Below are 122,095 nucleotides of genomic sequence, written 5' to 3'. Positions count from 1 at the left end.
TGACGACCATTTAAACACATTATTGCTAAATCATGACGAGGAAATGGAGTTAATTACCCTAAAGAAGGACACACAGGGCTGCCGACCAGGCTGGCCTTCGCGGGTATCGAATCGCAACACTTGGATTACAGGTCCAACGCTCTAACAACAACGCTACCGAGGCCGAGTGTACATTCAGTGCGTTTTCAACTGGTACCTATTTTATTTCTCATCTCTCTCATTTGTTGTTCTTGGAATCCGGTGACTTTACAAATGGGTTCTTTTTTAAGTTTAGTCGGACATGTACAGAACAAAACCAGTAATTTTGCATATGACTCGAAAAAATGCAACTTTTATTCACTCAAAACAATAAAAACTGCCTTTGAAAAGAAATCTGTGTTACTCGTAGCGTCTCCAGTCGAACCGCGTTTTGCATTGTGTTGCTGATATTTAGGCCAAAGTAAGCGGAATGTTCCACAGAATTTCCATTACTACATTTGACAGGTCCCCTGGCGTACTTATTGGACTCACGGTACTCATTCGATTTCCATTGGAAACCTCTGCAATCGCAATGATATTAAAAATTCAATAACTTTAAATTTCTAAATGCTCATGATCAAACCTATATTTATCATAATAGACATATTTTTGGAAACGGCTTCTGTGTATAGAACAATCATATGAGCCGAGGCATTGTCTGGGTCTGCAAGTGTTTCAGGACTCATGGTACTATTGACATGGAAATGTGGAAACCGGTATAGAAATGAGTGAAGGTAACATAAAGTATATGATTTTGTCACTCAGCTCAGTATTTTGTCGCGATATCAGACAGGTATTCTGAAGCGTTAAGCACACTATCGTTCTTAACCGAGCCGAACATAATAATACAATAATGCAAGTCGTTGGGATGATTGCTAGCTTGTTATTTCATACTTGTCACTGTGGATGTCACTTGTTATTCCTGCCATTAGAAAGCAACTTGAGTTTGAATCCTATCTTGCAGCTTTCTCATGAAAATTGTACTTTGAGCAAAATAAGATCTATAGGCAGGTTGCACATGGAGAATAACAAGTGCTTCCACTGAACAGTTGCCACGACGTGTCTTTGTCGTGTTTCAGAATAAGCACCTGAAAATAGCCAATTGTAGGACGATAAATCAGCCCTTCACCCGTTATGATATTAATCTTCGGGTGAAAGGCTGATATCACCTATTCATTAAAAGCTGCAATTATCTACTTCCAAATTTGATTGCACACATCAGTGTACATTTTATACACGATCCGTTATTTATCGTGGCTGTGCAGCTATTTGGCCGCTGAAGTGTTCTTTTGATCACATGTACATTATATTTCTGGAGTAATTCATATGTTTTGTATAATAAATCCACCTAAATAGCACAACCATCTCTCATGTTGCCATTTTCAATTTCGCGCTTGATATGGCTGCGACCGATTAACGGTGTGTATCAAAAATGTTAGCCGATTTGTTCCGGAACGATTTGCATGCATCAAAAGTGCACATTTTAATAAACAGGTGATATCATACCCACTTATTGTCCATCGGTATCAATAAAGATTTGATCGGACTAAGCCAATCGCAGAACATGATTTTTGATAACCTGTGTCTCACAAATATATTTGTCAGAATCAACTCAAGTCAATACCCAGACAGAGCATTAAAATGCGAGTTTGCACCAGAAACTAAAAATTTGCCTCGTGCTTATGTCGTGCATATGAAAGCAACGCAAAAGTACCAGGTCGTACATTCTGGTACTCAAATCAAACAATTTAATTTTGTGGAACAAAAGCAATAATAATTCCACTAAATAAGAGACAAACAAAACAAAAGACGACGAATGAGACAACGAAAAATCTTAAAGAAATGAAAGGCGGTTTCATCGGACCGCTGTTAGCAAGAATTGCAGGAAGCCTGCTGCCAAATTTTCTTGGAATAGGCAGGGGACTCCAACTTCCTGATAATGTGTGGGGCTGGCGCGCGCGAAAGAAGTAGCACCGTTAAATAATTTTGAGACTGCAGATACCTTAAGCAGCATTAACCATTTTATTGGAAGTTTATCAAAAGATCAGCTGCTTGAAAAGATACTTGATATGTTATTAGTTTTCAGATCTTTATTGATGGATCTAGTACACACTGGGTCGCTCTTTGGGACAACAATTATTTGGATTTGTTCAGGCTCCCGAAAAGTGATGCTTTAAAAATATATTTAAAAAATAAATTATTATTAAAATCTTCTTCAACCTGTTGGTACATCAGCTTGTGGCTATTATTGCATCATGTTTATTAAACAAATGTAGGGGACAACGTCCCCGAACAATGATTTTTAGTTTTGTTTACCCAATTTTATCCACACCCTAGTGCTAATAACGATGATAATTCAGTGAATTTTGCGTGAAATTAAAGTATAACAATGTCAAAATATTGTATGAAGTGCAAAGCCAGAACTGAAATTGTCGATGAAAAGATCGAAACAATAAATAATAACAGAACAACAATGAAAACTACTTATGCTCTTTGTTGAAGAAAGAAAAGTTTTTCTCAAGAAACTTGCCGACCCCACAGTTGAAAAAAGTTGCAGAATGACTTGAAAAGATCGTGCTTGTTGAACCACATTCCCCTTGTTGAAATAGTCTAACAAAAAGATATAAAAATTAAACATTTCGATTGTTATTCAGATCGAGATCGTTGTATCAAGTATAATAAAATCAGAACCTATTGCAGAAAATGTAACAGATATTCACAAATTAATCGGTAAAAATTCTCGAAGATAATGTGGCTGGACACTACAAGGACACAAATACACAGGGCCGTGGCACCGGCTTGATCAACAATTTGATGAAAACTATCAGCCATTGCAGGAACAAGAACTTTCTAATCAAGGTTGATGCAATATCACTGCAATATGACATCTGCTACCTCGATATAGAGCAGGACAAAAGGCTGCGGCTAAAAATGTTAGACAAACCAAGCGAGATGAAACTAAATGGAATGAAAATGATAGACGATTAGCGCAGGGTATTATCGGAACAAAATACAAATTAGGTGTCGGCATGCCTGCAAACCGGTTGCAAGCAACCCTATCTGCATTTGAACTCCACCACCACCACCCCACAAAAAAAATATGAAGTGTAGCTGCAAAAGGTACAGATGATATTCCGGCTGTTGATATTGTTGATATGTCAGCTGTTGCTGATGATAATGATGTCAGGCGGTATCTGTTAAACATTGTTAATGTTTTTAGTAAGTTTGCTTGTAGTGTTCCGATATAAGATAAAACGGGAACAGCAATAACATACACATTTCATGATATTATTTCAACAGCATAACGAGACCTAATATTATTTGGGCTGATCCTGGTGCTGAGTTTTTCAGCAAACGGTTTGCAAATTTTCAGAACCAACTAATATAAAAAAATATACAACAAGAAACGAAAGAAAAAGTGTTATTGTCGAACGATGTAATGAAAGAAAATTTATACAAGCATTTTACAACAAACATTACCAATAAATCCGTTAATATTCTGACATGGATTATTTCAGAGTACAATAAGGATGACACTTGTTGCGGCTATTGAAAATCCGATATTAGCAAATGAAACTATGTACCGCAAGCACAAGTTCAAGAAAAATTATACGGTTAAGATTTCTCTGACAAATAATATTTGAAAAAAGGTTTTACACCAAATCGGTCAGAGGAAGTGTTTGTTGTTTATAAAGTTTTAACAGCGATACCAGTGACGTACAATCTAAAAGATGTTTTTGGTGAAGATGTCATCGGAAATTTCTACGAACAAGACTTACAAAACAAAAGCAGAACAATATGTGGTTATTATTGAAAAAATAATACATTCAAAGGGCAAGAAAAGTGAAAGGGATGGAGTTTCTTGCAACAGCTTCGTTCCTACAAAATCATTACTAATTTTTTATTACATTTTCACAACCTTTCTCGTATTTAATTGGAACCGATTTGCATTTCACAGGCTAAAACAAGGAAATACTATATTGTTTCAAATCATTTGGCATCTCCATTAAACCAAATACCTTCGCGAAGATAAAATCAAATTTAATACTTTTGTAGCCCGGGGATAGTATTGTTCGTAAAATATTTTAATCTTCCATAAAACATATGATGTTCCTCATGGATTATTTTTCTTCTAAGTGATATTTAACATTGTATCTATCCTTTTTCGTAATTTTTTATCAGTTTCGTTTTCAAAATTAATTTAAACAACCTCACCTTCTATTTCGCTTTCTTTCGCTAAATAATTAACAGGATCATAAGCAACAGCGTCATCTTGTTTTGCTTCTTGTTGTTGCACTATTTGTTGTTGTTATAGCTATAGCTCTTGCGAGTATATCTTTACAATGATGCTCAACAGTGACATATTATTAATAGTTTAGTCTATCATTTTCTTCTAAATGACAACGATGGGTCATCACATAAAATGCGACTTTAGAAACATGACACAGCTTAAGGAAGCAGAAAAAAACATGCTTTTGTCCGTTTCGCTGGAAATTGTGATAGAGACAGACGAATGTTTTTTTTACTAACATGAGATAAAATAGAAGATAATGGAGGAAAACTGAAGGCATGTTACAGCTTATGATCTAGACCTGATATTAACTTGGCGTCATTCCTGATTAATTCACAAAGAAATGTTAGAGATTATTAATGACAATTAAGAACAATTGTTGCAGTTTGGTCGCAATAAAGAAAGTTAAATCTAACACGAAATCTTTTTGAAATTGCTGATTTTGTTGTCCATCTTCAACCAATTTAGTTGATTTTGGGTCGATATTAAAATGTGTTGCTGCGGCTGAATCGAGAAAAACAGCATCTCCTCCTCCGTTTCAAGATTAATTGAGAGAACAGGCAGAGCTTTTTATCTGGACCTGTGTTATTAGCACGCTGCAATTAACATGCTGTGCAACAACTTCCAAATTTTCTAAACAATTATTCATCTTAATGTTATCTTTGTGATCAGCAACAAAACCATTAGAAAACGGACAAAAAAATATCTCAAGCACAAAAAGGCGCACACTCGATAACTTACCTGGCCTGTGACGTTTCCACGAACAATTGCTTGCAAATAACCATATTTGTCAAGATGACCAGCGACCTTTTTTGTTCTGACATGTTCTATTATTCCTTTCTCGTGGCCTCGTAATTATCGCCAACAGGATGTCATTGAAACTCTTCCTGCAAGGCCAAATTAGTTATTGTTAATTTCTGTTCTGCTGCCTTTTAAATGATAAACTATTATACCTTGCTGAATAATTTTGTGGAAAACTTAGAAAATAAATTGATCCGCGAACATCTCAACAAATTCCGTATCCTCTTCACCATTTATTCAAGTATTTAAATAAACGGTGAGGACGATACCAAATTTGTTGAGATGTCTGCACATCAATTTATTTTCGAAGTTCTCCACAAAAATGTTCTGCAAGGTGCAAGACTTTAGTAGTAGTGATTAGTTGTAGTGGTTATAAGTTGTAGTGGTTATTAGTAGTAGTGATTAGTTGTAGTGGTTATTAGTTGTAGTGGTTATTAATAGTAGTGGTTAGTTCTAGTGGTTATTAGTAGTAGTGATTTTTAGTAGTAGTGGTTATTAGTAGTAGTGATTAGTTGTAGTGGTTATTAGTTGTAGTGGTTATTATTAGTAGTGGTTAGTTGTAGTGGTTATTAGTAGTAGTGATTAGTTGTAGTGATTATTAGTAGTAGTGGTTATTAGTAGTAGTGATTAGTTGTAGTGATTATTAGTAGTAGTGATTAGTTGTAGTGGTTATTAGTACTAGAGATTATTAGTAGTAGTGGTTATTAGTAGTAGTGATTAGTTGTAGTGATTATTAGTAGTAGTGATTATTAGTAGTAGTGGTTATTAGTAGTAGTGATTAGTTGTAGTGATTATTAGTAGTAGTGGTTATTAGTAGTAGTGATTAGTTGTAGTGATTATTAGTAGTAGTGATTAGTTGTAGTGGTTATTAGTAGTAGTGTTTATTAGTAGTAGTGATTAGTTGTAGTGGTTATTAGTAGTAGTGATTATTAGTAGTAGTGGTTATTAGTTGTAGTGGTTATTAGTAGTAGTGATTAGTTGTAGTGGTTATCAGTTGTAGTGGTTAGTAGTAGTAGTGGTTAGTTGTAGTGGTTATTAGTTGTAGTGGTTATTAGTAGTAGTGATTAGTTGTAGTGGTTATTAGTAGTAGTGATTAGTTGTAGTGGTTATTAGTAGTAGTGATTAGTTGTAGTGGTTATTAGTTGTAGTGGTTAAGCAGCAGAGAGGGTGAACAGACCACTTGTTTGAAACGTCATTTGCTTAAAATATAAGCCTCTTCCGAAATAAAAAAAAGCGTCGACGTTACTGAGAAAATCTCTACGGAATTTCCAATTAATTGTCGTTGGTGATTTTTTTCTGCACGCGCTTTACACAATTACGCCTTCGCTGAGGTCCCACCCTCTCTGCTGCTATTAATTAAAAAATTGTTATATTAAAAATAATGGTACATCCAGAATCTCATACTGCAAGAATAGCACGAGAGAGACTAGAAGCAATTAAAAAATTTCTTCCCGTGCGAGATTCATTCAGAAAAAAATCTACAAGTGCAGCAAGAAGCACAGGTTGAGTACGAAGAAGACACTAAAAAACTGTTTAAACCCGTCACTGCAGCTACTGAGAAACTTACGACTGTCATCAAAGAAGATCTTCTTCCGGTATCAAAACAAACAGCAGAACAAACTGAAAAAATAGCAAGAAGAACTAAACAGACAAAGAAGATTTTACGAGATCTTCCAGCTGATATAGCTGCGGCTCAGCCTCCACCCGTTGGTGAAAAAATACTTGAAGATATTGGAGAACTTCGTACTGAAGTCGCCGACGTGAGAAAAGAACTTGCATCTGAACCCGAACTAGTAGAAAAAAACTTAGAATTGATTGCAAAATTTAAAAAAGGGTTTGTTGAAGAAATTAGAAATACTAAAAAAGAACAATTACCCGAAGTAATATTAAATAGTATATTTAATAAATCTAGTATTTTAAAACCCCGTCATGAAAAAGTAAATGATGATAATCTTATTAAATATATATATCGCGTATATTACAACAAAAAACAAGCTAGAGGTCAAGAATATGAAATTATTGATGAAGAAGTAAAAAGACTTTATAGAGAGAGACTGAAACACCTAAAACAAGAACAACTCACCCAGTATCAACTTCCTCCACCTCTGCAACAAACAGAACAACAACAATCTTCTCCACCTCTGCTAAAAATAGAACAACAACAATCTTCTTCACCGCTGTCAAAAATTAAAAAGCTATTTAGAACAGCACCATCTAAGAAATCAGAAGAAGGAGCAACGGGCAGCGGTCTGGGAAATAATTTTGTTTGTCCTGATAATATCATTAATGATGTATCACGGTTAGAAGTTCTCATAGGGGGAAAACGTGCTGGAAATAACTCAACAGAAATTGTTAATGAAATATCTGATATTTGTCGAAGATTATTTCAAGGCGGTATTATGGATCGCAGCATTTATCGTTCCCTTATTGATGAAATTGCTGATAATTATCACAGCGACTAAACAATTAATTAATCAGTATATAAAAATGATTATACACACTGCTCAACGTGGACCGATCATGGTCAGAGCGGTAAACTCACGACTGCCAAATTACAAAGTAATTTACGGAGATGGACTTGGTGATGTTGTTCAGGGTTTATTTAGAAGGATGGCTCCAAAAGCAATACCGATTGCAAAACAATTAGGTATGAAGGCTATTGAGGCTATTCGTGAAAAAGCTCCTGGTGCAATTGTCAATGTTGCTGGTAAGGCGTTCTCGGCGATCAAAGATAGACTAGCACGATTAATAAGACGAAAACAACAACCACCACTGAAACTGGCAAGTACTGAGGTTATGCCAGCAAATGTCAGTAAAATAATAAATCAGGCTGCAAATCAAAAACTAGCGGAATTATCTGAAGAAGCAGAAAGAAATATAACAGCAAATTTAATAGCAGGAAGCGGTCTTCGTCGACGATGATCACCATTTGGAAAAATGATAATTACTATAAAATGTTTAAACGCATGTCCGACCCAGCATTTGACATGGATGCACCGGTCCTCAAAGATGAATCGGTACGTGATTATCAATTTTATTCCTATGACGCAAGACAACCAAATCAGCGGGGGAGAATCGAATTACAGGTTCATGATACAAGTAGATATTTTTTGCCCGCTGAGGCGTTTATTGAAGTAGAAGGTGAACTTGTAAAGGAGGATAATACGACATATGGTGCCAATTTGCGTGTTGGTTTTGTCAACAACGGGATTATGGCACTGTTTGATAGCGCCACATACATGATTGATGGAAAAAATATTGAATCAATTCAGAAGGATGTTGATGTTGCTACAACAATAATTGGTCTAGCGAGATATTCTGATGATTACACAAGATCAGCCGGTCCAACAATGATGTTTGCCAAGGATATTACTAACAACGCTGATCATATCAGGTATGCTAAAATACGAACACCACAAAATACTCCAGTTAATCCACAACCAGTTGATGAAGGTCCTGAATACGCAGCCAGACCAGCTGCTGATTTTGATATTGTACGAGGTGATAGCGCGACTTTCAACCTAGGATTTGCAACACACCAAGCAGCGTTGTCAGGAAATAATAGAAATTTTTCATGTGCAATTCCATTATCTCACATCTTTGGATTTTGCAGAAATGTTCGAAAGGTCATCTTTGGAGCTGAACACACAGTTGTGCTCGTACGAAAAGGTGATGATAATGATGCAATCTGGCGAGGTGTTGGTGTTGATGATGATGGTAGAGTAAATATATCAAAACTTTCATTGTGGATGCCAGTAATGATTCCATCTATTATTGAAGAACAAAAATTACTATCTTTTATGGATCAAGGCGGTAAATCATTGCTATCATGGTTAACAGTAACCACAGATGCTGTTCAAAGTTCTGTTAATGGTTTATTTACATGGAATATAGCATCACAGCAAGGTGTTTCTGCGCCGCGACATATTTTTTATTGCGCTGCAAAATAATAATCGGACGAATAATCAATTACATTCACATATGATATTTGACAACCTTGGAGTTAATGAAGTTTCCTTGCGGATAAATGGACATCAAGAACCGGCTGAGGATATATTGTTAAATTTTGATCAAAATCACGTAGCGCGTGCATATCATCGTTTAATGTCATTCATGGGACGTGATCAAAATATAGATACCGGTTTGCAAATATCACAGTTAGATTTTACAAAACTATATCAGATTTATTACTTTTCACTGGAACAGCTTGATTTATCCAAACAATCTGTCGTTGATATACACTTTCCAGCTCGTGTTACTGACCCTCCTCCTGATATAGCTGGTCCACCACTTGTTCGCGCCACCTACAGAGCAACCGCGGTTATGCTCAGCGATAAAGCCATGTTACTTGAAGGTGGTAGTGGTCGAATGAGAGTCGTTGATGCACCAGTGGAAAATCTTTAATCACCATTTGGAAAATGGCGAGTATAATCATAAAATGCCATATCATCACGTTAGTGTCAGTCTGACTCCTGGTCAGATTAAAAACCTTCAATCAAATTCAGCAAAAAACTGTGGAATGAAAATATCACTAAAGCGAGATCAGATCACGGGTGGTCAAAATAAACTATCATTATCAGAACGCCAGCTTAAACATTTCAACGACGCTAAACAATCAAAAACAGGCGTCAAACTTTATCACTCTGCGGGTGCGGTTAAAGACTCAATTAAAACAGGCGGTATTTTTCCACTTCTCGCGGCTATTCCAGCGTTAATAGCTGCTGCTGCGCCAGCCGTAGCAAAATCAGCCGCGTTAGGTGCTGTTGGAACAGCTGCTGGAATGGCTCTAAAGAAATCAACAGGAAAGGGATACAAAAAAGGGACGCGGCTTAAGATTGCCAGGATCTCGTTGGGGAAGAGATCTGAGGCTTACACGTTAGACGCTCCAGCATCAAATTTTGATTTACTTGATGCTGCTAAACGACTAAAAATAAAAAATTTCAGAGGTGTTTTCATGCGAGATCAATTACCAAAACAACCAAACAAACTCGAAACAGGTATTATTAATCTCGATGAACGTTCTGGACCTGGTACTCACTGGGTATCATACGCGGTTGATCCACGTGGAATCGTTTATTTTGATTCATACGGGTTAGCTCCACCCAGTGAGTTTATCAAGTATGTTGCACCACTTCACGCAAGAACCTCTGGTTCCAGAGTTTGGTATTCAACGCTACCCACACAAACAATGACAGATCCGCCAATATGTGGCCGTGAGGCAATTAATGTACTTAACGCTATATCAAAATCATCCAAACCGCCACATAAAATTGTGCATAATTATACAAGCAACCGATTCGTTTTAAACAGATCTTAGATCTTATATAATGGTCGATATTTACGGAAGATCTTCTTCACGCGTTAAGAAAAAGTCCGGCGACGTTGACCTGTCGAATTACGCGACTAAGGATGACATCTCTGATATTATGAACCTGGCTGGAGTTGACCCAGATGAGGTCGTTATTTTTGAAGATCGATATGGTAAACTAAAAACCAGCAATATCAAATGGAATGATATAGTTCGACGAGTACTCGGTGCAGTTACAGATAATATTCCTGTGTTTACTGACGGTGGTAGAATCAGAGATTCAAGTGTATCATTTACAACCATCAGAGATGAAATTGCAAGAAGCGTTGCTAATCGCGTGAAAAATACCGGTGACACAATGACAGGTGAACTTAGCATGAAGGGGAACAAAATAGTAGTTTTAAGAGATCCAACATCCGACGAAGATGCAGCAACAAAAAAATACGTCGACGTCAACTATGGCACCGTAGATGGTAAATTATCCACGTTGCGGGCCGAGTATGACGTTCACGTACACGCGTTCACAAATCTTCGCAGAACTTTTAGAAAAATTAATGAAACCGCAGAGGAATTCTTTGATATCAAGACGAACATCGACACGATCAAACAAACACAGCAAAACATCGTAGTGGGGATTCCTGAGATCGTTAATAAAACCAGTCTGATTAAAATCTCAGCCGGAATAACTCCCGGGCATATTACCAACATCGTATACACGTTATCATCGGGATTTGCAACATGATCGCAGCAAAATAAAACCATTAGATATACCGCAACAGTCACTGGCATGTACAGGCTGTCTGTGTTTAGTGCTGCAAAATTTGAAATATTTACAACGTATCCATGGCGTCATTCAACTGATAAGTTTTCCGGGGTTGTGTCTGTTATATTAAATAACGGAACCGAGGAAATATTTATTCTGGAAGCAGCTGATAAGAAATTAACCACAACATCTTTCTGGTGGTGTTTGGAATTTGTAGCTGAAACACCTCAATTGATTGAGTACCTCAATCGACGTTGCATACAGGTACAATCAAGCGCGTGAATGGCAGGCAGCGTTGAAAGATCGAGTCGAACAATATACAATAAAAATTAAAAAGTATCAACGACGATTAGTTATCATCGACGTTGTTGTTTATCAGTAACCGCTGTTGTTGCTGGAGCTGGAATAATATTATCCGCGGTAACAATGATGGCACCAGTAGCTGTGACTATTTGTGTTTGTGCAACTACGACAATTGCAGGTGTGCTTAATATCATTACAGAAAAAAAATATGTACTTCCACGAATGAAAAATTATCCGATTACAAGATAAAATTACACATAGCAACTGTCGCATACACGAGGTTATCCTCGTTGTTATCAGCGAGTCTCAATGATGGAATTATATCCGATTTTGAGTTTTCAGTGATGATTAGCGTATACAACTGCGCTGGTATTAAAGGTACGAGTATCAATAATGACGGAATTACTGCAGCAGATCGTGACGAACACAACCCCGCATAAGACCACGATGATCTCGCTAAGCTCGATTAATCCTGAATTTAACATCAATTTTCCAACTGCAATTCGCGCGAATGAAATTGCGCTAGCGCAATTACGAGTATACTATAGTTGGCCAAATATCAGATCGAAATCATTTAATGGTACACCAGCAAATAATTCGCTTGTATTTGCTAATAAAAACAAACCCGATGGAACACCTGACTGGGTTGTTGTTGGAATACCAACTGGTAGTTATGAGATCGAACAAATAAATGATGAATTTGCGGGTAGAATAAAATCAATAACAGGAAAAGAAGCAAAAATATCAATTAATGTTTATGAACCAACACTGTCCTCGACGATTGAAATAAACTCGCCTGATTACGTCGTTGATATTTATCAGTCCACGATAAGATCCGTACTAGGTTGGCCTGAAATTCTGCCAGAATATCATGGACCATCAGAACCGAAGTTAGGTGAATTTCTCACGGACGAAGCGAAACTTATAACAGTTCCAGGATATCGATTTTCTCGCCAGTATCCAGCATGGAGAGATTCTGTTGCTGCTGCTGGTGGAAAACTTATTACATCAATATTTCCTCATTTTGTTGTTGTTGATGTGACAGCTTCAACCACAACTGTTGGTGAAAAATATGTCAGGATTATATCCGATGAAATTAAGGGCGAGTTTACAAATACATTAACAACATTAACACAGTTGTTTAAAAATTATATCCTGGAGTATCCTAATAACAATCTGAAAGGAAAAATTATTGAAACAATACAACATCTGAATCAAATTATATTAGATCTTAAATATGTTAATCGATATTTTATTGATGCTATAAATGAAAGCATTCTTCCGCTTAAGACGGGTAAAAGTACCAAACAAACCTATCTTGATCATTATAGGATAAATGAAGCGGATTTATTAAATTTTATACTACCAGGATTTCCACCGACGACTTGACAAAATCACTCAAGGATCTTATCAACGAAAACTTTCCTAAAATACTTAATGCATGGACAAAAATAACTCCACCGGAGTTTATTCTTAGATATAATAATGATCCACACGGCCCCGGCAGACACGTATCTCCGGGAATCGTTAATATAACATCGACAATCGCAGTCAATCTTGTTTGTGACGTAATCAAGGCAGTTATCAAATAGATCTTGGAAAATCAAATCAGGCTCAACAAGGATACATCCTATACACGTTCACACCACAAGTTCCCCCTGGGGATTTGATCGTGCAAGTACCAACCAATCCTGTTTATCTACGCACACATAATCAGTATCTGTCACGAATAAATTTCAAACTCACAGACCACCTTAATCGCTTAATTGACATACGTGGAGAAGAGCTTGTAATACATCTGTATGTGAAATCATAGATCTTTGATTTTAAAGATCCAGTAAATATTATATAATGTACCAGCACGTGAGGGTTTTTATACATGACAAAGAAGTACTTGAAAACGCCATCAGAACAGCGTTTTCACAAAACACAGAGCAATTTAACGTTAATTTAGTTATTGATGAATACGGAAGCGAGGATTTCTTATTAACACAAGAACAGTTAGATGAATTCCGTCGAGAACATATTGTCGCGATCATTTGTGACAGAGATTAGATTCTAAATTATGCACACTCCTGTATTAAAGTCGATCAACTTAAAAAAATAATATTTCAGAATAAATAAATAAAAATATTGGTGCAAAATATATCTGATGAGGTAATTGTGTTGAAAAATTCATCTTTTTTGAAATATTTTATTTTTTTCTGAAAATTTGATCATTTCACATAAATCTGAGTATCAACTAACACATCAAATTCAGAATAAATAATAATAATTCAGAAATAAATAATAATTCAGAATAAATCTGAGCACCAACTAACCCATCAGTTATAAATTTGATTGATTTGCATAAATCTGAGTACCAACTAACCCATCAGAATTATAAATTTGATTATTTTACATAAATCTGAGTATCAACTAACCCATCAGAGTTATAAATTTGATTGATTTGCATAAATCTGAGTACCAATTCAGAAATAAATAATAATTCAGAAATAAATAATAATTCAGAAATAAATAATAATAATTCAGAAATAAATAATAATTCAGAAAAAATCTGAGTACCAACTAGCCCATCAAAATTATAAATTTGATCATTTTACATAAATCTGAGTACCAACTAGCCCATCAAAATTATAAATATAATCTCAGAAAAAATATAATCTCAGAAAAAAAATAATCTCAGAAAAAATATAATCTCATAATAAATATAATTTCAGAATAAATATAATCTCAGAAAAAATATAATTTCAGAATAAATATAATCTCAGAAAAAATATAATTTCAGAATAAATATAATCTCAGAAAAATTATAATCTCAGAAAAAATATAATTTCAGAATAAATATAATCTCAGAAAAAATATAATTTCAGAATAAATATAATCTCAGAAAAAATATAATTTCAGAATAAATATAATCTCAGAAAAAATATAATCTCAGAAAAAATATAATTTCAGAATAAATATAATCTCAGAAAAAATATAATTTCAGAATAAATATAATCTCAGAATAAATATAATCTCAGAAAAAATATAATCTCAGAATAAATATTTCTGATCAAAGATCTACAGGTGGTCAGGCCAGTCATTTTCACCAGAATTATTACTTTGGATCGTTTCACCAGTAACGGGGTTACTTTGGATCGTTTCACGATCTAACATAATTTTTCTTAATAGTCTTATGCGAGTACTAATTGTTTTCTTTTCCTCGTACTCGTGAGATAACAGCGATCTAATTCTTTCTACTACGGCAGAGAGAGGAACGAATTCCTTCACCTGATTATCTTCTACGGTAGGTAGCGACTGAAACATTGCCGCCTGAATCCGTTTCATGAGCTTGTATTCAGTTGATAGTGTGTGTATTCCTTGGTTTTTACGTTCTTGTAAAATCTCAAAATCAGAAACTATTTTTCCAGGATTTAGTTCATCGGATATATTAATTTCATCTTTTTCCAATTTTTTAATAGCAACAATTACATCATTGATATTTTCGTAGTTCATTATTTAGTATATATATATTTAGAATAAAAAAAAATATTTCCCCTATGAACATCTATTCCAGTCTTTTAGCAAGTTCAGGGAGGGGGAGGGATAGTACAACCAAGAACTCGTAGCTTGTCACCGCAATCTACCAAGTTCATCAGGCACACGAAATATTCCCTCTACGAGAGCCCCTAACCCGTCAAACAACGGTCTGGAGGCCCAAGAGGGAGGACTGCACAAACATATATTATGAAATGTAAACCTCTATTCGAGTCTTTTAGCAGGTTTAAGTATGCAATGAATGAATGACAATCTTAATTAAGGACAGTACAAACATATATTATGAAATGTAAACCTATATTCGAGTCTTTTAGCAGGTTTAAGTATGCAATGAATGAATGACAATCTTAATTAAGGACACTACAAACATATATTATGGATGAACCTCTATTCGAGTCTTTTAGCATGTTCATTAAGTATGTAATGTAATGTAATGAAATGTAATGAAATATATGTAATGAGATGAGATGAGATGAAATGAATGAAATGAAATGAGGCCATTTTCTCCGCTCTCAGAACACCCACCCCAATAATCAACCTGTGGGTGACACAAAACATGTATCAACCACCGGTGATATGTGGTTGGAAGGGTTCTGAGAGCGGAGGGGGGGGGGAGGCTGGCGGTGCCCCAATTAATTATAAAAATTGCTAATATGCGTAACCACTCGACCAGTTGTCAGTCATGGGATTCGATCCTGCGGCCGTGAGTATCACAGTCAGATGCATTACCAATTGAGCTATTGAATTTATCTAACACTTCATGTTTTAGAAGTTAATATATAGCTACAGATCGGTTTAAATATTTCTGCATTAAAACAGCGGTTCTGCCAAGATTGTAAATTTCTGTATTATAAACAGCGTGTTATGCCAAGATTGTAAATTTCTGTATTAAAACAGCGTGTTATGCCAAGATTGTAAATTTCTGTATTATAAACAGCGTGTTCTGAATATATCTGTATTATAACAGCGTTTTTCGTAACAGACTGCAAATACAAACCTGCAAATCAATAACAGCGGTCCTAAGCGGTATGAATACAGCATGTTTCACCTACAGATCGATTTGTACTATCACAATGCAGCATGTTATAACTACCTGCGGATCAATAACAACGGTCAAACAGATCCGCTATGTTGTATGATGGGAAATACGTTTATATATTTAAAAACCATAAATATACTTCTACGAGTAATAAATTACGACGCAAATGGTTAAACTAACCAATTACAACCATAAAAAATCGGAAATCTACCAAGAAAACTATATATTACAAAAGTAATCTCCCTTTACAAAATTAAAAATTTATTAGTATACGATTATACAGTACTGGGTCCCCTCAAATAATAAATGGTTTTAAGGTAATAATGATAGTTCATCTCATTAATAATATTGAAAGGTGATTTTCTGCTTATATTTTTTTGAGAAAGTGGATTTGTATATATTTTCCGCGACATAACGTACTGAAGGCATGCAGATATCAAAGTATTTCGAAGCCTCGTTCATTGGTTGAAATATAATTCTTTACCGGTTTCTGTATTTGTGGACTTTACCGCCCTCCTTATAATTGTTTTACATCTTCCAGTATTACCATGTGTTAAGTTCTCGCTCTGTGTAACAGCTCGAAGATTGGATAAATTATTATCAATTTTCACACCATTGATATGATCGATTACAAGACGGTCTTGGATCAACCCCTTGTGACATTCATACACGAATCGATGACAGAGATAAGTTTTCTTTCGAACAGAAAACAATAGATAACCATGAGTATTAATACAACCAACTGGTACTTTTTTCTGATAGTGTCTAATGACACCATTAATATTTGATTCATAGTTTGTTAATGTAGGATGTTGGACAAATTCATTTTGCTCCATATATGATAATATTATTTGTTTAAATCATTGTTTGTCTGAAAACTTAGTTAGATAATCATCCACGGATTTTATAGCATTTTCACTATTATTATTTTTTTTGTCATAATATCTTTTAAGCTCTCTGTATCGTTTACCACCGCACTTTCCACATAATTCTGTTTTTCCTCGCACTCCAGCACCACATCGCAGACATGATATTGGTCCTAAGCTTCCACGGTGAACGCACTGCATGTGTTGTCCGCAGAATTCCTTTCTACAGGATTTATTACAACAAGTCAATGAACCAACCATGAGCCATTTGCATTGAGACATTGTATACATAATATTCTTTATTTAAATATTTGTTTGAAATATAATATGAACGAATTCGATAGATTATCCCGAATAAAGCCCTCAAGCGGAGATAGATTTAATCTTGACAGGATATCTCCTAACTTACCAGTACGAGATTTGGTTGATCCAAAAAACAAGGGTTTGATCAATAAAATTCACGACGCCAACGTTCAAGATTATTCGCAATGACAAAGTCAAGGCCAAAGGTGTCGACGCTACGATGAATGACAAAAGAGCAGCAGCTATTACTGAGCAGCTCGATGATAGAAGTTATCTTTTCAGAATAAAATTTGTCATACTTGCAGAAACAGATAACTGGATTATTCGTGACAAATATGATCCTGTCCACGATAATAAAAAACTGTCATACTAAGTAGAAATTCCAAACCAGGTCTATTGATCGGTATTGACAAACCCTATTATGAGCGAGCGTATCCTGTAACAGCAGTTGTTTATGGAATCTATGTGATAAATGAAAAACCTAGCGTTGATAAACTGGCGCCAATGAAATTTTCAAAAATAAACTGTGTAGCCGAACGAATAATAGAACATTTTACAAACGCGGCCCGTGGAAACGGTTTAACAGATAAAAGACGTAAAATAATAAACGAGTGGGGCGAAACAGTTAAAGATACCGGGGCGTCTATCAAAGATGTCACTGAGTTGGGAAAAAGATTAAAATTCCCAATAACCGTAGCGACGATAACAGGAGAAATATTATATGAATCAAAACATAAATCAAAAGGAGCTTCGATCGAAATTATTGATCATAACGCGCATGCATGGACTAGCGCAGTAACAGTGTTTCCACGAAATCGAACTGTTAAATTTTACCCCTCAGATATGGGGGGAGGTATGTTTGATTTTATTAACAAAATAAATAAAAATGATCCTGTGTCAGTGTGGTTATTTAAGAGCTCAGATGATGAAAAATATGATCAATTTGTGCGACCTAAAGGTGAAATATATCGTAAAGAATCCCTTCATGAAGAAATGAAAAATCATGCTCAAAAATATTCAGAAAATACTGATGAGTTGCTCAGCAACTGTTTTACTGTTCCATCTGTTGCAGCTCATGTTGCTAGAGAAAAAAATTCGTGGAAACCAACCCGAAATGAATTTCTTTCGGATATACAATCAAGTTGTGTTGAGTATGGCCACAGCGGATTGTGGAATACCAAATATAATTACAACGATATGATATCTGTTGATATGGTTGCGTGTTATCCAGGAAGTTTTCTCGGATACGGAGATTGTTCTAATTATTTTGCAAGGTTCGGTCATCCAACACATGAAATGACGCGAGTATCGATAAATGGACCATTGCCGGATTTTGATCTAACTGGATTTGCTTGTGTTGAATCATTCGAGTTTGCCATGGATCTTCATACGATATGTCATGTTTGGTTTGGTAGACATTTCTCAGAAAAACGCTGGGCACCAGTAGTTTTATTACGATATATGCTCGATTGTGCGATATTGGTATCTTTGGTTGTTAGTGAGGCAATTATATCATATAAGAAACAAACCGAGGTTTGGTTACCACCGAGGGAAAATATCAGTCTCGATGAGGTCATCAAGGAATTTAGAGAAAAATATCCTGAAACTTCCCCCGATGATATCATCAAAGAAGCTCCTAGAATCCTCGAGATTAAACTCAATAATAGCGATAAAACAGCAAAGGATCTTGGAAGAAAAATAATAGGAAAGTTTACTCAGGGTGGAGCTTATGATCATAAACAACGTCATGCACGATTAATACTGGATGATACCGAATACGATTTTATAGTTGCTGATGCAGCAGCGAGAAATATATTTATAAATCGCGAAGATGTTTATTTATCAAATAAAACACGATTATGTACGATTGTAAGCTATATGGATGGAGAATCGCCTCAGTATACGCATTTAAGAACATCGATGTTGGCCTGCGTGAGCATAAACCTGCTATCTATGATAAATAAATTTCCTGATACCGCAGTTAGGGTTGTAACGGATTCGTTCTACATCAATAAGAAATATGCAACGTTGTTGGATGATTTTACGGACGATGATGTACCGTGGGGTTCATGGAGAATAAAGAAAGAAAATATACTTGATTATTCAGAATCAGCAGATGTTACAATCAAAGATGATTATTATAAAAACCAGCGATCAAATATATCATCGACAACTTCGTTGTTACCATCGGTATATGATCCAATAGCTAGATATAAAACGATATACATAAACGGACCGGGAGGCTCTGGTAAAACCGCTCGAGCGATCGAACTATTTCAGAAATCAGATATGATCGTGCTGACACCAACACATAGACTCGCGCGAGAGATGAAACAACGAGGAGTACAATCGTGTACTTATCACAGCTTCTTCCGATGGAAGGGTGATACATGGACATCTTTAAGGATGGGTGAGAAATACATTCCAAGGATCATCATTTGGGATGAAATATGCACTGTGTCGTTGGAAACATTAAAAACATTTCTAGATTGGTTGTTAACAAGAAATACTGCCGTGATAATGTACGGTGATCATGGTCAACCACCACCGTTTGTTGGACCATCTCCACATGGATGGCTAAAGAAATTTGTTGATTATTATGAAGAAGTGGATGATGATCATAGAGCACTTGATGCAACATTGAAAGAGTTTTAAAAATTAATCAGACTACAACCGAATAAAATTCAGTGTGAAGTAATGCGTGGAATAATTTCAGAAACACCCATGAACGACTTTCTACAAACATGACGACCAAATGATCTGATAGTTGCAAGTAGAAAGATAGTCAGAGACACACTTCAACGGGAATTGTTTCAGTTGCATAAAGAAAAATATCCAACATTGCCAGTTCCGTTATGTTATCGACAAGCTGATACACGACGACAGAATATCGACGTTGATATACCAGGACAGACCGAGTCAAGGAGGAAACAGAATCTTGTGCTGAATGATATTGACGCAGTTGATGTTGATGTTGTTGAAGATGCTCTACATCCTGATAAATCACCGTGGACGCTTGGATACGCAATGACGATTCATTCATTTCAGGGTTTAACTATTACTGATACAATCGTTTGGATTGTCGATGATCACATCGAATGGTCGAACTTGGTTTATCTTGCAGTGTCTCGAGTTAGAAAAATATCTCAATTGAGACGAATCGTCATGGACGAGTCAGTGATCAATGATGATATGGACGAATATCGAGGTGATATAATAAGAAAAAATTAGCTGGTTATAAGCAATCTGATAAAAAAAAATAAACGAGACTTTGATCTTGATGTTGAATTTATTATTGAGTTAAAACAGCAGCAGAATAATCATTGCGCAAGTTGCAATTGTATAATGCTGTGGAGGTATTCGAATAATGATCCAAGACAATTTACCGTAGACAGAAAAAATAACAATTTTGGTCATACACGAGAAAATACCATGTTGACCTGTCTTGAGTGTAATCGACGTAGCGGCGCTGGCACCAGTGTTAGTTAAGTGATCGCGGTGGTAATTGTGTATCATCGGGAATTACTTGTAATTGTTCACGTACAAATCCACGTTGAGGAGCAGCATAATCTAATCGGTAGATTGCGGGTCTACCTGAGGATCTTGTTACGGTGGATATCTTGTGTGTGGTAACACTCCAAATAGGATCAGTCGCTCTTTTTTTACCACGTTCGAGTTCACCGGGCTCGTATAAATATCTAACTGTAACATCACCCAGTATTTTTTGTTTTTCAATATCTTTGCGTTGTATTGGTATATTATTTTTTGTAATTGCATTAATGGGTTTCATGTTGGTTGTTCGTGTGATCTCCTTATTTAATGCAGGTATCACACTTGGTAATCTTGCCACCCATTCGCGAGATCTTGTATTCTGAATAAATTCCTTCGCGTATTGATATCCAAATAACCGCTCAGCTAGCGTTCGATTAAATCGTTCAACAATTGCCTGATCACGGTGAATTGCAGTATGTCCTCGTCGTATTTTGGTATTGTGTTGTTTCATCAGTGATGATACTGGACCAAGAAATTCCTTGCCAGGATCAACTTGTAATAATTGTGGCCATCGCAGACCACCTTGTGGTCCGAGTCCTCGTTGATAAATTCGTTCAAACGCATCGGCTACTTCTGATGATGTTTTCGTTGATAGCGGCTCTGCATCTTTATATCTACTTGCAACATCAACAACAGTTAACGCGTACTTGTATGTTTTTCTACGTACAGTATCATGTGGTAAAAATAAAATATCTGCTTGATGAACTTCATTAGGAACACTAACATCGAAATACGCGTACTGAATTCGTTTCGGTGGTGGTAGGTAAATTTGCCATATTGCCTGTTTGGATAACCACGCTTTAGCAGTAGAATGTTTAACCGCTGCTGCATCAGCGAGTTTACTAATAGCTGCTTTACCCTTCCAGTATCCAATTGGTGAATAATAAATCGATTCCATTTTATATATTACCAGCCCCTAGCGCTAATTTACCTTTCATCGCGGATCTTACTAACCAATTAGCTAATTTTTCTTTGATATTTTTATTTTTAATAGAATTTAGCGCATGAATTAATTTCACATCTGCAATATGCCTATGTTGTAGATCATTGCTTTTATACGCAACATCATGAACATGACATGCTCGATCAATAGCGTTTATTGGTTCCTCGCCTGGTTTTGGTTGATCCTGATTATTAAGCCTGATATCAAGTCAAGTACCAGGACCGCAATAATTATATCCTGGTAGATGTTTTTCTACTGAGTATTTAGCCCATGGAGTACCTGGAAACTCTGACATAATTTTAGCAATATCACCACCGCGCTTATTAGGTAAAAACGAAAATTTCTTTCTACCGCACACAGAACATTTTCCACCATACGCTATTTTTTTATTTTTTGTTGTAATCGTAGCTAAATCAGTAGTTGGAGTTTTAACTCTACAGCGTAAACAATATAAATTCATGTTATAAAATATATGGATATAATTAATTTCTCAGCAACTCGGCAGCGAGAGATAGTTAAACACCGCCTTGCGTTACCAAATTCCATCAGAATGATTATCATAGGACCATCTGGATCGGGTAAGACGCAATTATTACTTAATCTGATAATGAGATGGCTGAAATGGGACAGATTATATTTGGTAGCACCATCCGTTGATGATCAGAGGTGTTATGAAGTATTAAAAGACTTTAACGAAAATGCAAGATTAATAAATGACGGTGAAAATAATATTATTGATTTTATAAATGATATTGATGAAGCACCGTCCGTAGATGATCTTGATGGGTTTATTAATAATTTAGTTGTATACGACGATGTGATGCTAGATAAACAATCAAATCCAGCTAGGATTTTTTCTCGAGGTAGACATAAAAATACAGATGTGATCTATGTTACTCAACGATACACACAAATACCAAAAGTGATTAGAGATAACTAATATTTTAGTTGTGTTTAATGGCGTAGACACACATACGTTGCGAAATATTCATCAAACCTGGTGCAGCGGTGACATGGATATAATTAAATTCAGAAACCTCTTTTCACGAGCGCAAGCTACTCCGCATGGATTTATAACAATAAATTTGCACGATCCTAGAACTAGATATCGAATCGGACTCGATAAAATATTTGGATACATTAATAGCAGCAGAGAGGGTGGGACCTCAGCGAAGGCGTAATTGTGTAAAGCGCGTGCAGAAAAAATCAACAACGACAATGGAGTAACATTAATTGGAAATTCCGTAGAGATTTTCTCAGTAACGTCGACGCTTTTTTTTATTTCGGAAGAAGCTTATATTTTAAGCAAATGACGTTTCAAACAAGTGGTCTGTTCACCCTCTCTGCTGCTGGTTATTAGTAGTAGTGATTAGTTGTAGTGATTATTAGTTGTAGTGGTTATTAGTAGTAGTGATTAGTTGTAGTGGTTATTAGTAGTAGTGATTATTAGTAGTAGTGATTAGTTGTAGTGGTTATTAGTTGTAGTGATTAGTTGTAGTGGTTATTAGTTGTAGTGATTATTAGTAGTAGTGGTTGTTAGTAGCAGTGATTAGTTGTAGTGGTTATTAGTAGTAGTGATTAGTTGTAGTGGTTATTAGTTGTAGTGGTTATTAGTAATAGTGATTAGTTGTAGTGGTTATTAGTAGTAGTGATTATTAGTAATAGTGATTAGTTGTAGTGGTTATTAGTAGTAGTGATTAGTTGTAGTGGTTATTAGTAGCAGTGATTAGTTGTAGTGGTTATTAGTTATAGTGGTTATTAGTAGTAGTGATTAGTTGTAGTGGTTACTAGTAGTAGTGATTATTTGTAGTGGTTATTAGTAGTAGTGATTAGTTGTAGTGGTTATTAGTTGTAGTGGTTATTAGTAGTAGTTGTTAGTTGTAGTGGTTACTAGTAGTAGTGATTAGTTGTAGTGGTTATTAGTAGTAGTGATTATTAGTAGTAGTGATTAGTTGTAGTGTGTAACAAGATAACCGGGTGGGATATTTCGGATTAACAACAGAACACGTTTTGACGACACAGATATATGGTTTAATGTGGCGATTTATATGAGTAGTGGATGATGAAGATGTGTGCGTATTTATAATCCAAATATTGGATCTATTTAACAAAAAACGCACAGTTTCAAAGATGAAAAAAAATATACAAATAAATTTAGTTCAGTAACCCTAAAACACAGGATAAATGATTTCACAAATGATTCAATAATGGAAAGATGAATATAGTTCACTCAAATAGTAAACGATGTAAGTCTTTACACATAGTAAAAAATGTATTCGCTCAGGTAGCGAAATTATGTCACTAAACAAGAACGGATATACAATCTATCCTTCCAGTCCTGAATAATACACTGGGTCTTACTAACCCAAAATTAGCATACAGCTAAAAATACATGTGTGGAGATGCACTCCGTCACCCGCGCACCATATCCGCTCCACAGCTCCTCCGAATCAATTTCACAACCAATATAGACTCCGGACCCTCGGAATACTATGATCACTTTGAAATATTAGACCCTCCGGATACTTGAAATATTAGACCCTCCGGACCCCCTGGTCCTTTGACGGCTCTACAGCTGGGTCACCTTAGTCACTCTTGACATTCCGGACGCTAGACATTAGACGCTCCGGCACCTTAAACGCTCCGGACACACGGACGTTTCTACCCTCTTACAACACCGGACACCCCGGATATTCCTACCATCAAAAACTCACAGCCCTACAGCTGGAGTTGTGCGAATCCTTTAAGCAGGCCGCTTGCTGACAAAACCATTAGTATTGTAAAGGTCCTTTACATGTAGTAACGTATTTATACCTTTAGAATTTTCGTTATTCTTTATCAAAGGCACCTTGCACGTGTGGCACAGGACGAATCGTACTCACGATTTCGAAATACAATAGACCCTGATATAATCACCCTCGGGCATCATTGTACAGCGAAAAGAAACGAAACCCGAGTACATGTATTTAATTAACAACCTTTACACCATTCCGTGACATAGTGGTTATTAGTTGTAGTGATTATTAGTAGTAGTGATTAGTTGTAGTGGTTATTAGTAGTAGTGATTATTAGTAGTAGTGGTTATTAGTAGTAGTGATTATTAGTAGTAGTGATTAGTTGTAGTGGTTATTAGTTGTAGTGGTTATTAGTAGTAGTGATTATTAGTAGTAGTGATTAGTTGTAGCGGCTACTAGTAGTAGTGATTATTAGTAGTAGTGATTAGTTGTAGTGGTTATTAGTAGTAGTGATTATTAGTAGTAGTGGTTATTAGTAGTAGCTAGTCACATCAAAGTACTATTAGAACAGTAGCAATCTAAAATGAGAATTCTTAGCGCAAAATGAACTATGATCGATATGATACAGTTGAATCAGACCAGCGGGGGGGGGGGGGGGGGCGAACCGAATAGAACGAGTTGAGTTCACACGGTCCGTGAAACAGTTTGATATCGATCACATTTCATTTTGCGCTGAAATCCTAATTTTAGACTACTACTTGTGTCATCCTTGTGAATGGATTAAAGCAGAAGGCCAGAGTTCGGGACAGGTGTGTCATCATACATGACGCAGTAGTAAGAGAGCTTAATAATCGTGGGGATGGAGTGTATGAGTCCTATACAACGGTGCCTGGATTGAGAAACGTCAACAAGTCTAATGGAAAAACCAAAATGTTTAATAATTATGAAGTCCAAGTGAATCCTACATTAGAATTGTATGCTAACAGTGTTACACCATCAACTGATTCACCACCCATGAAAATGTATATGTACAAAAGAGCAAGAACACATATTTCCGTTTGTAGCGAAGTGATTTAATACACAATTCCCTAACAAATTTATATTTTTCTACATAATCCTGGTCCTTTTAACCCCCAAAATTTAACAATCTCCTCCTGATATTGTGAATGTTTTTGTTCTTCTTTTTAATGTTTACAGTCCCACTAGTGATACACATATGTCACTCTTCTTCTATTTTAATTTTTGCAGTCCCACTAGTGATACACATATGTCACTCTTCTTTTTTAATGTTTACAGTCCCACTAGTGATACACATATGTCACAACTCATCAGGTTTGCTTTGGTCATTCTGCAGTGATATATAAAGTACAGTACTTTCTTGCACATATCACAGGGGCTGCAGGGACTCAGCTGATATAACAATGGACTCGTGAGCATACGGTTACGGGTTCCATTAGCACCATGCCATTAACTGTGATTGGCTAGTGGTGTGTCCTTCGGCGGGCACTTTGCTATATTTACCCAAACACGCTATAACCTTCACATGATGATGTGCCATAGAAACACAAATCCGGACACAGACATGATGTAAGTAAGAATGAGCCATGAAAACAAAAACAAAACAAAAAACTGTGCTAGGTTGGCTGATGAGTGCACGTATCATTAGAATAGAATATTATAGGTACTAAACAGAAGCTGTTGTTGTTATTCTGGGGTTTAACGCCATTTTTCAGCACAAGATATGCTATGCATGGCGGCCAGTATTAATGGTGGAGGAAGAACCCGGGAAAACCCCAGGAAGAACCACCGACCCGCGAGAAGCTACTGGCAAGCTTTCTTACATACCCACGTTGGCCTAAACAGAAGTAGAAAGGTTGCAAAATATACTGTAATAAAACTACTTTTTAATAAAATGCCATTTAGTTCTTTAATGCATTGTCTAAAAACAATATTGTCAGTTTAGGTATTTATTTCTTATAATTACTTTTCCAGTTAAACAATCATAAACATTGACAATTTGAATGTTAAAGAAAGAATGAAAATAAATAAATATTGTTAGGAATTCTGGAAATTAATTATTATGGTCATTATTATTATAACTAACAGAAAAATAGTTAATCTTTACACACCGGTACTATAATTGTACAGTTTTTCAACAGTCATATTAAAAAGATCACTCACTGAATAAATTATACAGCAAAATTTAGAATTTATAGGTAACGCGACACATCTGAAATCATGAATATAATCACTTATAATTTTACCATATTCTTTTTTGCAATGACAATTGTGAAAAGTAAAAAATAAAATGTATTATTTACTATGTAATCTAATTCAATGGTCCCCAACCTGTGGGCCGTTGAGACACCAATCGCTGGGGGGGGGGGGTATTACTAGGGGTTTGCGAATTAACATACCTTCACAGACTTAAAAGTACAGCACCTTCGCAGACCTAAAAGTAAAACTATGAACATGCAAGGATCCGCGATATTGTTTTGAAGTTTAGAAGGGCTCATAATCGATAACGTTGGGAAGCACTAATCAATTTAATAATTAATGGCTCAAGACACACAAAATCAAATCAGTATTCTCTCTCCCCCATATATATATATATATATATATATATATATATATATATATATATATATATATATATATATATATATATATATATATGGTGTGTGTGTATGTGTGTGCGCGCTAGCGCGCGTGTATGCAGATAACGCACTTGGTCATTGATGCGGCCCACGTCGTTCTTTCATGGAGTCAATCATCTTTTCCATCAGATTACATGATGTTAGGGTTGCTGGGGACATATTTTTTTAAGAAATGTAAACACGGGGGTGGGGGATCATGCCTACTCTTAACCATTTACCATATTAAACTAACTCAAAAGAAAGCTCGATTTTCATATATCAATTGATGAGAACTTGGAAATATGCAATCAAGTGTGACTTACTCGGATTTTAGGAATTTGTATGCCAATTACGATGAAATGTTTTCGAGCGTTCTGCATTAATTACCGTGCTTTCATACACATTTGCTTGGCCAGAAAGTATAAATGTAAATCGATTAGCCACAATTTTGACCAAGTTGACTTGTTGGTACCGGGCCTGCGTAAGAGCCGGGAACAGGACATTATGCTCTTCGCCCTTATTCGTTCTGTCGCAAACGTCCACGCTTTGTTATTTTACTTTCGCAATATCACTTAAACGTGGGATGTCCAACAATTTCAACTGTTCTCGAACTTCATTCCAAACTTAACCACAAAAGTAGTGCGCGGAAAAAAGGTTCTACACTACATCATTTAAGCAAAACCCAACAAGTCTTATAGTAGCCTAAATGAAGGATTGTTCGGACTCTTTCAGCAGTCAAATAGTGGGCAACACGCCTGCCAGTCGCGCGAAATAGTGGCGGATCGAATCTAATTCTTACCAATATATTTTGTGATCGCATTGTGTTTTCGTTTCCTTGACGATGAGTTCTACACTCTCTACTTTAAGTTTATGAGTTTTAAAATTAATTTGGCTTACATAAAATTGCTACCTAAACTTGTTATGGCTTCTTATGAATTTTGTACATGTAAAATAATATAAAAAAGAATTATAAATATGCGTTGTAGTTGCTCTCTGTTCTGATTTTTTATTTTGTAACATTTTTATTAAAGAGTCAGGTAATAAAACACCATCGACATACAGACTTACATATACAATAAGGAATATTTTAAGTCATGTATTGTGATATTTCGTGACAAGACAGGCATCTTAAAAATTGAAACTGATAGCCTCGGCTGAATAGAAATATGTGTTATTGTCGCGGACTTTCCAATAAAGTCAATATCTCATATCAGGGACCCGTTTGACGGAGTGACCTAAGGGCCGCACCACCTTTGTCATCTTTAACGACATCTTTTGACGCCAATCACTTTGCGGGTGGGCCGCATGCAACCCGCGGGCCTTGTGTTTGATACCCCTGCCCTAGATATATTATATGCTGTGCAAAGCCTATCATGTGCTATACATAAAAGCAACAAAAAACAAGTATCTCATTAACAGCGTACAAGGTGCATCATGTGAATATTGTATATAGGTCAACATGTAAGTGCATGCTAACACTTTATGGCGAAGTGTGGATCTCGGGGAACCTAGCTACTGGTAAACAGGTAAGATCGCGATGTTACTGAATAGTTAGAACAGGAACTTCTGTTAAAAAAAAAATAAAATAAGGCAGGGGAGGAAATGCTACAGAAATTACCAACATTCCAAATAATAAATTGCGTGCCATCGCTGTTCGGAACAGATCTCTAACGTGACCGAATTCCATTTTGACAAACTGTTAGACTTAATATGAAATTCTTCTTGCCAAGTCAAGATGTGGGATGTAAATCACGGGGATGTCAGGGTCAACGGGACCTAGTGAAATTCGGTAGATCCTGTAGGCTGAGGGAACGTTTGTTAGCCCCCTATGAATTTGTTTCATAAATGGATATTTCAGAGCTTTAATCTAGTTCTGATGCATCGACTAGGTCATTTTCGAGCCTTGCCGTTTTCACTTTCTGTTGTTTTAAGGGTGGATTGGGCGGCTTTTAATGTATAAAAGTACTTTGATGGAGAGCTTTTATAGTTTTATAGGTAACCTCTCTCTCTCTCTCTCTCTCTCTGTGTGTGTCATTCGAGCAAGCGCGCCTTTATATGCATTCATCTATATTAAGTTTGTATTTGTCGGTCTGTTTGTGTGCCTATCTTTAATTTACATAACTATTATTAAACAATTTATCCTTGCTATTTGTGTATTTGCTTTATCAAATTATCACACTTACTCGTGTGGCAGCTAACTGAATTAGATCGTGTGTATATGTGTGTGTGTGTGTGTGTGTGTGTGTGTGTGTGTGTGATTAGGATTTTTAACGTAGCCCTTAACAATTTTTCAGTCATATCGCTACGATGTATGAAGTGTGGCAGTTTATGGTGATGTCTAGCACTGGGAAATCATGCCGCAGACAAGTAGCATTATGTCCCAAACATGCATATTATCCTGACACCAGGCCGACCAGTCCTAACACTAACCTCTTAATGCTGAGCGCCAAGCGAGGCAGCTGTTAGTACCATTTTTGTAAGCATTTGGTATGACACGGCCGGGGTTCGAACCCACGACCTCATGCTTCCGAGATCATGGGAGTAGTTAATAGGGTTAGTTTAGTGTCAATGGAAATTCCAGTCAAAAGGTCATGGGCACGTTTATTGTCAAGGGGAATTAAACATGGGGAATATAGGGCATGTATAGCGCCAAGGAAAATTGAGGGGGGGTTGTATAGGGACAATAGAAATGGAACAGGTGAGGCGACGTCACGGTACTGGACATTGGTAACAATGTAGCAAGGGTTTGACCTGAATAAACGCTACTCTAGGGAGAGATAAAACAGTAGAGATATAGACATAGACATATATAACGCATACAACACATAGACATAGATTGATGAACATTAAATACATATATGGCATAGAGAATAAATATATTTCGAGGCATATAAGTGGCCGTGAAAAGGGGCTTTGGTTCCATTTTTTGTAAAAGTCACGCCGTCAACATAGAGGGCATCGTATAGGTCTTCTTCTCTTCCTCAAACATCTTCTGACTTGTGGACCGTAGATGAGGACTCTCTTCCGACAGTCTTGTCTCTCCACATAGATTCTTCTTTTCCAAACGATCGTATCGGTGATCCGGATGATTGTCCATGACGATCTGACATACATGGATAAGTCCGTACGGAACAGCATCGACTATAAGATGGTAGATGATTCAACATTAGTCCACATCTTGTGACGAAAAAGGTGAAGGGACTGAAGTGAACCGTTGTTATTTATAGTGGATGAGCGGATCGAAACGGATTGAGGTTTTTCACCAATCCGAATGCGAGTTACAAAATTCAGTCACAGTACAGAGTCTGTCGTCCGATCCGAAGAGAGCTGCCTGTGACGTCTCATTCCCTATATAGATGCGCTAGAGACTATTCGCATTGAATCAATGCGACAAAGTTTTCAAACATGACGGAAACTAAGAAGAGGACGCATTGGAGTGCACCGGTTGTGGAGACGAGAATCGATGGCATAGCACCGGCTACCCAAGTCAACGCAGTCTTACTTCCACAAGAGACCGATTTTAATTGGAATTTGGTAGATTTTCTCTCTTCGCAAGAATTTGTTCCGGTACAGTACTTTCGCCACCTTCTTCTTTACCACACATCGAAGATTTTAAATAAAGTCAGAAAGAAGAATTGGAGAAATTTTTATAGCAGCTGAAAGAAGCAGAACCAGCTTTCTCCTTCAACAGCAACAGCAAGAACAAGATGCAAGACGAAGGAAACGACAGGAAGAAGACGCATCAGCAGAGAAGAAACAAGATCTAGGAGAATAGGAGAACAGTGAAAGTCAAACGATGACGGTACTGTTGGATGTTTTGGAAGAATTAAGGAGTCTGAGCCAAACAGCCCAACCTTGTTACTACATCTGAGATATCAGCCCTAATGATTTCTACCACATCATCATCGACACGAGCACGTCCAGGAGTAGGCCTTGGCGGTGGCAAAGGCTTAAGGCAGTTAAAGCTCATTGCTTCCTGTTCCTGAGTTTAAAAAACAACACCTAACGGTCCTTTTCAAGGCCACTCACCTCTCTCGAAAAGAAATAGCATTCATTTTGCCAAAATCAATTAAAACTCAAAATTCCTTTTTTGCCCCATGACGTACGTGTGTGAGTACGTGTGTGTAGGTCCATGTCCTAAAAAATCAAAACCAAGAGACACTTACGTTTTCTGTCTGGTCTATTCTGGTACAAATGTTACAGTCTCGCTCACAACACAACACTTTAAAAAGTACATTGACTACTGTGTGTTTGTTCACTCTCTCTCTCTGTTTTTGGTAACAAAAATTCTTCACTTTCACAAGTTTTCCATCTCTTCTTCCTCACTCTTTCCTCGTCTTCTTTTCTCCTCTTGTTTCTCTTTCTGTACATGTCTGGGTTCTTCCTTTCGTGAGGGTACCTCTTCTTCCTGTTCTGAAGCTCTATCTTCCTCTTGCGCTTGTTGTTTGTTTAGAGCATTATGAAGACCAATGTCCTTTCTCTTGACACTGATAACAGGTTTCTTGACTTTTCTCTCTTCTGACACCTGTCTTGGTTTTTTGACGATCTGGACACTCTGTTGCATAATGCCCTATCTTCTTACAGACATAGCAAGTATCTTGACCTTTATCTCGAAAGGAGGGGGAGTAGTCCGTCGGCTTGTCTGAAGAAAACTTTCGTACGACACCTCACTAAGCTCTGATCAGAAGTGTGGGCTCTTCCATCGTTCTGGTCGGTTTGAGAGTGAAATGAATATTGGAAGGGAAGACAATAGTCTGACATGGATATAGGGAAACATGGCGTTTAAAATTTAGTAATTTGACTTTTTGCAGTCAAGATGAAACCTTCGCATCATTTTCTGGAGAAAAGAGAAGAAAGTAAGAGGAAGAAACGTGAATTATCGCCTACCACAGTATCTGACGTCTTGGCTCAAATTCATGTCAGTGATTTTGAAGATGAATGAGTGAGCCAGAATACAGACCCAGAGAGTCTACACCCAGCCAAAGTCCACTATTAACTCATCAAAAGTACTACCACATTCGAGAGACGGAAAAGTGCTCCTCTAGAAACATTTAAAACTACGGCTTACACATACACGGTGACGTTTAACGATTTCAAGTCCGAAGTACCGTTGGAGAAAGCAGAGGGTTTCATCACCGAGGTGTGAGATTCTTTACTCATTGCCCTCACTGCCGCAAGGTTCTTGGAGGACGTGAAAAAATATTTCGAGGACCGAACACGCTAGCCGATTTCGCCCAATGGATCTTAGACTCCATCAACGAGACGTGGAGCCAAGAGGACAAGGAATGTTACGGAGATTAACATCGCCAAGCGACGGTAATGGCTCGCAATTTCTCGGGATACGATGGAGAGTTTCTTTTGAAATACTATACGGAACAAAGTACCGAACGTCCTAAAGTCACTTTAAACGAAGCGAAAATCATTTCCATGCAAGTGGGACGAATACAGTTTAAAGATTCGATGAGTTACTTAACCATGCCTTTGAATCAAATGCCTAAAGCGTTTGGAATGACAGAAATGATCAAAGGCTATTTTCCTCACTTTTTCAATACCGAAGCCAGTCAATACTCCGTTCTCCCCCATTTGCCTGAGGCTCACTACTACGACCCGACAACATGCGCACCGAACAACGAGAAGCTATCTACGCTTGGTACCAGACTCATGTCTCGGACACCTTCGACTTTCAGGAAGAAATGTTAAAGAATTCTCGTTCTCACGTGGATATTTTACGGCGTTGCTGTGGAAAATTTCGAGAATTATTCGGAAGGATCAATCCTTTGAAAGAAGCCTGCACCATTGCCAAAGCGTGTTCCTTAGTGTACCGCCAACGAATCATGCCTGAAAACACCATGGCGGTCATAAGTCCGCAAACGACGAACTTTGTCAAACGTCCATACTCGGTCAAAGCCCTACTCTGGTTACATTACTTGTGCGACAAGGAAGACCAATGGATCCAACATGCCCACAACGGGTGAGGCGAAAAGACCATCGGAAGGTATTGGGTGGATGGCTGGCACTTACAAAACCCTCAGATCTTGATCGAGTTTATCGGGTGCTTTTTTAACGGATGTCACCTCTACTACCCTCAATGTGACACCAACAATCAGTTTTTACAACGAACCATGGATGGCCTGTATCAGGCCACTTGTCAGAGTTAGAACAGCAAGGATAGCAAGAGGTTGAAATGTGAGAACACGAGTACGATCACCGTTTGAAAACCGATCCCGAGTTTAAACTCATCGTGGAAAGTTATAAGTTGGTGTACCCTCTGAACCCGCGGAAAAGTTTGTAAGGAGGACAGACGAATGCCACCTGTTTGCTGTACCACGCCGACGAGGAGAAAGGAAAAAAAATCAAATACTTGGATAGGTGTTCGCTGTATCCTTATGTGTGCAAATATCGTCGCTTTCCCATAGGGCACCTGCATTTGCTGACCCAACACATCTACCAGGACAACATTCAACAATACAAAGGATTGATTTAATGTAAAGTCTTGCCTCCCACCGACTTGTACCATCCCGCTTTACCGCACCACTGCCAAGGAAAACTGATGTTTCCCTTGTGCCGTTCTTGAGCCGAAACGTGCAGCCAAGAGAGATCTTGTCAGCACACCCAGGAAGAACTCGCCATGACGGGAACCTGCGTCAGCGAGGAATTCTTTAAAGCTCTAGACCTGGGATACCAACTGTTACAAGTGTACGAAATTTACCACTTTCCCAAGACAGAATACTACCATAGGTGGATGCCTTTATGAAAATGAAGCAAGAAGCCAGTAGCTATCCTTCCTGGTGCCACAATACCGAAGACCAATACTGGGAGCAGGAAGGCATCACTTTAGACCACATTGAGAAAAAGGAAGGAAGGCGATCATTTGCCAAAGTGATGTTAAATTGCTTGTGGGGAAAAATGGCACAACGACCGTGTTTAGCCACGACTTAGTATTTGACAGAACCTTTCCGCTACTTCCATATGATTCACGACAAAACCAAATACGTGAAACACGTAGACGTGCTTCTTTAAGACTTGATCTTAGTTAATTACGAAGAAGAACTGGATTTTGTAGAAGCCGACGAATTTGGAAATGTCATCATTACGGCTTATGTGACAGCCCATGCTCGCTTAAAAGTTTTAATACTGTTAGATCATATGCTGTATTTTGACATGGACATATCGATCGCCTGGATCACTGTTACCTTAAAATCGAAGAAGACCGTTTAGGAGCCTGGACAGACGAGCACCCCGAAAATAATATTCTAAGTTGTGCTAGTGGCGGTCCTAAATGTTACGGCTATGAACACCGGGACAAACAAAGAGAAGTGCACGCCGAGTATAAAGTGAAAGGATTGACTCTCAATTATCGCACCAGTCGAGTGGTGAACTTTGGTGTGCTGAAAGAAGCTTTGCAGTCTGGACAGAATTGAAACTTTAAAGTCACCACCTACGAACCTGAAAAGACTGTACGTTTACCTAGTCCCCAAATTCTCAGTCGACCTTTGGGAAAAGGGCATCAAAATCGGGTACTAGAAGAGAGTTAATCTTCCCAATCACTTCACTTTGCCGTACGGACACATCGATATTGGTCAGCATATAAATAGGGGCAACGTCCAAGACCGATAGTTAATAGTAACTACAAAGACCAATCGAGAAAGATGAATCCTTTTAAATAGACACCATTCAAGTCCGGTGATTATCAAGTGGAGTGAGATGCTGTGCCTTGCGATGAGAGCGATGCCTAAGTAAACTCCTGCTGATTTCACCATACCTTATTGAAATGAGCATGTGAAAGACGAATATTCGTTCCCTGTGCTTTTGCCTGAATAATGCAACTTTGAAAATCGATTCCAAACCGTCCAAGGAAAGTGTCCCAACTATCCGAGAAGACATACCCCCGAATAATTAGTCAGAGACGTATTTATCTACTTGGACGAAGGTCATAAGGTCAGGTGCTTCAGTTGCTGTGTGCCACTTCACGTATTGGAGCAGATAGATTCGCCTTACCTGGAACATGCTCGATGGTCTCCGAATCGTCACTACCTATCTTTAGTGGGACGACCTCAGTAATATCTGGATGGATACGTTACAAGATAACATTTGTGGTTTGCCTGTGGAGTTGAGAGAACTCATTTACCGAGAGTTAGTCAAAATACAAGTGAATCGCAACCTCAAAATCGTTTCTCCATTTCTAAACTGAGCTCTTTTCTTAAGTAACCGAAGACTGGTTATGGGATGAAACTACTTCATTCACAAATATAAACAAGGCTACTGGCCACGATCCATCGATTCCTGATTCTTAGAGGACAGTGAATGGATGCTTTACAAGATAATATTCGTTGTTTGCCTGTGGAGTTGAGATAAAGCATTTACCGAGTGTTGGTCAAAATAAAAGTTCAACGCAAAGAACTATTGAATAAGTTACATCACCGATGTTTAAACCACTGTTACCTTAACGCTTTAAGAGGACTGATTCAGATGAACGTTTTCCAGTGGTCAGGCACTTTTACACTGGACATGGGCGAGAAGGATTGGCTTGTTGTGACTGGTTGCCTCCGACAAAAAAGAGGTATAAAAACGGGCTACCATGCCACCGCCTTTATCAGTGGTGATACAACACATTCTGTGAAAAGAAATCAATGAGAGTATTCAGACGGTGGAGGATTAACAACACTTTTTTATGAGAACTGTGTCCATTGAACTGGGGTCGTCGTGTGGTGTGTGTCTTAGTGACTTCCTTTCTGGGATTTCGTTTACCAGCCGATTCCTTGTGGGCTCTTTACGAACAGTACTTACCACCAAATATAACACGAAAGTGGTCCCTTTAAATGTCCACGCGAGACTCATTATTTTATAAACCTTGCGTTTTCATCTGGATTCTTCACAACTGCTACGGGAAAAAAAGGTTTGTCAACTTTTAGGTACTGAAGATGTGTACGACGATGTGTGTGTAGCTTGTGACTTACACCCTCACTGGACCGATGTACATGACTGGAAAAGCTGGGGTCTCGAGGTTTGGACCAAAGAAGTGGCCAATTATGCCCATGAGTTGTGATCCTAATTCAAACATCCAGTAAAAAGTAACTTTTAAACCTGTGTTAGTGACACTGCTTGAAGAAGAACCCAACACCAATGAAAACCACCCCCTTGAGGACAGGACTGTCGTGGACATTCCCGAAAGGACATTCCGGGAGGACACCTGCGTGCCAAATGCTGAGACTGTAAGAGCATTACACTGTCCCTATTACACCTTTGTTACCAAAATCATGTTGTACATTCACTTGTTTATATTCCACTTTGATCGTTGCGATGTGTATTTTATAGCTGTATTTAACCATTTGGCTTTTATGTATTTTTGTCTTTCCTGTTGTTCAATTTAAAAAAAAGATCAATAAATGTGTGCTGAAGAAAAGTACAAAAACTCTTGTCTGTCTTCGTTTCAAAATAGATACTCCCTGCACTATGGCTAACTCTGCTGTCTCTGATCCCTCTTTATCCTCTTTTAAAGTCATCGACGAACACTTAGATCGTGCTAGTTGGGAGGTCTTGTATCTTCGCCATCCCATTAACATGTTAATTGTCAGAACCAGAAGTTCATGCAAAGCCGAATTTGTCAAAAGGTTTGATCGAATATAAACATCATTTGATCGATCGTCCACCTCATTTGATGAAACAATAGAAACATGTGTCTCCGAGAACGTATCCTCCTGCTGTGACACCCTCCTCCTTTTTATCTGCAGTGGCAGCTGCTCACAAAGTGCCTGCCACCGAAATCAAAATCCAAGAGAGATCGGGCATGTTTCAGAGTTTACTGGATTTGTCCAAGCAAGAACTGTCCCGATTTAGTCCGTTGAGAACCCGTCCACGACGCGTGATGTCTGTCACCAAATTGATCCGACGTAAAGTCAATAACTGGCGACGCTTTCCAGTATAACAAAGATCCGAGACAAAGAATGGGAATCAGTGTTTTGTGTTCCTGAACACCCAAAGATGCCCCCTCAACGAAATGCACACCGTCACCATCGCCATTCTTCTGTCCAGAAAGGGAAAGGAAAACGATATGGACAGTCTCATCATCTGAAAAAAAATGTTCAGCCAAGCATTGACGTCACTACCAGAAAAGTCACTATCGTCCGAAGAAAAGGAGAAGCCAGCAAAGGGGAGGATTTTTTAGCATAGAACATATGGCCAACCAGTTTAACAACAAGATAAAAGGACGCGTGTCAAGCCATGGACAGCAGTGCATTTGGTGTGTGCATTTTGTGTGTGCTCCTGAAAACCCAAAGATATCCCCTCAAAGAAATACACACCGTCACCATAGTCGTTCTCCTGACCAAAAAAGAAAAGGAAAAACAAAAGGACAGTCTCGTCATCCGAAAAAACGCTTAGCGAAGCATCGACGTCACACCCAGAAAAGACACAGTTATCCAAAGAAAAAGAGGAGCAACCAAAGGGGAGGAATCTTTCGCGATTTTGGAAAACACATGTCTCCTTTTGACGGAGAAATATCCCAAAAAAGATAAAAGGGTGTGTGCCAAGGAAAGGACGTCAATTTTCTTTGGGTGTGTGCCCTGGAACCAACAAAGATGTCACCCCCCCCAGGAAATAATCTTCACTCCCCAATGGAAAAAAGGAAAGGATTTCCTATTCTTTTAGCCAAACATGGGGACATGTTGTCCGTCCTGTCCAAAGGTTCTCCACCCATACGAAAAATCATCATTCAAACAGCCTCTAAATGTGTCATTGGTACCAGGAGCGAATGTCGTCTGACTGTCTTGAAAGGCACGATACCTTAAAGTGTCTCCACATCAGAAAAAAATGCTTAGCCAAACATACACACGTTCTTCACGAAATGGTTCAAAAGAAAATGCCCATCCGTCAAGAGAAAATGATATCGGTCCAACACGGAGGATTTTTACCCATGTTAGCACCACTTGCCGAAGCAATAGTAGGGCCTGCGCTGGGACTCCTGGGAGGTATTTTACCCACACTTCCAGGAAGATAAAGGGGATATCTGGGATTAAAAGATAATAGACTTGACCATTGAAAACTGATGGATGGACGAAAACTGGCTTTAGTGCCTTACGAACAAATGGATGGCTTTCCATCGTTTATAAGACGAACGGACCATGCATTTACCTCCCAATCCTCATTTGACCGAGATGGGCCAGTTACAACACGAATCACAATCGTTGATGGATCGCAGCGATTTCGCAGAAACGGAAAAATCGCAAAGGTACGGTCAACTGTTGCAACGACTGCAACTCTTTTACCTGAAAGCTTTAGACAAAACAGCTCAACCAGCTCTGAAAGACTTTAAAACCTACTGCCACCACTTTCAGCGGCGGCCAAGACGGACACAGTGCCACGAATGCCTTAGAAAGAAGAGGTACGAGAAGTCTTTCAAACACCGTCAGCAGTTCACATTTCTAGTAAGATCACAGCGTCCTTGTTACTCCTTCCCCCGTACTCTCCAACCAGAAGAACTTACAGTTTTGGTCAAAAAATTATATCCAATCCTCGTTCGACAGAAGTGAAAAAGAAAAATGGGAATCCAGAATTGAATAAAGAAACGAAGACCAAAGTCATCCCATTACCACCACCCCACCGCCACCACTACCCTCAACTTCTACTCCCATGGCACGTCGGACAAGTAAAGGTGTTTCCAAACCACCATTTTGTACCATCAAATGCAGCATCAGCGAAGAGTGATGAGCATTTACGATCCAGCCCATCCTGCGGGTTACGGAGATCAGATATTGTATCGTGCTGCCAAAGCCGGTCTGAAAAGTCTCCGTTTACCTCAAGTGCAGCGATGGTTACAATAACAAGCCACTTACATTCTTACACAAATCTATTTGACGAAAATTGTATAGACGTCGCACCCGAGTGGATGGTATCGATCATCAATGGCAAGACGATTTAGCCGGTGTCTCTCCATTGAGCACCTACAATCGTTGGTACAAATATTTGTTTTGTGCCATCGACGTCTTTTCCAAATTTGTCTTGATCATGCAATAAACTTCCAAATCAAGCAGTGAGTTAGTGCGAGCCCGCAAACTGGTGCTGAAACAAAGCGGTTGCCACCATCTTCGATGGTAAACCGACAAAGGCACCGAATGTCTGAAACCAGCTTTCCAAAAGGAATTGAAGAAAATACACATTCGTTTGTTCACCACCAATAATCCCGAAACCAAAGCCAGTACCGTGGAACGTTTTCCACACACTTTGAAAGAACGCATGTGGTAATATTTTACGCATCAACACACTCTCAAGCACATCAACATCGCACCGCCCCATGTCCAAGCGTACAACCAATCTTACCATCGGAGCAACGGATATTTTCCTCTAAGAAGTGACTCCGGACAAAGAAGTGACTGCTTTTGAGCGTTTGTTTTGTATGTCCCCGACGGTGACAGAAAATTGGAGTGTTATCAACATGAGATTGTTTGCGCATTGGCAAAATCAAACGCAATTTCGACAAAGATTACTTATCCAACTGGACCACCAAATTGTTTTGTGTCATTGAACGAGTGCGTGGCCGTCATCCTGCCGAAAATAAATTGGATGACATGAACGGGGAAGTGTTTATAGCAAAATTTTGCTTGCCCGAGTTGCAACGTGTGACTAAAAATGAAGACGAAGTTTTCCACATCGAAAGCATTCTCGAAAGAAGTACCCGTAAATTTGGACAACTCCGCGTCAAAGAAGTCAAAGCACCTTGGAAACGATATCTTCCCAGTTTTGATTCTTGGATCGACGCTTCGCAAGTCATCGACTATAAAAAGAAGTGACCATCATCCCTTCAACACAGCCTTAACCGCTACTACAACCGTAGTGACCATCCCTTCACCCAGTTCTTTTCTGCAAGATCTACAAAAGCAACCCTTGTGGGTATGGTGAGGAGAACGTGTGCTTAATCGCAAATCGTCTTTTTCTGCCCAGTCTTTGTGGTGTAATCGTTGCACCATTGCCAATTTGAGTTTGCAACAAGGAGACAAACAATTGTGGACCATTTTACTGAGCAATTGCATCGGTTACCTTTTCCCCAATCCTTCTCTGAAATACTCCTCAAACGGGAACAATGGGAGTCTTGTGTCCAACGTCAGTCACAACTCCAACAGTCACCACAAGAACAATCCTCTTTTAGACACTCCTCTCACTTCGAGTGTCCCATCGGAAAACAGCAGAACCTCTGTAAATATTAATAACAACAACCAATTGTTCTTAACCGTACCCAGTGACAGTGCCATGGAGGTGTTTTCAAACAACTTTTCGTATTGTTACACGGCCAAATTACCTCTGGCCATCCAGTTAGATCACGAAGCCCATTGGGAAGTGGCTTTCGTGGAAATGATTTACTATACACAAATCAAAAACATCACTAAAACTCAAAACACTTTCCAGGTCGAAATTCTGAACGTCCAATTGCAAGAAGAGATGAATAAAATCGGGTTTTCGGGTGACATAAAGTTAGCAAGCAATTCATCATTTAGGATCTACACCTTGCAAATTTCGTCAGATTATTATTTTAGCGGTGAAAATTTGGTGGACACATTTGCTGACAGGTTTGAGGCCGCATTTGGCAAAGCCTTGAACAGAGTCAAAAAAGTGTTACGCTTGAGTACCAAAAAGTGGCTTGTCCACTACTGATGCAATTGCATGATACTGAAACTTTGTCCATCAGATTTAATGGTACTTTGTTTGAAATTTGGGGTGGACATCCACAGATGGTAGTACAGAATCTGAGCCCGAATATCAACAGCATTATGGAGTTTTACTGGTCTTTTGGATCCCATGAAAAACTGAACGAAGGATGTGGTGCAGTACAACGTAGTGGGACACACCTCCGCATCATCACTACCTGTCATTCCTTTCAAAGTCGATTCCGCCACGACTAATGACCAGGAAGGTGGAAACATCTATCACATTCACCGCGGGTTTGTGCATCCTCACTATTTACCCGTCAGTAAGTCGTATCTTGACACTGTCAACATTGCTATAAAAAGAGATCTGGGACATTCTCAGACGGGAAAGGCATGGTGAAACTCCATTTTCGAAAACGATTCTCTAACGAGTTGTAAGTCATGTATCCAATGCACCGAGGTATCACTTGACAGCGAGGACATGGTTTAGCAGATTTGCTGAAATCAGCCTTTGTTCAGCGGCCCTGGTTTTGAAACCGATGCTGACACAAGGATTGCATGCTTTGAAAGATGCGGCACTGACGCACGGCAAAGAATTTCTCCAAAATGGCATCATCGACAAACAAAATCCCAAAGAAACTTTCTTGAGAGCAGGCAAAAATGTCTTGCTTCAAACAGGCAAAGACATTTTGGTCGAAGAGAAACTCCTGTTAATGCCCTCGACGCTAACGACTCAGGCATTAATGCTTCCCTGACACCACAGCAAGGACATGGCAGAAAGAAACGACGAAGATACCCTTCCAGAGGCCTGCACACCCCCAGAGCTTGAAAGACCAAGAAAAGAAGAACCGTCCGAGACTTAGACGTTTTTGATTATTCAAAAACAGGGATAAAAAAGAAAGAAAATGATGCACCGAGTCTTGTGCCTGTTCCAAGTCGCCAATGTATAGGTTTGCCATGCCACCCACCTTGATGACGATGCAAGAATACCAATGGGTCGAATTTCATCCTGACTCCTCTGTCAAGGACTCAGGATCAGCTCCCATCGAGTGTGGAATCAAATGACAGCCCGAAGATTACATTGATCTGAATAGCAGTTACTTGTACTTGAAAGTGATACTGATCGACGCATCGACGGACGGTCCCGATATAAAGGATGAAGATAAAGTAGCCCTCGTCAAAAATTTCATGCATTCATTGTTCGGTGGAGTGGATGTGTACTTGAATATCAAACTGGTCAGTAGCAGCATGGACACTTACCCGTACCGAGCGTACGGAAAAGAAGCTAAGAACACTCATCTGAATGCATATGTGGTATGGAAACCTGACACAAAAGGCTAGTTAAAATACACCGATTTGATTACAGATAAAGAACCAAACGACAATGTGGGATATAAACGGTCGACGAATTTAACTCAAAGGACCCAACACAAATTTAGAACTGATGCATCGTTTGCATTTAGACATGTGGTTGAAAGAAAAGTATTAGCTGAACGGAATGAATGTACGCCTGAGACTGAATCGTAGCAGTACCGCTTTCCATTTCATAGCTGAGTCTGCCTATTACAAAACCGTCATTCAAGAAGCCAGACTCTACGTACGATGTGTGTAAGTGTTATCTAAAGTGGGAGTGGTTGATTAAACCATATAAACGAAGCAGTCTCCAGTCTGACCATCCATTGTTGACTTATCCTCCTATGAAGATGTGTTCAAGACTAGCCAAGCTGATCGAAGTTAGCATGAAGTTACACCGAGTCAGACAAGTCTGATACCCAAGCCTGAAGAGATAGAGAATGTCCGAATGTTGAAAATGACGAAGACCTGATAGATGAGCTCTTCAGAGAGTAAATCAAGAAAGAGAAAGAAGAATGGACGTAGAAGTACAGACTTTAGAAACAGAGAGAATAGAGAGAACAGCAGGAACCCAGAGGTTTTGTCGTGTAGACTCGAAAGAATTCTCCTTCTCTTTCCGAAGAAGCAGACCCTATCCTGTGGGAAAGCCTGCCGCCAGACGGGGACGCGGTCCTAAACCATAAAAGATTGCCATAATCTCCGTCCACAAAAGACCCCTTTTCAGGGCTACCCCAATACTCTAGAAAAGACATACTAGTTCAAGTGCCAAAAATGTCTGTATTTGTGTTTGTCTGTACGTTAAAAAATCGAAGTGTGTTTATAAGCACTTCGTTTCTTTCTTTAATGTCAAAAGATAGAAGTGTGTCTATAAGTACTTCGTTTCTTTCTTTTATGTCAAGAAGAAAATAGAAGTGTGTATTTGAGCACTTCGTTTCTTTCTGTTACGTCACAAAAATAGAAGTGATTCTATAAGCACTTCGTGTCTCTCTTTCATGTCAAAAAAGTGTGTCTATAAGCACTTCGTTTTCCTAGCTTGTCAAATAGTCTGTATGTGCTTGTATTTGTAGTTAGTGATTATAAGTAAAAAAGTGAGTGGGTGTTTCTTTTAGGTCCGTGCGTTCCATATTATTTTATGATAATATGGGTCTTTTTAATTTTTGTTTCGGGGGATGTTTTCCTTCACGTCAGTGATTATATAAAGGGAAGCGTTCGTCAGTCTGGCTACCCATCGACAATGAGACGACATGAATAACGGAATTGCTAAATTGCTTGAACTACAAGTGCAACTGGAGTATGTCAGGCGCATTTTAGACGATAAAGGCCATAACCGAACGAGCTAGGATAGAAGAGGAGGAAGAGGGAAAAAAGAAGAGGAAAAGAAGAGAAGGAACCTGACACACCTCATGCTAAGCCCTATGTGTGAGGTCAAACCTGAAGTGAGTACGCCTCCACAACCAGCACCAGTACCACAGCCACAGCCTCTGATACCTTGTACAAAGACCAGTGGTTCTCCAGACTGAAAAATGGGAAGGGGGAATAAGGAGGCCACAGCATTCACGCGTGTTACATAGAAGAAGACAGAGGGAAGTCTTCACTATCCCTGAAAGTGAAGACTGGGAGAGTGAACCCAGGTAATCCCCTCCCCTCTTCGTTACCAGCCATAACATTAAATTAGGAACAGAACTGGTGCTGTAGAAGTGTCTGGGATGCCAGACCCGGAAGATATAACCACTAGCTGGGTGTGTTTGGAGTTTTAAAAAAATCAGCCATTCTCAGGGCTAACAAAATCTCTAGATAAGAGACTATTCAATTTGCAAATTTGCGTGAGTCTGTAGTAGTGTGATTATAAGTACTCAATCCTATACTGATGTGATGGTGTGTGTGTGTATGTGTGTGTGTGTGTGTGTGTGCGTTCGCGTACGCTGTGAGGATAGTATATTTGGGGCTTGTATGTTTGCGCGTACGTTTGTGTGCATAGTAGAGTGTGTGTTTGTATGCGTGCGCGTACGTTTGTGTGGATATTATATTTTAGGTTTGTTTTTCCCTTTCTATTCTGTGTGGATAGTACAGTGTGTTTATATGCGTTCGCGTACGTTTGTGTGAATAGTAGATATTGAGGTTTTCGAAAGTAAATATTGTTTTTTTTATAGTAGATATTGGGTTTTTTAACCTTCTCTTCTGTGTGATAGTAGAGTGTGTGTCTGTATGCGTGCGCGTACGTTTGTGTGGTTAGTAGATAGGTTTCTGATAGTAAATATTGGTTTTTATAGTAGATATAGGGTGTTTTTATAGTAGATATTGGGTTTTTACCCTTCCCTTCTGTATAGATAATGGATAATATATGACGTTATTGCATTGGATGTTTTCATTCATGTCCGTGCTTGACATATAAAAAGTCAAGCGCTCGTCATTCGCGCCATTCATCATTGAATAATTTAGAAGAAGGCTTCTAACACAGTGGATAAAATGAAAACGTTGCAGGAAGTCGTGGACAATTTGGGGATGATAGAAGAGATGCTGGTGAAACTGGATGAGGATTACTATTTTTATAGCCCACATCGGGTCAAAAGGGAAATAAACAATTTGAGAAAGTCTAAGGAAAGACTAATGGAGCTGATGAAACAAGAAAAGGAGGAGAATGAGTACGAAGAAGATAGAATAAGAATGAAAGCCTGGAACGAAAAAATAGAAAAAGAAGAGAATGAGAAGAGAGAGAGAGAGAGAGAAAGAAAGAGGAGGAAGAGGACAAAGAGGAGGAGGAAAAGAAGGCGAAGAAGAGAACAAAATGAGATGGAAAAATTGAGATGCTGGTGGAGATTAGAAAGTAATCAGAAAATAGAAGGAACCCAAAGACCCTTTCCATAGCCAGTCATATGCCTCAAAAAGATATATATTCTCGTTGCCACTTATGTGTGTTTGTATGTCTTTGTTTATGCTATACAACAAGCCAACTTTCCCTTATCGCTATACAGGCTCAATTTTCCCCATGTTCACTTCCACTTGACGCTAAACGTGTCCAGGGTGATCTGAAACGTATTGACGCTAAACATGCAAACAACCTTTTTGCCTGAGATTTCCACTGACGCTAAACAGCCCCATTAACTACTCATGGGTGCTGCGTACTTTTAACGGCACATCCAAACAAGTAGGTTATTTATTGCCGAGGCAATAACAATAAAAGTGGATTGCCCATCGACACACGCTGACATCTAAACCACCGCTGTAGCTTGTTAACGTGCCGTAACTGTATGTGGACCTAAGATAGACGGCTTCAAAACCTTCAGTGTATTAATTTGCTTAGAACGGCAGTAAAATTAATTCAGCAAATCACTTAAGTAATATAGGCAGTCTGCTTGGCTTGATTTTTTTCTCCCGCCAATAGGATACGGTTTCTTTATACACAAAGATGACTATATCCAGCGTAAGCAATGTCGTAGAGGTGTCGGTGGATTTATTATTAATTACTTATTTATTTAATTTTATTTTGCTTTACTATTGTTATGAACGTTGGATGTTTATTAATATGAACACTTAGGTTACCTTCCAGTGGCGTGCAAGAAATTATAATCTTCTTACACAAAGCGTAATTTTGAGGGCCCCTTACAATAAAATAAATGTTGTTTGATGGGAACTTTCGGACCCCATTGGGTTGCTTGGACGGAAGCTACGCCACCATTTCATTCAATCATTATTTAAGAAGTTTACATTGTTAGGTGGTTGTTTGTGGAGTATCGACTGCACTTCTTACGTTGCTCGGACGTTAATGTCGCATCAAGAACACTGTCGACGTAGGATTTTCCCCTCGTCAAATGTCAACTAGGAAGTAATTCAGCCTCTCCTCCGTTTTCGTCGGGTTCTACGGTCACAACTGTAGCAACCACCAACCATTTGGGTATCTCTCTTTCGCGATAACGCTTCATGAGGTTGACGTGGTAGTTTCTCTTTTTCTCCCACCCCGACACTGTAGTTATATCCATCCTTCTCCGTTACAATAGTAACACTTTGTCACCCACCTGGAACTGCCGTTACTTCGTCTTTCTATTGTAAATCTTGACTTGACGTCCCCATCCTCCAGATTAGTACGGAGATAAACATATTGGAAGGTTGTACGTTCTTTTGCTAACGTCTGTTTATCCGTCCATAACTGTTTCATTACAGCCATGGGTCCCCTTACTAAATTAATTTGAAAGGTGAAACTTCTAAACTATCCTGTGGTACTTCGCGGTACGCGAAAAGTGTCACGTGGAGGCATCGATCTTAATCCCTCGGCTGACTTTCGCAAAGCTTTTCTACTTAAATCCAAATTCACCTTGCCTCTACATATCTGTCGGACCGTTATCTAAATTAAACATCAATCACAGCCCTAGCCAAGGATGGTATAACCAATCCAGTTTAGTGACTAAATACGGTACCGAGCCCATGAGTTATTTCATGTCACAGTGATCGAGGCAAAATTTATTCAGTTATGTGTTGACATAACATCGTACAAAATCCCCACTGTTAGACACTTAATATGATGATAGCGTAACAGATGTCTAGAATACACAAATATACATTTTAAACCTTATAGAGGAACTATTTTGCTCCTGAACAGATTACAAAAACTTAGTTGCCAAAAAAAAGAAAATAAAGCCTTTGCCACATCTATTTATTTCTTCAGAACACAAGGATGATAAAAGGTTGCTTGCTTAAGGAGGTCGTAATCAGACAAAAGTGGACTCACCATAGATGAAGCGATTAACGCTAAATCCCGTCAGAGAAAACAAGGATGATAAAAGGTTGCTTGCTTAAGGAGGTCGTAATCAGACAAAAGTGGACTCATCATGGATGAATAGATTAACTCTAAATCCCGTCAGGGAAAACAAGGATGTAAAAAGGTTGCTTGCTGAAGGAGGTCGTAATCAGACAAAAGTGGACTCACCATGGATGAAGCGATTAACGCTAAATCCCGTCAGAGAAAACAAGGATGATAAAAGGTTGCTTGCTTAAGGAGATCGTAATCAGACAAGAGTGGACTCACCATGGATGAAGCGATTAACGCTAAATCCCATGAATCACCTGTTTTATTTCCATTCATGCCTGGTGAGAACGCTGTTATTATAGGTTACACAAACACGGTCCGGTCCGTTTTGTGATTTTGTGCTCTTTTACCAGTGAAATCTTTTGAATTTTTCTCAATCCATGTGTTGTGTTACTAAATATTGCGATATATTCATAGTAAAGGGGCGTTTTCCATGTCTTGTATACTAAATATTCCGATATCTTCATGGTAAAGGGCCTTTTGTCCAACTTCGTCCTAGGATATGTTGATTGGTGTCATCTTGATTTGCTCCCCCAGGTATTAGTACGCACCCTTTTTGTAGTCATATGAAACGAATCATAATTTATTCCATGTAATAATTAGACGTTACTACTTTTTTATGAGAAAATATGAACGATTTTAATGACAATACTGTACGACGTTAGGAGTACAGTATTACTCAGAAAGACAATGAGTTCATATTTTCCGATATTTTCATTAAATACTTATTTTGCTTTTCTACCTAAGGCAGAATAATGAAACACAAAACACTACAAGAAAAATGTAATTGAATGTATGCTGGATTCCAATGTAAATACACAACTGTCGGTTCAAAAGTGCAAAGTAATAGTATACATACGCACATAGCACAGCCCATTGACCTTGAACTTTGTATCGTCATTTGTTTAAAAAATAAATTCTTGTTTTGGTCTGCTTAAAATAGAAATTTAGAGTCAAATTCTTAACGAATGCGCAAACAACTTTTCCAAATGATCTGAAATGGAGGGATTTTCTTTTCTATCGATTGAACTAAATTCTACTTTTCTAGTTGTGATGGACTAGATTTTTTCGCTGGGTCAATTCCATACTATTTATGTGTGACTGGAGGGACAGACCTTGATGCAGCTGTATATGGATTTTTGTTTTACCATCGAATCATAATTTGGGGGAAAATATGATTTCTTTTTATTGAAATTCTAAAAAAGACGCGTGGTTAAATATTGTTTGCTAGAGAATATCATATTCATTTCGTTTTTCAGTGCAGTAATGAGAATGCGATTTCTGTTGGAAGTGTAGTCGAAATTACAATTTTGCAGTTTGGATCAATTTTTGGAACCCATGTTATTCTCATTAGCATAATTAACTAAGCAAGTAAATTTTGAGAAAATTGAAGATACAAAATGTAAATATATTTATTGCCCTTGTTTTTGTCAGCTAAAGACGAACACTACTTAGAATCGCATTGATCTTCTCCTATATATATGGACACATGCAACAAAGTAAATTCCCACTGACAGTATTGTTAATATTTGACTAGACTGCTATATCTTTATGGTAAAACTGGTATATCTCGCATACATCCTATGAGGAGCGATCCAAGAGGAATCTTTAAAACGATGAAAATGACATGTTTCTCCGCACCTTTCTGAGAAAAATTACTTTGAACGTCTCAGTCAAAGATCTTCATTCTGATAAATACGGTATTTATTATACCGCCACACATAGACTGGTTCCGCACTTAGACAATAATTCTTTGCCTGGGATCATATGCTAACTCAAGACAGTATTTCTCACGATATTGGAAGCAAAACGTTCGGGAACAGGAGATTGAACCGTCTCAGGGGTAAGGGAATGTAACTCCCTCCACCTCTTACCTATTTTGTTAATGTATTATGACGGGGAACGTATTTAAAAATGAAACCATTTGTTGGAGTATAGTACCTTCTTTGGTAATACTTGCCCAATCCGAATAACAGCACACCCTCCAAACATCTCTTGGTTACATTAGCACCTAATAAAGAATGGGCATCCGCTCCAGTAGTTACTTATATAAAATTGCACTGATATTTTGCTATACCTTTGTTGTTAAACTCAAGATCTTGTATAGCTGGAATTGCAAGGTTATGATATTATCGAAAAATATGTTTTATTGCACAAATTAGTTTAACAACCGCAACATAGCCAATACGGTTTTGTCAAGAACCTTGACGAATAACTTATCTAAAAGTCAGTCTCACATATGGCTCGTGTACTGAATAGGCACTTCAACACCCACTCAGTGCTTGTGTGGAGGGGGGAGTCTCCATCATTTCACCACGGAATGGGGTATTCCTAATCCAAATGACCCGTCTCTTTCAGGAGAAAACAAAACACAATATGGAAAGAGAGGTAGAGTCCCTTAACTTCACAACCCCGATGGATCTTAACCAATACCCATCCAAACTCTAAGCACTCTCAAGTAACATCTTCGAGCTCCCTCTTTCAGCACGGATACCCCTGGATCGGCCATCGACATCGTTGTGAAAGGAGACCTTACATGACAAAAGCAAAGGGTAAAGAATTTTCTCCTGCATGACAAGAACTACTTTGTTTCGCTCTTAATTCGTCCCGCATGCTTTGCACCTAAGGACAAAACCGTCATTCGGAATATTCATTCAATTTGGTAGAGGCTTTAACCCCCATTTCTTTTGAATTTGTTAAGATAAGAATGTCCCTTGGGAATGCCCTCGCTGGTGCCCTTCTTTCAAGTGACCAGTCCATTTCGGTCCATTGAAAAATGCACCACGCTCATCAACCTCTGGTGATGAAGATATAGCCAATGAATTTATATTACGTCTGGAGATGTTGTCTGAAAGGGCGCTCTCCTTCTCGACAAATAGACTGTCGTCAGTTAGTTCAAAATGCAGAAGAGTACCAAGTCTTCCCACCTCTACCTTCCCGTTTGGAATATTTCATTTTGTGTCCTCGCCGATGAACCACATTTAAGTCTGGTACATAGTCTCAACTTCCTTGTATTGTAATCGTCTCGATGGAATAAGCCGATCCACATCACGTGGTACGTTACACCTTGGTCTTCAGTCGAATCTGTACATACTAGGGCAGACCTCTTCAAGACCTTGCGACGAAGTAGACTGCAAACTTCAGACATCTTTTCATCAGTACCAGACCGGACAGCTCTACTGTACTTCCATTGGATATGCGGGAGCGAATATTTGTGGGTTTTGGGGTTGTTTTTGCTGTTGTTTTTGTTTTTTAGACAGTGTCCATGTATAGAGCAAGAGCTAACCCCAGCCCGCATTTCACATTAGGTTCAAAGCTGGTTCCCACACATTAGGATACCATAGCCACTGCCAAGTTAGGGTTCAGGAGACGTGTGTCTCATCGCATGTTACGTATTCTCTTAACGCGTTAATGTAGATAACATATCTGAAAAATAAACCGAAGTTTTAGAATTAGATGTTTCTTTAATAATACGTATCCGAGTATAATACAGGCACTCATTTCTAGACATCCCTGCAGTTACATTCCTGTAAGAGTGTGCACAGCTGCTCAAGCAATAATTGACTATTGACAGGCTTTGGCAGCAGGCCTTCTATCTAAGGGAAAATCAATCTTGTCAGACCTGTGCCTCGGCAAGCAGATGATTTTTTAATAGTTTTGCTGCAAATATATGGGAGGGCTGTCTTTGAACCGTATTGGTTGTATTTCTAAGCAATAGTTGTCGGTTAAGTATTATTGACTAAACATTGTACAAGAACAAACATATTTGTTTCTTTTGATTATCCTGAGTAACATTTGTGTGAGTACGAGGGCACATAGAACTAGCGTTGCAGGGGTGGATACTTTGGAATTGTGTTAAGTGCACTAAGCAGTGAAAGAGATATACCAGGTGCAATTATCAATGGAGCCGATTCTGCTTACCTGTTTCAGCTGAATCATTCTCTCTCTCCTTCTTTCTCTCTGTACGATATACCATTATTTTTGTGTAAGTCGTGCAAATTAGCCAGACACATTTTTCTATGTATTGTACACCGCAGTTATTCTCCACGCGCTTTTCTGATAATTGTGACCTTTGTATGTAAATTAGCCTGTCAAAGTGGGTGCGCGATAGTGTATAGTTTATAGTATAAAGAAAAGTTATTACAAGTTAAAATATTTAAGAGAGGCATTACTTTTTGGGATGGGGGCGTGTTCATAACAGTTCAATATATTTTGGCGTTTCTAGCCATAGACTTGAAGAGCTTACGAGATGATGTTTCGTCCGTCGTCCCTCTGTCTTTTAGCATAATTTTGTTGTCACGATTCCTCCTTAAAAATAAAAGGATTGCATGAAATTTTTGTACACGCGTCCAGTATGTGTCAATCTTAACATCTTGTTTTTGCTACTCCTTTAAATGGAAAGTCATTTAGACGAGGAGTTGTCATCAGTAGAGCTCATATGGTGTCTAGTTGGTCCTAAATGAAGATGGTGCTAATCTGGTTTCTACTATGGCCGATAGAATGTCCAGATTTAATATCGTTTTATTCCTATTCTCCTTGATGGATGTTCATATCAACATGATGTTTTCACGAAAAGACTTATTATGGTGTCCAGTTGAACCTACATTAACATGGTTCCGATCTTATGTCTAGCATGGCCGCCACAACAGCCACCTTCAAAATCTCATCCTTACTCTTCCTGATTGGATGGTCATCAACGTTGGATTTCCAGCAAAAGACTTTTCATGATATCCAGTTTGTCCTAAATGCAAATCGTGCCGTACCAATATGATTGCCACGGCAGCCAGCTTCAAACTCGTATCACTATTTCTCCAGAATTGGTTCATGTCCCATGGAAATTTCACCAAAAGACTGCTTATGAAGTATGGTTGGTGCTAAATGAAAATGATGCCAACCTGACATCCAATAGGGCAGCCATGGCGGCCATCTTGAAAATTTTGTTATCGCTACTCCTCCCGAATTGTTGGATGTATCTGCGAAGGGTTTTCTCTAAAATGCTTCTTATGATGTCTAGCTGGTCCTAACAAAAACGCTGCCACTCTGAAATCAAGTATCGCCTCCATGGTAGTCATCTTAGAAGAAAAACTTGTTATGACAACTCCATTTCAACAGAAAGCCGTATTGACGTGTTGTTTTCACCAAAACACTACATATGATCTTCAGTTGGTTTTAAATGAAAATGGCACAGAACTAATGGCAATTGTGGCCGCCACAGCAAACATCATAAAAAGCTTGTTATTTCTTCCCTTGAATAAAAAGTCATACTATAAAACTATTGTTATCTTTACTCCTCTCCGGGATGCTTATGTTATCATGAGGCTTTCGCCAATATACTGCTTATGTTACCTAGTTTATCCTAAATGAAAATTACGCCAGTCGTACAGCAATGTGGCTGCCATGGCGACCGATTCATCACTACACTACTCAATGCATGATTGTTTTCCATCGGGTTTTGACCAAAAAATATTATTATGGTTTCTGCTTTGACCTAAATGAAAATGGTGCCAAGTTGACAACAAATAAATGTACCACAACAGCTGTTTTTAATTTTTATTGCATAAGAATTGCTGAGATGATTTCAAAGTTCATTAGTCAGAAGGTAGAAATGGTCTTGTCTTGAATTACTGAAACTTCTTTTCTCCCTATAGTGCTTCAGTCCCATTGTTTTTAGCCTAGGAGTCAAAAATTCTGAAATGAAATATGTTTGGGTATAATTTCAGGAAATATGCAGTGTATCGGATTTTCAGTAAAATGGAATATTTCCATACAATATATGAAAATCAATAAAATTATTGGCAAACTGATATGATATGTGCTTATGAGAATTCACAATGCATAGTGACCATAAGCCGTCATCTTTCGAGTAAGCACTGAATCAAGAATTTCTATGAAGATGGAAAATACCAATAGGGAAGAATTACGTTTGGAGGACTGAAAGTTAATGATTTCAGATAATGTTCAACTGAATTTGTTTTATATATGAACCCACTAAATAAGGATACTGTTCTAACCACTAATACGGCTTGCGATAGGCGCATGAGGACATAGGTAACTGAAATAACGGGGGTTGGGGCGGATAAAGTCAGATATGTTACACATTTCTAATTAAGGATGATGGATGCACAGCAGAGATCTGGAACATGTAGCACTTTATGTTTCCTAAGTATTAAATCACACCTATAACATCTGTTGATGGGACACAATTTCCATTTGTTTGACATGTTCATCGGAGTACAGATGAAAATACATATTGTTTGTCTGAATGCAGCCATACATTAAAACTATTTTGCTTGTTTTTGTAGAATGAAAAAGCTTTTTTGATTTGGATCTTTTTCACCAAAGTTGTGAAAATTAAGAGTATTTCTCCATTATTTATTGTGCCATGTTTACGGATCTGAATCAGGCAAACATTAATGAATTGATCCAATGTTTATTACACAAATAAAAAAAATAAAAACCTATTCATTACAGTACATATTTCATTCTGTTTGCAGACTATATCTCAACATTATAGAAAAATGCCAAAGAACAGGGAAAAGCTTCTGTATGGGGCAGCGGGGGTTGTTGGGTCTTCCATTCTGGCATGGCGAACATTTTTTCCATGGATTGGTTACGATATTCAATTCCTGAAGGCAGCAGGCAAAGTCGGTGGACACATGGCGACGAATATGAAGAAAGGCAGGTATCTTATCGATGTGTTCGAAGATGATGTCCAGAAATCTCCCACCAAACCTTTCATTGTGTTTGAAGACAGGGTTTACACGTACGAATTCATGGATCAGCAAGCAAATCGCGTGGCCAGCATCGCCTTTCAATGGAAACTTAAAGTCGGAGAAACTGTGGCTATAATGATCACGAACGAGCCAGCATTCATCTGGACGTTTCTAGGTAACTTTTTCACAGTAACTTCTTGATGAAATTTTTTTCTGAATATATTTTGGTTTCCGCTGTATAAAAGTATATTATCACTTAATTTTGCAACGAATATTCGTATCAAATTATTTTGTTAATAGAATGTGCGCTTGGTGCTTGAGCACAATAGTGATTTCCGCATCAGACATAATATCGGCCTGGCATGTATACAAGATATAAAACATGAATTATAGCAACGTATACCACAAATGAAAGGCTTTGAGTCCTTATTCAGAACATAGTAACTGATCTTAAAATGAATATGCTCCCTCTAGTGGACATCAAGCATAGGGATGATACGGACAGACGATTTTCCAACGTTGGAATTTATGCATTTCATAAGGACTGAACATCAGATACAGAATCAACTTTATTTGTGCTAAAGTTATGGATTAGGTCAGGTAATTTCGTAAGGGCTTTGACGCTTTATTTTATGACAAAAACGCAAACGGGTAATTTGCTTTGATGAAGAAGAATGGCATATGAATACAATATAACAGATATGAATACAATATTAAAGATACGAATACAACATCAAATATACGAATACAACATCAACGATACGAATACAACATCAGAGATGCGAATTCATAGCAAAGTATCGTTTTTAATAATGAAAAGCCACGTTGTTTACTTTTTACATTGCAATTCACGCGAGAGGTCCCTTTCAATATAAAATATTTTAACATTCAGAAACAGACAAGAAGCAGTATTTCCGTCTAGTCATTTCGTTACGCTAACGTCATCAACGTAAGACGGGCCTCAGATTTTGTGTTACGTTACTCAAGTTGACACGATTGCTTTACAGACCTGTTAAGTGCAAATCAGTGAGCAAGGAAAGAAATTATACAAAACTTAAATAATCATAAACGTTATGCATAGTTCATTAGATTCTTCAAAGAAATGTTTCTTGATGTAATGCAACTTCATTATCTTTATAAGATTATACTTACATTCTCATTAAGTGTAATGTAGCAAATCAATTCAAAAAAGGTTTACAATTTTCCTTTTTCTAAATGGAAGCAAATGAAGTGATGAAAATATGATAATTTACAAAGACAATATAGATAGTGTTATATGTTGTAAACCTGAATTATTTCACATAAACTGAAAACCAAAATGTAACATCTTTGCATACAAATATGTACATAAATTTACTGGCAAAATCAGTGTTTCCTTTTATCATAATGTGTACACATATTTGAAGATGATATATTATTTGTAATTTAAGTCATGTACATTCATACAATTAAATTATTTGTAATTTAAGTACAAATAAATCACTTATAAGGAAAGGATTTGCTAAGTTTTTAATTGTACATAAAAGGCTACATAGCAGAAGCTGAGATAGTTACACATACATTAATAATGTTAATTGATTTTTATTTCAGTTTCCTTTACTGGTCACGACAGCTAAAAGATAAACGTTTTGTTTATGACACTTAATCTAGTTCCATCTTTTTCAGCCAGGACATTGTGTAACAGAATTATGATTAAAAAAGCAACAAGTTTATTTATTTATTTATTTATTTATTTATTTTATTTATTCAAGAGGTGTAGAAATAGACTTAAGTATTAACTCCAATTCAAGCAGCCACTGAATTGAAATTGATGATTGAATTATAGCCAGATTTCATATTTCATTGATCTATTTCTGGGTATTATTTCAAAACAATACATGTATCAAACACATATGTTTTTTTATTACATATTTTTGCAGGTCTGCAAAAACTGGGAATAGCCGTGGCTTTCATCAACTTCAACATTCGAAGAAAGCCTTTAGTTCACTCTATCAGAGCGTGTGAAGCAAAGGTGTTAATTGTCGGCCAAGGTATGATCTTCTTTGATATTCATTGATAACTGAAGTTACTCAGTCATTAATGTTTAAAACGTTTAGTGTGTTATTGACCCGTTCTAATTGCTATTTATCACTTTCTTCGTTGAGATAAAGACAATAGATTTACAATAGTCTTAAGGCTGCAACTATGAATTTTCTTTAGAAAACATTTTAGACAATAATAAAAATAAAAATAATAATGACATTATTTGAAGAGGGTTACACAGTTAGCTAAAAACTAATTTACCTTGAGGCTCTCATACAAAGGAATTTATTTATTTTAGCTGCATCTCTGAAGCCACTGGATATATTAGTTTTGGAAGATGGAAATAGAGTGGACATTTCTAATCTCAGCTGGAATGCTATTCCAGAGCAAAGTTCCAGAGTATTGGAAACGTTTTCGATTCCTTATTTGGTTTGGGAATTTTATACTGTTTGGTAGACATGGATCGCAGGTATGGAGTATTACCAGTTAGCATATACTGGAATAGTGATTGTAAATATTCAGGAGTACTATTATTGGATATCCTGTAAATTAGTTTGGCTTTTCTCAAACGGATTTGATCTTTAATAGGTAATAATTTTTCACTTACCAGCTAAAGTTTCCTTGCTTTCTTTCTGCATTTATATAAGCCCAAATGCTACTTTTTGAAGATGAGCCAGCTTTGCTATGTTTTTGTCATTTGAATTACCCAATACTGTATTACAGTAGTCTAAATAGGAGTGTATGTGTCTGTGATAAAACAGTTTTCTGTGCCTTTTAGGGAGAAAATGTCTTATCCTACTGAGACACCATAAACTTTAATTGACTTTTTACTGATATGTTTGATATGTTCAGTCCATGATAGGTTATTGTCTACCAAAACACCAAGTAGTCTATCATAACAGACCATTTGAAAATTTTTTATCCTTCCATGTCAGACATTGTTCATCACTATCAAGATTTGTCCTTTTCTGCCATTTTGAGATAAGTAATATTTTAGTTTTACCAGTATTTACCACCATACCATTGCATGTGCACCATTTGTTTAGGGCAAGCTGTAAAGAAATTTGGAGTTCATGCTTTGTGTTTTGGATGTCTGACAATGTTGTGTCATCTGCACAGAGATCTGTAGATGATATCGAGTCCCTTAGTAAAAGTGATAGGTCATTAATAAATATTATAAACAGTAATGGACCTAGAATTGAGCCATGTGGTATTCCATACCTAATTGTTCCAGGTTAAAACTGAACATTATTTATATAAAAATGTTGTGTTCTCTCACTTAAATATGAAGTAAACATGTAACCTTGCTTTCATCACATTGGCAGAATATTAGTTTCTTCAGAAAGATTTCATGATCCACCATGCCAAAAGCTTTCCTGAAATCTACATAAAGAGATCGTATTATTCTACCTCGGTCAAGTGCTTGAAGCCATTTATCAATTAGGGAGATCAAGGCAGTCTCACATGAATCTTTCTGTTCAAAGCCTGATTGATTAGGGTGTAGCAGCATGTGCTTAGTTAAATATGACATGAGTGAGTCATGGACATGTTTTTCAATCAATTTTGACAAGTTTGGTAGTATTGAGATTGGTCGGTAGTTATCAGCATCATCCTTAGAACCAGATTTGTGAATAGGAGTTACTTTTGCAGTTTTCCATATTTTGGGGACATGTGAGGTTGCAATACTTAAACTGATTATGAATGTTATGCTGTCTAAAATAGCAGAAGATTTAATGAGTCATGGACCAATCTGATCAAGTCCTGCAGCTTTCTTGGTATCAAGCTCACTGAGACATTTTTAACAAGGTTTTTTTTATACTGGTGGAACAGAGAAACATACCTGCTTAGCGATTTTGCTGCTGCAGAACTTTTCCAGCTCATTAAAGTTGTTTTCTGTCACTGGTTCTTTTAAGTTTATGGTAATGTTGGTGAAAAATCATTGAAAACATTTGCAATGTCAGTGTCATCAGTGACTATCGTGTAATTTAAGTGAGTGAATTTTATTTGTCTGATCTTTGTCTGTTCCTCCAGTGAGTTAATTGAAGACCATCCAAGTGGACTTTGTGATGCTCTTTTTTTCCTCAAGCAATGATAGATAATAAAAATCTTTTAGCTTTTTTAATCATACGTGTTATTTTATTTCTCCATATTTTATATTGTGCATGGTTTCCCATAGCTTTCAATTGGTCTCGTATTTTCATGGCATCTAGGATTTCAGTTGTAAGCCAATTAGGTTGGATCTCATTCTTTACTCAATGTACTTTCAGTGGTGCATGCTAAGAGACTGCATCCAAAAATAAGTCAGAGCACATCCTCAGAGCTTCATCTATGTCATCCAAATGTTGGATCATATTCCATGGGACTTTATATAGGTCATTGAGAAATTGTCCTTCATTAAAAATGTTGAATGATCTGTAAGTGACCATTATGCGTGTATTTTTCTTATTTCTCTTGCATTTAACTTTTCTTGTCAAAAAGGTAAGATAGTGGTCACTAGGACAAATATTCGGTACATTAACACAAACCACATTGTCTGGTAGGTTGGTATAAATGTGATCGATAAGAGTGCTTGATTTTTCTGTTACCCTTGTGGGCTCATTTACCAGCTGGACTAGGCCTAATGATTCAATAAATTCCAACCAGTTGTTCCTTATTTGAGTATTGTGAAGGTCCTTATTTACATCACTGAGTATATATGTTTCTTTCTCCTGTGCAAGAACATTTTACATTTGTTTAAAAAAGTTATCATTCCAAATTGCTTTGGAGGAAAGTGGCCAATAAATGGAACCAACTAGGAATGATTATGCATTATTTTGAGAAATTTCCACCAAGATAATCTCAATTTCATGGGACTCGAAGTCAAGTTGCATTTCTGCATTTACATCTTCCCTAATATATACAACAAGACCTCCCCTTGCTTTCTCTCTGTCCCTGCGTGATTGACAGTGAAATAGATTATCATTGTAGTTATCATTTAATTTGGTTCCACTGAGTCCTAAAACATCTATATTATTTTCCTTGAAAGACAACATTAACTTAATCTGTTATATTGTTCCCACTATACCTTGTATATTTAAGTGACCTATGTTAAAACCTTTTGTATTTAGTTTCATATCAATTATATGTATGTCATCATGCAATGGAATACTCACTGAGATAGTCTCCATACTACTTTTACCATTCTGACATTCTATTCCCATATTTAAATATTCATATATATTAGTATTTTCAAAGTCACATACAGACCCTGAAAATTTGTTAACTTTTGCATTTACAATAGTATCCATTGAATAGTTAGAGACAAGAGTCTCACTAGGTACATTTAGATTTGTTTATAAATGAAGCACAGACATTCTCCTCTTTGCCAGCTTTCTAGTATGTATAATACATTGATTGACAGAATCTTTGCTTGTGTCCAAATTTATGGAATCTGAAGCACTCAATATGTTTGCCATTATGGCATACCTGTGTCACATGCCCAGTTTCTCCACAGTAGAGACAGTACTCTTCAGACTATAGTGCCTGAACATGGGGGCATACATGTTTATATTTCTCAGCAGTTGAGAGGTTTCTTTTCTACTTAAATGAATTTGGTCTCTGTGGTTGAGGCTTAGGTTGACATCATGGTTCTGAAGAAAGAAAGATGTGTATTGTGGAATGTACTGTATTTTGAAGTCTTCGCATAGGTTAATTATCAGATCAATGATTTCTTTCACCCTAGTGTCCACACCAGGAGGTAGTCCTGATATAATTTTTTTACATGCATTTGGGCTGCAATACCTAGTGGCATACATTAACCTTTGAAAATCTGTTCTGATTTGATTTAGTGACCTTCCATCACTGGCATCATTTCCACCTACTAAAATAATAATTTGGGTGTATTTGGTTAGGTCAGTTAAAATTAATTATTCTGTCCGTGATGTTGTCAGTTTTTGCACCTCTTAGAGTCTGTACATCTGTTTTAAGAAGTCTCCTTGGTATTATGCTTTTCAATATTGAATAGCCAATTATTACAGTCCAATCTTTTCTGGCTTGTGATTTCATGTGTTGGACTGTTGGTTTGTATTTCAGACACATCTCTTGGAGGAAGGGTGCTGAAATTGGTGTCTCAGTTGTGTGAGCTAATCGACCTGATGTTAACACATTTGTCTGAGCACTGAGAAATGTAGTTGTTGGTGCAGGCAACAGACTTGTCTGAGATGAGAGCCATGGTGTATACTTATTCCTGTTGCAGGTGTGATACATTACTGAGAGGGTGGTACTGTTGTTTGCAATGCAGGATTACTCTGAGTATCAGTTGTTACTTGCATGGTCATTTTACTTTTTCTTTTGGCTGGTATTGGGATTGTCTGTGTCTGAGCATCTTACATTGTTTCTGTTTGGGAGTCTGTCTGAATTGCTGTTCACATGAGGTTACTTGCTCAATAATCCTTCCCTGTGCTGACTTAATAGTACAACTGTAGTTTTAATTCTTCGATTTCGGCATCCAAGTTCCTACTTGTTTTTTTTTATGTACACACATGGAGAAATCAGTATGGTTTATGCCATCACTGTAATGATCATGATTTATGGAGCATGTAATTGTCTGACACTCTGGAGGGGTGTTAATTTTATTGCCTGAGTCTTCTAGGTCAAAGGCTTTAGGAGCTGTTTCATGTTTGGTACTTTTTCTAGTTACTGATGTAGGTGTCAGCATTTAGCTGCCTTTAGCATGGGTATTCTCATCCTGTCTACATTTACAGATAATATGATCTAACCATGTGAAACAGTTCGGCCCCTGTATGTGTAGGACACGTTGTTTTATACAATGTTGCTGTCACAGTGTTTTTCTCTTGTGTTCTGTAGATAGTACCATATTGAACACTTGAACTGCATGAAGTCATACAAGGTTCTGAATCCAATATCTGTTTTACAAATCCAAACGTTTGTGGATCTATATGCACAGTGACACTGTATTTATTATGTTTGACTCTCTAGAATTCTGGATAAATGTCAGCCATATTGGATAACTCCAAATCATCATCTGTACCATTGTTTTCATTTTCACTCTGAACATTACTTTCTTGCATGGGATTATCTGTGTGGCTCTGATCTTCAGGTATATCAGACATACTAAAGCCAGAGAATGATGCAGAAAAGGTTGAGCTAAGTGTGCTGAGTAAGGAACCTACAACGCTGGTATTTAAATTTTTCCATGACAGATATTTTCAGCTTGTTCATAACAGTGATAGAAAGTATATGAAATCCTTATATATGACTAGCATATATCCATAACCTTTTGAAAAGAAACTTGCATAATGTGTTTGAGTTGGTATCATCTGAAGTTCAGATATGGTAGATGTAGTTCAATATCAAATTAATCCACTTCAGTAGCCATCATGTGTAATCTAAAATCCTTTGTTTTGAACATAGTTTCCAAATTCACTTGAATAAATGAAAATGTGCACATTAAATTTCACTTACACTAACTTAATATTGTCATAAATCCACAGTATAAATTATGGCAATAGGTATTAGCATAATTAACACCGGTTTTTACACCAAGTTCATTGAATATTGAGTGGGGCTGTGTTAGAACCATCCATACATGGCATCCATCTTGTTCTAAACGCAGCAAATATGAAAAGGTCTATTATTTAGATTTAATAACTGTGACTGTTATATGAAGTATCGTTTTCATTTATCACAATTGTGCATAATTATTTCAGAGCTTCGATCAATGATCAACCCATGTGGTCATATATACTCAGGTCACAATTACTTTTTTATATGGCAGCCTCTACATGTTTTCGTTAAAAAAGTACAGAACTTTCCACAGTGTCTAAATCCTGAAAGATCAAATACCATCAAAGATGAACTCATGATGAAGTTTTTGTCATGGATTATCCAACACTTGTTAGAGGCAGCTGCATTGTAAATAAGGCGACCTGCAACTGACCATGGATTTCAGTTCTGGATCAGCATCAATACCTCATTACTTCCGATGCACTGTCGCCGAAATACACATATACAAATACACTATAATGCTCATATATTAAAGAATAAGCAAACTACCTTTAAATCTAAACCAATAATGCTTAAATCGATCTTATGTATCAACACCAAACTGAGACAGGAAAATTGCTATAAAAATATACTTTAGTTACATTCATGGGTACTGAGTCGGAAGTAATAATTGTGACCCAAGTCATATCATGCCAAATTATGTATAGTCAATTATAGTCTAACTTTACAATTTGAATGTGACACCTATTTCAACTTTAACCTTGAATTCCTTTTGAATTTAATAGCATATAGGGTATGTGACATCTGTCAGAAGGTGGGCTGGTATTGCATAGTCTACCGGGTATACGTTTTGGACTGAACGCTCTTGAGACGTAAAAACTAAATTTGCCACATCTTCCTTAATTATCGGAAGTTTTCAATGCAGTAAACACTTTATTGTAATACAAGATAATTGCTATCTGACAATTTATATGAAATATAAAACAATGATCATTTCAATTTTAATGTAATTGTAAATAAACATTTTAATTTAGAAAAGTAAATTTTAATGTAAAATTCAATTTTCATACAAATGTTAAAATTCAAACTGATAAATTTTAGACATCAAAGTTGACTAATGAGTGGTATTTAAAACTAGTGCTAGCTTGGGACAGTACAACTTAGAACATTTTGTCCCGGGGTAGTGAAGCATTGATAGTTCACAGTTATTTTTGTAGCGGATTTCAAGAAGCCTGTTCAAATGCTAATAGGTGTACACACTAAAGAAACAATGACAAGTGCTATGTTCCACATTTATTGTGTCAGGTACATCCAATTGTCAATAGCACATTCACATTTCCCCTTTTGATGTGACTTGTACTATGATTTATAACAAAAATGCATTGCGTTTCAGTTTCAATAACCACAAAAGGTGACAGTTTAATTGGAAATACAGCTCCAGGAAGGTTCTACCATATTGAACAATAGTGCTGCTCTCTCTCATGAAAACCTAAGCCATGCCTTTGACATGTTATATATCTGTATGGTAGTATAAACTAATCCTGATAACTTATAATGGGTATATTGGATATGTCTTAATTTAACCCTTGATATAACCATCCAACTAATGAGAGATTCCAAACTAACTTGTCCAACTCGTCCACCTTCCAGATACCAGGCTAGACCTGAAAAGATATACCATGTTTTCCTGAATATTATAGATCAGTAATAAATAGGTAGATACAGTTAGAATGTGCTAGATTTGGGGATTTCAGAATGACGTTAAGGGAAATAAAATTAAACTTGACATAGTGACACTCAGAAATGTGCAGCAGTGGGCGCGTACTAACATTACTCTTCATACCACAAATATATGAGATTGGTAGAAATATGTTCATTAGATATGTTTAGCCATTTACATGCTCAATAACAAATAAGGTACACTAGTTATCACAAATTTTATGGCAGTGTGGAATGGCAAAGTTTGATGATTGGGGCAACATACAAGTACGGTATATATGGAAGTTAAGTAACAATGTATTACATCCAAAGATATTACTATAAGTAAGCAAATTTATGATGGTAAGAACATTCTGAATATTTCACAATGAATACAGTCAGACGTGTGTTTCGTAAATAAACTATAGGTACAAATACACCCTATATCATCCAATTAAATGTTAAATTATGCATTTTAACATTTCTAGCATATGTATAAGAGGGTCGGTTAGCAATTGTTAAGTACACTGGTTCTTTGGAATGTGATATCTGCTGATGCTAAAATACCACACTATTTCATGATACTAAATTTAAAAACATTTTCCATACATAGGCAACTTCAGGATGGAAAAAAAAAGCATTTTGGAATATTTTAAGTGCATACGGCCAACTATGTGTATAACAACAGATCACTATAGTTCCAGTGATATCCTATGTACTGAGTGTGACCAAAAGGATTCTTAGTATATATGACCAAAGGTATTTTAGTGTGGGAAAAAAAGTAAAATATATAGCAATACCAATATCAGGTTTCTAACTAGTAATATCTTGGGGGTGTGAATATGGGAATTTCAGAGATAGATGTGAGGGAAGCAAAGATAAATCTGGGTAACTAGGTCAGCATCAGAGGAACTAATGTAAGTTGGGTATGAGAACATATAAAGTTTTTGGGTTTCAGGAAGACTTTGACAAATAAGGGTAAACAGGTCAGCATCGTGAATATCTGGAAAACTGGGTCATATTCCTACTGTTTCAGCACCATTTAGTTATGGTATGATCTGGGGGAAGGGAGCTGTCATTCATCTAGCAATGGTTAGCCAATCATATTCTGTATGTGGGGAAAGGGTGTGGAATTACAATATGTGTATATAGATAGATACAAGATATAGCGGCCAATACAGAAGAATAGAGAAAGCAGAAGGCAGAAGGACACAAAGCAGAAAGAAAAGCAGAAACAGGGCAGAGGAAGGAAAAGGGACAGAAGAGATAAGATGTAGTTGAAAATAAGAATCAGACAGAGACATAATAGGAGTTAAAAGATTTTTTTTATTTTTTTGTATTTTAAGTTTTGTAATTTTTAATTGCGTATTTCTGTTTCTAAAGTAATTATAACACATATCAACATTTCATGTGTCTATCTTTAATAATAAACTTGAGATAGCAATTTAAACTTTGATAGATATGACACTGACAGGACTGGCAGATCGCAATTATTTCTCCTGTGTAGTCTTAACCATTGTTTGTTAGCTCTGAACTTTCCACAGTGTCAAGATCCTAATAATCAAATACCTTGAAAATGAACTCGCGACGAAGTTCTTGTCATAGCTGATCCTGCATTTTTTGAGAGGCTGCACTGTAAAAAAAAATGCTGCGTGCAATGGGTCTCATTAAAATACACAGTGACAACCATATCATATTGCTCATATTCTAAAGAATAAACAACTATTTTTAAATCAATACCAAGAACGCCTAACTCAAACTATTGTATTATCACTAAAATGAGAGACGAAAAATGACTCTAAAAAAAGACTGGGACTACATTCGTGGATACTGAGCTGGAAGTAATAATTGTGACCTGAGTCCATATGTATCATTCTAGCTCATTGTCAGATTGAGTATTTTTTAACAGGTAATGATTTACTGCAAGCAGCTGAAGAAATCAGATCAGAACTGGAAGATGTTCCCATTTTTATCCAGGGGGCATCACTCCTGCAGGACCAACGCTACACCACATTTGATGAACTTGTGCAACAGGCAGTTCCTGCTGGTGTGTGTAAAGCTGTTAGGGCTGGTGTTCATCCTTCAATGCCATCGTGTTACATTTTCACTTCAGGAACTACAGGTAGAAGTCAATACAATTATTAAAATGGTACTCTGCACTTTACAGTCACCTTTGCTCAAACTCAGATCTTAGTAATTAGAGAAATATAACAGATAAACTTTAGATTTAAAACAAAAGAATGACAAGTTTTCACCAAAATGGGTAATTGTTACAGAACATACCTGGTTCATAGGTAAAATATAACAAGCCCTCTATTTTCAGTGAACCATTACGGCACATATATGAGCAATTTGTTAGGAGTAATCAGTAGAACAAACAAATTAGACCCTAGTCTGCAGGTGCATTATGCTATGACAGATGAGGATCTTTGTTGTTTGCAGTTGGATCAGTCTAATAAGCGAGTAGATATGGTAGATCATAACATTCATATCTTCAAATCTACATGACATAAATACTGGTGAATTTAACAATGGTGTGAATTTAAATGTATGTGGATTGGATTTATTCCCACGATATATTGACAGTGTTTAAATCGATTTGCTTATTCCCTTTCTTTTTTTTTTTTCCTCAGGACTTCCAAAGCCTTGCATCATCACCCAAGCCAGGGCAATTGGGTTTTGTGCTTGCTTGCTCTTTATTAAGGGTACAGACAAAGACATTGTGTACACTCCATTGCCTCTATATCACAGTGCTGGTGGGGGAATTGGGTTGATGGGAACCATTGGAACAGGTTTTATTTAATTTGCGATCCTGATTCTTTCCTCTCTGCACTAATTTATTTATTATACATGCATGCACTGTAAATGTATAGGATATGAAAGAATGCAAAAATAATGTGCGTATCTTTCATATATTTCCAAGCAACACAATCAATTGTGAAATAATGAGAAAATAATCCAGATATGAAAGAAGCCATAATTAGATTAAATGTATTGATGGTGGCACTAGATGTTGAGTAACAGATTACTGATTTGCATTTTTTTTTTACCCTGTATTAGAGATATAACATTAGAATTGAATGTGCATTTCAAATACTGCGACTTTATTGATGACGTATGTCTGAGAAATCCATTGCTATTTTTTATTTATTGCTGCAGGAAACTACTTTTTGAACACATTTTCTGGAACAAAAGGAAACTTTAAACTTACCAATCTATGTAAAAGGTAGAACATTACAAGAGAAAATGAAAATCTAATGTGTTATGTTTGCTGAAACTATTTTTGTTTTATTTCTGTTTCACAAGTATGTAATGTCGATACTTTTCCTGTTACGTATAGGTGCTACCTTGGTACTACGCAGAAAATTTTCAGCCAGACATTTCTGGGAAGACTGCAGGAAGTACAATGCCACGATTGCTCAGTACATTGGAGAGCTTTGTCGGTATCTGCTTGCAGTTCCCAAGGTAAAGTTATCCAAATAAATGTACACATACACATACACACCCACACCCACACAGATATAATATATATATATATATATATATATATATATATATATATATATATATATATATATATATATATATATATATATCAACCCAACACAACAAGTAAGAAACATTATAGATGATTTATGAATGGAACCCATACTTTCGAAAAGCAAATTGTGCATAATGTTTCATTTATTGTCACCATTGCAATAACTTTTTTTCAATCTGTTGAAAACTAGGAGACCTGACAATGTCAGCGAAGATTCAAATCATTATTGGCATTGTCAGTTATGATATTACAATAACATCTAACGTATGTTTCTTTCAAATACTTTTATGATGAATTATCATTGATGTCAGTTACAGTATATAGGTTTTATTAAACACTATCATACTTTCAGGAAAAAAGGTCCATGTAGGAGAATTTAAAAATCATTTGACAGGCATAATTGAATATTTTCGGTGCGCCGAAAAGCAAATACTCCAGAACTGGCATCCGTTCATGAAAATCAAAATTATTACAAGAATTTGTAAAGAAAAATTCATTAAACCAGTGTTTCTGTAACTCAGATTGGTATCTTTGCAAACTGATCCCATGTTTTGGCCCAATTGATCTGTTAATATCTTTGCAAACTGATCCCATGTTTTGGCCCAATTGATCTGTTAATATCTTTGCAAACTGATCCCATGTTTTGGCCCAATTGATCTGTTAATATCTTTGCAAACTGATCCCATGTTTTGGCCCAATTGATCTGTTAATATCTTTGCAAACTGATCCCATGTTTTGGCCCAATTGATCTGTTATAATTTTAATGAAACCTCTTATACTTGCCATCTCTATCAAACCGGGTTCAGATATTGTCCAGGGTAAAGAAGGCCTACCCTAATGAACTTATTTCTTGTTCAGATATTTTGTCTGAAATGATGCCATCCATTGTATTGATGTGTTGATGCATATAAGTAGTATTTTGGATATGTAAATACAGGCGTTTCAGTATGTTTCAAAAGTATGTGATTCATGAAATTCAGAAATGCCACAAATATCTTTTTTTGAAAAATATTATGTTTATGATTAGAATTGAATAATCGACAAATTTATTACTCATATGGATGCAGATATGAATCTGGCTAAAATGACCTCAGCAACAATCTGTCATCCTCCTCTCACTTCCAGTAATTATTATTGAATCTTGACTTTTCCATTTGTATTATGTGTGACGTCATCCAATAGAGTCCAGAAGATGGAGCGCATTGTGTCCGTGTGATGATCGGGAATGGCTTGAGACAGGACATTTGGGAAAGATTTCAGTCAAGGTTCAATGTTCCAAACATCTGTGAATTTTTTGGTGCTACCGAGGGTACAGGTGCAATCATGAATGTTGCCAACAGGGTTGGGTCCTGTGGAAGATTGTCTCCTTTCATCGTAAGATCTTCATATTAACATATACATCTACCTTTAGGATATCAAAAACATTTGCGTTTGTTTTAACTCCAATCTAATTTGTATTTAAAACTGTATATAAGAAGAGGATCAAGTAAGCTGTTTCATTTTTTTCACACTGGTTAAAGTAGTGAAAGGACCTTTGATTGTTTTAAAAGAATTAGCCAGGCTATATATACTCAAGGGAAATATTAAAAGTAATCAGTGACAAGCTTAACTGGTAACATGTGGACTTTTTCAGCTTATTTTAACAGAACTTTCTGTAAGATTTTGACAATGATAGTTCAGTGGCACATTGTTCCAGACTCAGAGAGTATACTACATGGAGAACTACGAATCATATACTACATACAGAACTATGAATCCAATTCAGAAAACTGAAACAAAATTGGAAAATGAATATCTTTTCGAAAGTGAAGTTTATAATAGAGACATTATTTTAACTCCAATTGAAATTCAGCTTCAGCTTTCTGTGCAGTAAAAGAGCATATTATATCTTTTTCGGCACTTTTAAGTTTTACCTGAGAAGCATTACGAATGGGTATCATGCTTTTCTTTTTCAGAATCTGTTTGATCCAGTGAAAAAATACATTGTAAAGTTTGATGCAGTCAGGGATGAACCAGTTCGAGATAAAGAGGGACACTGTATACTTGTCAAGCCAGGTAGAGTTAGAATAGTTACAAATGTGTTTCAAGCGATACAGTCTTGAAACTTTGCATCTACACCATAATATCATGGGCTCCTTTAAGGAATAAAAATGAGCAGTGCTTCCGATGTGGAGGATTTGTAGACCTAGATTTTTATAATTAATATTATCAAGTCAATACCATCTCAAATTGAAAACCTGTTATACTAATTCACTTTCCATGTTATGGTTCATACAAAAAGAGATGAATAAATTATTTATTTTATAGCTAGTAATTTTTATTGAAGAAACTTGACTATATAAGGCTGCAACTGACACAACAGGGAAATATGCTTTACTACATTTGGAAACCCTCTTTAACTTTGCATCAGACTTCCTTTCATTGAATAGCATTAGCTGTATAATTTATGATAGTTGGCAGTCTGCTTGTACTGATTTTTGTGCCTCTGTTTGACATGCTATACACATAATTCATGAAAGATGCATATTAATTTCCATCCTGCTATTGCATGCATGCTCTTTTTTCTTCTTTTCTCACCAGGAGAAACAGGTCTTTTGGTGACAACAATTGCCCCACAAATTCTAGAGGCAGGATTCTATAAAGGGAGCAAGGAGATGAATGAGAAAAAGATCATAAGGAATGTGTTTGAGGATGGTGATGTCTTCTTTTGTTATGGAGATCTTATACGAATAGATCATGATTATTTTGCATATTTCAAAGATAGGCTGGGAGACACATTCAGGTTTGTTCCTTCCATGCAATCTCATCAGTTTAATGTCATAAAAATAACTGTTTGACACAATATTTATTTGAATCTATCCTTTGACACAAGCATTTGTTTAAGCATAGATTTTTCCATGTGGTTGATGCTATTCATTATTGCATGCCCTCAATGCAAGCACAGTGGGAATTGACCACAGTCTGTTTGTCCCTGTCTGGCTCATTTGCACACTTACTGCTTATTTTCAAATGTTTGCAGTTTTATCAGTCTTCTGCACTTTCTGTGGACTATGATCTTTTCTCTGTCATTCTTTTTGCTCCTTGTTTGCCCTTGAAACCTTTTTAGCGTGCTTGCGTAGAAGTTGCATGATGTTGGCAAATTGAATTTTGCTAGGTATATTCCTATGCATACACAAATGTTTGGGTTGGAAATTTTGCATTTACATTGCTTTTTGGTTCATTTAGTCTCATTTTTACACACTTAGAACTTGCACTGAGTCAGAAGAAACCTTGTTCGCGTGATTACATTGAAGCCATTTGCCTTAAAGAAGTGTATTTTGTAAGCATGTTCATGTAACGTAGATAGCCGAAAAAGATTTTGAAGGACTGAAATGACTTTTGCTGTTTCATTAGTGTGGATTTTATTGACCTTTAAAAATCCTGGGTGATGTCTTGTCAAGTTTTAGATGCAGCAAGGTCAAACTTGTCTTGAACTTTTTCATTCTTTGCTCTCCAATAGACCAATTTGCGCTGACTTGCTTTTGTGGATGTCATTAGATGCAGTGGTGATAGGAGACTGCAACTTCAATCATTCATACATATATATATATATATATATATATATATATATATATATATATATATATATATATATATATATATATATATATATATATAATCAATGCATAATAACAAGCATGAATACAATTTTCAAACTTGTTGTATCCTGGGACAGCAGAATAGTGTAAAATAGTACTGTAAAATAACATGATGACTTTATTATCTTTTTTCTTTAAATTATATCCGACACTCAAGAATGAAATGGTATTAGTCTTTCTTTTAAAATATTACAAACGAGACAAATTCTTTGGTAGGTATGTGCTCTCTATCACTTCTTGCTGATTCTTAAGTGTCCAACATTGTGCACAAGTTTTCACTCTCTTCCCCTTCTCAATGATTCCGCGGTCTGACATTGTGCATAAATTCTCATTCGTGCAAGTGCAAATATACATTTATCTGCATTTACTTAACATGCACGTATCTGTCATAATTTTTAAGATAAAGAATGTTTGGAAACTTCTTAGGATATTTAGAATATTCTGAACAATTGCGTACACCAGTTACTGCATTCGCATCATCATTTTTGATGTTTGTTTTTAATGGTACATGTTTCCTTTCTCTTGAGGCTCTATGGTTGTAACAACACAATATGATAGACAAATGTCATTGTTATATTGTTTACAAGCTTTGTCTTTATTACAGGTTTTCATTGATAGTTATCTAACAAGTTTTCTTTGATTGTTATCTGGCATGTTTTCTTTGATATTTATCTTACAAGTTTTCTTGATGGTTGTCTAGCAAAATTTATAGTTATCTATGAAGTTTAATTTGCTTTTTTAAATTGTTTGGTGAATCTGAAAAATGTATCAGTGAAAGCTGCAACCATATGAAGAAATGTTTGAGAAATTTTACAACACTTGATATATTTTCTTTAGTAGATGGAAAGGAGAAAATGTCTCCACGTATGAAGTAGCTGATGTCATGACTGGTTTGGATTTTATACATGATGCTAACGTGTATGGAGTCGAAATACCGGGTATTTACATGTTCAGTTTTGAGAGAGAGAGAAAGAGAGAGAGAGGAGTATTCATTCTTTATCTGCAGCTGAGTCCACTGGTCCATAATTAGCTAAATAAAGCTTTCACATTTTGATATCAGGATTTACATCAAGACATCAATTTTTATTTGAAATTGAAGATATAGTCTCACACAAAATGAAAAGGTGGGTAAGGAGAAGTTAAATTTGAAGATAGTAAACTCGGTGTTAACCATGTATCAGGCATGTTTAAAAAAAATGTCAGTAGAAACTATACACCAATCAAAGTATGTCAACATCTGGTACATTGAATTTTTGATGATACAGGAACTGATGGCCGAGCTGGAATGGCGGCAGTGCATCTTGTTGATGGAACACCCACATCAGATGATGTTCTGAAAATGATATTCAACCACTGTGTGAAAAATTTGCCGATCTATGCACAGCCTGTGTTTTTACGTTTTCCAAAAGACTACACATTAACGCAAACATTCAAACAACGTAAAGTGAAGCTTGTAAACGAGGGATACGATCCAGATGTTGTTACGGATCCGTTATTCTTCAGGGATGATGTAAACCAGACGTACTCACCTCTTACGAAGGAGAGCTTCAGTCATTTCAGAAGTAAATCAAAACTGTGATGATTTTTTTGTGCTCCTAATCAACATCAGTTTGAATTACAAAGAACTTATTGTGTATGCTTGGCCACATTTAGAGGAAAGCAGCTAATTTTTAAAAATACACAAATGTTCAAGGACTCAGAGTAGATCTGTATGCACATGTCAGTGCACAATAAAAGGCATTTCTTGAAAGTCTCAAACCTTAAAATATTTTTATTTAAATTCCCTGTTTCGTATTTTAATCAAACATTATACAGGCCGTTTACTTGTATTCAAGGGTTGGTTGTGTTATCATGCCGATTTGAAATTAAACATCATTTTTACCAAGTGTTTCTTTTAAAGTACATTCGTTTGGCCATATACACTGGATACTACTAACTAAAAATTCACTATATTTGATTTATGGATAATTCCTAATCAATCGGCTTTATGGTCCTAATCATTTAATATAAAATTAAGAAAATGATTATAAATTGGGGAAATAGATGTATAAATACAAAAAGAATTTCTTCAAAGTCAAAATATGGCAGCATTTGATGATAATATTTATCACAGAATATATATGAGTTTTAGGACCCTCTATTATAAGGTGATGATGACCTCTGATCAATTAAGTCACAGTAATGACGTTGAGAAAATAAAGGAAGAATGAGTGGGAGTGAAAACTGGAATTAATACATTTGTATTATTTAGTCTGTTGTTTTATTTTTAGTTTGCTTCAATTTGCTTTGGAGAACTATTTGATATAAAATAACAACTGTTGCCTGTCCACTTGTCAATAAATATATCCAATCTGACATTGTCTTTTTGTGCTGTTACCACAAGCAACAATTTTGAACTATATGATAACATAACAATTTTTATAAAAATTGTCCAAAATTATTGTTCTGCTGGTTAACTTATATATCGTGTACAATGTATCTACTTGTTATTTTGACGAAGACAGCTTTTTGGTTAAAACTATAGTTGTACTTGTATCGTTATGTTGGGCTAAAATGTCTTTCAAGTTGGGCCGCATGGTCTTATTTTTGGTCTAAGTTGGGCTGAATTGTCTTGGACCTGATTGTATCGATAATGGGTCTTTACAGATAGCGGCAGTATTAAAAGCTGTCACTGTCTTGTAACAGATTGTAGTCAAATTTCGCAATAGCTGAACCCTTACTTTGAGTATTTTGATTTCGACCCCTATTTGGATATTCCTACCTAAGGATCTGATTGAGCAGTGGCCAAAGTTAATAAAAGATTCATCAAGTCGATTTTGAGTAATTGGAGGCTAGATAAAGGTGGGCAGATGTAAGAAGAATACTATCTTATGTATGCACTAGGGTCATTACTTCTCCTCTTTAAAGAGTTTTGATATGGACCCTTCTTTGACATTTAATCTCTAGGGACAGTGACCATGAATCAAGTCCTGACAAATTTCGTCGAGAGGAATCAGCGAAATAAACTACAATCTGAGTCACGCCAACCAAGCCTTCAGTTTATGTGAATCAACATAAGCTGCAATCTGAGTCACGCCAACCAAGCCTTCAGTTTTATGTAAAAGCTTTAGATAACTGCTAACATCTGTCACTGTTCGTGTCAGAGACATGCCATCATCTTTTTGTGAACAAAACAGTAGACAGATTTAAGTAGTCTTAGTGGGTCAATAGAGAACACTGATTACGTTTCCACAGTGGTCTCGCTGACAAACATTCGGTTTCTTCTTAATGTGGGCTAATGGCGGCATCGTCATTGTCTTGAAGAAAGAGGGCATTATCTGCGAACTCAGATTATTCGGAAAAGCAACGCAAGACCATGTGGAAATCTACCCGTATGAATTGGAGTATGCTGAGCAGGAACTACCAATCTGAAGTAGACTGTTTTAAATCCAGTCTCGAATGTACCAAGAAAGCAAGATTTGTTGAATCCATTACGTTGGAAACGCCATGACACTTGTCATAGTTATATTCAGCTATGGCAACGATAGAATTTCCATTTAAAGGATTTGGATTTTTTAACGTAGCTTTAACAATATCAGTCAAATAAAGGAAGAAACCAAATAAAGATAGATTACACACACACACACACACACTACTGTGTGGGACTATCTTGTCTGATCTCAGAGGTAAAGTTACCAAGAATAGTAGATGGAAACTAATAAAACAAACGAACCAAACAAACATACATACAATCCACACACAAACACACACACAGGGCGCGAGCACACGCATACCCACGCGCGCGCGATCATACACATACCCACGCGAGCGCGAGTAAACACTAGTATGTGGGATTATCTTGTCGGATTCGGAGGTAAAGTTACCAAGAATGTTAAATGGAAACTAATAAAACACAGTCATCATTTAAGTTTAAAATTGTTTTCGGACAAGATGCGAGTTTTTCAAGTTAACTTCAGCTAAAGGAAAAGAATCTATCAAAGAAGTTAGTATTTCTATAAGAGTTGTTTGCCTCTGACGTTACTGAAATTGGCCAAACTTCACTGAGTCCCCAACCCTCAGTTTGTTTCACCTGAGTGGCTGAAGACAATGGTTTCTTTCTAATAGTTTTATGCATGTAAATGTAAATCGAAAACATTCATATTGATCATCTTTTTTCAATAATCTAGCCTATAATTACCCTGCTAAAAGTATATCCTCAAGTCACAAATTCTAATTAATATTCAGTAACTCTTTTCTAATTCTTACATTCAGCCTCTTAGTGACTAAGATTAATTGAGAGAACAGGCAGTTCGTTTTTATTAGGGCCTGTGTTATTACAACGACGCAATTAGCTTGCTGTGCAACAACTTCCAAATGTTCTAAACAATTATTCATTTTAATGTTATCCTTGTGATCAGCAACAAAACCATTAGATTAGAAACTGGACAAAGAAATATCTCAAGCACAAAAAGGAACACGCTCGATAATTTACCTGGCCTGTGACGTTTCCACGAATCATCGCTTGCAAACAACCATGTTTGTCAAGATGAACAGCGATCTTTTTTTTCTGACATGTCTCATTACTCCTTTGTCATTGGCTCATTATTTTTAGAAACAGGATATCATTGAAACTCTTCCTGCAAAGCCAAATTAGTAATTTAAGTGTCTGTTATGCTGCCATTTAAATGAAAAACTCCTGTACATTGCGGAATATTTTTGTCGAAAACTTCAAAAATTAAATTGATGCGCAAACATCGCAACAAATCCGGTATCGTCCTCACCTTTTACTCGAGTAAAGTAACCAGCAGGGGTTGGTTTGCCAATTATTTTTCATGTTTTAATATGCTTAATCACGACCAACATGTTAGCGCAATATCATTTGTATTGGTGATGTTTATAAAAAAAATGCAAAGTCCTGAGGGTGTGAAATAATAAGGCAATTTGCATTTTTTGCTTTGATTATTCAATGTGGTAAACAAAACTCTTCGATAGAATTGTCACACTAGTGGTACTCGTTATATTGTAATATTGTTCTTTTAACTGCTTGTTCATTAGGTCATGTGATAATCGTTATTACAAATTATCTACTAATTAAAGAAATTAGCTTAGTAATATAAGATGAAATCACTTAAGACACTTGCAAGATCAGCCTTGCTGAAGGCAAAGAAAACTGTGACAACGGTTGGTGGCTACGACAGCAGTGGGGTATTTGATCAATGGGACGTTCTGCTTGGTGGTATCCAGTCAAAAGATCTCTTTTACATCTTTAGCCCTATTATCCAAAACGAACCTAAAAAGTATAACGGAATAAAACTCATTGTTTAGTATCAGGTAATTTTTACTTTTATCCAAAATTAGTGTTGTTGGCGATTGAGTTGATGAAGAACTTGCTGACCCAGAAATAACAGCCAAACAATATGTTGTCGCTGGTAATAACAAAAAAAATAATCAAAGAGTTTTGTCAAGCAATCTGGCAAAAGACTGATTTTTACTGAATCTGATTCAGTTTTACTATACCAGGGAATGATACAAGTTGTGTTTCACACCTGAAAAACTAATCCGCGGCGTAGATCTTATTTTGTAGAATTACCCAATAAAATAAAAAAGATACGGCTTTAATGTCAAGAACAATCGCAGTTTCCAACGGGCAGTACTATGAACAATGTGTTCTGCTAAGAAAGCTCTGCTTAGAGTTACACATTAAACAAAGCAATGCTAATAACCTTAGTTTCAGTGGCATTTATTTTCCTCTCGCAGAAAAAGAAAACCCAAAGTTTGAGAAACAAAATAAGTTGAGTATTAATATGTTTGGTGTGAAAGAAAATGGTGAACAAGCTTCTATTTACCCCACATTAATATTTAAAACAGTAATACAAAGCACAATTAGCCTGCCGCTCGACAAAGAACATTACGTTTTCATAAATAAAAACTTCAGTGGTTTTATTTGGCGCACAATACAGTCGATATAAAAGTAAGAAATATTTGTGTTACTGCTACTTGCATGGATGTTCATCTGAAATAATATTTAATAAGCACCACGATGTGATGTCCAAGCAATCACAATACTCACCAAAAATGAAGCTGTACTGCATTTACCTTATTTAAATCAGCAGATGCAAGTTCATTTTAACATTTATTCTGATTTAGAGTTAATTTTAGGAAATGTAGCAGGACCAGTTGGAAACCCAAAAATATCATCAACAACTAAAGTAGCAAATTACATATCATGCCGAGTCGCATACAAAGCTGTTTGTTCTGCTGGTGATGAATTATCAAAAATATATAATATTATCGTGATGAAAACTCTGCTAAATGGTTAATAAAAATAATCTGATAGAAGCTGGAAAAGAAATAACCGTAATAATTAAAACTCTGTTCCAATGAAACTTTGACACAAGGACAACAAATACTTTAGTAATGACAAAACATGAACAATTTGTGAAGAAAAACCTTCCATATGAAAGAGTTTAAGATTATTGTCACACAACCGGCATCATTGTAACCTTCCCTTTAAACCGCCAGATTTTGTTCCTGTTGTGTTTCATAATCTCCGTGGGTATGAGGCTCATATCATTGTTTAGACCTTGGGCGATTCTAAAATAGTTCAGGTAAGAAAATTAAGCTCAGATAATAAAATCAAGTGCATTCTTAACAACACCGAAAAGTAGATATCATTTTCATAAGGTAAGTTGAGGTTTATTGACTCCTTTCAATTTATGCTTGCGTCACTTGAGGAACGTATTAATGGCTGCGGTTGTTTTAATAAAGTGGGAATACATTTTGGCGAAAATTCTGATCTTCTGAAACAAAGAATGTATCCGTATGTGTATGTTAACAGTTGAAACTAATTTGATGCACAGAAGTGTTACTCATAGTTATATTTGGTGTGTGAGTGTGTGTGATTTAGATATTTCACGTAGCTTTAACAATTTTCCAGTCATATCACTACGATGTCTGCAGTGTGTCAGTTTAAAGTGATGACTAGCACTGGGGCATCATGTCGCAGACATGTAGCATGATGTCCCACCCAGTCACATTATACTGACACCAGGCCGACCAGTCCTAAAATTGATCTCTTAATGCTGAGCGCCTAGCAAGGCAGCTGTTAGTACCACTTTTATCAGTCTTTGGTATAACTCGGCCGGGGTTCGAACCCACGATCTCCCGCATCCGGAGCGGACGCTCTAACCACTAGGCCACCGGAGCGGTTTTTAATAATTATATTTGGAAAAAGTTCGCGATGAGGAGTATTCTTATGCACAAAAAAAAAATTGGAATAAATTTAGTTGCAATACACTTGTTGCTTTTAATGATTTATGTTTAATTGCTGATTTTCTGTTGCTGGCTGTTTGTTTTACAAAATTATGGTCTGCATCATGCTTGGTATTATTCGTCAGCTGCTTTGTTCTGGGACGCAGCTCTGAAATTGTTGCCTTGTGGTTAGAGCGTCCGCCTCGGATGCGGGAGGTCGTGGGTTCGAACTCCGACCGAGTCATGCCAAAGACTGATAAAAATGGTATTTCATCGAAAAAGGAATCAGAGGAGGTATTAGTGTATTAACAAATAAACATGCTAAAGCTAATAATAAATATCTTTCAGATTATGATCCTATAAATGAATCAAATTATATCATTTAATAACCCTTTATAGTGGGATAATGTCACAACCGCTACCCTATGGTGGCTTCAAGTGGAAGCAAACTGATAAAATAAAGTACCAGATGATGTATGTTATTTTATCAAAGTTAATTTAGATTAACCAAGTGAATTTTACGAAATAACACAATGCTCCCCCTTTTTGTCCAGAATTAATGTAACAGATACTTTATTACGTAACGAGCAGCTTGATCTTACGTTATATCATGGATATTAAATCACTAAAACCAGCATTACATCACGGCCTCGTGATAAGAAAGATGCGTAGGATTTTGAAATTCAAACAAAGTGGCCGGTTAAAAAGTTCCATTGACATTAGCACAAACAAACGAGCGGCTGCAGCAACAGAATTTGAGAAAAACAATGTCTAGCTGATGAATAACAGTATTCAGAAAGACGATGGAAAACATCAAAAAGATAGTCAACATTAGCAGATGGTAGTTTTGTTAGCATGAAGAATTTTAATTAAAATTTAGCATCAGTGCACAAAAGAAAAACGAATTTAAAATTAAATAAAGTTCTCAAATACTATGATGTACGATTTTCATTACGATTTTATCCACAAAAAAACTGCTGAACTTCTGTTTACTGACACATATTCTTTGTGCTATATCATTGTCAGTGGTGACATTTATGTTGATTTGTTCGCTGATATAATTTTATTTCACCTATCAGATTATCCAAGATGTAATGTGTTTCAGTGTGGTGATAATATAAAGGTCACTGGAAAGTTTAAGGATGAGACAAACTTTATTCCAACAGCAGAACTTTTTTGTTTAAGAAGTAAGATGTACTGAATCAGACTATGGAGAGAACAAAGTTAAGAAACGAGTTAAAGGCATCAAGGAAAATACTGAGAACAGAGTTAGACTAATGTTTTAATTAAAACTCGGACTTTGGAATGTCGATGCTTAATATATTATTTGGATGGAGTAAATACAATGGTGCATGGTAATTCTTAAATAATTTTTGCTTAACAAATTTAATTTATAAATGATTCAAAATGTAACAACAGGAAAGTTAGATGAGGCAAATTTCACTTGCCAAATAAAAAAATAAAGAATATTTGGCTCTTTAGCCAGTGGTTAGTAGTAGGGTTAGTAGTAGTGGTTAGTAGTAGGTTTAGTAATAGTGGATATTAGTAGGGTTAGAAGTAGTGGATCCTAGTAAGGTCAGTAGTAGTGGTTAGTAGTAGGGTTAGTAGCAGTTGTTAGTAGTAGGGTTAGTAATAGTGGTTAGTAGTTGTGGTTAGTAGTAGTTAGTAGTAGTGGTTAAAAGTAGTGTTAGTAGTAGTGGTTATTAGTAGGGTTAGTAGTAGTGGTTCGTAGTAGGGTAAGTAGTAGTGGTATTAGTAGGGTTAGTAGTAGTGGTTAGTAGTAGCAGCTTATAATATCATAGTATTAGTAGTACAGTAGTAGTCGAAAATGAGAATTATCAACACAAAATTAACTATGATCGATATCACACAGTTGAGTCACAGTGAAGTGGAAGGAGGTTGGGCGGACGAGCTGAGCAGAGCGAAGCGAGTCCACGCGGTGTCTGTGAAACAGTTTGTTATCGATCATAGTTCATTTGCGCTGAAATCCTAATTTTTTTTATACTACTTGGCTATCTTTGTGAATGGATTAAATGCAGTTATTGAGCAGCAGAAGGTCAGACTTCGGGACAGGTGTGTCATCATAAATGACGCATGGAATGGAAGAGTCCTTTACAACGGTGCGTGGATTGAGAAACGACAAGTCTAATGGAATAACCAAAAAGTTTAATCTTAATATGACGCCCATATGAATCCTATATTACAATCATATGCTAACATTGTCACCTCATCAATTGATTCACCACGAATGAAAATGTACGAAAGAGCAAGACTACATATTCTCATGTGTGGCGAAGTTATTCATTACACAATTTTCCTATAGTTTCATATTTCTCTGCACAATACCAAGAATATTTCCTTGTTTATTTAAAAAGAAATAAATTCCTATTCCCTGCTACAAATGTTCACCAAATCCCACAACTGTATTTAAATCTTCAGCTTCAAAAATTTACCAGTCTCCTCCGGATTTTGTGAATGTTTATTTTTTACTTTTCTTTATTTAATGTTTATAATCCCAGTTGTAATATACGTGTTACAACTCATCAAGTGTGCCTTGGTCACTCGGCAGTGATACATAAAGTAAAGTACTTTCTTACAGTTATGACAGGGAATCATAATTATAAGGTTACGGGTTCCATTAACACCATACCATTAGCTGTGATTGGCTAGTGGTGTGTCCTTGGGCGGGCACTTTGCTACCTCATCACGCTATAACCTTCAACTTGATGATATGCCATAAAAATCCAAATAGGGACAAACATATATGATCTGTATGTGAATGCAAACAAACTGTGCTAGGTTGGCTGCACAGTTCACGGATGAGTGCACATATCATTATAATATTATAGGTTCTAGACTAAGGTAGAAAGATTGCAAAATATATTGTAATAAAATTACTCTTTACAAAAATCCTGTATAGTTCTTTGATGCATTGTCTAAAGAAAATATTGTCAATTTATGTACTTATTTCTTACAATTACTTTTCCAATTAAACAATCATAAATATTGACAGTTTGAATGTTAAGGAAAGAATGTAAACAAATAAATATTGTAAGGAATTTTGGAAAAATTCCTTGTTATTATGGTCATTATCATTACATCTTACAGAAAAAATAGTTGATTTTTGCATAATGGTACTTTCATTGTACAGTATCCCAACAGTTATATTGAAACTGGCACACAACGAAGAAATTATACAGCAAAATTTTGAATTTAGAGGTACGTGCGACATATCTAAAATCATGAATGGAATCGCTTATTATTTTACCATTTTCTTCTTGCACTGACAATCCTAAACGGAGGCATTGACACTTGCGAAAAGTAAAGAATAAAATGTGTTCTTTACTATATAGTATAATTCAGTAGTTCCCAGCCTATGGGCCGCAGAGACCCTAATCCTCTTGAGGGGGGTGGGGGGATTATTAATTATTCCTTGGGGTCCGCGAAGTCATAGCTTCGGAGGCCTTAAAGTACCAATATGAGCAGATAGATAGATAGATGTAGTGTGTACTTGTGTGTTTTGTGTTTGTGTGTGTGTGCAGATAACGCATTTGGTCGTTGATGAGGCCAAGGTCATTCTTTCATGGTTCAATCAGCCTTTCGGCCAGCTTACATGAAGTTGGGATTGCCGATGGACAGTTTATGCCGGGCAAATATTTTGTTAATAAACGTAAACACGGGGTCTGGGAATTATGCCTCTCTCGGCCGTTTGCTATATTAAACTAACTCAAAGAAAGCTCGATTTTCATATATCAATAGATGAGAAAATGGAAATATGTGATCAAGTGTGACTTACTAGGCATTGTATACCAATCATGATGAAATATTTTCCTGCGTTCTGCCTTTCGTACTGTGCTTTTTAGTGCATGTTCGCTAGGCCCAAAATAACTGTAAACCAATCTGACACAATTTTGGCAGGTAGACGCGCTTGTCTATGACCTATATAAGTGACGGGAGCTAGACTGTTGTGCTCTTCGCCCTTCTTTCGTCTGGCGCAAACGACACGTTATATTGTTAACTTCAACAATATCACTAATATGTGGGATTTCCAACAATTTCAACTGTTTGCGAACTTCGTTCCAAACTTAACCACAAAAGTAGTGCGGAATAAAGGATCTACACTTCATCGGCTAAGGGGGCAGGGTCCAGTTTTTATGTACAAATTTAATGCCGCGATCAGCGACCTAGTATAAAAAATCATAAAAAATCAAATATACAAGTGAGGTCATAAAGGTCCATATTTTTATATACCTATATTAAAACAAAGCATAATAATAGTATAATAATAGGTCGCTGATCGCGGCATTAAATTTGTACATAAAAACTGGACCCTGCCCCTAAGCAAAGCCCCACTCAGTTTATGGTAGGCCTAAATGACGTATTGTTCGGACTCTTCCAATGACAATACAGTGGGCAACACGCCTGCCTGTCGCGCGAAATAGTAGTAGTTTGAATCTAATTCTTTCCATTATATTTTTTTTATCCCAATGTGATTTCATTTCCTTGACTGAGTTCTACACTTTCTACTTTAAGTTTGGAAGTTTTTTAATAATTAATTTGTCCTTCATAAAGTACTATCTACGGGGTGGGGTGGGGTGGCTATTAAGGCTTCTTATAAATTTTGTTTATGTAAAATAAAAATAAAAAATAAAAAAATTATAATATTAATTTTAGTGTCTTTCTGTTCTGATTTTTTATTTTATAATTTTGAGATGGAAATTAATACAAAAATAGTTTTGATGTCAAAGAATCACGTAATAAAATAATATCGATATACGGACTTACAGATACAGTAAGGTATGTTTTTAGTCATTTATTGTGATTTTTCTTGACAAGACAGCCATCTTAAAAAATGAAACCGATAGCCTCGGCTGAACATTAATATCTGTGATTGTCGCACACTTTTTAAGAAAGTTAATATCTCATATCAGGGGCTCCGAGTGGCCGAGTAGTCTGAAGCGCTCACCGTTCCCGATCACTGCCATCTCACCTGTCTGCGTGGGTTCTCAGATTCGGCTAACCTGGCTACGTGAGAAAACTTGCCAGTAGCTTCTCGTGGGTCGGTGGTTCTTCCCAAGGTTTTCCCGGGTTCTCCCTCTACCATTAATAGTGGCCGTCACGTATAGCCTATCGTGTGCTGAAAAATAGCGTTAAACCCCACTACAACAACAACATCTCATATCGAGGACGCGGTTGACGGATTGGTGGCGCTCGATTTTATGTATCACTTACGTCTCACCTCTGTATGGGTTCGAGTTTCTGGCTCGACTAGAGTGGGCATTGGAGAAAGCTTGTCAGTAGCATTCCATGGGTCAGCTGTTCTTCACACGCTGCAAAGTGTCTTCCTCTGCTAGATATACTGGCCATTAAATATAGCCTATCGTGTGCTATGCATAAAACCCACAAATACAAGTATCTCATATCAACAGCGTACAAGTTGCATCGTGTGAATATTGTATATAGGTCAACCTTGTTAGTACATGCTAACTCTTTATGGCGAAGTGTGGACCACGGGGAACCTAGCTACTGGTTAACAGGTAAGTAAGATCGTGATGTTACTGAATAGTTGGAACAGGAGTTTATGTTAAGAAACAAAAGGAAAGAAAAGTAAAATACTTATTGAATGAAACAACATTCTGAATGATAATGTGCATGCCATCGCTGCTAAGAACAGATCTCAAACGTGACCGAATTCCTTTTCGACAACTGTTAGACTTATATCAAGTTTTTGCAGAGTCAAAATATGGAACGTAAATCACGGGGATGTCAGGGTCAAAGGGACCTAGTGACAGTCGGTATCTCCTGTAGGCTGAGGGAACTTTTGTTATTCCCCAATGAATTTGCTTCATAAATGGCTATTTCACCGCTTTCACCTAGTTCTGATGCATCGAGTTGCTATGTCATTTGGGACCGTTGCCGTTTTCACTTACTGTTGTTTTAAACGGGGGGGGGGGGGGATGTTGCGCTTTTCAGGTACGAAAGTACTTTATAGGTAATAGGATTCGAGATTAGGGACCTTAAACTGTCATATAAAGTAACCTGTGCGCGTGCAGTGTGTGTGTGATTCGAGCAAGCGCGCCTATATAGGTATGCATCTATGTTGTATTTTTATTTCAATATTTGCCGGTCTGTTTGTGTCTATCCTTAATTTACATAACTATTTTTAAACTAATTATCTTTGCTATTTGTGGATTTGCTTTATCTAATTATCGCACTTAATCACGCGACAGCCAACTGAATTAGATTATGGGTGTTTCGTATTTTTACGGTACATCAACACAAGTAGGTTATTTAGTTCCGAGGTAATTGCAGTAAAGTGCCTTGCCCATGGACACGTTCTGACCACTGAGTTACCGCTTTAGCTTGTTAACATGAGAAAACATGTGACCTAACTATATGTGGACTAAAAATATACGGCTTAAGCACGTTCAGTGTATTATTTTACTATGAACAGTAGTAAAATTAATTTAGTGACCGCTCCGGTGGTCTAGTGGTTAAAGCGTCCGCCTCAGATGCGGGAGGTGGTGGGTTCGATTCCCGGCCGAGTCATACCAAAGACTTATAAAAATGGTACTAACAGCTGCTTCGCTTGGCGATTGGCATTAAGAGGTGAGTGTTAGGACTGGTCGGCATGGTGTCAGGATAATGTGACTGGGTGGGACATCATGCTACATGTCTGCGGCATGATGCACCAATACTAGACATCACTATAAACTGCCACACTGCAGACATCATAGCGATATGACTGAAAAATTGTTAAAGCTACGTTACAAATCCAAATCACACACACACACACACACACAATTAATTTAGTAAATCACTAAAGTAATATGGGCAGTCAGTAGTATAGTGGGGTTGTTTAGGGACAATGAGACTTACCATTAAAAACAGGGTCCCGAGACTTTGGGGACAGTGGGAATTTAACATGGAAAATGTAGGTCCGACACTTTGGGGACAATGGGAATTTAACATTGTGGGCCTGTCTAGGGACAATGGGAATTTAACATGGGGAATATTGGGGTTTGATTACGGACAAGGAAAAGTGGGGTCTGTATAGCGTCTGACGTCACGGTATGGGAGATTGGTAACAATGTTGCAACAGTGGTAGGAACAAGCGTGCACCGGACTGACCTCAATCGGGAAAAAAGAGTGGGACAGACTTACATAGCACATTCAACATACAACAGACAAACACTTATACAACTGACTAAAAAGATTTTTAAGGCAAGAACAACTCTTTTCGAAGTATGTGAGTGGCCCTGAAGAGGGCCTTTGGGTTCTTCTGCTTCTTCTTTTCGTCAAGTAGTTTCAAAATGAACTCTTCCAAATCCATCTTACCAGGTCGCTCTTTCAAGACACGTTAGTAATCTTCGAATATTGATTGCACCTCTTACGTTCCTCTGACGTTGATGTCTAGTCAAGGACACGGTCGACGTAGGTTTCTTCCCCAGTCAAAAACAACTAGGAAGTACTTCAGCCTCTCCTCCGTTGTCGTCGGGTTCTACAGTCACAACTGTAACAATCACGAACTATGTGGGTATTTCTCTTTTGCGATAACGCTTCAGGAGGTTGTCGTGGTAGTTTCTTTCTGTTTTCTACCCTGATACGATAGTTCCGTACGACCTTTCCCATTACAAAGAACTGTCCGCCTCCAAGAAATTTGGAATTTGTTGTGCTCTAACGGTAACAACAGTAACACTTTGTCACCCACCTCGAACTGCCGTTCCTTCGTCTTTCTATTGTAATACTTGACGTCCTCGTGCGTCTCTGAGATTCTTCTGGGCCAAGTTACAGACATTCTCTAGAACGTTGCGGAGATCAACATATTGATGTGTTGTACGTAATTCCTCTGATGCCTGTTCATCCGTCCATAACTGTTTCACTACAGCCATGAGGACCCTTACTAAACTAATGCGAAAGGTGAAAATCCTAAACTAGACTGGTATTTCGCGTTACGCGAAAAGTATCCCAGGGAGGTATCTATCTTTATCCCTGGGCCGACCTTCGCAAAGCTTTTCTCAGAACTTGCTACAGGGTCCCATTAAAACGCTCCACCAGACTATTCAGCACGTCCATATACACACCTGGTCAATATAATTTCCTCACTAGGCTATCTCTTCTCTTCGCCACTCTCACGTGACTTCCAATTAAACCCATATGTACCAGGCTAAGCACTTCTGCTGGCTTAGCTTTGGGCACAATAATCTGTTTAAACGTATATGGCCCTTTCCTGGCGTACCGATACAGAACACCTCGTTTACACGCGAACTTCTCATCGCCGTCTGGCAATTTCCGTACGGGCCCGTCCGTTGCGTACCTGTTGAGAGACAAACTCCCCTTCTGAAGTTTTTCCAACTCGCCAGATTGCCTTTGGACGAAGTGGGTTTCAGCGGCTTCGACCCTGACTTTCGTTTCATAGCCCTCATCTCAACAGATTTCACGTACAAAAGTGTAGATGTCACATGGTCAGGCTGTGGCAACAAATACCTACACCCTAGGAGTACGTCGTGAGTCTACTCCGAACATCACGCTGCTTTAATTCGCCGTTGCATATATGGCAAGTGTAGCTCGATGTTCACAACCGGGAGCGAATTCTTAGTCCTTATAGCAAACCGGACTTCAACCGTCTCGTCTGTGCCATTTCCAGGCTTGAGATATTTATTATCTACCAAGGCCCGATAACTACAACCGATAATATACAATATGGTTGCCATCTCACTGTTACCCGTAGCTACCGTGGTGTTCGTCAACTCCACTGATTTCCGTTCTTAACAGTATCTTAAACTACCGTATTAACCGTTGTTGGACGATACTTTCTACAATCCTTAGCGATATTGACCTGTTTGTTGCAGCCTTAACACGTGAGATCTTTATTCTCTACCTCACCCTAATCTGTACTCCGGGCTTTCCTCATCCAACGTAAATGATCACGGCTGAAATCACCGGCCGCTGGCCTCCCACCGTTCTAACCACTGAGTCTTTGTGTGCCCCCCAGGTGATGTTCTTCTGTTTGCTGTTCTGCTGTTTGCCACCCCACGTTGTTGGACGCGAGTGCACAAATTCGTAACGCTAGGCCATTAAGTTGATAAATTCCAAGGCTGAAAACTCACGCTCTGCTAAGAACACAAATAAATCTTTCCGATACATATTTAAAACATGCACTTTCAGCATCTTTTCGCGTATAACCTCATACGTGAGCGCAGTACCCGTAATTTTTATCCACTTGTCAAAAGTATTCGTACGCGTGCATGAAATTACGCGTGCGTTGCGGTGGTTCATTTCGACGACTGTCTGAAGCGTTTTTGGAAACTTTCAACCGACAGCTCATAGTGCCGTAGTAGCGCTTTCTTCAGGGCGTCATAGTAGTTTACGTCGTTCGGTGTCTTATTATGGTAGACTTCTTTACTTATCTGATGAACCAGTGCCAGCTTTTCGAACTGTGACAAAAGTCAATGATTTCGCTCTTGTCGTTGAACATTGGCATATTGTTCTGTGTTGGTCATCTGTCTTCAGATTACTACTTGTGGTTCTTGAACGTTCTTTTGGGTCTTTACTTCTTCTGGGCTCAGCTTTGATCCTCAGCCTCTTCATTCCTAATGTGTTTTCGCGTTCCCTAGCTCTTTCCTCGCCTTGCATTCTGGCTAACTCGAGATCTTTCTCCTTTTCTCGCTCGCTGATTGTCGTTCTTTCTCTCGGTATGCTGCTTGTCTTTTTATTTCCCTTGCTTCGCCGCTTAGTTGTTCCTTGTTATCTTTAACACTTCACTCCGCAAATTCAGCTAACTGGACCCTTTCATGACCTAACTCGTCCTTATCAATCGACATAAATTCCTAGAATTAACTGCCTCTCCGTTGCCATCCTGGTCTACTTATACGGTCTCTCAAGAACCAAGTTCTGTACCCACGCTCTAGTCTCACTGTCCTACTTGAAAATAGCTTCACACGTATTTACCTACTTCGGGTATGGCCCAACCTATGGATTTACTTAAACCAGACCATCCCTTGCACAAACCATCAATAAAAGGGCAGTACTCAGCCTGATTTGTTCCCCAAATGCTTACACAACAAAAAAAAAGTAATTACTACTGCGGGTTTACACGGTTCTTCTCTCAAGAGAATACGAAGGTAAATTTCATCCTGAATTCCGCATATTCAGAATACGACCTTTCTTCCCAAACGTACTTGATAAGAGTAGGGACTCGTGCCTCAATCTCTAACAATGGAATCACCAAAACATGAAATGAAAATTACTTGCACTAAACATATAGAATGAGCAGAGAATGGTTCGATTCAGTCCAGTCGATATCTCTTAACAAGCAATACAGACTTATCAATGTTTGGATAAACGACGTCCTATTCTGTATTTACTAAGAACCTTCACTCGAATAAAATAGTCCAGTCTCCTAGATGAGCTCCCACTTGTTACGTGGTGGTTTGCGGTTATAATTATCTAGAGGTTGATCGACCCGGATTTAGTAACTAATAAAATAAAATATGAAATGAATGAATAAAAAATCAGAGACCTGAGCAGAGATAAAGAATAGAACAATACGAAGTCCCGTATGTAAAATATAGCAGCTTAATTAATTATATAAAGAAAATGAGATTGAACGTAATATTTGAATGATACACTTTCTCTTAGAAATAACATTACCAAATTTGTAAAAATGCAATTAGCCGTTCTTTGTATGCCTATCAGGTAAATGTCATAATGAAATCAAGTGAATGGTCTAACTCATATTGTCCAGCATGCCTGCATAACCTGGTTCATTGGCGGTCCTTCCAAATTCAACGTTGGTGACAAGTTAGGGTCGACATATTCCTTTCGTCTCTCTGTCTGTCTGTCTCTCTGTATCTCTCTTCTCTCTCTCTCTCTCTCTCTCTCTCTCTCTCTCTCTCTCTCTCTCTCTCTCTCTCTCCAGCCTCTTTTCAAGTCATCAACCGTAATTTTTCTCCTCTCTTAGCCTCTGCATGGGTATGTATATTGAGCTATTTCCCCATGTTAAATTAAATAATGTACATCTAAATATTTGTCAGTTTATTTCGGTCTTCTCGGGTTGAATATTAGCCCTGCGTTACGTCAGATACCGTGTTATTTTAATTTAACAGAAATCAAGGCTAATATGGGTCAGTTCGCAGACTGACAGATGATGCAGAAACCCTAGTACAAGAAGATTAACGTCTCTCAAGCGGCTTTTCAGCATTCCTAACTGAGCTACGATGTAATCTACAACTCTTAATAATTGCTACGCCCTGATGTGGACTATAAATCACAAACTTGACTAAATTTCGTCAGGCACGCATTCTCGATCAGCAGAATTCACGTCTTAATTATACAAACTGAATAAACGAATTTCACTTCGTGTCTTAACTACAATATTTACTAAAAACAATTCATTGGCATAACATTTCCAGAAATAATAATATAAATTCCTAGCATACGTGATTCATATCATTGAAGACAGATAAATTTAGACAAATCTCAGAAACTCGTATAAAAAACAATGCATGAAATTCTTAGAATTCACGAAGCATATAACATTCAAGACGAATAAAAACAAAAAGTTATTTTCTGAACTCGTCAGCGGAAAATTTTTGTATGAATTTAATACAAATAGTTTCAAAGGAATAATTGCAAAATCATGTCATTGCTTGAGATTGAAACGAACCATGTACTTTTTGAAAGTAGCAGAATCTCTCTTGCTTTAAGTTTTGTGTCCCTCAGTTTCCAAACAACCGTGCCTTGGACAGTTTTAACGAGAAAGTACTTTCTAATCTTCGAGCTAAGAGATTCTGGCCTTCCAGCAGAAACGTAGACTGACTAATTTTGCGAGGAAGAATTAAACATAGAACTTCGTCTGGGAAAAACACACACAAATACACACACCTTATCACATCTGGATTAACTTTATATAAGGACCGAAAATTAATACACGCCCATTGAGTTTTAAATAATTCTCAACATTCCGCCCTTTTTATATAAACCAATTCCTGGAAAATTTCAGATGGCACAAAATCGTCTCTCGATTGTTGCCACTTTGTCGGGGATTTTGTTGCTTTTTAAACCCGAATTCACCTTGCTTCTCCATCTCCCGAATTCACCTTGCTTCTCCATCTGTCTGACAGTTGTTTCGATTAGAAACCAATAACAGCCCAAAACAAGGATGTTAAAACCAATGCAATTTAGCGATTAAATATGGTACCTATCCCATATTTAATTTGTTTCGTGTCACACTAACCGCGGCAAGATAAACTCATTGATATGTTGCAATAACATCTTACAAAATTTCCACTGTTAGACGCTTAATATGATGATAGTGCAACCCATTCCTAGAATACACACAAGTAGACTTTTTAAACATATAGAGCAACTGTTATGTATATTTGATTTACTTTAATTGTAAGTTTTAAAATCTTTTTATTTTTCGTTTCATTACATGTCAAAGTAATGTAATTTTGTTTACTAAGAATTTGATATTTTCCAGAAATTAGTTTGACCTGACATTTTGGTCGTAAACACCGAATTTTGTATCTTTTGCTGACCTATTCCTGGCCTTGATTGAGAATCAAGTAAATAACTTCTTTAATTCATTTTGAATGTGTGAATGATAATTGTGAAATCTAGGCTGTACTGGAATATGTGACCTTAGACGTGTAGATACCTTCTAAACCATTATGGAATCTGATCACGTGACCCTCATCCGGGAATCTGTTTTGCTTCTGAAGTAACTGTATAACCTTTGTTTATAGAGAAATTAGTCAGTCGGGCTTCGAAACACTGGGACGTAAGGTGTTCGTTTTATTTGTGACCAGTTTGGAATATATTTTAATTTTTATTTAAATTATTTGGATTCTAAAAGATTAATTCTTTTTTCTGGAAATATTTTGGGTGTTAATACGGAATTCTTGGACAAAGATATTTCTTTAAATTTTATTCTGAAATTCAAACACCGGACTATTATTGTCTATGGAATAAGAAAAAGAACTATAGACACTACATCACCATACTGACTACAGTATATGTCATCGCCTTTCATTTTGGATTTTTCGTTGGAACTCAAATTTGAGTTCATCAGAATATTTCATTACTAGGATTTCTACAATTTAATTAGTGGACTTTTCTTGGATTATTTTTGGATATGATTCTTAAAACCTTAAGTTCTTATTTTTTCATTTTTACATTGTTTTTCCAGACAAATAAATTATTTGTTAAATTTTTCAAGGCTTGTTGTTTTCACTCTTTCTTTTGTTACTTTTATTAGAGCCCAAACACGTAACATAAAACAACTACTTTGCTCCAGAAGGGATTCCCAAAACTTAGTTGCATAAACAAAACCTTCGCCACGTCTATTTATTTCTTGTTTCAACAACAATGCTAAAAGGTTGCTTGCTTAAGGAGGCCGTAATCAGACGAAAGTGGACACCCCATGGATGAAGTGATTGACGATAAATCCCGTCCACCACCAGGTTTTATTTCCATTCGTGCCTGGTGAGCACTCTATTATTATAGGTTTCACAAAAACGGTTCATTTTGTTCTCTTTTATACCAGTGTGAGGGATCATTGAGATTTTGCTCACTCCATGTGTTCTCTTACTACATATCGCGATATCTTGATGGTAAAGGAGTATTTTGTCTTTCGGTTGTCTAACTTCGTCGCAGGATAAGCTAACTGGCGTCATCTTGATTTCCACGCCTAGGCATTTAGTATGCGACCTTTTTGTAGTCATATCAAATGAATGATAATTTATTCCATGTAATAATTAGAAGTTACTACATTTTTATGGGAAAATATGAACGAGATTTTATGGGCAATACTGCAAGACCTTAGGAGTACAGTATTACTCAGAAAGAAAACAACGTTCGTATTTTGCCATACAAATGTAGTAGCCTGTTCATTATATACTCTTTTGCTTCTCTATCTAAGGCTGAATAATAATTTTTTTTAAAAAAACCCACTACAATAAAAATGTAATTGTATTTATACTGGACTCCAAAGTAAATACACAACTTAGGTTCATCAAGTTGTGATGGACTGGATTTATAGCTGGGTCAGTTACGGCACATGTACATGCGACTGGAGGGACTGGGCATGATGCAGCTGCACATGTGTTTTTGTTCTACTATTGATTATTTATGAATCATAATTGGGGGGAAAATGTGAATTCGTTTTACTGAAATTCTCAGAACTACGCAGAGTTAAGTATTATTTGCTAGAGCATATCATATCCGTTTCGTTATTAAGTGCAGTAAGGAGAATGCGGTTTCTGTTGGAAATGTAGTCGAAGTTTTAGTAAATTTTCGTGATGTTGATCAATTTTTGGAACCCGTGTAATTCTGATTAGCAAACATAACTAATAAACTACAGTTTGAGAAAATTCCAGATCCAGAAAGGTAAATATATTTGTCATTGTTATTGCCAACTGAAGACGAACACTACGTAGACTCGCTTTGATCTTTTCCTTCGTCCAAGAGACAACGGGAAGTTTCGTTCGGTACTGGATATTAACTCTCTCACCCGTTTCATTCATACACCAAATTAATAATGGGAACACTAACACTGGTTCTAAACAGGGGCCCCGAGTGGTCTAAAGCGGTCTCCGTCACGGATCACTGCCATCTCACCTCTGTCTGCGTGGGTTCGAGTCTCGGGCTCGGCCAATGTGGATATGTGAGAAAGCTTGCCGGTAACTTCTCGTGGGTCGGTGGTTATTTCCTGGGTTTTCTCGGGTTCTTCCACCACCATTAATACTGGCCGCCATGTATAGCCTATTTTGTCGGACGATTTAAACGAAAAAGAGTCATTTAACGAAGGTCAACGATATCTTACTCGTTTTTCACGAATGATATGCAGCTGCTACTATATAAGAAGAATATTTAATTTCTTTTTCTGTTTGAGGAACTTGAAAGTTTATAGGAGGCAGAAGAGGCCTACGTTGATTTGCATAGGCTCATGTTAGTACACCGTCCACGTAGTAGTGGTTCTAATATTAGTACTAGGTATTCGCTGACAAAAAAAGTCTCATCTGATCCTTGGATTTCATTCATTTTGGCATGGAGTTCCGCAATCTCTTAAACCGAATATGTTGTTTTCGGTAATGTGCTTCGGAACTAGTGTGCCTACCATTAGGCTAAAGAATAAAATGTCTGCGCCCCTTGAGTCTCTCAGTATGGCAAAGTACCCCTCATTTCGAGCCACTTGTTCATTATACCCTACCCTTGCTTCATCTGTCCCAGTGATGGACGATTTTGACCTTCTAGGCAACTTTCCGGTTCATGGGAGAGACTAGCTTAGCTTCCGTTGGGTATGCCTCAAGAAGTGTAACCGCTGTAAATGAAAAACTGCTCTCACGAAAGCACGACATGCGCAACTGTCCCCTAATAAACAACCATGAAGTGAGACTTGCCGCGCTTTTACCTCAGACCTTTCGCCCCAGATTGCTCAGCGTAACCAAGGGTGGTCTATCTCAGCAGGACAACAGGCTACCTTCCACGGTCGCTCTATCTTCTTTCGATGGATTTGCGAGATGGACATTTTTTCTACACACACACACACACACACACACACACACACACACACACACACATATATATATATATATATATATATATATATATATATATATATATATATATATATATATATATATATATATATATATATATATATATGTGTGTGTGTGTGTGTGTGTGTGGTAAAACCGATAAATCACGTATACGTCCATGCAGGAGCAATCCAAGAGGAATCTTTAAAACGATAACAATGACATGCTTCTCAGCACCTTTCCAAGAAAAAATTCCTTTGTACGTGTTAATCAGCGATCTTCATTCTGATAAATATGGTATGTATTATACCACCAAACATAGACTTGTTCCGCCCTTGAACAATAATTAGTTGCTCGTGATCACACACACACACTCTAGACCGTATCTCTCTCGAGATTAGAGGCCTTTTTTGCTTATGTTTGGGTACCGGAGATTGAGCCGTCTCAGGGGTAAGGGAATGTAACTTTCTCCACCTCTTACTTATGTTGCTACTGTATCATGATGGGGAATGTAATTAAAAAAGAAACCAGTTTTTGGAGCATAATATGCTGTTTGATAATATTTACCCTATCATAATACCAGCACACCCTCCAAACATCCCTCGGCTACATTAACAACTAACAGAGTATGGACATTCGCTCCAGTAGCTACTTATGTAAAAATGCACTGACATCTTTTTACGTCTTTGTTGTTAAATTCAGGATCTGGTTTGGCTGGAATGAAGAGGGTATAATTGTCTCCTGTGGCAGATATTATAAAAAAATATGTTGTATTGCAAAAATTGGTTCAGTAGCTTGAACATAGCCAAGACCGCTTAATCAAAAACCTTACCGAAAAGCTCCTATGGGAGTCAGTCTCACGTATTGCTGTTGTGTATTCAACAGGGCACATCAGCACCTCGGTGCTTGTGTGGAGGACGGGGGAATCTCGAACACTTAACCACGTAATGGAATATACCCTGTCCCAATGATCCGTTGCTTTAAGGAGAAAACAAATCACAATATGGAAAGGGCAGTTGTGTTCCATATCCCCACCGGATCTTAACCATGAACTACCCAAAATCTAAGCTCTCTCAAGTACTTCGAGCTCCCTCTTTCAGCATGGATACCCCGAGATCTGCCATCAACGTCGTTTTGGAAGGAGATCTTACAGGACAAACGCAAAGGGTGAAATTTTCGTGCTGGACAGGAAATGCTTTGCTTCGCTCTTGTTTCATCCCGCATCCGTTGTAGAGAAGGACAAAAGCGTCCCTCCAGAATATTCATTAAATTTTATATAGGGTTCAAATCCCATTTCATTTGAATTTGTCAAGCGAAGAACATTCTTAGAAATCCCCACGATGTTGTCTACTCACCTCCTGTCCTTCTTTTAAGTGACCGGAGTTCGGTCCATTGAGAAATGCACCACGTAGATCAACCTCCTGGTGGTGATGATATATCCAATGAATTTATATTACGTCTGGAGATATTATCTGAAAGGGCTATCTCCTTCGCGACGACCCGACTGTCGTAAGTTACTTCAAGAGGCAGTGGAGAACCAAGTCAAGTTACCTATACTGCAAACTCCGGACCTCTTCCCATCAGTGCCAGCCGAGAAAGCTCTACTGTACATCCGCTGGGTATGCGGAAGCTAAGATTTGTTGGGTGGTTGTTTTTCCAGACAGTGTCCATGTTTAGAGCATGTGTTAACCCAAAACAGCATCTCACATGAGGTTCAAAGCTGGATTACGTACATTAGGAAACAGTAGCCAAGGCGAAGTTAGGGTTAAGGAGCTGTACGTCCCTTCACAAGTTACTTATTATTTTAACGTATTAAGATACATTCCTGTAAGAGTGTGCACAGCTTGCTCCAGTAATAACTGACCATTGACGGGCTTTTAGCAGCAGGCCCTCTATCCTAAGGAAACCACTCTTGCTAGACTTGTATCTGGAAAAGCAGATGATCTTTTCATACTTTTGTTGCAAAATCATAGGAGGGCTGTCTTTGAACCGTAATGGTTGTACTTCTAGCAAATTGTCGTCGGATGCTTTAGTACTGTGTTAAGTGCACTGAACTATGAAAGACGGGTACCAGGTTTGATGATCAATGGGGCCAATACTTCGTCTTCTTACCTATTTCAGCTGAATCATCTCTCTCTCTCTCTCAGTTTTACGATATGTATCATTTTTGTACCATTATTTGTCTTACAAGCACCTACAAACGTTCACCAAGAGGTATATGTCGTGCAATCTAACCAGACGCATTTTTCTTATACACTGCAGTTTTTCTCCACGCGCTTTTTTAAATGATTGTGACTTTGATATGCAAATTAGAATGTCCATGTGTGTGCCCGACAGTTTATAGTTTATAAAATGCAAAAAGCAAAATATATTTTGCATGTTGGGATTGAGTGTGTGTGCGCATAATAGTTCAATATCATTTTCTCTGCTAGTCATAGACGTGAAGAGCTTATGAGATTATTTTTCGTCCGTCTGTCCGTTAGCATAAGTTTGTTGTCGCTTCTCCTAATAAACTACTATGAGGATTGTCGTGAAATTTTACACACGCACACATCTCATAGTGTAGTTGATCCTAAATGAAAATACTCGAGCAACTATCTTGAATATTTTGCTTTATCCACACCTCTTGAAGAGGAGAAGACTTTTTATGATAATGTTGTGCTTTTCAGAGAGGTCGGTTTGAAAATCTTGTTATCACTACTTCTCTTGAATGAATCGTCATATCAGCAAGTGGTTTTCACTAAAAGACTGTTTATAACGGTTTGCTGAGCTTAAATTAATATGCTGCTGATCTGACGTCCAGTAATGACCATCTAACAATCTTGTTTTTGATATTCTTCATGAATGGAAAGTCATTTGGACTATGTGTTTTAAAATCGTTTTATTCCTACTCTCCAGAAAGGATGGTCATATAAACATTGTGTTTTCACGAAAAGACTTCGTATTGATTGTGTCCAGTTGAACCTACATTAACATGGTTCGGATCTGTTGTCTTGTATGGCTGCCACAACAGCCACCTTCAAAATCTTGTTATCGTTCTTCTTCCTGATTGGATGGTCATCAACGTTGGATTTCCACCAGAAGACTTCTCATGATATCTAGTTTGTTCTAAATGCAAATGGTGCTATTCCAATATGATTGCCACAGCAGTCAGCTTGAAACTCGTATCACTATTTCTCCAGAATTGATTCATGTCCCATGGGAATTTCACCAAAAGACTGCTTATGAAGTCTGGTTGGTGCTAAATGAAAATGGTGCCAATCGGACGTCCAATAGGGCAGCCATGGTGGCCATCTTGAAAAGTTTGTTATCGCTACTCCTTCTGAATAGTTGGTTGTATCTGCAAGGGGTTTTCACTAAAATGCTTCTTATGATGTCTATCTGGTCCTATTTGAAAACGATGCCATTCGGAAGTCATGTATGGCCTCCATGGAAGCCATCTTAGAAAGAAAAAATACTTGCTATGAAAACTCCATTTGAACAGACAGTCATAATGACGCAGGGTTTTCGCCAAAAGACTTCTTATGATGTTCCGTTTGGTTTAAATCAAAATGACACAGCACTTATGTTCAATATGGCCACCATATTAGACATTTTAAAGATCGTCTTATTGCTACTCCTGTATTAAAAGTCATACTATAAAAATATTGTTATCTCTACTTCTCTCCGGGATCGTTATTTCAACATGAGGGTTTCACCTAGTTGATCCTAATGAAAATGATGCCAGTCGTACAACAATATGGCTGCCATCAAGAATGTTTCATAAATACACCCCTGAATGCATGATCTTTATACCATCAGGTTTTGACCAAAAACGTTATAATGATTTCCGCTTTATCCTAAATGAAATTTATGCCAAGCTGACATTCAATACATGTACCACAACAGCGTTTTTGAATTTTTGTTCTAAAATGATAGCTGAGATGGTTTCTATGTTTAGTATTCAAAAGGAAGAAATGGTCTTGTCTTGAATTCCTGAAAATTCATTTTGCCCTGTATTGCATCAGTCCCTTCGAGGGACTATTGGTTTTAGCCTAGGAGTCCAAAAATCGGAAATTAAATAAGTGTGAGGTGCAATTTCAGGAGATATGCAGTGTATCCGATTTTAAAAAATAAAGTTGGAAGCAAAAGGACATGATATTATACTTTAAAAATTGTGGAAATATTGGCAAACTGATATGATGTGTGCTTATGAGAGTACACAATGCATAGTGACCATGAGCGGTCATATTAAAAGCAAGCATTGAATCAAGAATTCATATGATGATGGAAATTATAAATAAGGAATAATTACGTTTGGAGGAATGAAAGTTGAATATTTCATGTAAAGTTTAGCTGAAAAGGTTTTATATGAAGACCCAGTAATGATAGGTTACTGTATTTGTATGGGAAAATATGAACGAGATTTTCAGATGGAATACTGTATTACCTTGGGAATGGAGTATATCCATCCGACAAAACGAGTTCATATGTTCCCATACAAATTCAATAACTTTTTCATATGCTCATTTTTCTTATTCTACCTAAAAGCCTTAGGTAGATAATATAAACAAATATATAAAAACAAAATACACTACAAGAAACAAAGTAACTGAATATATGCTGTATTTCAAACTAAATGCACAAGCGTAGATTCATCATTACACAATAGCAACATTATTAATGCGCACATAACTCCACACAGATAAATTTGAACTTAGTCGCGCGCTAGACAACTTTTGAAAGAAAACGGTGTTTTGGTCTACTTAAAATTAAAATTTTGATTCATGTTGTGAATGAATGCGCATCGCAACAACTTTCCCATTTGATCTGGAATGAATAGATTTTGGTATTTCTGTCGATTCTACGAAATTTCGTGATTATGACTGGATTCATCTGTGCAAATTCTACATGAAAATACATTGGATTGAAGTAGCGAGGGAGAAGCGTGTTGACATCTGCAAATATGTTTCTGTTCTGTCACTGAATATTTGAAATCATAATGTGGGGAAAATATGAAGTCTTTCAATTGCAATTATCAAAAGGACGCTATGGAATTTAATGTTTATTTCATTTTGAGTGCAGTAAGGAGGATGTAATTGAACATGGAATATAGTCGAAATTACAGTAAAATTTCGAAATATGTAATCAAGCTTGAGAACTCATGTAATTCGGATTTGCAGAACTAAGAAAGGAAAGTCAGGATGCAAAACTGTAAGTACATTTTTTGCCATTCTTATTACCAGCCAAAGAAGACAGTTTATGCCTTGTCACTTGCATGTTATATGTAGGTACCCAGCAATTTTATGAAATCTGGCATCTTCTCCTTAAATCAGAAACATTGTATCAAAATGGTTAACGCAGAATATAGCAAAGCAGTTGATATGTGGCAGTCCACGAAACAGCTGCTTTAGTTCATTCAAAAACAAATGTAATCATCCAAAGCGTAAACCGCCTACTATATGAGTGTACATGATTTGTTTACAAAAAAGTGCTGGCCATCTGCGTCCATTGTTTGTTTACAATATAAAGTAGTTCCTTTATGAGTGCAATATGAAGTTGCACACGAGTTCAGTATCGTAAAATACTGAACGATTCTGACAATGAAAGTTAACAGAGAAAACAAATGAGCATATAATAAAAAAGGATAATGTTCTAACCGCTAATACGTCTTGCGATGTGCGCATGTGGACGTTGGTAACTGAAATAAAGGGGTGGGTCGGATAAAGTCAGATATATTTCACATTTCTAATTAAGAATGATGGATGCATCAGCAGAGATCTCAAACATGTAGCACTTTATGTTTCCTAAATATTAAATCACACCTATGACACAATTGTTGCTGGGAAACAATTTCCATTAATTTGACATGTTCATCTGAGAATATATGAAAATACATACTGTCTGTATGCGGCCATACATTTAAAATATTTTGCTTGTTTTTGTAGAAGGAAAATGCTGTTTTTATTTTGATATTTTTCTCCGTAGTTGTGAAAATTAAGAGTATTTGTCCATTATTAATTTTGCCATGTTTACGGATCTGAATCAGGCAATATTTAATGAATTGATAAGATGTTTATTAACGAATAAAAAATCTACGATTCATCACTACACATATTTTATACTGTTTGCAGTCTATATCTCAACAATAGCAAATGCCAAAGAACAGGGACAAGCTACTGTATGGGGCAGCGGGGGTTGTTGGGTCTTCCCTTCTGGCATGGCGAACATTTTTCCCATGGATTGGTTACGATATTCAGTACCTGAAGACAGCGGTCAAATTCGGTAAACACATGGTGACGAATATAATGAGCGGCAGGTATCTTATCGATATGTTCGAAGATGATGTCCAGAAATCTCCCACCAAACCTTTCATTGTGTTTGAAGACAGGGTTTACACGTACGAGGTTATGGACCAGCAAGCAAATCGTGTGGCCAGCATCGCCTTTCAATGGAAACTTAAAGTCGGGGAAACCGTGGCTATAATGATCACGAACGAGCCAGCATTCATCTGGACGTTTCTAGGTAACTTTTTCACAGTAACTTGTTGATGAAATTTTTTCTGAATATATTTTGGTTTCCACTGTATAAAAGTATATTATCACTTAATTTTGCAAATAATATTCGTATCAAATCATTTATTTAGACTTTGCGCATGGTGCTTGAGCGCAACAGTGATTTCCGCATCAGAACATGATATCAATCTGCCATGTATACCAAATATATAACATGAATTATAGAAACTTATACCACAAATGAAAGGCTTTGAGCCCTTATTCAGAACATAGTAACGGATCTTAAAATAAATATGCTTCTACAAATAGACATTAAACGTAGAGATGATGCAGACAGACGATTTTCGAACGTTGGAATTTATGCATTTTGAAAGGACTGAACACAGACGAAGAACGCACTTTATTTATGCTACGGATTAGGTCAGGTAATTTCGTGAAGGTTTTGACGAAATTTTTATTTCATGACAAAAACCCAAGAAGAAGATAAATTTTTGATGAAGAAGAATGGCGTATTTTTTCCCAAATCAAATATACGAATACAATATCAAAACTACGAATACCACATCAAAGATACGAATACAATATCAAAACTATTAATACAATATCAAAACTACGAGTACCGCATCAAAGATGCGAATGCAAAATAAGAGATGCAACGACAGTATCAAAGTATTGTTTTTAATAGTGGAAAGCCACGTCGCTGACCTTTTACCTTATAATTCACTCGAAAGGTCCCTTTCAGTATAAAATATTTTAACATTCATTATCTGAAACGTGTTTTCACGTGATTCTTTTTTAATTACTTCTTCGTCGAGGATAAAATTTCAACTATTATGGGGTGGGTGAAAAATTATCTCGTTCATGTAAAATGCATGTACTTAAAAGGCCGTTTTCATATATGAAACAAGAAGCAACAATCACTTCATTCTCAAACGTTCCGGTCACTGGCAAGAAACAGTATCACCGTCTCGTTATTTCAGATTTTGCGTCATGTTACTCAAGTTCAAACGATTTTGCTTTACAGACCTGTTAGGCACAAATCAAGGAGCAAGCAAAGAAACAATAGAAAACTTAAATAATCATAAACTTGATGAATAGTCCATTGGATTCTTAAAACTAAAGGTTTTGATCTAACTGAACGTTTGAGCACACTTACAATAATTATAGCCTTTATGCAACTTCATTATCTTAATAATATTGTACTTACATTCACCTAAGTGTAAAATGTAACAAATCAGATAAAAAACGTTCACAATTTTCTTAATTCCAAATGGGAGAAAATGAAGTGATCAAGTTAGGACGAAGATATTATAATTTCCAAAGACAATATATGTAGTATTATATGTTTTAAACCTGAATTAATTCACATAAACTGAAAACCAAAATGTAACATCTTTGCATACAAATATGTACATAAATTAAACCTTGTGAAACTGGCAAAATCAGTGCTTCCTTTTGTCATAATGTTTGCACATATTTGAAGATGATATATTATTTGTAATTAATGTCATGTACATTCATACAATTAAATTATTTGTAATCTAAGTCATGTACATTCATACAGTTATATTATTTGTAATATATGTAATGTACATTCATACAAATAAATTACTTGTCTAAGGATTTACTTAGATTTTAATTGTACATGAAAGGGTACATAGCAAAAGCTGACATAGCTATGCATACATTAATAATTTTAAGTTATTTTTATTTCAGTTTCCTTTACTGGTCATGCCAACTTAAAGAAAAAAGGTTTTGTTTATGACACTTAATCTAATTCCATCTCTACAAGACAGGAAATTGTGTACCACGATTATGATTAAAAAAGCATGATGTTTCTTTTATTTACATATTTATTGCAACAAGAGTTGTAGAAATAGAATGAAGTATTAAGTCCAATTCCAGCTGCCACTGAATTGAAATTTATGATTGGATTAGAACCAGATTTCATACTTCATGGATCTATTTCTATGCAACTACTTCAGATAATACAATATTAAACACATTAGATAAATATGTTTTTATTATGTTTTTGCAGGTCTGCAAAAACTGGGAATAGCTGTGGCTTTCATCAATTTCAACATTCGAATGAAGCCTTTAGTCCACTCTATCAGGGCATGTGGCGCAAAGGTGCTAATTGTCGGCCAAGGTATGATCTTAGACTTGTGTTGCTACCTGATGCCATTCAATTGCAGTTGATGAACATGCATTTGTAACCTTGACCAGTTGTAGTTACTATTTATCGGTTTCTGCATTAAGGTAGTTTTACAACAGCATTAAGGCAGAAACTATATATTTTTGTTGCTGTTGTTGTGGGGATTAGCATCATTTTTCAGCACATGATAGGTATGCATGGCAGCCATTATTATTGGTGGAGGAAGAACCAGAGAAAACCCCTGGAAGAACCACCGACACACAAGAAGCTATTGGCAAGCTTTCTCACATACCCACATTGGCCGAATCCTAGGCTCAAACCCACACAGACAGAGGTGAGATGGCAGTGATCCGTAAAGGAGAGTGCTTTAGGCCACTTGGCCACTCGGGGCCCTATATTTTTGTAGAATATGGTTTAATGCAGTAAACGTAAAAAGGCCTATTATGCAGATTTAATAATCGTGACTGTTATATAAAGTCTCATTTTCATTTATTATGATCGTGCTTAATTATTTCAGAGCTTTGATGAATCATCAACCTTTATAGTCATGTGGACTCTGGTCATAATTAATTTTCATGTATAGTCTCTACATTTGTTTCTTAGTACTCAACTTTCCACAGTGTCCAAATCTGAATAAATTAAATACCTTCAAACATGAACTCATAAAGAAGTTCTTGTCATGGGCTTTCCAACATATAGAGGCAGTACTGTAAACAAAGCAGCCTGCAATGGGTCAAGGATTGCAGTTCCAGATTGGCTTCAATACCTCATTACTTCCTATGCACTGTCACTGAAATACACAACTACATCATAATGCTCTTATTAAAAGAATAAACAACAACTTTTAAATCAAAACCAATAATGATTAAAATCTAATTTTTGTATCACTACCAAACTGAGAGAGGAAAACTGCTATAGACTGGGACTAAATTCATGGGTACTGAGTCATAAGTAATACTTATGATCCAAGTCATTTCATACCAAATGATATATGACCAATTATAGTCTTTTATATATGTATGCAACACCTATTTCAACTTTACACACAAAGTTCTTTTGAATTTGATAGCAAACAGGGTGTGTGACAGCTGTCAGAAGGTGTGCTGGTATTGCACGGGGTGCAAATTTTGGGCCAAGCACTCTTGAGACGTCACTACAAAATTTAACATATCTTCCTTAATTATCTGCTATCTGACAATATATTTGAAATATAATACACTTCAATTTAAACCAAAATATCAGTTTTTATACAAATTTTAAAATTCAAACTGATAAATTTTAGACATCCAAGTTGACAATTGAATGGTATTTAAAACAAGTGGTAGCTTGGGTCAGAGCAGCTTATAACATTTTTTGCAGGGATAGTGAAGCATGATAGCTCACAGTCATTTTTGTAGCAGATTTTCATAAGCTTGTTCAAATGCATATAGGTGTACACACTAAAGAAAAAATTACAAATGCTATGATCCATTTATTGTGTCAGTACCATCCAAGTGTACATCCAAGTGTTAGTATAAACAATAGTCAAAGTGCACTCACATATCCCATGTTTTATAGCATAAATGCATTGTGTTTCAATTTCAATAAACACAAAAGGTGACAATTTAATTGGAAATACAGCTCCAGGAAGGTTCTACCATACTGAGCAGTAGTGTTGATCTCTTTCATGAAGACTGAAGTCAGGTCTTTGAGGTACTATAATATCAGTGTGGTAGGATGAACTAATCTTAATAACTTATTGCATGAATATTGGACATGTCTGAATGAGATCTTGGTATGACCATCTGACTACTGAGAGCTTTCAAACTAACTTGTCCACCTTGTTCCACTTGTCTAACTTTTCTAATGTCCACCATGTTCCAGATACCAGGCTCAACCTGAAACAATATAGCATGTTTTGCTGAACTAAGAGATAAGTCAAATGTAGATAAATGAAGTTAGAATGTGCTAGACACATGTATGGAGATTTCAGAATGACCTTACAGGTACATGCACAGAAGAAGAAAAAAATGTGACAATACTGTAATTTTTGACACTCAGAAATGTGAAGCAATGGACATATACAAAAACAACTGTTCATGCCACAAATATGTGAAATAATTTTGAGAAATATCTTTTCCAGATTGTGTTTAGCAATTTAGAGGCTAAATAACTAATACAGTACACTAGCTATCATAAATTTTACAGCATTATGGGGATGGTGAAGTTTGATGATTGGTGAAACATTTAGTACAGGGGTGGGCAAACTGTGGCCACCAAGGGTTTTCATACGGCCTAGGAACAAGTCATCATTCGCACTGACTCTGTTTATGTTACTCTGTTTATCAAATCAATGTACTTCGTTTAAGTTTAAGTTTTCAAATATTAACACCATATTAACAACTGAAAATTAATTAGATGTTATTTAGAAAACCCTTTTGTTTTTGCTTTTCAAATATAAATTATTTTACTTAATGAACTATGCAGCCTGCGACAAGGTGTAAATTTGTGTATGCGGCACTTGCACTGGAAAGTTTGCCCACCTCTGATTTAGTACATTCAAGTTTACATGGAATTTAAGTAACAATGTACTAAATCAAAAGATGTTACTACAAGTAATCTAATTTATGATTGAAATAACATTCTGACTGTTTTAGGTGAATACAGGCAGTCGTGTGCCTTGCAGATCAACTATAGGTAACAATAGACCCTATATCTGGAAACTAAACATTCAGCGATGCATTTGAACATTTCTAGTATATTTTTAAGAGTGTCATTTAGCGGTTATTAAGTAGAATGGTTCATTGGAAAGTAATATCAGCTGATGCTACAATACCACACTATTCAAGGCAAATTCATGAAGGAAATTACCATTTTGGTATATTTTAAGTGCATAAAGCCAAATATGTGCCTAACAGATCACTATACATCGAATGAGATCCTACGTATTGAGTGTGAACTTCCGATCCCAAACATTCTACAATATATCGATATTTGCTCATGTAACTATATTAAGATCAGTTCCACAAAGTTATTTCAAGTAATCTGTTTTTAAATATTTCTGGTGTAATGTTATAGTTTCAGTTAATATTATTATTAGTAATTATTAATGCATAAAGTAAAATGGTTCATTTGAATGGGATACCAGCTTGTGCAACAATGCTGCACTTAGTCAATCAATGTCAGATTTAATAAGAACAATGTAAAGGAATGCATTTTGCATTAGGCTTAATTTCATTTTGCAGTTTTCTTACGTCCAAAGTACATAGACTTGGGGAAAGTATATTTTATCACTTTGACCTGTATTTTTTATGACATTTTTCATTCTCTGGCAGTTTGAAATGGCTTAGTAGACAACCTGAGTAGAGCCTTCTCTAGAGTTTGAAATGGCTTAGTAGACAACCTGGGTAGGGCCTTCTCTAGAGTTTGAAATGGCTTAGTAGACAACCTGAGTAGGGCCTTCTCTAGAGTTTGAAATGGCTTAGTAGACAACCTGAGTAGGACCTACTCCAGAGTTTGAAATGGTTTAATAAACAACCTGAGTAGGACCTACTCCAGAATTTGAAATAGCTTAATAAACAACCTGAGTAGGACCTACTCCAAAATTTGAAATAGCTTAATAAACAACCTGAGTAGGACCTACTCCAGAATTTGAAATGGCTTAATAGACAACCTGAGTAGAGCCTTCTTTAGAGTTTGAAATCGCTTAGTAGACAACCTGAGTAGGGCCTTCTCTAGAGTTTGAAATGGCTTAGTAGACAACCTGAGTAGGGTCTTCTCTAGAGTTGAAATGGCTTAGTAGACATCCTGAGTAGGGCCTTCTCTAGAGTTTGAAATGGCTTAGTAGACAACCTGAGTAGGACCTACTCCAGAGTTTGAAATGGCTTAATAAACAACCTGAGTAGGACCTACTCCAGAATTTGAAATGGCTTAGTAGACAACCTGGGTAGTGCCTACTCCAGAATTTGAAATGGCTTAATAAACATCCTGAGTAGGACCTACTCCAGAATTTGAAATGGCTTAGTAGACAACCTGAGTAGGGCCTTCTCTAGAGTTTGAAATGGCTTAGTATACAACCTGAGTAGGGCCTTCTCTAGAGTTTGAAATGGCTTAGTAGACAACCTGAGTAGGGCCTTCTCTAGAGTTTGAAATGGCTTAGTAGACAACCTGGGTAGGACCTACTCCAGAATTTGAAATGGCTTAGTAGACAACCTGGGTAGGACCTACTCCAGAATTTGAAATGGCTTAGTAGACAACCTGAGTAGGGCCTTCTCTAGAGTTTGAAATGGCTTAGTAGACAACCTGGGTAGGGCCTACTCCAGAATTTGAAATGGCTTAGTAAACAACCTGAGTAGGACCTACTCCAGAATTTGAAATGTCTTAGTAAACAACCTGGGTAGGGCCTACTCCAGAGTTTGAAATGGTTTAGTAGACATCCTGGGTAGGACCTACTCCTGAGTTTGAAATGGTTTAGTAGACAACCTGGGTAGGACCTACTCCAGAATTTGAAATGGCTTAGTAAACAACCTGAGTAGGACCTACTCCAGAATTTGAAATGGCTTAGTAGACAACCTGAGTAGGGCCTTCTCTAGAGCTTGAAATGGTTTAGTAGACAGCCTGAGTAGGACCTACTCCAGAATTTGAAATGGCTTAGTAAACAACCTGAGTAGGGCCTTCTCTAGAGTTTGAAATAGCTTAGTAGACAACCTGAATAGGGCCTTCTCAAGAGTTTGAAATGGCTTAGTAGACAACCTGGGTAGGACCTACTCCAGAATTTGAAATGGCTTAGTAGACAACCTGAGTAGGGCCTTCTCTAGAGTTTGAAATGGCATAGTAGACAATCTGGGTAGTGCCTACTCCAGAATTTGAAATGGCTTAGTAAACAATCTGAGTAGGACCTACTCCAGAATTTGAAATGTCTTAGTAAACAACCTGGGTAGGGCCTACTCCAGTGTTTGAAATGGTTTAGTAGACAACCTGGGTAGGACCTACTCCTGAGTTTGAAATGGTTTAGTAGACAACCTGAGTAGGACCTACTCCAGAATTTGAAATGGCTTAGTAAACAACCTGAGTAGGACCGCCTCCAGAATTTGAAATGGCTTAGTAGACAACCTGAGTAGGGCCTTCTCTAGAGCTTGAAATGGCTTAGTAGACAACCTGAGTAGGACCTACTCCAGAATTTGAAATGGCTTAGTAGACAACCTGAGTAGGGCCTTCTCTAGAGTTTGAAATGGCTTAGTAGACAACCTGAGTAGGGCCTTCTCTAGAGTTTGAAATGGCTTAGTAGACAACCTGAGTAGGGCCTTCTCTAGAGTTTGAAATGGCTTAGTAGACAACCTGAGTAGGGCCTGCTCCAGAGTTTGAAATGGCTTAGTAGACAACCTGAATAGTGCCTGCTTCAGAGTTTTCATCTCCATCCTTTCATTAAGTACCACATAATTATATATATATATATATATATATATATATATATATATATATATATATATATACAGTTACCAGTACTGAAAGCCATGCAAGCAGGTATGAGTTACTCATTATAATTACCTCATCATAAAGACATAAATTAACTGCTTGGACCCATAATAAATAGTATAGATGACCTAAAGACACAATATCAACTAGAAAGATGTCTTTTGAATAAAGGACTTATCCTGACTTTGAAAAAATATTTTTTCTGACAGAAGTTCAAAAATATCCAACATTGCAACTTTTATAAGGTGTGAGAATACGTACATGCTGATTATAGTAACAATTGACTACACAGACTCTATATGTGCATCTGTTTGTATAAATTTTAAAATAGTATTTAAATCACCTGAATTTGTTATATTTTAAATTTTGTCATTTTTAATTGCATGTTTCTATTTCTAAATTCTATATAACACAATATATCAAAATTCACATGTATAGCTTTAATAATAAACTCGGGATACCAGTTTAAATTTATATAGATATGACAAGGACAGCACTCGGATCACAATAATTTTAGTCGCTATGTTTATTTCTTAGTACATGTACTTAACTTTTCACTTTGACCAAATCCTAACTTTAGTCTCTACATTTGTTTCTTAGTAATGAACTTTCCACAGTGTCCAAATCCTAATAAATCAGTGAACTCATGATGAAGTTCTTGTCATAGGTTATCTGGCATTTTTGAGAGGCTGGATCATAAACAAAGCAACATGCAGTGGGTCATGGATTGAAGTTCTGGATCAGCATCAATGCCTTGTTACTCCCTGTCACTAAAATACACAGGGACAACCATATCATAATGCTCATATTCTAAAGAATAAACAATTACCTTTAAATCATTACCAGGAATGCCTAACTTTTGTATTATCACTAAAATGAGAGACAAAAAAAATACTCTATAAATAGACTAGGACTACATTCGTGGATACTGAGCCAGAAGTAATAATTGTGACCTGAGTCCATATGTATCATTCTAGCTCATTGTCAGATTGAGTATTTTTTAACAGGTGATGATTTACTGCAAGCAGCTGAAGAAATCAGATCAGAACTGGAAGATGTTCCAGTCTTTGTCCAAGGAACATCACACTTGCTGGGCCAACGCTACACCAGATTTGATGAACTTATGCAACAGGCAGTTCCTGCTGGTGTGTGTAAAGCTGTTAGAGCAGGTGTTCATCCTTTAATGCCATCTTGTTACATTTTCACTTCAGGAACTACAGGTACAATCATTAAAATTATTAAAATATTACTGTGCTTTACAGTCAATTTTTACTGAAAAATTGTTCAAGCTACATTAAAAATCCTAATCATACACACATACAGTCAGTTTTACTGAAAAATGGTCAAAGCTACATTAAAAATCCTAATCATACACACATACAGTCAGTTATACTGAAAAATTGTCAAAGCTACATTAAAAATCCTAATTATACACACATACAGTCAGTTTTACTGAAAAATGGTCAAAGCTACATTAAAAATCCTAATCATACACACATACAGTCAGTTATACTGAAAAATTGTCAAAGCTACATTAAAAATCCTAATTACATGTATACACACATACAGTCAGTTTTACTGAAAAATGGTCAAAGCTACATTAAAAATCCTAATCATACACACATACAGTCAGTTTTACTGAAAAATTTAAAAAGCTACATTAAAAATCCTAATTATACACACATACAGTCAATTTTACTGAAAAATTGTCAAAGCTACCTTAAAAATCCTAATCATACACACAGTCAGTCAATTTTACTCTAATTCAGATCTTAGTAATTACAGAAATATCATAGATAAACTTTAGATTGAAAACAAAAGAATGACAAGTTTTCACCAAAATGGGTAATTGTTACAGAACAAACCTGTTTCATGGGTACATTATATATACATGTGTAATTGTTATTAACACTAACAGCATATTTGTACAAATGATTTGTGAAAAATGAACACCTCATTAATTGAAGAACCTTTGAGATTACCAAACATACTTGCTTATAAGACAAGCCCATCTTCAAATGGCACAGACCCAGATCTACCATCACATAATGTGATGGCAGATCTAGGTCTGTGCAGTTTCTTAGGAGTAATCAGTAGAACAAACAACATAGACCCTGGTCTGCAGGTGCTGTGACAGATGAGGATCTTTGTTGTTTGACATTGGACTCGTCTGATAAGCGAGTACATAACGTAGATTTTGGTATCTTCAAATCTACATGACATAACTATTGGAAAATTGACCAGTCGTGTAGGCTTAAATATCTGTGGATTGGATTTATTCACACAATAGTTTAAAATTGTTTAAATGGTTTTATTTTCTCACATTTCATATTTTTTTCTCAGGACTTCCAAAGCCTTGCATCGTCACCCAAGCCAAGGCAATTGGGTTTTCTGCTTTCCTACTCTTTGTTAAGTGTACAGACAAAGACATTGTGTACACTCCTTTGCCTCTATATCACAGTGCTGGTGGGGGAATTGGGTTGATGGGAACCATTGGAACAGGTTTTCTTTAGTTTGCGATCCTGATTCCTTTCTCTCTGCACTAATTTATTTATTATACATGCCGTGTTATGTATATTCATAAGATGTGAAAGAATGCAAAAGAAATATGCCTGTCTTTCATACATTTCCAAGCAACGCGATCAAAATAAAGAGTAAATAATCTTAATATGAAAGAAACCTTAATTAGTGTGAATTTATTGATTACAGATTTGCATTTTTTTTACCCTGTATTAAAGATGTAACATTAGAATCGAATGAGCATTTCAAATACTGTGACTTTGTTATTATTGACATATGTTTAAGAAATCCATAGTTTTATTTATTTATTGCAGCAGAAAACTAGATTTGAACATATTTTCTGGAACGGATGGAAACTTGCCAATCTATGTAAAAGGTAGAACATTACAAGAGAAAATGAAAATCTAATGTGTTACGTTTGCTGAAACTAAATTTTCTTTTATTTCTGTTTCACAAGTAGGTAATGTTGATACTTTTCCTGTTATATATAGGTGCTACCTTAGTACTACGCAGAAAATTTTCAGCCCGACATTTCTGGGAAGACTGCAGGATGAACAATGTCACAATAGCTCAGTACATTGGAGAGCTTTGTCGGTATCTGCTTGCAGTTCCAGAGGTAAAGTTGTCCAAATAGATGCACACATACACACACACACATATATATATATATATATATATATAATTATATCTATCTATCTATCTGTCTATCTCTCTGTCAATAAAATAAGTGAGAAACATTATGGATTATTTGTGAATGGAGCACATACTTTGGAAAAGCAGTTGCTTGCAGTTCCTGGGGTAAATTTATTTAAATAAATATACACATACACATAAATATCTATCTAGCTGTCTGTCTGTCTCTGTCTATCTGTCTGTCTATCTATCTATCTATCTATCTATCTACAGGGTTCCCATGCTACAAGGAAATAGGAAAAAAGTCGGGAGAAATAATACAAAATTTCCAGACTGTGAAAAGTCCTTGAATTTTGCAAATATTAATGAAAGTCAGAAAAAACCCAGGAATTTTCTGCCACCATTTGATGCCCAAAACAATCACATAATTGAGTCATATCTAAACTGATTGTTAGTTAAATTTATCTTAAGTTCTAACCAGAATATTCAGAGGGTGCAGTATGGATCATTTGGGTGCTTGCAAAAAACAATTATTTGCTGAGTGAATCCAAATACTCTGTGGATTAGATTCGTCTTGTAGACTTTTATTTTCAAACTCAGCTTGATATCCATATCTTTCATTATATATAAGGTATGAAAACCAGTCTAGCATCACAAGAGGCCAGCATGGTCATGGCAAAGCGTAGCTGCATACCAGATGCCCAAGAAAACTTAAACATTGTTAGATCGAGTGATACATGCATGAAATTGATATGAAAATTACTTATTTTCTCAGAAATCGTTAGTATTAAAATCGTTATGTCTTTAATCTGCTGAAAGACAAGATAAAACTATGGCATTGATGAAACGTTACCTGGTACTCGCGATTTGCATTGCTAGTCACATGAGCACACAAATCTAACAACCCACATTTTCAAATGTTGTAGAGAAAAAATAAAAAAAATATTAAATGAAAGTCGTGTGCTGGTTGTAATAAAACTGCAAAAATGAAAGAACACAAAATTCTCCATATTTATATATTCTGAAAACAACTTTTGGAGTTTTGTTGTATCACATGACTACCATGTTGACATGTGATCTCTGCTTGATAAATCAGACTGGCCAGATTGCTGGTTTTTACAAAAAGTATCTGACTTTCATTTAATATAATTGAATTTCTGTACAACATTAAAAAGGAGTTTGTTGTTGATATCACGTGACTATTGGACTTCCGATGTCGTCGTTTGAGATTTGTGAAGTCGTGTGACTAGTAATACAAATGGCGAGTACAGGGTCAGGTTTCATCTATGCTGTAGTTATGTCTAGTCTCTCAGTGGATTAAAGATATAACATTTATAATACTTGCCATTTCTGAGAAAATAAATCATTTTCCTATTGATTTCATACAGGTATGAGTCGATATAATGCAAGTTTTAATTTACTAGGCCCACTGTTAAGCGACTACCACAGTGGCAGCAAATTCATATGCAATTGCAATGACCCCACACCACAACCATGTCCAAATATGAAAAATGGGGTGGGAATATTCTGAGGAAACCCGGATTAAAAAACAGATTACTACTCGTTTTAAGCCAACTTTGATGTCCAAATTGTTGAATCTCAAAGCTGAAATGAGACATTGTTGTCCCTTGTATTATATATTAAAACACAATACAACCCCCTTTATCAATACAGGCATGGGGACTGGTTTAACGAAGTACAAGATGACAAGTTGATTTTACAGAAAATTCAGTCCTTGCTTATATAACAGTATATAATTTTGAAGGTCTTTTGTCAAAATTTAAATCAGCCAGTATGAAAATGTTTTTTAAATGATGGATTTTTAACTAGATCATCTTTTCGTTGCAAGACAAGATTTTAATTATTTGCATTTATTGTTTTTTTATATATACTGTAATAGGAAATGTTTACTTTTATATAAGACACACATACACACACACACACACACACACACACACACACACACACATATATATATATATATATATATATATATATATATATATATATATATATATATATATGCAGGTCAGCAAAATAATGTTAGAATTTTTATTCTGTACACTGAAATGACTTTACATGCCAATTTATAGGAATATAATCAAACTTGTTTTGTGTGATACATTTTGTGGTTTTGTACACAATCATCTTTTCTGACTTTGATGTTTTGGAGAGTCTTGAAAGAGAAGCATCTTTTGATTTAGAAAATGCATGTTTTACAATCTAAAATGTTCTTTAATTTCATTTAGTCAAAGGTGAACCTTTAAAAAATTAATTTCATCCTGGAAAAACCCTGGAAATGACCTGGAAATTTATCTTTAGAAAAGCATGGGAACCATGTACTTATCTATGTAATCTATGTATCTATCTATCTATCTGTCTATCTATCTATCTAATCTATCTATCTATCTATCTATCTATCTATCTATCTATCATCTAAACAAGACAGAAACCTTATGAATTATTTATAAATGATGCACATCCTTTAGAAAAGCAGACACCACTGTACATTTTGTTTTCATTTCTTTTCACCCTTGTGATACATATTTTTCAATCTATTGGAAAATAGGGGACCTGAAAATGTCAACGAAAATATTACTTATTATTGGCATTGTCAGTGTATAATAGTATTGCTCTGGTGGCCTAATGGTTAGAGTGTCCACCTCAGATGTGGGAGGTCGCGGGTTCAAATCCCGGTCAAGTCATAACAAAGACTTATCTGTATGGTACTTAAAGCTGCCTTGCTAATCACTCAGCATTAAGAGGTTAGTGTTAGGACTGGTCTGCATGGTGTCAGAATGTGATTGGGTAGGACATTATGCTACATGTCTGCATCATGATGCCCCAGTGCTAGACATCACTGTAAACTGTGACACTGCAGACACCATTGCGATATGACTAAAAAGTTTTTAAAGCGCCATTAAAAACTCAAATCACAATTACACACACTCAGCATATATTAATAGGATAACTTCAAAAGTATACTTTTTTCAAACACCTTTATGACTCAGATGTCAATTACAGTATATAGATTTTATTAAACACTACCATACTTTTGGAAGCAAAAAGTGCATGAAGTATAATTTGAAAATCATCAGACAGCCATAATTGAATAATTCTGGTACTCCAAACAGCAGAATCAGCAGAATTGGCATCCATTCACAAAAATCAAAATGGTTATATGGATTTGTAAAGCAAAACTTTGTTAAACCAGTCTCCCTCTAGCCTGGATACTTAGTACCTTTGCAAGCTGATCCCATGTTTGGCCTGATTCATCTGTTATAATTTTAATGAAACCTCTTATACCTGCCATCTCTATCAAACTGCAAAAGATTTTGCTTCAGATAGTGTACAATGTAAAGAAGGCCTGAGTACCCACATGGACTTATTTCTTGTTCAGATATTTTGTCTGAAATGATGCCATCCATTGTATCTACATGTTGACACAGATAAGCGTAATTTTAGATATGTAAATACGGGTGTTTCAGTATGTTTCAAAAGTATTTGATTGAGGAAATTCAGAAATGTTAAAAAAATATTGTTAAAATATTAAGCTTAGGATAGAATTGATTGATTGGCGAATGTATTATTCAAATGGCTGCAGATATTTTAAAATGACCTCAGTAACAATCTCTCATCCTCCTCTCACTATTGACTCTTGACTTTTCCATTTTTATTATGTTTGGTGTCAACCATTAGAGTCCAGAAGATGGAAAGCATTGTGTCCGTGTGATGGTAGGGAATGGCTTGAGACAGGATATTTGGGAAAGATTCCAGTCAAGGTTCAAGGTTCCAAACATCTGTGAATTTTTTGGTGCTACCGAGGGTACAACTACAATCATGAATGTTGCCAACAGGGTTGGGTCCTGTGGAAGATTGTCTCCTTTTATTGTAAGATCTTCATATTAACACATACATCTACCTTTAGGATATCAAACATTTGACATTTGTTTTAACTCCAATCTAATTTGTATTTAAAACTGTATATAAAAAGAAGTTCAAGTAAGCTGTTTCATTTTTACCCCTAGTTGTAGTAGTGATTGGACCTTTGAGTGTTTTGAAGGTAATGTGTGTATATATATATATATATATATATATATATATATATATATATATATATATATATGCATACTCGACTCAAAGGAAATATAAAAGGTCAACAGTGACGAGCTCAAGCAAGTTATAACATTCAGACTGATGCATTTTCAGCATATTTTAACAGAATTGTTGGTAAGGTTTTGAAAATAGTAATTCAGTGGCACGTTATTCCAGTCGGAGAGTATATTACATCGAGAACTATGAATCCAACTCAGGAATTTTAACCAAAACTGGAAAATGTAGGTCTTTTTGAAAGCAAATTATAAAACAGAGACGTTAGTTTTACTCCAATTTATGTTTCAGCTTCAGCGTTTGGGCTCACGATCCCAAGATAAAGGAAATTACTTGTAAGGAAAAGAAGGTTCTGATTTCTACTTTCTGTACAGTAAAAAAGAACACATCGTATCTTTTTAGAAATTTTCAAGGCTTTCCTGAAAAGCATTAAGAATGGTATCATGCTTTTCTTTTTCAGGATCTGTTTGATCCAGTGAAGAAATACATTGTGAAGTTTGACCCCATTAGGGATGAGCCAATTCGAGATAAAGATGGACACTGTACACTTGTCAAGCCAGGTAGAGTTAAAATAGTTAATAATATGTTTTCAAGTGAAATAATCTTAAAGCTTGGCATCTACACCATAACATCAGGGTTTTTTTAAATAAACAAAATGAGTAGTGCTTACGATTTGTAGGATTTGTAGACCTAGATTTTTATGACGAATAGATTCATGTCTATACTGTCTCTTACTTATTATTTGAAAACCTGTTATGCTAATACACTTTCCATGTTATGTTTCACATGAAAAGAAAAGCAGAAATGATTTATTTTATTGTTGGCCATATTTATTGAACAAACATGATTCCATAAGACTGTAACTGACACAACAGGAAAAGATGTTTTGCATTTGGAACACTGTTTAACTTTGCATCAGACTTTCATTCTTTGAATAGCTTCGTAATTTATGATAGTTGGCAGCACGCTTGTAATGGTTTTCGTGCCTCTTTTTAACATGATATGCACAGAATTCATGAAGGCTAACATATTAAATGCCCCTCGTTCTTTGCATTCATGCCTTTTTTCTTAATTTTTCACCAGGAGAAACGGGTCTTTTGGTGACAACAATTCCCCCACAAATTCTCGAGGCAGGATTCTATAAAGGGAGCAAAGAGATGAATGAGAAAAAGATAATAAGGAATGTGTTTAAGGATGGTGATATCTTCTTTTGTTATGGAGATCTTTTGCGAATAGATCATGATTATTTTGCATATTTCAAAGATAGACTGGGAGACACATTCAGGTTTGTTCCTAATTCCATGCAATCTCATCAGTTTAGCATCATAAAAATCACTCTTTTACACAGTATTAATTTGAATCTCCTTTGACTCAAGCATTTGTTTATGCTTAGACTTTTCCATGTGATTACGTGCCCCTGTCTGTTCATCCCTGTCTGGCTGATTTGCACATTTATTGCTTAATATTTGAAGTTATTTAGAAATGTTTTCAATTTTATTAGTCTTCTGCACATTTTTTTGTTGTTTTTTTTTGCCTTTGAAACCTTATTACCACCCTTGTGTAGAAATCGCTTGCTTTTGGCAAATTGAATTTTGCTATGTATATTTCTGTGCATACGACAATGATCTGCTTAGTATTTTTGCATTTATATTGGGGTTTTGTGTTCATTTAGTTTTAGTTTTATTCACTTAGGACTTGCACTGTGTCAGTCCAAACTATGCATTATTACAATGAAGCCATTTGACTCAAGGAAGCATATTTTGTAAGCATGTTCATTTAACATAGATAGCTGAAATAGGTTTTGGAGGACTGAAATGACTTTTGCAGTTTCATTAGCAGGGTTTTTGTTGACCTTTAGTAATCCTGAGTGAGGTCATGTCAGGGTTTAGGCACAGCAAGGTCAAACTTGTTTTAAACTTTTTTTAACCTTTTTCATTCTCTGTTCTCCAATAGGCCAACTTGCACTAACTTAGTTTTGTGGATGTCAATAGATGCAGTGGTGATAGGACACTGCAATTATATATATATATCATCAATGCATACTAATATACATAGCATAACATAACAGGATGACTTTATTATCTTTTTCTTTAAATTATATGAGACACACAAGAATGAAATGGTATTAGTGTTTCTTTTAAAACACTACATACAGTCCTACCCATTTATGTCGGCATCCTCTGGCCCGAGGAAATATTGTCGACATAGGCGGATGTTAAGATTAGTGTTTGGGGGGGTCTGAAAAAAAGATACAAGTTAAATTCATCAGTAAGGGGTGACCTGTCATCATTGAGTAGCCATTACACTTTAATGAGAAAACAAACAATGGAAGTTTTGAGTACATGAAGACAAAACCAGTGTGAAATACACTTTTATATTGGCAAATTACATTTTGGTTACCTTTGTGCAATAAAATCCACAATAAAATATTGCATCAGTCACATCCTGATACGAAAAACATTCACTGCGATATTCAGTGTCGATATTCAAAGTCAGCATTAGCACATGGTTGCATAGTTGTTATTTTCATGCTTCAAGTACATGTACTTAAATTGGCCTAGATTTTGGTCAGTCTGTTCCCATCTTATTGAGGCTACCAAGGGGATGGGGCTATTCACAGGGAAATGAAAACCTGTCAACAAGTTGGTTTAAACAGTACATGCATTTATATACAGAAGTCATTGTGAAAAGTACATAAAAGTGAACAGGAGATATGCGGCTGATATGATTAATGAAGGCATAATATTTGTATACACTGACACATGCTAAATAAAGTTAAAAATGAAACTGTCACAGCACAATAAACTTGTTTTAATCACCAATCACTTTAGAAAATGCAAGAATCGATCAGATTTCATTGTTTTATTTAAGTCGCAGCAAGAGGCCAACTTTATTGGACCAAACAAAAGCCTGTTTTTTATCCGACTGCGACATTCAAGCCTGGCGGCAAGATCAACTAATTGTTGAACAAAGTATGGGTCGGAACTGGCACCTTGTTGACATAAATGATTAGAAAACAAAGGATTTGTTCAAGCTGGGACCAAGGGCTTCTGTCGACATGTACATTTATTTTTTATCTCGATGTCGACATAAGCATGACAATTTTGGTAGTAATACTAGATCAAGGGACCGGGACTTTACTTTTTTGTTGAAATAGGTGGTTGGTTGACATAAGTGATGTCGATATAAGTGGATAGGACTGTATAAGACAAATTCATTGGTAGGTATGTGCTCTCTACCCTTTTTGCTGATTCTGCAGTGTCCAACATTGTGTCCAAGTTTTCACTCTCTTCCCCTTCTCACTGATTCCACAGTCTGACATTGTGCATAAATTCTCATTCGTGCAAGTGCAAATATACATTTATCTGCATTTACTTTACATGCATGTATCTGTCATAACATTTAAGATAAGGAAATAATTTTAGGAAATGTCTTTGGTTTTTAGATTATTCAGAAAAATTGTAGACACCAGTCCCTGCTTTCTTTTTGCATCTTTGATTTGTATCATGAATGATACAGGTTTCTTTGCTCTTGAGACTATACGGTTGTAACAACACAATATACTAGACCAACTTCATTGTTATATTGTTTAGAAGCTTGCCGTTATTACAGTTTTTCTCTGATATTTATCTTGCATGTTTTCTTTGATGGTTATCTGGCATGTTTTCTTTGATATTTACCTTGCAAGTTTTCTTTGATAGTTATCTGACATGTTTTCTCTGATATTTATCTTGCAAATTTTCTTTGATGGTTATCTGGCATGTTTTCTCTGATATTTATCTTGCAAATTTTCTTTGATGGTTATTTGGCATGTTTTCTCTGATATTTATCTTGCAGATTTTCTTTGATGGTTATCTGGCAAAATTGATAGTTATCAAGTAAGTGCAATATGCTTTATTAAAATTAAATGATTAATCTGAAGGCAGGATGTATCAGCAAGAGTCATAACCATATCACAAAATATTTGAGAAATTTTACAACACTTGATTTTTATTCTCGGGCAGATGGAAAGGAGAAAATGTCTCCACATATGAAGTAGCAGATGTCATGACTGGTTTGGATTTTATACATGATGCAAATGTGTATGGAGTCGAAATACCAGGTATTTATAAGTTTTTTTGAGACAGAGATAGAGAGAGGTATTCATTCTTTATTTGCAATTGAGGTCAGTGGTCCAGAACGAACTAAAGAAAGCTTTGACATTTAATATCAGTATTTACTTATCAATATATCAGTATTACTTATCAATATGTCAGTATATACTTATCAATATATCAGTATTTACTTATCAATATATCAGTATTTACTTATCAATATATCAGTATATACTTATCAATATATCAGTATTTACTTATCAATATATCAGTATATACTTATCAATATATCAGTATTTACTTATCAATATATCCGTATATACTTATCAATATATCAGTATTTACTTATCAATATATCAGTATTTACTTATCAATATATCAGTATATACTTATCAATATATCAGTATTTACTTATCAATATATCAGTATATACTTATCAATATATCAGTATTTACTTATCAATATATCCGTATATACTTATCAATATATCCATATTTACTTATCAATATATCCGTATATACTTATCAATATATCTGTATTTACTTATCAACATATCCGTATATACTTATCAATATATCAATATTTACTTATCAATATATCAGTATTTATTTATCAATATATCTGTATATACTTATCAATATATCTGTATATACTTATCAATATATCAGTATTTACTTATCAATATGTCAGTATTTACTTATCAATATATCACTTTATATGTCCAGCTGAAGACGTAGTCTCACACAAAATGATAAAGTGAGTGATGGAGACCTTAAATTTTAGCTTGCAGTATATATTTAAAGAAAATGTCAGTAGGAACTATACACCAATCAAAGTATGTCAACCTTGTATTTTTCATGATACAGGGACTGATGGCCGAGCTGGAATGGCAGCAGTGCATCTTGTTGATGGAATGCCCATATCAGATGATATCCTGAAAATGATATTTAACCACTGTGTGAAAAATTTGCCTATCTATGCACAGCCCGTGTTCTTACGTTTTCCAAAAGACCACACATTAACCCAGACATTCAAACAACGTAAAGTGGATCTTGTAAATGAGGGATATGATCCAGATGTTGTTACGGATCCGTTATTCTTCAGGGATGATGTAAACCAAACGTACTCACCTCTTACGAAGGAGAGCTTCAGTCATTTCAGAAGTAAATCAAAACTGTGATGATTTTTTTGCTCCTTATCAACATCAGATTGAATTACAAAGAACTTATTGTGTATGTTTGACCACATTCAAAGGAAAGCTACTGACATTTTTTAAAACTGTACAAATTTTTAAGGACAATGTGTAGATCTGTAGGTGCATTTCTATTTTAACGAGAGTGTGTATAAATTCTTGTTGTGAATGAGTTTCCTATTTATGCACAAGAAGGGCATTTCTGGAAGGTCTCACACCTGAAAATGTTTTGACTTCCTAGTTTCATAATTTAGTCGGACATTATACAGGCTATGTATTTGTATTTAAGAATTGGTTGTGTTATCTTGTCCATTTGAAATTCATCATCATTTGACCGTACGTTTCTTTCAGAGAACAAGAGTATAGTAATATAGACTAGATACTGTTAATTGGAAAACACTATATTGCATTTTTGGATATTCATAATCAGTTAACTTTATGTTCATAATCATTTAATATAAAATATATGATTGGAAAGTTGAAAAAATCATGGAAATAAATGTATAAATACAAAAAGAATTTTTAGAAGCTAAAATATGGTGATATTTGATGATAATATCTACCAATGAATATATATGAATTTTAGGGCCCTTTATTTGTCTGAAAATGAGATCATGATAACTTCTGATCAATTAAATCACAACAATGACGTCAAAAAACAATATTTTTAACAAGACAGATTTGCAGTAACTAGTCCTTACATAAGATCAAAAGCTTTGTACACACACACACACATAATAATTACATGTTAGTGTGGATCCGCATGCAGAAAACACAAATGCACTGCCTTTCTATAACGATTTATAATAAATGAATTATTACAAATTTTTTAAGGAGGAGCTACAGCTATACTGACCAACACTTTACTGAGAAAAAAACAAATTAATAAAACGTTTTTTTTAATACATATAAACAGGGACGTCATTTCAATTTTCTTCGGGGGTGGGGGGGACAAAGCTTGACTGGCTTGTTAATTTTCATGTTTAGGCTACAGCAATTTTACAAACCCCCCCCCCAAAAGATGTCCTTGCATATAAATACACATGGCAGTAACCCTCCCACTTTAAAATATTAAAGCTAAGCATTGCAAAAAAGCAAGACAATGAAATTAAGGAACAGATTACAGAATAAAGAAACATTAATAGTCAAAGTCACTCCCCTGTCAATTCATTAAAGTTGCTTTTGTTTTTTCACTTCTCAGTCTTTTCCATTAGTTTGGCGTTCGAGCAATGTTCTTAGTGCCATTTGAAATAGAATTTCCTTGGGTTGAAACTGTTCTGTTATGTCTTGCATTTTGTTTCTCAAAAGTACGGGCCAAAAAATTGGATGTTTATTGTTGTCTTCCCTTAGGATACTGTGATTTCTGTATACAATTGTTGTGAGATCATTTGTCCCATGTTTTTTTCTTCTCCAAGTAATGTAAGTCTGTTATTTGGTTGTTGTTATATAATATGATGGATGTTACTTTTTTGTCTTTTATTATTTACTTTACAAATGTATGACTGGTGGCCTAGTGGTTAGAGCGTCTGCCTTGGATGCGAGAGGTCATGGGTTTGATCCCCAGCCAAGTCATACCAAAGACTTATAAAAATGGTACTTACAGCTGCCTCGCTTGGAGCTCAGCATTAAGAGGTTAGTGTTAGGACTGGTTGGCCTGGTGTCAGGATAATGTGACTGGGTGGAACATCATGCTACATGTCTGCGGCATGATGCCCCAGTGCTAGACATCACTATAAACTGCAGACATCATAGCAATATGACTGAAACATTGTTAAAGCTACATTAAAAATCCAAGTCACACACATAAACGCAGACCAGTTGTCTCTAACATCTCCGCGGCAATATTTTCCAAGTACTTTGATTTTGCTATTTTCTTTAACACTCTTCTCGATATGTTTGTTCCTTGTTTGTATGAAGTTCCTTGGTCCAATTAAAGAGTCGTCTCATTTTAATTCGTAATAAACTTTCCAAACATTTTAGTAGGGCAGTCTTTTTGATATTGTATCCATCGTTTTGGGATTTAGTTCTCACGTACGTCCGATTGATGCATGGTTGAAATAAAACGCTATCTAACTGCTGTGAATAAACTCCTACCCGATGACCCATCCATTTATGTTACTGATACTGAAAACTGGTGTAAAAATATGCACATATTTAGATTCATTTGAAATTTTCAGATTTACTGGAGTGCATCTGAGTAACATTATATATATATATATATATAGAGAGAGAGAGAGAGAGAGAGAGGTTGTACCAATGATAAACCACGAGATGTATAAATTTTTCATTAAAAGGAAACAAGGCTTGTAGAGGGTACATACTATACATATATTTTAATTATATCACAAAATACACATATTTGCCCTTTGAATGGAGTTAGGATATGCTCCGGGCAACTGTGTACTGACCGAGTGAATGAACTCCTCACATCCCTGCAAGTGTGTACGCTACAAAATGTAGTTCTATGCCTTTATTTGTTGTTCACAATCACATATGCAAATTGATAAGCTGATTGTTTTCTTTGTGAGTTTCTTTTTTTATTCACATTTATTAAATCAATAAGAGACACACTCATGATGTAAACATGAAATATGGTTTTTATGAAGAAAGTAGTGCACTACAAACACGGTTAGCCTCTTGTACACTGAACCTGAACTGTCAG

General features: G+C 36.6%; 2 protein-coding genes across 2 annotated transcripts; both read left to right on the top strand.

Moving 5' to 3' along the window:
* Positions 1–28,559: 28,559 nt before the first annotated feature.
* On the top strand, positions 28,560–72,364 carry LOC149801042 (long-chain fatty acid transport protein 2-like). Its single transcript, XM_089955083.1, has 11 exons — positions 28,560–28,627; positions 53,387–53,780; positions 55,525–55,635; positions 64,740–64,952; positions 65,464–65,622; positions 66,171–66,295; positions 67,554–67,745; positions 68,327–68,426; positions 68,952–69,153; positions 70,850–70,947; positions 71,275–72,364. Exons 1-11 carry the CDS (start codon positions 28,571–28,573, stop codon positions 71,586–71,588), a joined length of 1,965 nt encoding a protein of 654 aa, XP_089811209.1. The 5' UTR covers positions 28,560–28,570; the 3' UTR covers positions 71,589–72,364.
* A 10,118-nt stretch (positions 72,365–82,482) lies between these two features.
* Positions 82,483–121,534, top strand: LOC149801041 (long-chain fatty acid transport protein 2-like). The gene is made up of 11 exons (XM_089955084.1): positions 82,483–82,776; positions 98,895–99,285; positions 101,314–101,424; positions 107,892–108,104; positions 109,228–109,386; positions 109,896–110,020; positions 113,737–113,928; positions 114,608–114,707; positions 115,231–115,432; positions 118,152–118,249; positions 119,108–121,534. The coding sequence occupies exons 2-11, from the start codon at positions 98,916–98,918 to the stop codon at positions 119,419–119,421; spliced, it is 1,884 nt and encodes a 627-aa protein (XP_089811210.1). The 5' UTR covers positions 82,483–82,776; positions 98,895–98,915; the 3' UTR covers positions 119,422–121,534.
* Positions 121,535–122,095: the final 561 nt, after the last annotated feature.

This window comes from Sinohyriopsis cumingii, chromosome 4 (genome assembly GCF_028554795.1).
Source record: "Sinohyriopsis cumingii isolate HCF-2022 chromosome 4, ASM2855479v2, whole genome shotgun sequence".
NCBI lineage: Eukaryota > Metazoa > Mollusca > Bivalvia > Unionida > Unionidae > Sinohyriopsis > Sinohyriopsis cumingii.
This window is presented reverse-complemented; position numbering and strand designations above follow the sequence as displayed.

Bases quoted from the DNA above. Each gene is read 5' to 3' on its own strand.
- LOC149801042 (XM_089955083.1), top strand. From the start codon at position 28,571: ATGCTAACACTTTATGGCGAAGTGTGGATCTCGGGGAACCTAGCTACT. The intron at 28,628-53,386 runs GTAAGATCGCGA...TTCTGTTTGCAG, and splicing joins ACCTAGCTACTGGTAAACAG to ACTATATCTCAACATTATAG. The intron at 66,296-67,553 runs GTAAAGTTATCC...GTCATCCAATAG, and splicing joins ATCTGCTTGCAGTTCCCAAG to AGTCCAGAAGATGGAGCGCA.
- LOC149801041 (XM_089955084.1), top strand. From the start codon at position 98,916: ATGCCAAAGAACAGGGACAAGCTACTGTATGGGGCAGCGGGGGTTGTT. The intron at 109,387-109,895 runs GTTTTCTTTAGT...TGTTATATATAG, and splicing joins GATGGGAACCATTGGAACAG to GTGCTACCTTAGTACTACGC. The intron at 118,250-119,107 runs GTATTTATAAGT...TTCATGATACAG, and splicing joins GTATGGAGTCGAAATACCAG to GGACTGATGGCCGAGCTGGA.